Source organism: Dreissena polymorpha, chromosome 6, assembly GCF_020536995.1.
Source record: "Dreissena polymorpha isolate Duluth1 chromosome 6, UMN_Dpol_1.0, whole genome shotgun sequence".
Lineage (NCBI taxonomy): Eukaryota > Metazoa > Mollusca > Bivalvia > Myida > Dreissenidae > Dreissena > Dreissena polymorpha.
Window position 1 is genome coordinate 66,263,979 of NC_068360.1, and position 142,889 is coordinate 66,406,867.

At 34.7% G+C, this 142,889-nt stretch overlaps 4 protein-coding genes across 6 annotated transcripts; 1 reads left to right on the top strand and 3 right to left on the bottom strand.

Moving 5' to 3' along the window:
* Positions 1-7,471: 7,471 nt before the first annotated feature.
* On the bottom strand, positions 7,472-8,767 carry LOC127835762 (baculoviral IAP repeat-containing protein 2-like). The gene is made up of 2 exons (XM_052362200.1): positions 8,038-8,767; positions 7,472-7,635 (listed from the first exon to the last, which is right to left on the bottom strand). Exons 1-2 carry the CDS (start codon positions 8,765-8,767, stop codon positions 7,472-7,474), a joined length of 894 nt encoding a protein of 297 aa, XP_052218160.1.
* Positions 8,768-16,596: 7,829 nt separating this feature from the next.
* Positions 16,597-17,868, bottom strand: LOC127835763 (baculoviral IAP repeat-containing protein 2-like). The gene is made up of 2 exons (XM_052362201.1): positions 17,352-17,868; positions 16,597-16,817 (listed from the first exon to the last, which is right to left on the bottom strand). The coding sequence occupies exons 1-2, from the start codon at positions 17,866-17,868 to the stop codon at positions 16,597-16,599; spliced, it is 738 nt and encodes a 245-aa protein (XP_052218161.1).
* Positions 17,869-42,503: 24,635 nt separating this feature from the next.
* Positions 42,504-105,322, bottom strand: LOC127836321 (uncharacterized). Of its 3 annotated transcripts, none has more exons than XM_052362845.1 (6): positions 105,149-105,322; positions 98,700-98,829; positions 92,603-92,680; positions 91,426-91,542; positions 89,122-91,060; positions 42,504-43,355 (listed from the first exon to the last, which is right to left on the bottom strand). In XM_052362845.1, the coding sequence occupies exons 1-6, from the start codon at positions 105,196-105,198 to the stop codon at positions 43,135-43,137; spliced, it is 2,535 nt and encodes an 844-aa protein (XP_052218805.1). In that variant the 5' UTR covers positions 105,199-105,322; the 3' UTR covers positions 42,504-43,134. The 3 variants fall into 3 exon arrangements, with proteins under 3 accessions (XP_052218805.1, XP_052218804.1, XP_052218806.1); XM_052362844.1 differs by lacking the exon at positions 42,504-43,355 and adding an exon at positions 85,994-88,571 and having other exon boundaries at positions 105,149-105,321; XM_052362846.1 differs by lacking the exons at positions 42,504-43,355; positions 98,700-98,829; positions 105,149-105,322 and adding exons at positions 85,994-88,571; positions 92,918-93,055.
* Positions 105,323-131,079: 25,757 nt separating this feature from the next.
* LOC127835764 (metalloreductase STEAP4-like) lies at positions 131,080-132,618 on the top strand. The gene has a single exon (XM_052362203.1). It carries the CDS (start codon positions 131,080-131,082, stop codon positions 132,616-132,618), a length of 1,539 nt encoding a protein of 512 aa, XP_052218163.1.
* Positions 132,619-142,889: the final 10,271 nt, after the last annotated feature.

A 142,889-nucleotide genomic window follows, 5' to 3' on the forward strand; every position in this document is an offset into this window, starting at 1 on the left:
TAGTAGTAGTAGTAGTAGTAGTAGTAGTAGTAGTAGTAGTTGTAGTAGTAGTAGTAGTAGTAGGAGTAGTAATAGTAGTATTTGTAGTAGTAGTAGAAGTAGTAATAGTAGTAGTAAAAGTAGTGGAAGTAGTAATAGTAGTAGTAGTAGTAGTAGTAGTAGTAGTAGTAGTCGTAGTAGTGGTAGTAGTAGTAGTAGTAGTAGTAGTAGTAGTAGTAGAAGTAGTAGTCGTAGTAGCCGTCGTAGTAGTCGAAGTAGTGCCGTCGTAGTCGTCGTCGTAGTCGTAGTAGTCGTCGTCGTAGTCGTCGTCGTCGTCGTAGTAGTAGTAGTAGCAGTAGTAGTCGTCGTCGTCGTAGTAGTAGTAGTCGTACTCGTCGTAGTAGTAGTCGTAGTCGTAGTCGTAGTAGTAGTAGTAGTTGTAGTAGTTGTAGTAGTCGTAGTCGTAGTAGTCCTCTTCGTCGTCGTCGAAGTCGTAGTCGTCGCCCTCGTAGTAGTCGTCGTAGAAGTAGTAGTAGTCGTCGTAGTAGTCGTCGTCGTCGTCGTAGTCGTCGTCGTCGTCGTAGTCCGTCGTCGTCGTCGTAGTCGTAGTAGTCGTAGTCGTCGTAGTAGTCGTCGTAGTCGTCGTCGAAGTAGTAGAAGTAGTAGTCGTCGTAGTCGTCGTCGTCGTCGTCGTCGTCGTCTAGTCGTCGTCGTCGTCGTCGTCGTCGTCGTCGTCGTCGTCGTCGTCGTCGTCGTCGTCGTCGTCGTCGTAGTCGTCGTCGTCGTCGTAGTCGTCGTCGTCGTAGTCGTCGTCGTCGTAGTCGTCGTAGTCGTCGTCGTCGTCGTAGTAGTAGTCGTCGTCGTCGTCGTCGTCGTCGTCGTCGTAGTCGTCGTCGTCGTCGTCGTCGTCGTCGTAGTCGTCGTCGTCGTCGTCGTCGCCGCCGAGTCGTAGTAGTAGCAGTCGTCCTCGCCGAAGTCGTAGTCGTAGTTGTCGTAGTCGCCGTAGTGGTCGTCGTAGTCGTCGTCGTCGTCGTAGAAGTAGTAGTAGTCGTAGTAGTCGTAGTAGTAGTAGTAGTAGTAGTAGTAGTGGTAGTCGTAGTAGTAGTAGTAGTAGTAGTAGTCGCCGTAGTAGTAGTAGTAGTAGTAGTAGTAGTAGTAGTAGTGGTAGTAGTCGTAGTGGTAGTAGTCGTCGTAGTAGTAGTGCTTGTAGTAGTAGTACTAGTAGTAGTAGTAGTAGTAGTAGTAGTAGTAGTAGTAGTAGTAGTAGTAGTAGTAGTAGTAGTAGTAGTAGTAGTAGTAGTAGTAGTAGTCGTAGAAGTAGTAGTAGTAGTTGTAGTAGTAGTTGCAGCAGTACTTATGTCAGCCATATTTTTCATATTTTTTTATAGATTATTTTTTTTTCGACTTCAATATTTTTAAAACGAGATAACTTGCTCTCGCGAACGAACAATCAGGACGTTGGCACATTTTTCTTCTTCGCGCTTGCACATAATTTCTTGTTTAAACCGGACCGGAGAGAAAGAGAGAGAGAGAGAGAGAGAGAGAGGAGAGAGAGAGAGAGAGAGAGAGAGAGAGAGAGAGAGAGAGAGAGAGAGAGAGAGAGAGAGAGAGAGAGAGACAGAGAGAGAGAGAGAGAGACAGAGAGAGAGAGAGAGAGAGGGAGGGAGGGGGAGAGAGAGGGAGGAGAGGGAGGGAGGGGGGATAAAGAGAGGGAGAGAGAGCGGGACGGAGAGGGAGGGAGAGAGAGAGGCATTTCGATAAAACTTTCTTGTCTAATAGAAGCGCATTGGCCACTGCTTCCGGTTTAGTCTCGGCGAAGGAATGTTTACCATCAAGACCATTGCCGTTTTTTTAGATCCCACGGTCAATAATCGTGTGCCGAGGTTCAAAGTCACCGAATGTGCCGTTGGTCTGCATGAGCGAGAAAACACGTATTCGCAGTAAAACAAATCTTAGAAAAAGAAAACACAATTTTACAGCTAGGATGCGCGCTTATTCGTTTCAATCAAAAATATATATTGAAGCATTTCGATGAAACTGTTCAGTCTTCTAGAGGCACCTGGGGCAATACTTCCGGTGCAGTCTTTCTGTTATGGTGACGTGTTGAAATCAATTTGAATTCTTAATCATACCCTATTGTAAATGTGCTTGTATGAAAACGGAATGCGATATCTAAAACATGTTTAGTATTCAGCTATCATATAGTCTTGAATAAAGTTTAGGGTCAGACAAGATTTCAAAAACAGTACCAGATATATAAATAACAAATCATAGATTTAACATCGCCAAAATAACGAATATAAACCTGTGCTATATAATGTAGTGTTGAAATCGACACAAAATCGTTAAACTGATTGGAAAAAAGAATATAACGAATTACAATGCTACAGAATAAATGATATTTTAGCTTCGCCATATTCAATGAATTTCATACTGAGAGGATTTAGCAGCTTCCTATCTCATGGTCATTAACATAAATGTTTATCTTACAATAGAAATCATGACCTTAAGCTTGGACTCATCTTGTTGATTCTACCAGTTCGTATCAGATTGATATTAGTCGCTGACAATGCGAGCTCAAGAAAAACAATTAGCGTTATGCATTTATTCTTTATACTCGGGTTGGAACAGTTAAACTCGTACATTATTATTCGAGAAATCAACTCTATATTATCGTGTTAGATTGATACCCAATCGTGACGAACCAGAATGTTACAGTGATTTATAAAAACATTAGCACGTGTTTGTAACGCTTTTCATCGAATAAATTTGAAAACAATGTATTTTTAACAGTGGAAAACAGTCGCAAAGGTGTACCATCTCAACCAAGGCCAGTCACACTGGAGCTGCTCGCGTCCGTGGATCTAATGCAGAATGCAGCTGATAGAGTGTTACCTTTCCTCAGTGGACTAGACTTTCTTCTGGACGGGAGACTGGTAGCCGTTGATAACTACAACATTAAATGTATCATAATGAATGATCGACTACAGAGACTAGGAAAGCCGTACGAGTTCAAGATTCCACCACTTAGCGTAGTATGTGTGTCTCATGATGCACTGCGTGTAACGTTTGGTGTTTTTGCAGCAGTATTGTTCCTGTCTGTGAGTAAAGATAATGTCATCAAATTGACGAGGCAGATCAAAACACCATCCATGTTTGACTCTATATGCTGCATGTTTCCGTCTCATATGGTCGTGAGTACGTGGGGTGATCCTCCCCACGCTAGAATGCTATCAGTGGACGGTGTCGAGTCTGACTTTAATAATTTGACGTTTCTTAAGAAGACTTACAAAGGTACTGAGAGTAAGTGCACGTATGTCGAGTCTAAAACACGTTAGTACTAACTGACAGGTTGGCTAACACAGTGTACATTTACGACACCAACAAGGGCACGTCTAGAGCTGTCACTAATGAGAACATACTGGAACCTCGTGGTGCCTGCGTAGGGTCTGGGGACACGGTGCTGGTGTGCAGTTCGAATAAGAACTCATTTGTGCACCTGACTGTTAACGGTGAAATAATCGGAACCTACCCTGTTGATATGTTGTGCCAGGAGAGCATATGTGTGTCTAAGGACGGCACCAGGCTGGCGGTATCCAACTGCGCTAAAGTCATCAATAAACTCCTGTTGTATGAGTTATTCCCAATGCTATGAACACGTATTGATTATTGATGTATATGGGTCATAATGTTTTATAAGCACGGAATGCTTTTTCGATCGTACAATATTGACAGATTTGCTCTAAGATTTTATCGCATAAGAATGTCAAACTGCCTATGTATCGTGGATGTATCTTTTTTCAAAATTTGTTTGAAAATATTTTTAAAAAATGAAAAAAAAAAGATTTTATTAATAAATATTTGATTAAATTGTAAGATATTGCGGATGTTATGAAAGTGTAATTCTAATTATATGCAACGTAGCTGGTGTTTATTATGTTTGCAGTGAAAAAGTGTTTAATTTACTATGTTAAAATGTTAAACATTTATGTTGTGTCACTTTGATCTTTAAACGCGTAAATTATTGGACAATTAATAGTCATGTTTTTCTTAGGAGACTAAAATGATGTTGACCTAGACGGCCAACGTTAACTGTGCAGCGGTAAAAACTATATTACTCAGCCATAAAGAACTGTGCATAACTATGGATATTTAGCTTAATGTTACGTGAATTCAAATTAATGTTTGTTTTGTTAAGCCTACAAAAGCCAAATATCTATAACTTTACACATAAGTCGTAAGAGCGTAATTCACAGCTCGTCACGTTTGTCTGTCAATAGCCGTATAAGCCTTATCGTTATGATAGACGACACTTTACGCACATACATTAAGCCCAGTTTTCCTAGAGAAAGGCTCATGTGAATTGATTTTTTTTCGGATCTATTAAGCAGTTTATTTAGTATCATCGTTACTCCTATCCACTGTAATTCTCCTCTTTATTTTCGTCTACCAATACTTCTCCATCCACATTTATTTTCAGGTACATTCTTTGCCCTAGCTTGTCGCTTTTCAAAACTTCTCAGCGGACAAGCCTCACATGGCCTTCTAAAATGTACTATTTTTAGCATATATAGTTTTACCACTCGCAATATACTACACGAATCGAGAGGTATTTCCTGTACTTTAAGTACAAATCCCTATTTCGCTGCACTAGGTAGTAGGCACAAGACGTGTTACATATGTTCTTATATTAACTCTGGCTTATTTCTATAATACTTTGATATTTGATGTACTAAAGTAATATAAGTAGAAAGGCTTTAAATGGCTTATACCAGATACAAATTCAGAATTGACGATTTATTATTTTACATTAGAAATACGTCTTAATACATGGTGAACATTGGAATAAGAAGTGAAATATTATTATTTGTAAATAATTTATTATTTTATTGCAAATGCATTTTCTTTCATTAAAACAGCTTTAGTACAAAAATATATTTGAATGTTGTTTATTTATTATTCCTTTAAAAGGCCACCAATACGAACAGACAGCTCCTGCGTGACTCAAAAGCAACGACAACAAAACAGAACTTCCCAAAGGCAACATCCATTATGGTATTTGCTACTCAATTATAATAGTTTAAAGAAGAGCTGTTACGACTGTTGGCACCAATCGACCGCCCCCGGTTTTAACCGGCGGTTTTTACAGGTTAAAACCGCCCCGGTCAATTCTCCCGAAAAGGCACAAGATTGAAATACGGAAGGTCGGAATTGCAGATGATGCGATTACTAAACGCCTCCTGCGGGGACGTACAACTGCATGTGTATATCGAGAAGAGTTTTGTTAAAGTTAAATATGTCATACTCATATTTAAAACTACCATTTGTCTTTTAAAATAATATACAGTGAGCCTTGATTTCCGAAACTTCTTAACCGAACAAAACAAGTTGGGTAGTAACCGCATTGTAAAACACTGTGAATACTTAAACTGTGTGCTTTACCATTAAGCATATTAACAAGTTTCTCGTGTATCGAAACTGCGAAATATTGAATCGTGTTATTAAAGTACCATTTAAATAAGGATGTTAATAATGATATCTTAATATTTAAGAAATAAAGACATGGAAGTTTTACAATTTTTAGCACTAGAATATTGATTTCATCAGGTATTCTTACCTTGTGGATCAACAAATACTTTGTTCGACGGCGCTAATAATATTTTTTAATATTCACGGAAATCAAATCCGAAGAAGAAACTATCAGTTTCTTAGAAATGCATTGTTTATCCATTATGATTTACCAAGAATTTCGTTCTTCCGTAACATTATTCGTCGATTGTCGCATAATCTGCACATACATCGACAGTATATGGAACTTTAAATTAAACCAGGCATGTTGGAGTTATGAATCAACTTACGAATTTCGTCTTTCGGTAAACTCATGCACATGTAATTGTATTATCTGAACAACGAATACTCAGTGTACAAAGTTAAGTTAATATTTAGCTATAAATATAGGATGCGTAAGATTATCTTCGAAAGCCCTTGCTCAACTTTCTTCATTGGTGGATAGATTTAGCACAACTCCTAAAAGAAATAAGTGTATTTCTTTTTACACCATGGATGAGCTGCAGTATAAACATGTAAAAGAAAAGTGAAACCGGAATGTTTGTTAACTTTTTTTATTGCAAACTAATGTTAAAGTGTATAAAACGTACGAATCATGCATACCATGTCAAACGTATGTATACGGTAGTAAACACAGTCAAACGTTTGTTAACGGTAGTAAACACAGTCAAACGTATGTATACGGTAGTAAACACAGTCAAACGTATGTTTACGGTAGTAAACACATGATATCTCACAAACGTATGTATACGGTAGTAAACACAGTCAAACGTATGTATACGGTAGTAAACACACTTAAACGTATGTATACGGTAGTAAAAAAACAGTCAAACGTATGTATACGGTAGTAAACACAGGCAAACGTATGTATACGGTAGTAAACACAGTCAAACGTATGTATACGGTAGTAAACACAGTCAAACGTATGTATACGGTAGTAAACACAGCCAAACGTATGTATACGGTAGATAACACAGTCAAACGTATGTTTACTGTAGTAAACACATAATATCTCACAAACGTATGTATACGGTAGTAAACACAGTCAAACGTATGTATACGGTAGTTAACACAGTAAAACGTATGTATACGGTAGTAAACACAGTCAAACGTATGTATACGGTAGTAAACACAATCAAACGCATGTATACGGTAGTAAACACAGTCAAACGTATGTATACAATAGTAAACACATGATATCTCACAAACGTATGTATACGGTAGTAAACACATGAAATCTCACAAACGTATGTATACGGTAGTAAACACATGATATCTCAAGACTCTACTGTGTAAATATGACTATAAATGTCACATCGTTTGTAAATTATCCTCGAATATCTTACAATATATATTACTCAAACAAACGGTCTTCTGATAAATATTACAAAAGAGCCGTCGGTACTTTCAAGATCTGAAAAAAAAGAAAGTTCATGGCATTAAAACAAAAATCACGAACACATGTTTATCACAGCATTGTTTATAAAAGCAAAACATACACGCAAAAAACCCGTCTCTGTTTGCGAAATAAGAAGACCTCAAAACCAAGCCACTATGCAGTCATAACCGTAGTACCTTGTTCTTTATATGAAAATCATTCATGATATTAATAAAGAATATAACAGTCCATCGACTGGTATTGCAATATGTTAAAGCTATTAAAACGCATTTGTTTGTTTTTTTCAGCAAACGAATCTTGTGTTATGGCATTTCTCCTATACATATATGTAAAAGAAAAACATATAAGTATTTTTTTCTTCCTTGTTTTCTACTTAAAAGGTAACAAGTTAAACGATTTTCAACACTACCTATTCACTTTGTCGTGTTATTTAATATCCAATAAATACCTGAAAATCCTGATTTTGTTCTAGCGTGGAAGACGACATACTGTCACAATTATAAATATAACATTATCAGATGGTCTTCATGAAATGAACGCCTTGATTCTGGCTTTCACGGCAGCGTCGCACGAGAAGCACTTCCGGGCACTGGGGTCGGTGCTGCACCCCTCACAGGAAACCAGGTGACCGCACGGCAGAAACGCGATACACACGTTGTTTCTACGGCACCGCAGACATTTCCATTGCGCTTTTAAAGCGCGGTTTTCGCTGAGGAGCTTTTCTTTTACACTGTCGGCTCACCTGCCTAGAAAGACGAAAATCAATTACTGCATTTATTAAAAACAAACGTGTATTGCAATTCTTATATGATTCTGTAGAAAATGTTCGAAGTGAGAAATTATTGCATTTGTTAATTTTACTGTTAAGCTACCGTATCGGTTCCGCACCGTACCGTTTCGGAGGTTCAAGCCGCTTTCGAAACAAAGTTTGTGTTCGTCTTATGATCGAAAACACAAAAATATACAAGGTACATGTACACCTGAGATGTTTGTATTTTTTCTAGTATGAATGTTTGTGGCTTTTTACCAAACAAAGCACGTGAACAAGTATTGTTCATGGAAATTAAAGTAAAAAAAAACCCAGCTCTTACCGCTAGCATCTTGTGGATGCAATTCTGTCCCCTTAACAGGTGGAATCTTTTTACGCCTAGCATTTGGTGAAAAAACTAGTTCCTCGGTCGAGCTGCTATCCTCACAATTGCCTTCCAGGATTGAACTTCTGAGTATTTGAACAGGCAAGCTAGAGTATGGTGTTTTTCCAGGTGTCGGTTTAGTAATAAGAGATAGCTGTTGCGTCGATTGACATGCTGTAGATTCGCTAGTGCGTCCACTAGCACAATGCTGATTTGAATTTAAACTAAATGTAGATAAAGAAGAATCTTCCTCACTTGCCAGTCGACCGCTATTTCTTTCTCCTTCTAAGGATTGCACATCTGAAACATCCAGTGAGTGCATAACCCGGTTCAATCGTGCATTGGAACTTTCGATGCTATCGCTTGTGACTGGTTCGTTGACCTCAGAATTGCGTATCAAGAAAGGACAGCTAGGTGATACCAGTTTGTGTGCGCGCATAGGATCGCCCCTTTCGTTCCAGTTACTGATGCGTTTGGAGCAGCAATAGCATATGACGTAATCGCCTTGACTTGCATAATAAAATCCAGCCTTAGCAAGTTTTATACATGAAGGTTTACCATTAGTTGGGTAAGTACGGAACGTGCATAGACGTAGCGATTCATGGCGCATACTCTCTTTGGGATGCACCCTGCTTCCTTCAGCCAGGCGAGTAACGATGGCATTTACTGGGCTAACAACCGGGGTCATCTAGTCCGATGTGTTTTTTCACACACGCTTAAATTCATTGTACTTTAAAAATCCAATTCGTAACTAGTACTTTGGAACATGAAATAACAATTAATAGCAAATTAATATAAGCATATTTTAAGTTCTCGATCTAATTAACCATAGAAATTCTAATTATGGTTAAAAACAATAAAATACCAAAATAGTATAAACATATTTACATATGAATATTAATGGAAGCAATTATAAACTGTAAGTATATAAATATATATATGTTAATTTACATTGAACTATTTTTATTATGCGATAATTATTATCAACATTAGTATGCATACACTTTTCAAATGTATATGGAGGAAAAATAAATATTTAAAAGTTGAAATTTGTCTGTAAAATACATGCTTGAGTCCTCAACAATACGCACGTTTATATACATTACACTGGAATTGGTATTCCTAGAATATTTAATATTTAATATAAAATCGAATTAATGAACTGTTTGCTTTTTCAATATGTACGTGCGGCAGATGTATAGATGGATGTTGTACGAAACGAAAATAGTCAAGCTTATATTTAAGAGACATTTAAAGCTCCAAAATTGCAATCCTATGCAATTCCAATTACACATTAACTATCAATAAACACGGTTTCATGTTCTTTGGGATCCCATGACTCTAACAAGAAAAACAAAATACACATAGGCCAACACTATGTAGTCTTCGTTTTCGGTCGATCAGTGTACACGCGGATATAATATTAGTGTCGGTATTAAAACGAAATCCGGCAATTTTTATCAAGTTTTGTCTTCGAATAAATAATTGGGATGTTGTTTTTCGAGAGTCGGTTTCGTGACGATATCCATAAATTTCTGGAAACGAAAACATACATTAATTTTATTAGCAAAGTTTTTTCAGTTTTAACTTTTTCACTTTCTATTTTATTTATTTGTGCAAACTTGTTGAGTTGATAAAAGGCGTAATGTATGTAATGTGTATATATAGAGTGGAATTCTTAACTGCGATAGTCTCTTATAATTCCAATATGGAATGACAATATACATTGGACATTTTGTAATTATTTGTATTGTTATCACCATGTATGTATATTGCTGAGACTTAAATAAAGATATACTACTTCTTCTACTACATCACAAACGTTTACGAAATGGACAGTTAACGTTAAACCCCCAAATTCTGTATAAAAGTCTCTTTAACAAACATAAAATTCACCATTTTAATTTATTAACCAAAACGAACTATTTGACAAAAATTATACTGCTATTCTCCGGTACTAAACTTGTATTTGTATTAAAATGGTAAACCATCGGGACAACTAATGTTGTTTTTTTCAAGCATAAGAGCATGATTTAAATACTTTTATTTCGTTCTGGTGATTTTTTTTTGTTTCGAATGCATCTCAATATCATCCTTGTTTAGATATAAACCTATAAAATAACCAAAAAAGAACGAAAGGAAAATTATTTAAAGATAAAAAACAACAAAATATTAAAAAGTATACCACAAAAAGGATCTATGTAGAAGGTAAAGATAAATATACATTAATCAATCACTGGTTCGAACTCATGCATGATGAATACAAATACCGTACATTTAGGTATAAGAAATACATCCCCTTACTAACTGAAGTTCAGTTACTAAACTATTTTCCATCCTTCTAAGTGATGTGTTCAAACTATGTAAAAATAAAATTTGTCGTCAAGGCCAGTAAACATGTTAATGTATCAACGCTACATTTCGATACCATTGCCAAGATTGATTTGTTTTCCACCAGATATTAACGAGTTCATGATCCTTCTGTATGTAGCTTTACATCGCTCAGTTTCTCTGTGTGTATGCCCTATTTTAAAATTGAATTATAAAATATTTATAAAAAACAATTTACAAGGACGTCTGACATCATTTCTTAAATTCTACATACAATGAACCCTTTAGCACTTGCAAACTATGAGTGCCGACAGGACACAATGGCGGTATGTGAAATTGTTATAACTGCGGGCCCCATGGCCCACCCGGCGATTTACCTCCCCCAACCCCACCCCCATTTGGGCGACAAACGGTGGCGGTCATTAATAACAATTGTTCCAAAATCTCTTAAGTGTATAAAATTAGAAAATTGCCGGAACCACTTCACACGCATTTACGGGTTTAGAATGTTAATTACTATACAATTAAAGACGTGTAATTTTAACTGTTATAAACTTCAATATTAGCAGAATCGGAAGGTATTTATGTCTAGACATAATTAACATGAGCGCGTTTCTTTGTTTCACGTGAGATTGGGAAGCCCTACAGTATTACGTTTGCAAAATACCAAACCTTAGGTTTAATTACACTTAACAATTCTACAAAAACACCTGTCACAATGAGTTGTTTTTTCCCCGCACGTTAGTGGTACATCGGGTTAGTGCACAGTTAAATTTGTAAACAGGTAAACGTATGATGTAACTGCAGAATAAAAATGATTTGTTGCATCAAATTAAAGGGACTTGTCCACAATTTGGCTGAATGACTATTTAAGAAAAATGTCAATTAAAAAAAGAATGTATGAATTATAAATAAACAAGCAAAATAAAATCCCTGACTTAGAAAAGTACATGTATTACAAATATTTATTCGTTTATTGATAATTATCAATCGAAGTCGTGAAGCCTCAACAGCTTTTGTAACGCTTTTCGTAAATAATTTAGCGAAAAGGTGTATAACCGACATATGGTTTAAATTAAATGTATGATTCAAAAACATCGTGCTGTAATTGTAGCGAGTTAATTTTTGCTTCCAAAAGTACGAGGTTCGATCCCCAGGGCAGGCACATTATTTTGTTTTCTGTTTGTTTATGTCTTTATGAAATTATTCACAAATATTCCATATATCACAGTTTTGTTAGAAAATCAATTGTTATATATTTTTAACATACGAAACTCTGTTAACAAGAAATTAATGTATACATGTATACCTGATGACTGTAATTAAGTGAAAAATCAGTTTTCCCAAATTGAAATACCATAATCTTCAAATAAAACAACAATTCATAAATGTATGTGACTTATTTGGTAATTTCGTATGTAGAGATAGAGTTTGTAGAGTATGGGGAAACCGTTACACATTATTTTTACATCTATACATTATCAAACATATTTAACCATTTTATATAAAAGAAAAGTTCCAATTGCTTCAAAACACCCTTTACCATAAGTTATAAGTATTTTAGCAACCTAAATGCACATATCAAGTCGTAAGAAACCATGCGAAACCATAATATTCATGAAACCGTGCACTACACATATTGGAAACCATATAATTAAAATCAAATTGTTTATAAATAATTCGTAATACGTATTTTTGTTCGTGATTTATTTTTTCAAATTTAAACCGAAGATAATCCCGATACGTGTGATTGTTACGGTTCCCCTTAAGCTGATTGGCCATCGCATAAACTCAGCGAACGAATAACTTCGTGCTTAATAACACTCATAGCAATTAGATGTAAGATTTATCCTACTCTTATATATTTTGTATTAATTGAAACCGATATTTGGAGTTGAAAACTTGATCAACATTATCCTTTGTTGAAGTGAAGTATGTTCGTAAAGTTTTGGCTATTGATGCTGAACTGTATTTTTATAATATGTATAGTCTCTTATACCTCAATTGTGAGTGGCATTTATGTACAATGTTTTAAGCTATTTTATATATGTTTTACTAGGTACATGATGGTGAGACTTTAATAAACTATCTTATATATCTGCTTATACATTATTACTAATGCGTTACAATCTAACATAGAAAATTACATATCACCGAGTTCTCTGGGGCAATACCGTCGTTTGTGAAAGCCGCCCGAGTTGATGTTGGTATATTTTTCAATTTTTGTTATGTGTCGCAAAAAAGTGATTATGAGTCAAAATGTGTTTGTATTTATCTATCTTCGGATACTGGTGCAATATCGTTTCGGGTATTATTTATTTATTTATTAAATACCTCCGGACTCCCCTTGCGGGTATTACTGGCAGGTGCGCGTGTCAGTGCAAGATAAAAGTGGTTTAAAAGCATTAAAAGGGAGACTTCAAAGCATGAAAGTGAGGTGAAGAAAAAGTGTGATAGTGTTAAACAAGAGGAAACATATTTATAGGTTAAAAGTTGTTAACCTAGTTGTTGCGTAATGTTTTTTGCAGCGTGATATATTGTCAATATCTTTGCATATTACTCGACAAATTTCAATAAAATACCATCACCTTTTTTCAATCCACAAATCGGCCTCATTGAATTCGCTCTGATCTCAAAAATCGTTTTTATGCAATCAGCTTGCATTCGGACTTTAAAAGTTTTTGCGAACATGATATTCAATAAAAAATGATCCTCGTTTATCCATTAAGACAAAACATGTCCTATAATCACTTTGCTTTGGCTATCCGTAAACATAATTCGTTTGTAAATTGCTTGTGTTATTTAGTAGTTCTTCTTTGTTTTGAAATGCGCGGAAGTGGAAATCACGTGAAATTGACGCTCACGTGACCCAAAGCGTGCATACGTCACAGGTTAATTTAAGTCTTGAGGAATCCGCTAGGTACAATATTAGGGTTCGTTGTTTTTTTTATGCTTTTGGCATTTTTTGGCAGAATTTTCGCAAAAAACGGTATGGAAAAGTTAAGCTTTAGAATGTATCTGACGAATACTGATCAATTCTGGTCAGTTGAGATAACCGCATTGTTGTTAGAAATATCTACTCGGGTAGCTTTAAGAATGGTGAATAACCTCGAACAACAAACTGATATGTGAATAAGCGTTTGCTTCCCTTTGATTGACGATGTTTAAGAAATAATTCGTGTACGTTATAGTTTGTTGTCGAATAACCCACGGCCGGAAGTTTAGATGCGTAGGGATTAAATCACGAGTGCGAAGCACGAGTGATTTGAAACCACGCATCTAAACTTCCGGCCGTGGGTTATTCGACCACAAACTATAACGTACACGAATTATTTCGATTCTAACACGATTTTTACTAAAGATTCATAGAATGTATCTTATTTTTCTTGCATACTATTTTATGTGAAGCTCCGCCCATAAAAATAGCTTTCGGCTGTTCTGTCGATCAGATCTCCGCCCTCAATAACAGGCAAACTGGATGGAAAAAACCCATTTAATTTCTCACGTTTGGTTAACTAAGAACAACAACTTGCGTAAACTAACATGTTTTCATTGTACTCTTTAAATTAACGCAAGAGTGTTGAATCTACAAGACAACAACTCCGATTCGAACTTCAGCCATTTCAGTATCGAAGCAGCAGACGAACACCGTGGGAAATTGGGTCAAGTTTACGCATTTCTGTTCATAGCGTAGTATTTTGTCACGTGACTTTCATTCATAAAATACCGGATTATTACGCTGGTGGAAAATGTATCGGCATGTTTTGTTTAGCTACAGCGCGTGCTTTCAGTGTATAAGCTCCGCCCATAAGTTATTGCAGAATAACCCACGCTTGATTTCCTTCTTTGTCTATAGAAAACAAGTCACGTGCCGTGTTAGAATAGGTTATAAACATTTGAGCATCGCTTTGTGAAAACGCGGCTTAATGCATGCGCATAAAGTGTCATCCCACAGGCCCATCCGGGACGACACTTTCCGTCTTAATTACATTTTCGCTAAAAAAATAAAAAAAAACCATAAAAGCGGAAAGTGTCTTCACCGATTAGCCTGTGTGGACTGCACAGGCTAATCTCGGATGATACTTTACGCACATGCATTAAACCTCGTTTTCCCAGAGCGCGACAAATCAATTTAATACACAACGAAAAACGTGTACGTTACACACTGTACACAATCTATAGTGGTGCAATAGAAATGAACGTGTTAAATAATTGAGTGCCACATACAACATTATTGGACCATCAAGAGTCTTGGAAGCCGCAATAAATAACGACGGAAAAGACGATATTTATAGCAATAATGTGGGGCCTTTTCATTTGTAAACAGATATAAATGCAATGTAGCAAAAAATGCAATTGCTTAATTATTTTAAGAGAAAAGCTGCGCTTAAAAAAGATATTGTATTGAGCAATGATTATCGAAATGCATGTCATTCATGTACTCAAATCCAATGATTTCAAACAAAAGCAGACATGCACATTTGTATCATAATTTAATGTTACTAGATCTATTCATTTTCCCATTAGAGCAGCCAACAATAGCTGTCCCAAGACTCAACTATTATTCTTTTATAATTTTCTTTATTTATTTATTCAAATAATAAGATCTAAGGGAGAAAACTGCGCAAAATGATCAATCACGATTTATCTCCCACAAACAACAGCGGAGCGACCCTCGTTTTCCGTTTTCAATTCAAGAACGGTAAATGAAAGCAGGCATTGTGTTTCCATTTTCATATATTGATTTTTGTATTATTAAAATTGAAACGAAATAGATCTATGCAGAAGGAAATAAGTTTTGTTTTGTTATTAGTACACCGAAAAACGAAGGAACTCGTGTTTTCCGGTTATAAGAAAATCGGAATATGAACTAAAATACGTTGATTCTTGTTTTTCGTTATGTCAAATGCAAAAAAACAAAACGAAAAAGGAACAAAACGGAATATATATATATTCACACATATCGCCAGTTATGGAATCTCTGATTTAGAAATAGGTCATGGGGTTCCCACTTCAAATACATGTATCTCCATGCCCTTTTTTATCCGATATTAACACGAATTAAGATATATAGGGGTACCCAATATAGTATCATATATAAATACGTCATTTATTAATGTCTCATACAAGGACATATATAGCGAGGTATACAAAATTTCAATTTCAGACGTGATTGTGGTTTTCGATATAAGACCTTATTGTGCCGTTTGATTGCATTACCTCCGCCACACCCCGTCATAGTAATTAAAGGTGCCTAGAACGCGGGGTTGTATACAGACCCCGTTTTTAATATTGACCCCTTAAGCATAGTCTGAAAACTACCGAGACCGCGTAACTGGCACTATACATACGGACCGAAAAAGCAGTAAATTTCTTCTACACTATGGACCAGCATCAGTATAAACATGTAAAAGGAAATTGAAAACGGAATCTTTGCAAACATATTGTATTGTTAATTAAATAAATGTAAAAGTTTAAAAACATACGAATCGTGCATTTCATGTAAAAGGTATGTATAAGGCAATGGACACATGGTAACGAAAAACCATACTATGTTAACATGGCTATAAATGCCGCATCTTTTGTAAATGAAAAGGTGAAGGGAAAATCCTTCGAATATCTTATAAAATATATTACACAAACAAAGAGACGGTGCCTTCTAAGAAACATAACAAAAGAGGCATCGGTACTTTCAAGATCTGATACAAATTGAAAAAACACGGAATTAAAATAAACAAGATGAACACGTGTTTATCACAACATCGTTTACAATGGAAAAACATACTCGCAAAAAAACCCGTCTCGGTCTGCAAAATCAAAAGACCTCAAAACCAGGCCACTAAGCGGTTACAACCTTAACACCTTGTCCTTTATATATAAATCATACAAGATGTTAATTAACAATATAACAGTGTCAACGACTGGTATTGCAAATGTTAAAACTTATTAAAATGCATTTGTTTTTGTTTTTTTGTTTATATATATAAAAGCAAAACATATAAGTCCTTTTTTCTTGCTCTTTTTTCCCGACAAAAAGGTTACAAGTCAAAAGATCTGCCACACTACCATTGTACTTTGTCGTGTAATTCAATATGGAATAAATACCTATAAAAACTGATGTTGTTTTAGCGTGGAATTAACAGGACATACGGTCACAATTAAAAATATAACATTATCAGATGGTCTTCATGAAATGAACGCCTTGATTCTGGCTTTCACGGCAGCGTCGCACGAGAAGCACTTCCGGGCACTGGGGTCGGTGCTGCACCCCTCACAGGAAACCAGGTGACCGCACGGCAGGAATGCGATACACACGTCATGTCTACGACATCGCAGACATTTTGACTGAGCTTTTAAGGCGCGGTTTTCGCTGAGGAGCTTTTCTCGGACTTCGTCTGCACGCTTGGCTAGAAAGATGAACATAACTTTATTAATTTAACAGAAACGTTTGTGCATAGCAATTATAATATAAAATAGCAGAAAATTGTGCGAGGTGAAAAAGAATGGCATTTTTATGAAGCTGTTATGCTACCGCATCGTTGGTACAAGCCGCTACTATGACAAGGTTCATGCTATTTAAGTTCGTCTTTTTATCGATAACAAATTATACATGTCGCATTTTTACTTCAAATGTTTGTACTTTTTTATAACAGGAATGTCTAGAACTTTTACCAAATAATGCACGTGAACATGAATTTTTATAGAGATACAAGTAAAAAAAAAATTACCGGAGGCATCCCGTGTATGTAATTCTTTCCCTTTAACCAACGGAGATTTTTTGCGTGCAGAATTCGGTGCAAAAACTTTCGCTTCGTTCGAAATGCTATCTTCGGAGCTGACATCAGCGATTGAACTTCTATGTTTGTGGACAGGTAAGCTAGAGTATGGTGTTATTCCAACTGTCGGTTCAGTAATAAGAGATAAATGTTGCGTGGATTTACCTGCTGTAAATTCAGCCGTGTGCCCACTAGCACCATTCTGATTTGAATTTAAACTAGATGAAGATAACGCGGAAACGTCTTCACTCGCTGCTGGGCCGCTATTTATTTCCTGTATAACGGATTGCTCGTCTGATGTATCCAGTGAGTGCAGTATCCGGTTCAGTCGGGGATTGGAACTTTCGATGTCATCGTTTGTCACTGGTTCGTTGACCTCGGAATTGCGTATCAAGAAAGGACAGCTAGGTGATACCAGTCTGTGAGCGCGCATAGGATCGTCTTTTTCGTTCCAGTTACTGATACGTTTGGCGCAGCAATAGCATATAACTTCATCGCCTTGGCTGGCATAATAAAACCCAGCCTTGGCAAGTTTTATACATGATGGTTTCCCATAAGTTTGGTAAGTACGGAACGTGCATAGACGTAGCGATTCATGGCGCATACTCTCTTTGGGATGCACCCTTTTTCCTTCCGCCAGGCGAGTGATGATGGCATTTACTGGGCTGAAAACTGGAGTCATCGCGTCTGATGTTTTTCGGCGTAGCTGTTTAGCCCAGCTTTTCACCTAGGGCTTAGCTGACCTTTGTAAGCGACCAATCAATTTGAATATAAAATTCCCGCCGGTAGGCCTGAACCTTTTCGAAGTAGAAAACGTGCAATCTAAAAACAGTTTTCACATTAGTATCAATATGTCATTCAATCGACTTTCCATTTTTGGGAAGAATACGGTATGAACAGAGATACTACAGTGCGTTTAGCACTGTAACTGCTATCTGCGTGTGCAGCATGAAAGATTTGCTCTCTTATGTAGTTCCACGCTCAACTCTCGACATCAATACAGTTTGTGTGTGTCCCTTTATATTCAGGGGATTGTCAGCGCCAGGGCGTTTTTATTTAAAGGCCGTGTTCTCATATTTAATAACTACTACGATATTGCATTCTGTGCACTCGTATTTTTTAGATCAAATAAGTATTGTTGTTCAATAACCTGATATACTCTTTGGCGAAAATAGAATAAATTGTTTTCGAAATTGACCGTTAAACATGCAAATGTACGAAGCTTTAAACAAGCCGTCGTTCCAGTAGAGGAATCGTTACCTCACTGTAATGCAGTGCATTTCGACCCGCAAGGTATTAAAGGGACCGTCAACCACAAACGACGAAAAAAGAAAAGTTCTAAAATACCGTATTTCGCTACAATTATTTGTTTATATTGATTAAAATATCACGACTGGTATATTGCATTACTTGAAAACGTTGTTAAGTTTCCATATATTCAGTATATTCGGTAATAAAATTTTACTATGTACACGTACCAGGTAACTACAAGTTAACTATAAATAACGCAAGTAGATAATCACATAATCGCTTATTGTTCGTGGAGACCACACAGTTACAAACCATTTAAAGGGGCCTTTTCACAGATTTTGGCATATTTTGAAGTTTGTCATTAAATGCTTTATATTAATAAATGTAAACATTGGATCTTAAAAGCTCCAGTAAAAAATCAAGAATAAAATTTAAAAAAGGAAAAAAGTAGCCGGTACCAGTGCTCGAACCAGTGACCCCCGGAGTCCTGGAGTTAGTCTGAAGTAAAAACGCATTAGCCCTCTATGCTATTCCGCCGGGTATACACAGTTTAAGTATTTTATACCTTATATAAGCAATCTTCCTAGTTTCGTAAATTTAAACGACACTAACAGAACTCTCCAAATTATTCAATCGTTTCGCGTTGCAACGCTTTATAATTTTTAGGTTTTCAAATCGTCAAAAGATACATATAATGGCTATATTGGACCATGGTAAATGTTCAGTAATACTGTTTCCTCACAAATATCATAACTAAAACGCAAAATTGCGAATCTGTAACAACTTTTTTTCAATTTTGTCAATTTATCAAACCGTGAAAAGATCCCTTTAACAGTGTGTGACTAATCGTTCGATTACAGTTCATGCGTATATTGCCATAATGACGTGACTCGCATTAACTACGTTTTGCTATATTGCGAATAGGGCAAGTCTGTCCCTTTCTATTAATGTCAATGTATCCGTGTAAGAACGTGGAATGAAATACTCAACAACAACGTCATATGTGAATTCCAGTCAAATTTAAAATCTAATATAATTCATATTTTCAAATATACAAATACAGTCTGACAACTACATGATTAGATCTTTCTCGATCCGTTCACCTCAAAATCTAAGCCAAGTGTGTCCTTTCTACACCAAACATCTCGACATAAACCTAAAATAATACTATTCCTTATAGCACATGTGATTGGTCAAAGCGTTTTACTGACTACTCGTTGATTTCTAATTGGCTTGGTCTTAGAGTTCCCTTACTACTTGTTTCTTGCCGATTGGCTGTCCGCTAAAGTACTGTTCCAAAATGACACTCCCCGGGAGTGGTGTAACCAAATTATTCACGTGTTTACCCATTTATCGGATCTTCCTTTCAGACATCCGATTCGACTACTTCTGGTGATAATAAGGTATAATAGACCCTATTCACAATAGGCCAAAATTGATAATAGGGCAAAGTCACGTGACACGCAGAACTCCAGAACGAGGCTGAACGTGTATAAATTTTCAATAGTCCTGCGCAACGCCTTATCTTATTTCAATCTTTCACTCTTTTGAACATTCGGCGATGCAACGACTTAGAAAACACTATATGACATTGTCAGAATAAGTTACAAATACCTTTTTCACATTATAAAGTGTCAATACATTAATTAAATTGTCTTGATTAAAGTACTTGTTTTTCTTCAATTGTTCACACATTGGACGCTCTTTGTAAGAGCTTTATTATCGCGCGGTTTGAATAAAGATCTATCTTGTTTATTGATACATCTGTGGTTTAATAGCCCCTGTGTTCCGGATAAACCAATCATCTCGTTGTGACCAGATACTGTGCCGACAAATACCAAATAACAGCATGGTGTCATAAATACCCGTTGTAGATGCCTGGTCATTGAACACCATGTATGGTGCCCCAATGTCTTATCATGGTAGAAGTATTACGTAGTCATTTCTAAGACTAATGATACGCCAAATTCTAAAACTAAATACTGTTTAGATATTAGCCAGTTTAATCATAATAATAAAGTGAATGCTGGTTTTTCGTCCTAGCCTATTTTTCACACAAGCGGACATTCGTTCGCATGTTTTTTGACAACCTGAACATTCGTGCCTTCGTTATTTCGACAATGCGGATAATGGGTCCTTCGTTATTTGGACAGCCCGGGGTTTCGTTCCTGAATAATTGCTATCCCGGTCATTATTATCACATTTAATAAAAAAATATGACTATCTGAGCATTTTATCCGGTATTTTAAAATGTCGTTATTATAATAGTTAAAAAATAATAATTATCTCATATTTTGTGTTACTCTTTATAATTTTTTTAAGTTTTTTTCGTTATCATGAGAATGATAACGTTAAAAAACGTTAAAATTTATCGACTTACAATGAGATTTGTAATTTGCCAAACCTTGCAGAAATCTGGGCGTTAAAACTATGTAGGTGTATAATTGTATATCCGGTCTGTCGAAATAATGTTGGAAAGATTGTCCGGGATGTCTTAATAGCGTGGGAATTAATGTCCGGGTAGTTATAACAACGTATGAACGAAAGTTCGCCTTGTCAAAACAGGGACTTATACAAACATGTTTTTATAGGTCCCTGGTAAGTGTTCGTTAGTGTATAAAAGAACACAATTAAAACAAGCATTTTCATTGACTACAACGGGGTTAAAGAATGTTTTCGATAAATAAAGACACACAAAAGAGAGATTTATGACATGAATTGAAATATATTTATCACTCATAATCACGTTTAAAGAGAAATCAAGATGCATGCATAGACAGTTCAGTTTGCTCCACGTTCTTTTTTTCACCTGTATAAAAGAATAATTCAATATTGTCTTTCACTGTAAAAAAACATTAATTCAAGTTTAACGAAAAATGACATAACATTTAAATAGTTAACGCGCTTTGCATTTTTTATTGCTTTTTCTTATGATAGAGTCAACAAACATTTTACACGTTCGATCATTCGTGGAAAATATTACAGACCAACAAACATACCTGTGACAATTTTAAGTTATATAATAACGTTTTGTATTATATGACTTTTGTACATTTTGTGCAATTTTCAGTTTTTATTCTTCAGATGGCATTTGCTCTCATGACAATGGGTATCTTGAATTTGAATCAAGATTAAATAAAATGTATACACTTGTGGTACTATATACTATGGCTTTGAAATATGCCTTAGGTGTGAGAATGTTTATTTTATATCCCCTCATCAATTTATTGACTAAACAACACATCCATGCATGTGTTTGTTTGCCATAATTTGAATTAGTGTCAGTGCACATGAGAATCCCTAATGTAATTAATAAAACTCAACTGGTTAATAATCATCGATATGCGCCGCAAAAGATCTATACACGTTCAGCCTCGTTCTGAAATTCCACGCACCACGTGATATCTAAAAATAGTAACGGTGGTCGGAATGTGAAACTGGTCTATTGTAATCGTCTTCATCTTATAGTTCAATGGATGTAAGAGATAATTTAATAAGATTACGATTTCCGCGGAAGTACATTTCACCATTTAAACAACATGGATACCTTGTTAAATACACGTCGCTGAGTAACAGATTCATTCGTGTAGAGTGTTTTATCTTTGACCTTTCGATTGTTGATTAAGCATACTTTAACAATGACTGTAAAGGTATGTCTGGTTTTTACTTGCGAGAGATCTTAATTAAAGAATAATAATTTTCAAATCCTATTATCATGGCCTATATATCACAAACATTTATTATTAAATTTCCAAACTTCATTTATGTTATTATTGTTTCTAACCTTCAAATATTTTCTTTATAGAACCCTTATTATTATGATATAAGATGTATCATAAATTATTACAATTACTTTATTTACAAATATTAATGTAAATACATTTTTAACAATTTTTTACATTATTAAAACATCTATTTAATTTCTGAAATGCATACATCATTTTGTCATATTATTAAAACATCTCTTGATAATATCTGACATACAGTTATGATAGTTATATTTTCTTATAAATTCCTATCACATTATTTATATTATCTGTAACTTAATTTGTATCATATTGTTATACATGTATTATATAACATAATTATGTTATATGAATAAACCATAACGGGGCTGTTACGTTGCATCACCATCGTCACGTGGTTAATTCAGGAATGCAAATTGTGCATGCGTAGTGAATTGTATATATTCTATATATGAAATGATCAATCAACTTGCGTTATTTATTGTGTGCATATCGTTATGTCACCTATTTTCGAGATGTACTTTCGATTTCACATCGCGAAATTTTATTACCGAATATACTGGAAATATGAACTTTTTTTAAGTAATGTAATATACCAGTCGTGAAATTCTAATCAATATAAACGAATAATTGTAAAACAAATACGGTTCTTTAGAACTTTACTTTTTTCGTCGTTTGCGTTTGACGGACCTTTTAAGGTCAGTAACAGAAATTCTAATATAAATACTATCGCTTTTACTGTGTGAACTTGAAGTTTATTTTGATCAGAAAGGTATTAAATGAAGATATTCGGCGATATAATAATGGTATGTCAATCATAGATTCTTAATGTGTTTTCAACAATTGCATGATAAGTACCAGTTTTGATTAATTTAATTAGAAATATTCCATCATATAGACCAATTTATTAAGCATGAGCTATTAATATTCACCTCGTAATTGATTTGCGTTTGATGCAGCGAAGAACTGCGAAGAAAAAGGCATACGCTATAATTGATCTGATAAATATAACTTTTGATCATTGAACAACACCGACCATAATCAACGCCGTGTATCTTTTTAAAGATTTTTCTTGTTTCAAGTACGCTCTAATTGATTATCCTTATTCGTACTTCAGAACATAAGATACATGCAAATGTGTAGCACATTATTTTAGCATGATATGACAAGTCGTCGATCTACTATACTATAATAATGATCCTTGTTGTAAGAAATAGTACAATACATTGATATGAATAAATACTTATTTACCTAACAATAAAATATGAAGCAACTATAGACTGTCACGATACAAATACATATATGTTTTAATTCACGTTTAGGTAATGTTAACGTACGATAATTATTGTTAATATTGGTATTCATACAATTTTGCAAATATACATAGAGAATACATCACTATTGAAATATTATCATACATGCTGAAATATTCTACGATTAGTTTACATACGTTACACTGGGATTTAATTCCTAGAATATTCGATACTTACAAATACTTTTGTACATGTAGCAACTAAATAAACAGATGTTGAACTAACGAGAACTAGTCAAGTTTTCGTTTAAAAGACAAGATCGCAAGAATATGTACCTATCCGCTTACGGTTATCAGAGCTTATATTTAGCCCCATGGAAATAGACTGATCTCTGAATTCGCACGAGTAAGAAAAAACCCACTAATCCCTCGAAACAAACAACGCTGGTCAATTATATCAACCAATGATAATTCAAATGATAACGGTTGATACTGTGTGTGATTTTGAAAGGATTATAAATTGGGATACTGTGTGTGATTTTGAAAGGATTATAAAAGGGTCAGCATTATTTGTACCAGCAGGTTAGAAGGTTTGTCCTAAAGATTGCTTTTCCGGGATACACATATCTCCGATTCATTTAGAAAACCCAACATAAGACATGAATAAGCAGGATTGTTGGTCTGCGGCGTGGCCTATAAATAGTCTAATATTGGGATCCCATGACAAGAAATCTACAAAGGCTGACGCTATTTTTACTTCTATTGGTTTCTATTGGTCAGTTTACAAATGCCTACTATCAGTTTCGGTATTGAAATGAAAACCGGAATTTCTTAATTTTGTCTTTAATAACTTATTGGAATGGCTTTCTCGAATTTCGGTTTGTTGATGACCGCCATCAATTTCAGGAAGCGTAAACGGAAATAAAAAAACGTTTACGTCGCACATAGTAAACATTAGGAAAAACGAAAATCTGCGAAAAAGTCCTTTAAACAATCATTCATCTCACCACTTTATGTCATAAACCCAAACGAACAATTTGATATAATAATTATACTACTTATTTCGAATAGTACTCTTGAATTGTTAGTAATATGGTTAATTATCGAGTAAACAGTAATATATATTTTTAAACATATGAGAATGATTTTAATAATTTTGTTCCGTTCCGGTTTATTGTTGGGAATTGATCGAAACATCATCGTATGTATTTATATAAACTTATAATAAAAAGAAAAAGGACGAGACAAGAAACATTAAGAGTTCGCAAACAACACATCTGTGAAAAGCTTAACTTTTTATATGTATGGAGGAAAAACAAAAATATACATATATTAATGTGGCATTCGAACTCATGCCCAACGAATAAAAATACCGAACAATTAAGTATAAAACATACGTGTTATGGTATTACTACTTTATCATACCGATTTTGTCACGGTAGTTAACCACGTGAATCTATAAATGGTACCGTTCAATACCATTGTCAAAGGTGTATACTAGCATTTTACAGATATAAACAATTTCATTATACTTCTGTAAGTATCTTCACATCGCTAAATTTTCCTGCAATGTGTAGATAATGTAATATGGTTTTTATATAAATGAATCAATTTGCATACACGATTGGCTAAAGGGGAGTATGCGGTTACAGTGTATATAGGTTAATTATCTGTATTACATATTTAGCTAAAATGATACGAGGAATACGGTTGAGGAAAGTTGCTTAATAACATTCATATGTAGCGTACAGCCTCGTACAGGCTAATCAGAGACGACAATCTCCGCATAAATAGGACTTTTGCAAAGAAGAGGATACCTTCAAACGAAACAATTCCCCAAAAAGCGGAAAGTTTCGTCCCTGATTAGCTTGCACATTAATGTGGAAGGAAACTCTATGATCATGCATTAAGTCCAGTTTTCCAAAAATGAGGCTCAATTTATCCAAATAAACAATTATTATCTAAAAGTTGAAAATTGCGGGAAACCAATTACCACTTATATATAGGTTTTAGAATGTTGGTTTACTACAAAACTTTAATACATGTACTTTAAACTGGTTTACATTATTTACAAGCACAATTTGTTTGTGTTTTTTTTTTGTCTAGAAATAATAAAAAAGATTGCGTTTATTTGCTTCTCATAATTTTTGGAAGCCTTACAGTATCGCGCTGCGAAAAACTAAATTTTAGGTCATGTTTATTTACATCTTAACGTTATCACACACACAAAACCCTGAAATGAGCTGTTCATGCCCTCTGAACAGGTTAGTGGAACATTGGATTACTACATATTTAAACTGGTAACAGGTCATGCATTCTGTAATGGCAAAATATGAATGATTTATTGTATGAATATACAGGGAATTTATTATTTGACGAAATGACAATGTTAAAATGTCATAGATTCCAAAATAATGTATGCGTTATGTGCCAACAATTCAATTAACACTCTTTACTAAGAAAGATGTAAAAAAATATAAAGTCGTTTAGTGACAATTATCAATCGAAATTGTAAAAATGAAACATCGTTTGTAGATCTACTCATCATAACTAAGCTAGCACGTGTGTCAGCGACATAAGGTGTTAACGACGCTTATGATTGAAAGTCAGAACAGAACAGAACAGACCTTTATTTGGTTCACAGGTCACATAGTACATGATACATATATTGTGACAACAGGTGAGCGTATAGTTCACAAAAAACATTTCACAAAACAAATGTTCCAACAAAAAACAAGAATGAGATCATTATTTTGGGATGGTGATCAGGAGATTAACTTATTTCTTTCGTTAACAGTATCAATCAGTATAAATCGTTTTAATTATGGAATATGCATGTATATAAGAGGAGACATCAGATAAGGGTAGCAGCAATTTAGTCGATGATTAGGCAGTACGGGATCCAATATGTGTTAAAGCAACTTATTGAAGGTTATACGATAAATATTATTTTATCAGAGATAGCAGGTATTGCAAAAAAGTCACACACAAAACCGTCGAAAATATCAACAAACAAATACATTTAGCAAAGTTCGACGTGCGAAAATAGGAGCTCGAGTTTAAGTTAAATTAGGGTTACAATTTAGTAGTTAAACAGTCGCTGAAAAATTGAGTTCGACATATTTACTTTGTTTATTTTAAAGTCAATTGCACAATCTCAGACTAAAATGGGTGCAAATTTGTGCAAAAAGTAGAATGAAAGGGGATTAATAAAGGAATTTCTTATTAGCACATCCTTTTTTCTTTTTTTTAATGTTACAACTTCCACAATAGTATGCCATTTGTAACATCGTAAATATCACGGAGCATGCATTATATTAGCAGGACGTTAATTTGTGTAATTTAATGTTAATGATTTAAAATAATATACAGTACAGATTAACGTGAGAAGAGTTGATGTACAAATGGCATTTCAAGTACTTTGAAAAATTTCAACGTAACTGTTTTCCGCTTGAAAATTTGTAAAATTAGACCTTTTTAAAACATAACGTAAATAACAGATTAAAATTGTTAAGCATAAAACAATACAAAAGCATTGTCAAAAAGGCAGAAACACGAAGTCACTCCCGCTGATCTCCGTTACAATGAGAGGTGCGTCTGTACGACAACGCGATACGGCGTCATTACTACGACGGTTACGGCGTCTTTTCACAGTTTGTTGACGACACGGGATGTTGTTAAAATAAATGATAAAAAAAATAACGGTAATTTTGAATAGTTTTTGTATGTGAAAGTCAATGTTTATTTAAATACGGATATTGTGTTCCTCTTTCACAGCTTGCAATGTAATGTATTCCTATGTTTTTTGATAAATGGAAGTTTTACAGACCTGTATAGACAACTCATAAAATCATTGGAATATAATTCAAAGTCTGACATTTAACAGAAGAAAATACAAACAAACGTAAGCAAGAATATTGAATCAATCTTATCAAGACATGTCTCAAAATTAACTGCATGTAAGTGAAACGAGATACATTTTGATGAATTAAAATGTTACGGCGTCTTACAGTGAGTGTTGCAGTGCATTTACTACAACATGTTTAAGGTTACGGTATAGTATCGACGGGTACAGGAGGTTTCGGTAAATAAAAAGTTCGGTAAATTGTATTTATATAGTAAATGTTGTGGAGGGTTCGGTAAAATGGATCTTAACAGAGGTATACCTACAATTAGGGGGTAATGCCCCCTATTAAATTCTTACATCAGGGGCATATATTTGCAAACTGATGATTAATTTTTAATTGATTAATTCATGCAATGCCTTCAGTAAAGAATTTAGTGGCATTAATGAGCTACCACTGAACTTTTTAAAAATAATAATTTAAGGTACCAAACCAAAAATTGTAGATTAAATTTAAATTGTAACCTTATTGAAATCAAATTTACAAATTAAAAAAAAATAATTTTTTAAAGATTTAGTGCATTTATTAAAAAAAATAATAGTCATAATAAATATTGATTTAAAGACTGAATTAATAGAAGATCTTCAATTTAGAGTAATTCTATTAACACATGTTCAAAGTCTTGTAAAATATTGTAGTACTGATTTATTTAAAAAAAACAAACATAAGCAAATATTAATGAATTTGCGATTCTAAGACTAATTCAGTCTTTAATTAAATATTTTTACTATTATTTTATCTAACAATAAATGTACCAAATCTTAAAAAAATGTTTTACTGATTGATTAAAAACGCCATAGAGAAATACAAATAAATATTACCCAAATGAAGTCTTGATTTTAAATGACCTTAATATGTTATTTAATTCCCTACTTTCGATGTGTGAAATATTTTCTACAGTCCTGTTAAATTCTTTAGAGTAATTGAGGTAATAAGTAACTGTTGGTGTTGCAATCAATGACGACCTCCATACTCGCGTCCAAAATGCTACTATCGTGAAACGAAATCTCTATGGTTCTAAATTTGACTTCCTGTAGGCGCTGTAATGCTGTAAAGAAGACACCGTAACATGTCTTAGTCGTAAGAGAAGATACCGTAACATGTACACGGAGTTGACATGCTACAACTTTTTTGAAAAATCGGATAGAAATCACCAATAAAAATATACACATGGGCATCACATGTTTGTAAAAGGGTGAACTTGATACAAATCATTGAAAATAATCATCGTGACAGAAACAGCAAGCCAGAAACAGCGAATTTATTGGATTTTCTATGTTTTGAGCTTAAACTTCTTTCTTTTATCATGTTTTCACGCTAGAAAATGTCTCGATAGCTTAGGTAGCGAGTAAAGAAACATTAATAAATGAAAATAAATGCCATATCCCGTTTTACGTGTAAGTTTAAACAAAGAATCGACCTGTGTAAACGCGTGTGTATGTCTATAACTGTTAAGACGCTATAACCGTTGTAGTTATGACGCCGTATCGCGTTGTCGTACAGACGCACCTCCCATTGTAACGTAGTTCAGCGGGAGTGTAAGTACAGAATATGCCTCGTTAAATTTAGACCTTTATTTATTGACATTCCCTCGTGTATTAAATAGACGACTTGTGGTTGGTGAAGGCTAGTTTCTAAACTCCATTAGCGTAAACTCCCATCGAAATAAAAGTTTTGGGAGGGTAGCCAAGGGGTTTATGATTAAAGGTTGCCTAAAAAGTATATACTTGATATCTTCGCACTAGACAACGCTTTTAAATATACTATATATATTTCAGTTGTATATATTTGCACTGGTATTTTGTTTTATTCGATAATATTTAAAATAACTAACCCTATTTGTGCCCCACGTGGTGGAGAGTTGGGAGAATAATAACTTTGGTTGGTCAGTTTCGTGTGAATTAATTTTATTGACAAATCTATATTGAATGAGTCAGGTGTTCATACCAGAAAAGTGCATTTCTATCTGCGTGGTGTAATGCTAGCGAGTTATCTTTGCTTCTAGGAGTCCATGGTGAGATCCCCATCGTAAGCACATTATTTCTTTTTCTTTTTCCTTGTTAATAAAATTATTCAACACTATTCCAAGATTATAACAAAAACCAAAATGAAATATAGAACATAAACCACATTAAACCATAAAATTCAGGAATTCATACATTACATTCATGATATGCTATACAGTAATGCACACCATTAATCACATAAAATATAACCTTGATATCCTGATTTCTTTCAAACATTTAACGGAAAATAACCACTATACTTGTGATTGTACACGTTTCCAAAAGCGGAATGACCTGCGTATCCTTTTAGCGCACGAATAACATGGTGCTTTTACAACGCGATTGCGATTATTTCATTCCAAACAAGCGAAATTAATTTTTACTAAATCGTTTACGGTTACACTCAATTATAGAAAATTACATTGAAGCTCGCTCGCTGGGAATTTATGCATCTTTGTACTTGTTTTAACTCGTTCGTATGGAAAACAAGTTCAAACAAACTATAGCAATCTGAACGAGCGTTTACTTCCCTTTGAGCGCAGAAGTCTGGTTACGACCATTGATTCTGAACGCATCGGACAGTGGGCTACACCACACCGTCTCTCTGATGTACGTAAGCGGCCGTCATATTGGATTTGGAACTACTTTTGAAAACAAGATGGCGGCCTCCTCGTAAAGAGGAAAAAATAAAATGTGTGTTTTAGCTCGTCTTTTTCAAGATAACATTCTTTAAGTAATAATTTAATGTAGATCTGTGAATTCCCACAACGTACTTAAAAACTTGTTAAAATTTAAAGATGCCATTACTGACATACTGATAGGAATACTTATAGTATTGACATCGAGTAAATTTAAAAATTAAATCGACTGTTTTCGTTATATTTTGTGAGATACGAGGATTGCTTACATAAACTTGATAAAGTATTAAACACATCACTCATTGTATGAGTATGGATGGCCGAGTGGTCTAAACGGTAGACTTTTACTCCATAGGATCAATGGTTCAAGCCCATTCGAGGGTTACTTTTATATTTTTATTCAATTTTATTCTTGTTTTTTATTGCAGCTTTTTTGATGCAATGTTTGCATTTATCAATATAGCATAGAGTCTATAATGAAAAAAATAATTTGGGGAGTTCTTATGTTATAGTTAGATTTTGTGACTTATCAATTTAACGTATTTAATAACAAACTTCAATACATGTCGAATCTGTGAAAACATCCCTTTGAAATTGCTAGTTTTTCTCTTACATGCCCTTGTATTTTAAGATAGAATACTTTCCTCTCCAGAGAAAAGAGCTATGGGTTTGAGTCCCATCGGGGGGCTTCCTAGGATGATCCATTTTGAGACAAATGTTAATATTTGCTTTAGTGTATCCCAAAATTAACCTAATATTAAATATATAACTGTGAAAGATAATTCAAAATAATGTTTGTTTTTAAATACATTGTAATCCATGGACATGAACATTCAATTATGCAAGAAACATGTATGATTTTAGGGAAGAATACGACAGCAAACTTAGAATGGCATTCATTTTAGATTGTTAAGTAACTAAAACTATAAATGTTGTAAAGCTTGTGTATGCCGTCCTTGCTTCTGGACAGCAGAACAGCTAAGGCATTTCTCTTTTTCTTTAGAATCAACATTGATGCATTATTACTTAAGCAAAGTTGAACTTTTTAAAAACTCTATGAATTGGGAACTGAATAAATCATGTTCGTTGCTTGCAATTTACCGGTACTGAACATAATGTTATTGGTGAACAAATGCCTTCTCTCTCTACACTTTACAAGGAGATGGTGTTTTTCATAAATATCCAGGTTAATTTGTATAAATACCGGGTAAGACCTCGTAACATATTTATATACATGTCAGCAATACATTTATGATGATGACATTATGTGTTTCGCTGTAAATTTACAGAGAAAATATACTACAACCGCATGTCACCAGAGTTGTTAAAAGGGCATTTAGACAGTATTGTCCCTGACTTTTGCCCATTTTGACATATTCTTATAAACAAGAGGGCCTGTATCGCTCCACTGCTAAACAAAGGCTGAAACAAATATTCTCAGCATGTGCAAATACTTAAATATAGGCCGTATTTAAGCACATGAAAAATTTTGTGACCCCCTGGGCTGGGTAAAATTTAACCCCAGGGGCATAATTTGAGCAAACTTTGTAGAGGACTACTATACCTCACTACTTACAAAATGTGGTAGCCCTTGGTCCTAGAGTTCTAGAGTTAAGGATAAGAATATGTTAACAGTTTTCACAAAAAAAGCAAGATATAAGCGTATATATTGTTCAATTTTGTGACCCGCGGGTCAGGGTCAAATTTGACCCAAAGGTCATAATTTGAACAACCTTGGTAGAGGACTATAAGATGTTACTGCATACCAAATTTGGAAGCCGTAGTCCGAATGGTTCCGACAAGAAGATTTTTAAAGATTTCACAAAATAGGTGCTTTATAAGCGTTTATTCAATTTTGTGACCCCCGGGGCAGGGTCAAAGTTCACCCCAGAGGCATTATTTGAACAAATTTGGTAGAGGTTTATTAGATGCCACTACATACCTAATTTGGTAGCCCTAGGCGCAATGGTTATGAACAAAAAGATTTTTAAAGTTTTCACAAAATAGGCCCCATATAAGCCTATGTTCAGTTTTGTGACCCCCCGGGCAGGGTCAAATTTGACCCAAGGGGCATAATTTGAACAAACTTGGTAGAAAACTATTAGATGTCACTACATACCAAATTTGGTAGCCCTATGCCTTATGGTTAAGGACAAGAAGATATTTAAACCGTTCACAAAATAGGCACTATATAAGCATATAATCGATTTTGTGGCCCCCAGGGCAGGGTCAAATTTGACCCCTGGGGCATAATTCGAACATACTAAGTAGAGGACTATACAATATCACTACATACCAAATTGTGTAGCCCTAGGCCTAATGGTTATGGACAAGAATTTTTTTTTTAGTTTTCACAAAATAGGCATTATATAAGCATACGTTCAATTTTGTGACCCCCGGGGCAGGGTGAAATTTGACCTCAGGAAAAAAATTTGAACAAATTTGGTAGGGGACTATTAGATGTCACTACATACCAAATTTGATAGCCCTAGGCCGATTGGTTATGGAAAAGAATATATTTGAAGTTTTCACAAATTGGCCTTATATAAGCATATGTTAAATTTTGTGACCCCCCGGGGCAGGGTCAAATTTGACTCCAGGGATAAAATTTGAACAAATTTGGTAGAGAACTATAAGATGTCACTACTTACCAAATTTGGTAGCCCTATGCCCAATGTTTATGGACAAGAAGTTTTTAAAGTTTTCACAAAAAAGGCTCCATATAAGCGAATGTTCAATTTTGTGACCCCCAGGGCAGGGTCAAATTTGTCCCCAGGGGCATAATTTGAACAAACTTGGTAGAGGAATATAAGATGTCATACCAAATTTGGTAGCCCTAGGCTCAATGGTTATGGACAAGAAGGTTTTAAAGTTTTCACAAAAAATTAGCCCTTTATAAGCATATATTCAATTTCGTGACTCCCGGGGCAGTTTCAAATTTGACCCCAGGGTCATAATTTGCACAAACTAAGAAGAGAACTATTACATGTCACTACATACCAAATTTGGTAGCCCTATGCCATACAATTATGGACAAGAAGTTTTTAATTTTTTCACAAAATAGGCCTTATATAAGCATATGCTCAATGTTGCGACCCTCGGCGCAGGGTCAAACTTGACTCAAGTGGCATAATTTGAACAAACTTGGTAGAGGACTATAAGATGTCATTACATACCAAATTTGGTAGCCCTAGGTCCAATGGCTATGGACAAGAATATGTTTGAAGTTTTCACAAAATAAGCACTTTATAAGCATATATTCAATTTTGTGACCCCCGGGGCAGATTCAAATCTGAACAAACTTGGTAGAGGACTATAAGATGTCATTACATACCAAATTTGGTAGCCCTAGGTCCAATGGCTATGGACAAGAATATCTTTGAAGTTTTCACAAAATAAGCACTTTATAAGCATCACTTCAATTTTGTGACCCCCGGGGCAGTTTCAAATTTGACCCCAGGGGCATTATTTTAACAAACTAAGAAGAGAACTATTACATGACACTTCATACTAAATTTGGTAGCCATATGTCATACAGTTATGGCCAAGAAGTTTTTAAAGTTTTCACAAAATAGGCCTTATATAAGCATATGTTCAATTTTGTGACACTCGGGGCAGGGTCAAACTTGACCCCAGGGGCATAATTTGAACAAACTTGGTAGAGAACTATAAGATGTCACTACATACCAAATTTGGTAGCCCTAGGCCCAATGGATATGGACAAGAAATTTTTAAAGTTTTTACAAAATAGGCCTTATATAAGCATATGTTCAATTTTGTGACCCTCGGGGCAGGGTCAAACTTGACCCCAGGGGCATAATTTGAACAAACATGGTAGAGGACTATAAGATGCCACTACATACCAAATTTAGTAGCCCTAGGTCCAATGGTTATGGACGAGATTTGTAAAGTTTTCACAAAATAGACCCTATATACGCATATGTTCAATTTTTTTACCCCCGGGGCAGTGTCAAATTTGACCCCAGGGGCATAATTTGAACAAATTTGGTAGAGGACTATTAGATGTCTCTACATACCAAATTTGATAGCCCTAGGCCCAATGGTTATCGACGAGGAGATTTTGAAAGTTTTCACAAAATAGGCCTTAAAGAAGCAATTTTCTATGTTGTGACCCCCGGGGCAGGGTAAAATTTGACCCCAGGGGCATAATTTGAACAAATTTGGTAGAGGATTATTAGATGTCTCTACATACCAAATTTGATAGCCCTAGGCCCAAAGGTTATGGACGAGAAGATTTTGAAAGTTTTCACAAAATAGGCGTTAAATAAGCAATTTTCAATTTTGTGACCCCTGGGGCAGGGTCAAATTTGACCCCAGGGGCATAATTTGAACAAATTTGGCCAGTGGAGCTAAAAACTGATTCTTCGTTAAGCGTGCAAACGGGATGGAGGAACATTTGTTGATGCCTTTTAAAAAAGTTGTTTCATTGTGTGGAAAATTGAGTTTAAAAAATGTATACACAATGCCTAATTTGTGGCAAATTCCAACAATGTCTGTGGTTTTTCATGTAAAAACAAGAGATGTGTTTGTCAGAAACATAATGCCCCCTATTGCGCCGCTTTGAAGCCGTATATTTGACCTATAAGGATGACCTTGACCTTTCAGTACTCAAAATGTGCAGTTCCATGAGATACACATGTATGCCAAATATCAAGTTGCTATCTTCAATATTGCAAAAGTTAAGTTTTCGGTCAGACAGTTAGCACATATAAGTTGGTTTTACAAATTCACTGAGTGTAAACATTGGGCACTTATATAGCTCAAAGTGACCGGGAAACAAAATCTTGTGTTCTGATTTACATGCATGTATTTACACTTGCAAAATTCAAAGTAAAGAATGGTAATTGTTCTCTTATTGCCAACAACTGCATAAATCTTATTATTGTAAATTGGTTGTTTTGTCTTTATTACTACTTTTGTACATTCTGTTGTATTGCCCTCTTTATATTAACTTTCAACATATATATTATATCCAGTAATTGTAGATATCAGATGTTTTGTGATGTAAATGTGTAGGGTTCTTGTTACTTGTCACACCCATTTCCATTTCATAATGCCTTAACACTGATATAGGATATTAGTGATTTTTGATTATTGTATTTATGTAAACTTATTCTTTATGCTGATGAAAGTGTCATTCTTTATTTTCACAAAGATCCTAGTATCATCAGTAGTGTTTTTTGTAAAGGACTTGAAAATTGTATTAAATGGTTAGTGGATAACAAACTGTCTTTACGCCTTGGAAAAACTGAATGTTTAGTGTTTGGTTCCAAAAGGAAATTATCTAAACTTCATAATTTTAATGTAAAATGTAATGATCACCATATTGTTTCTCAATCATCTGTTGAACACCTTGGTTCAATATTCGACACTGATCTTTCTGCTACATCTATTGTTAATAATATTATTAAAAAGGTGAACTCAAGAATAAGATTCCCCAGGGGCGTAGCTAGCATTTTTTTAGCTGTAGGCCCGAATATGTTACATACAAACGGTGTGTGTGTGCGGGGGTCCTCCCCCGGAAATTGTTTAAATCTTATAACGCCTGTGGTGAGATTTAAAGCATATCTAGACAAATAATAAGGTAAAAAAATATAAGACTTTGGCCTGTATTTCTTTGATATTTTACTGTTTTATCTCAATGTCAGAGAACTAAATTTTACTGTATTATCTTTATACCAGAGAACTAAATTTTAAAACAATATGGAACAGAGAAACATTTAAAATTGTAACACTCACTTATTCACAAGTCAAACCATGGGAATTCTTTCCAATAATACTGTCTGCATGTCTATATAGAAAGAAGTGCCTAATAGCAGCTATGCCCCTGTTCTTGTATAGACAAAACCACTGTTCAAATATAGAATTAAAAAATTGTTATGTAACTCATTGGATCAATGCCATTTTGACTATTCTAGCTCTTCATAGTACAATGGTATGAGTAAACAGTTTATAAATAAATTACAAGTTGTACAGAATAAAGTTGTTAAATTTATTCATATGACTCTAGAACATTTTTGAAAGTTAAAGATTTTAGTAGTATTGGTTGGTTAAATGTTCAAAACAGAGTTAAGCAGTTAACACTCAACCATGTTTATAAAATTGTTAACAAGATAAGTCCTTCTAACATGACCTTTTTTGTATAATAATTTTAATTTAGTGTCTGATATACATAATGATAACAGTAGACATAGTAAAGATAAATTTTATTTACCTCAATGTCCTCAAGTGAATTGTTTTACCAGCACTACTTTGTATTATAAACGATCAAAGACTGGAACTGTTTACCTGCTGATGTAAAAATCGTTATAAAAGAATAAATATGAATTTGAAAACAAAGTGAAAACTTTTCTCACAGACAATATGATTGAAATTGAAAGAAGATGCTGATTTTATTTGTTACTAGTAGTCTTATTTTTTAAATTAATGTTTTATGTGATTGGTTTGTTATGAATATATACATACATATATAACCAGTATATATATTACTGTTGTTCAAATAAGTCATCAATAAAGTATTTGTACGTACATTTAAATGTGATGACAAGATAGTAGTAAACATTGTGTAACTAATGCTCTCTAATAAAATATGCTAATTACTATTTGATCTCAAGACTATAGTCTCAAGTTTAAATTAACGATATTTTTATGCGTATTAATGCCACCATTTTTGTACATTTTCCACCCATCTTTAGGGCCCCATTGGAAATAAGTTGCAAACCTTTCATGGGACATCCTGTGGTATATATATCATGTCTTGATTTCAACTTCTTGTAACAACTTGTTATTTCAGATCTCTGCCAAATACACTGACTATTTACTTGTAACTGAATTTAAATGATTAACTTTGACTGTGATATTAAAAATGTGATATATCAATGCATTGTGATCCAAAACCTGTGATAATTGTTTTCCATTTGCTAAATGTTGTAAATTGACTGTATTGTATGATCTGTACTTGTATGACATATATATACATATGCATGAATAAATCAATATTTAGAAAAGTGTGACTGACACTGTTTCCAGACATATTACAGCTAAATTACTTAATGTCAGTAATGGCAGTCAGGGATGGAAAATATCTTTTTACAATTGTTGCCAGCACTGTCGACCATATTTAGTGCTTTTGTTTCCCATCTAAAGAGTAAAGACCCAAAACCATGGGCATGCCTGTGATATGTATCTTAAAGTTTCTTTAAAGATAAATAATATAAATTTTAACAACACCACTGCTCAGTTTTAACATTTCCAATACAGTATGTCTTATTTTGAGAGGCCATTCTGAATTGAGTTCATTTCCAAGGGCAAAATTATGCCTTAATATATTAATATTACCAAACTGAACATTGTTACACTGTCCCTAATTTTAATGGCACTGGATTGTTTAAGGCTTTGAAAAGCTAGTTGCCTGGCCGGGATAACAACATCTGGAATTAAAATGCCTAGGATAAAATATAAACAATATCTGCCAGAAATACTGTATGGTTGCCATTATCAAATGTACAGAAAGAATCGTTTTTCAAATTCAATCAAGCCCCACTCATTCCATTCCATGAAACCTTTCAGGTGTCTCAATACTGATAATAGCCCCACTGAGGGCCATATGGCTATGGTCCATATACAGTTTGTGACTGCCTGGCTGGTCACTATAATGCCATTGGGACCAACGTGGAGTTTACTATTTCTTATATAACATCGAAGAGTTTTTTCTGTACCACTATACAGTGTTGTACGATTTTTTATGGTATAGAACATAAATATATGGATTAAATCTCAAAGTTTGTCGCCTGCAGCCGAACATCAGCAATGTTGCAATGAATATAATTTAAGAAATACTGATTCTTTTAAGTTTGAATAATGTTGTTGTTTTCACTTCAATAAACAACCAATTGGCTTTCTTAACATTTTATTAAAATTTGAATATTTTGCATGCAATAATATCTAATTTTAAACAATAACATTAACGATTATTCTATTATATTACTCCTTAAAGATATTGGTCCTTATATATCTATATTATCGGTTGATTTAGTGCAAATTTATTGGTGTGTAACCCGAACTATATTTTCGGTGTAATATCTTCCGCCTAGAGGCGTTGGACATATCCTTCCGCCAAATACACCCGAGAGACGATCGCCGTTATGGCGGAATTGTCCGAGGAGTCCCGATTGCATTGATTAAGGTGGCAATCAAATACATCTGGGCCACGCTTAGGGAAACTGGACTTAATGCATGTGCGTAAGGTATCGTTCAGAAATAGCCTTTCCATTACACACAGGCTAGTTTGGTACGACACGATCTGCCTAGACTAGATTTTCGTTTAGAACAGTCATTACTTAAATCAAATTAAAGCGGATAGTGGCCTTCTGGATAAGCCTGCGCAAACTGCATAGGCTAATCGAGAACGATACTTTAAGCACATGCATTAAGCCTCGTTTTCCCATTGCGCGACCCATTTACTTCTCAAAACAATTAAAGACACGTACATTGCATGCTAAAATGGATGCATTGAAATGAATGCGTTAGAATCGAAAATGGTGTCACAGACGAAATCCTGTTACTGACAGTCTAGGACACCGCTATGAATAACGAAGAAAAGGACGAGATTTTAAGTATTCATTGCCAATACTCACAACAAATTTGACAAACATTGGTGCTGATTCAAGATCGTCACGGAATAATGGACTTTTTATGGCAATGGAAGATGACTGATGCAACAGTGTAGACAGTACAGAGCAGTACGTGTTTGAACGGTGCTGAGATTACAAAGAAAGTTGCGGCAGTTTAGGTGATTTTCTTTTTAATTTAAATGCAATAATATTTACATATACTATGGGAAAAATGATATGAAACAATGATGCATCGACAACCTGATTTTGATTTTATTTGCAATAACACAACTTACAGGTTGGAATTACAATTGCTTGATTAATACTTGTGGCAAAACAAAATATGATAATTTGTAAAATAAATAAATACGCGATTTACGGAAGGTTTTAAGCTCGAGTACACTAATTTCGATTCAACTTATTATTGTGGCCCTCGGCATTATTCGTGTTTTCTATTTGAGACAATACGTCTTTAATATCGTCCTGTCCTTCTAACGAACAATCAATTCGTTTTTAAAACAGACTCATTGCGTCATTTTACCACTAAAGGTTTCGTTTAATGGTCATCTTCGCTAACGACCCTGTACCCGAAACCGAACATTTTAAGCTTTGACGACGCCGAACTGGTCTGAGTTGGACATGCATGTGACTATCTTCGAATAGATTGATTTGTAATCAGCACAAATGACAAAATGAGCATTTTACTTGTTCTCGTAATCGTTATTTTACAGCATGTCGGTTTGACTAGGTTCTGACAGATTAATCTTTCAAGTCCCGTGTCAAGAACAATACCGCTGATGCACTTGTTGGGATGTTTCTTGCAAATTCAATGCAGACGAAGAGTATCTTTAGTTATACGCACTGGTACAATAGTTTTGTCCTTATAAGTAAACACGTTGATGGCAATAGTGTCGTTAAGTTTTTCCACCTTTCTTAAGTCAAACAAGGCTAATGAATATGTATTTCCCGTAGTGTTGGTGTCAGCATCACATGGGTAGTTTGAATGAAGGCATGGTAATGTGTTTTAGAAGTTTCAGAGAATAAGCAAATAGCAGATAAAGCATTTGTCGTCGTTGCTTCGATTTTTGCATAGCCTCGTTAAATTCGAATATGGCTTTAGCCTTCCAAAGCTAATTTGAAATATATCGCGCTTCGAAAATATGGCTCTTCTTTTGATCGCATTTTCGCACTGCGGTCGCGTTACTACTTAAACACATACATTCCATTTGATGAAACTAATTAAAAGTACCCTTGAAAGTAAGAGACCTTTTATCTGATTTCTTTTATCATCGAACGATTTAAAAACATCGTGCTTTTGGGCATACGTAGGGTGTTAAAACCAATTGACAATGTTTCGATGTAATGCCGTTGCTTCACAAATTGGCAATTTGTGAAAATGTTGCATCATGATTCATGATTAATATCGCCACCGTTTGCTTGTAATTGTTAGCATTAGCGGAAGAACAGGGTTCATTAGTAGAGTGGCTTGCGGTGTCTGATCGTATACTAGTTACCAGTCCGTGCCTTCGTTGTTGTTCAAATGGATGATTTTGAAGGGTATGACGCGAGCTGTATGTGGCACGAGGTTATAAAATAGTGCTGGATTTTCTCACCTGACATAATTTATTGAGTTTAATTGTTTTATTATGTTATATTCAGTCGTATTATACACGTGGCATCGAAAAGACGATACTTTGACGGAAACGTGACTCGGAACAATCAGGCTGAGCAATCAGCACAAACACTTTAAATGGGGAGTTCAAAAGCATTGCTTCCATGCTCACTTGTTCCGCGGCTGAAATGGAGCAACAACGAAACCAACACCTTCTGATAATTAATTATTTAATAGTAGATACATACACAATAGTGTTTTTTAGTGTTTTACGAGTATGATAAATTGTAGTATTCTTACGTATTAAAATAATACTTACTGATTGCTGCTGTTCGTCTTGCCCAACTTTAGCCGCAGTACCTGGTTTTATGCTTCTACCAAACTCCCGTATATCACTCACGCCTTTTTAACCTGCTTGTTAACAAATGCTTCATGAATGATTCGATATTATTCCGTCATTATGATCCATTAAATGATTCAAATGCGTGGCATGGCTAAAACCTACGTCAAAATTAAAATTGTTAAGGATTGGCTTAGCTTGTAAATTGTTGAACAAATAATTTATTTCACATTTTGCTGGATACTCGATACTCAAAATGGCATTCACCCTCGACCGTGATACGTTCAACTTTTCATGAAAAGCATGTTCCTTCTTAAGATCACCATACCTGTGTTCAAACATTACACCTGTTTATTAACAGTGTATTGTGAAGGACATATATTTTCAAACCGTGTTAAAATACTTTTCTCATGGTGGGTAATGAAGCCTAACCGTCTGAAATAAATTACCGTCTGAAATAAATTGTAATCATTTCAACTAGAGTTTTTATCAATTATTCTTTATTTGACAATTTTCACGTTTACTGCAGCTTTAACGACAATAGGAGTTTTTTGACATATGAACTTGTACCTCAAAATTAAATTTAACGTATAAGTGTATATCCAAAGTGTACAGCCAGAATTCAAGGAAAAAGGCAATTATTATTATTATTCAAAGTTATACATAATATTAACTCTTGTTCGTAACATATTTTGATCCAAAGTGATTGGAAAAACATGCGTATGGATGTCATATTGGATGCAACAATCCAACCACCGTGTGTTTAGTCCAAACGTTAAATAATCGCTCTGCGGAAGGTTATATAAATCATCAACATAATTTAATGAGAAATTTAGGAATAGTTATCATTCATTTTATTATATTTTACTTGTGATAACCAAAGTTATTATTATTTCCTTTATGGCAGTCAATCTTGATTTTAAATAGTTTTATTAGTATTTATTGAAAGACGTATATTGCCGAAAATGGCGCACTTTTCGATAAAATTGTAACATTGTCAAACTATTATGTGTATATATCATATTATATGCCATAAAAGTAATAAAAGTAACTGTGTCGTAATAACATCGTATTGCAAGTATATTTTTTAAATAATTGATACCACAATAATACATGCAAATAGTACAGTACATGAGCAATAGTTAAACATATAAAGCCATTGATGAAGACTAAAACCATTTCAGTAAACATTTAAAAAATGAAAGACTCGTTTATTGCAAATTATTAGAACAATATTCCCATGCGAGTGAGTTAACAAATGATTTTCATACACGATTGTATATAAAAGCAGCAAACATTAAAAAAGTATCGATACATCGATCAACACATCACTGACAATAAGTCCGTACGTAAAATTATTCGGCTGTAATATAAGACATTTATGTTAACAACCAATTGAACTTTCTATATTTGCATTTTCGTCAACAGTTGCTTCCACTTGTCTTAGAAAAGTAAACAGTTTGTCTCGCCAACCTGCTTTGATGCCAGGATATTTGACACAACCTACTGCACACGCAAGTATCGAATCGATGATGCCATGAAAGTCATTCAGTATTTTTATATTCTATATCAATAGAATATGACACAACCTATTGACCGTTGTTTGACACTGAAATAGAGGATTTTGAAATACTTTTAACGTGTCCTATTTCTTATACAAGTTACAAGCCGGGAACGTACACGATTTGAGCGGATATACATAGATTAAGGAGAAGTTAATACTATTAATATATGTATAATAACTCGCAACTGTGCTTTACACAACAATCGACTTACATGAAGACTATTGCGAGAGTAAGGATTTAACTAATTCACATACCGATACATCGCAACTTGTTTACATGTACCGAGATATATAACCATATTATCAAATGGTAATTCGTGTAGGTTTGCTTCGATGTACCAACAAATGTGTGTCATTTGCTTAAAATTTTTGTTCTGTGTAACATATATTTTAAAAACACATCGTTACAAGATACGCTATTTATCAACTTTTTATACACATTATTTCGAAAGAAAGTACAACTGTACATACTATTATCTATATACTATTTAATCAATTATAGATTCAAAAAAATAAGAATACATTTTATTTTTGAAATACAAAACTGATATATTTCCCCGTTGATCGAAATGTACTCGTTCAATGTGTTATCTGGTAGATATTAATTCATATAGGTTTAAGCTTTAAAATCTAACTAAAGTATAAAAGCATGAACATTTTGTGTATTAAGTTCAGTTCTGATTTACGATTACGGTAATTTGAATGAAATATTTGGACCAACGCGTTTACTCATGCATTAAAAATTACACTTATCGAAACTAAGTATATATTTGAACAGCGAAACAGATCAAGTGAACTAAAATAGCTAATGACATTGTTTTGAATTACGCTTAATTAAAAGATAAATAGGTAAGCGTTTGACGTTCACCAGACGATTGGACATTTAATGTTTAACTAACTTAGATTTCAAATTATACTGGTCAATACTTTATCTTATATGGTGAATGGTATCGCGTGAGATTTGTATACCTCTTGTCTTGATATTAAAATATGTGAACAAATCAAGCAATGAACGCCTTGATTCTGGCTTTCACCACTGCGTCGCACGAGAAGCACTTCCGGGCACTGGGGTCGGTGCTGCACCCCTCACAGGAAACCAGGTGGCCGCACGGCAGGAACGCGATACACACTTCCTTTCTACGGCAACGAAGACATTTTGACTGCGCTTTAAGCGCGCGGTTTTCAAGTAGGAGTTTTTCTCGTGTTTCATCCGAACGATTGTCTACATAATAGAAAAGAAAAAAAATGTGATTTTTGGAAAATTATCACATCTTTTCTACATACAATCTGTACTAATACAACAATATCTAAACCCTCGCTCAGAAGCAAAATGAAAATGGCTATAAGCAGCTAGCCAAACCCCACAATAGCCTGCGAATAAATGGCAGTTTGTTTAGGTTTCATGTTGTGTGCTGATCATCAGTATCTCAGGGTTGGAAATGAATGCTTTAAAACTTTAATCTAGCACGAAAGGTCATGGATTTGATTTTCTAAGGGGCAACAAACACATCTAATTTCGTATCTGAGTGGTAAAAGGTTGAGGGAAAAATATTTAATCTTTATTCCGTTCTTTTACGAAATCGAACGTAATAACCTACGTATACACCCTAATTATATTATTATGTTTTCTTTGCAGTTTATGACGTCAAATGTTTCATAATTGACAAATAGTAAGAACACATTTTGTTTAAACCATCCAAAAAGAGGAATATTCATTTAAAGAAAATTTGTTATTCAAGCACTTACTAGAGGCTCCCTGTAGCTGTCGTCCTCCTGGTTTTATAGGCACCACTGTTTCACGTCTATCGTTCGGCGTAGCGATAGCTGCCTCTGCCACACTGCTACATGCAAAACTTCCCGCAGGGATGGAACTTCTGGCGTGTTGGACAGGTACACTTGATAATTGAGATTCGCCAACAGTCCGATTAGTAGTGGCAGTCAACTCACGTGTGAAAAGACCCGATGTACATTCGCCCGAGTACCCACTTACACCATTCTGTACATTAGTAGCAGGCTCTGTAGTGCGAGAACGGGTTGTCGTAGATAAAGATGAAACGTCCGGTCTTGCTGCAGAAACGTTCTCTGTTTCCCGTGTTTCGGGTTGCTCATCTAAATCATCCAGTGATTGCAAAATCCGATTAAGACGAGGGTTTGAACTTTCGCTGCTGTCGTCTGTGACTGGTTCGTTGACTTCAGAGTTGCGTAACAGAAAAGAGCAGCTAGCGGACACTAGTCTGTGAGCGTGCAAAGGGTCGTCCCTTTCGTTCCAGTTACTTATGCGTTTGGCGCAGCAATAGCAGATGACCTCATCGCCTTGACTAGCGTAATAGAAACCGGCCTTAGCAAGTCTTACACACGACGGTTTCCCGTGCGTTGGGTAAGTTCTAAATGTACACAGGCGCAAAAGTTCATGACGCATACTCTCCTTGGGATGCACGCATCTTCCCTCAGCAAGTCGGTTGATGATCGTTATCACTGGGCTTATCACTGGAAATACCCAGATTGAGGTTGGCAATCCATACATGATTTCATTGCTTCGTAGCCAGGTATTTCTACGTAACCTGGAAGCGAGAAAATCGTGTTCAGTATGTCCATATCTTCCTTCAAAGCAACAATCAACATCTTCTTTGCAGGAATCTTCATTGTCATCTTTTAAGGAGAATGTTTTAAATGAAGTTGCTTTGATTAAGGAGCCTTGTTTGTTCCATGCATACAATGGTTGAATTTTAGTTGGACTAGAAGACGCAATCGTAATTGGGATATCCGTATCGCCTATGCAAACAGTAATTGCATTCTTTGTTTGCTTAGGTTGTGACACTCGGTGGATAATTAATTGTAACAAAGCTAAAATCTGTACACATAAACCCATACAACGAAGATATATTACATACACAAGTATGCTAAAAGGTATATGATAAATATCAATATCATCAGCTGTTAGGTCTGGCACGGCGAGACGATCGTAAGCGCAACAAGCACACTGCAACATTCGAGTCAAGGAATTATAAAAAGTATGTGAAAATATTGCATTGTTTGTCTGTAAATGTCTGTGTGATGTTTTTGTTCGGTTAAACACTTTTACTTTATCTCTATGACAAAGTGTTGATGTAAGTGCTCGACTGGCGTTTCGCACTGTATATTCATGCAGTTTTTGCATGAACATAGTTCTCCACTCACTTGTAACGCACGATAATGTCGTTATAACATGGGTTACATTTGAAAAAAGAATCGTCATATGGAAACGTAGATTTCTACTGGGTTCCGTTCTGTAGTCATGACGTTTGTCATGAGCACATAAATAGCACAATCCTCACAAGAAAGGCTTTTAAAAGGGACGGATACAATACATATGGGTGATACATATCCGTGTATAACTTGCAATAGCTTTTTGTAGCTGTTAGCTCTTGAATCAATTAAAGACTTGTATGTCCGTTGAAGACATGCAGACATGCATAAGACTGTATCTGCTAAGACTGTGGATTGGTTTTTGCTTCTTGTTTCATTTGCTTGTTGAATAAAGCTGACAAGATCTATTGAACGCGATGGCAATTTTGTTACGTTATGTAATGCAAAATCGACAAAACTCCGGTGGCTATCAAACTTATCATCAGGTATTCTCGGTAAATGTTTCTGAGAAACATGTTCCGTACTCGAGGCATCGTAGGTAGTTTTCTGAAACTAACAATAAATAGAAATTAAAATGTATGGTTTTAATTACAATGTTTACCATTCAGTTTTGAAATACAGGTCATTTTTTTATGACACACTTATGACCTGTGTAATATAAAATCATAATTATTCTGATTTAGTTATTACAATTCCACTGATTGCATAAAACAGTATATATTGCAAAGCGGTTCATGGATATACATGAAACGTGAATAATATGTTTGAACATACCTTACGTTTACAATTAATATTATGACAATATAATGATATATTCTGACAATATAAGAATATTGTCTTACATTATTATAGACTTACAAAATCGTACAATCGCTCTGTGAAATTAACATTTTTGTAATCTTAATACAAAATCGTTCTTACTTCTTCGCGTTCAAAATCATCTTGTGAATATGTATAACTTGCTATCCAGGCGATCGTCACGTGTGGATCACAAGAGTCGTGTAAGATTATTAATCCAAATATAAATGTTGCAAACCTCTGAAAGCAACAACAAAAATAATTATAAAAAAACAGTAACGGAATGCATATGTTCACTGCTCATCAACTGTATATTAACGTGTGAGGATGGAATGCTCGCACGTATTATATGTAATTTTGACTGATGAGATTAGTTACGTCCTTTTTTTATTGTGTTACAGGAAATGCAAACGGAATAGTTCATATATAACTTGCTTAATGTTGATGTATTGATTTCAAACATGAAATTTACATTCCATTTTGATTTGTACATAACTTAGTATATAATACTTTCAGGGTATTACTGTATCCTCTATCAGAGTGCTGTATTAGCAGAGGTATTACTATAAATTCACTTATTATCAATATAAGTGTACTAGCACTGGCCAATAATTGTTGATAGACAGACAGACATACAGGCAAACAGACATACAGACAGACAGACAGATAGATAGACAGACAGACAGACAGACAGACAGACAGACAGACAGACAGACAGACAGACAGACAGACAGACAGACAGACAGACAGACAGACAGACAGACAGACAGACAGACAGACAGACAGACAGACAGACAGACAGACAGACAGACAGACAGACAGACAGACACACTACACTTGTTTATTGCAGCTTTTTTCTGTCCATTGTTCTGATACTACTGAAGTTGTTACTACTTTTTTTACGTTTCCCCATTGACGGTTCAGTAAATAATCTAATAATTTGTGATTGAAGAGGTTTCAAGATATTTCACTGATGTTTTTGTGCTCATATTTATACGTGTAACAATTGAAATATCCATCATGGTCGCATCTTTGGAGTGGAGTATTTAATAACTCGTTGTTAAAGCCATACAACTAGAATAATTTTGCTTATTTCATTAAAAACAAACGGCACTTTGTAGAAATGATTTTCTATAGATCACATATAGTGCACAGTGACTTACATTGTGTGCTAATAATATAAATTTTACGAGAAAAATTTAGACTGCTTGGAAAAAAAACGAAACAAGCCAACCATTGATCACGTGAAATTCCTTCACTTTATCATGTCTACTAAGTCATTTGTAAGCAATGCACATGGCCGGGTAGTATAAAACTTACAATAACATACATATTTATAATAAAGCAGGTAGTAAAAATATGCAAGTGTTAACACTTATTTTGTTTCAATGTACAGAAAGACGTTTTGTAAAAGATGAAAGGGCATTTACATTTCAAAAAAAGGCAAATAGAATGGAATATGTAATGTGCTTCTGAAATGGAGAGTGCTGAAACAAACGAATGTGAACTCTGACAGTTAGGATTTGATCAAGCGTGATGCATTTTTGACAGGAAATTCCCTCCATAGCAAAGCTATAGATTAGCTTTGTTATATAAAAATACTGATATTAACCATCGACATGTTTGTTTGTTTTTTGTTTAAATGTTCGTATTTGTATACTATCTCTCTGATTATCATCGCGTGTATAACAATAAACATCTATATTATATTGGAATTGTGTTATTTTGTTTTCTCAGGAGATTTACTAAGATGGTTTCAAGAAAATAACAATAAGTATCAAAACTTACTTCTCTTCCGTAGGCTTTATTCACGTTAATCCTCAGGTAGTGTAAACCAATCATCGGTTCGTCTATTTGCTTATTTACCTGCAGATACGATTACGTTGTTTTACACTTGTAGAATATGAATAGACAACATGAACCATTATACTTATATGATAAAACTTCCCACGATATTTAATTGGTATTTGTACTCATTATCGATCTGATATACTGTATTGAAATATGATCTCAATAGCATGACATTCATTTCGAAATATATAATTCATGCTACACCTTGATCTAGTTTAGTTAAAAATACCGGTGACGCATGAATGGGATCCCACGCATTACTTTTATGGGAGTTCATTAATGAAGTAAAAAAACGGTTGCGGTCCTTCTTGTCATGTTTTAGGCATTTTGTAAAGTTATATATTATGTTCATGTAAAAACTACGGAATACCGTTAGTGCCATCGTGGTTACACATTAAAATCCAGAGGGCGACAATGCGATAGTGCGATAGTACGATGGCGACAATGCGAGTGTACGATGGTGAGAATGCGATAGTACGATGGCGACAATGCGATAGTACGATGGCGACACTGAAACAATACAATGGCGACAGTGCGACAATGTGATATTGCGATAATACGATGACGACAGTGCTACAATACGATGGTGACAGTGCGACAATACGATGGCGACAGTGCGATAGTACGATGGCGACAATGCGACAATGCGATAGTGCGATAATACGATGACGACAGTGCGACAATGCGATGGCGACAGTGCGATAGTACGATGACGACAATGCGATAATACGTAGAACACAGTACGATATAACTATCGCATTGACGCCATCATACTGTCGCGTTGTCGCATTGTCGCCATCGTACTTTCGCATTGTCGCCATCGTACTATCGCGTTGTCGCGTTGTCGCGTTGTCGCCATCGTACTATCGCATTGTCGCCATCGTACTATCGCATTGTCGCCATCGTACTATCGCACCATCGCATTGTCACCCTCTGGATTTTAATTTGTAACCACGATGGCACTAACGGTATTCCGTAAAAACTGCTTATATATCAGTAGCGGGTAATATAAACTGGTTTATATTGCATGGTTGTGATATACATGGTTCGGGATTCACGATAGGGTATAAGCCTATCCCCAAAATAAGTAATTTATACATCTTACGTAATTGTGACTGATGCCTCCGTTTATATGCAGTGGCTTTTGTTGATTGTAGGGTGTGCTCTAATATACTGATATACTAATAATGTATCAATAAAAACATTCCATGTGCATGATTTCGATTCTTTGAAGGGGTTTTTACAGTAACTACGCATTTTTAAAGTCGTATTATTTGATTGTTCTTATTAAATTGTGTATAATCATAAAACTACGTGTGTGCTGATAGTACTACGTTGCTCGAAAAGGCTCATCTTTGTAAAGAAACACCTTTGGAGTTGTAATATATCGTTTTAAAACATGTATATTCGTACAAATGTTGCACGTCATTAATGCGACACGTGTTATAAAAAACATTTAAAGATATATAAAATATATATTATATAATATTGTCTGATACGCAAATGGTTATGTGAAAATATAAAAAGCTTATAACTTATTTTATGTGTATTTCTTAAATTTGGATGTATTTGCAAGAAAATATATTTTCAAATAAAGTGGTAGCCATAAAAAAAATATAAATAAACATAAGTGAACTTTAATTTGACCGTGTTAACGCGTAATGGCTGGTTCTATTTGTTTTGCTACAATATAGATTGGCCGTGTTCATACGATTATACATTTTGATAATAAGGCATTACTTAACTGATGTTATATACATAAAGTTATACTCAATCGATGTCAACAATTCGTAAATTATTGTGTTTGTCAAATGTTCTGCTAACCGACCATTCATCCAACGCCCAACACTTGTCTTGAAGCCTTGTTCATTTAAAATTGGCGCATATAGCATTTTTTGTATATAGGTAGCGTTGAATTCAATGCCATGGCATATACATTAGCCATAAATATATTGATTTTGTCAGTCCATATGATGCATTCTTTGTTTAAAAACATGAGGACAATAATTGAATAAAGACTTCTGACAATCCGTACTGAAGTATTCAGATAAATGACTATTATTGACTAATGTTCACATTTCTTATTATTATTTGAAACCAGTTAACTTTAGTGAAGAGTTGTCTATAATTAGCTTTTAATTGGATTTCTGATTGCAAAACTTTGCATATGAACAATTCCATGACTGTAAATTATTCAACTACGAAAGCAAAAATATATAATAAATCTGGCGTTTTATATAGAATAAATATAGGATAAAACGAAAAACTTACATATGTCCAGTAATTATGATACGATTTGAAATTAACTTGATTGCTATTAATTAGCAGTTAAAATGTGTATATAACAATGAATCTTTGTATAATAATATATGAAAACCGAATGAATGTTTGTGCATTCACCTAAATATTATTAACGGTAAATTCAATATGGGTATTCATATATGCTAAGCTAAAAAAACTTTATTCTGGGTCAGGCCTGTTTTCATTATTTCAACCAAAAAGGAGCATTACTGCTTTTTCTCTGCTGTCCAATAAAACACGTCGGGCATGCATATCTTGTGAGAATACGGTCAAATAAGAAAATGAAAATTTAAATATTTTCTATTCAAACAAGAATATGGTAAATTTGACGCTAATATGTCAAATTAAAGTCGTTGACCAGTTTACGTTTTAATATCTTTTTTACCGAGATTTATTGCAGTGATGTTAGAAATTATTATTTTTTAAGTCAGCTTTGAAAAACAATCTGTACGAACCGAACATACGTTAATATACGATGATAAAGGTAATATGCGCCTTTAACTTTACATAAAATGCACCTGTGTGTGTGTTTGTAAAAAAAAATTATTTCAATATGTAATCGCATTGAATAACAATATGGAAGAATATAATGAATATACGACTACATGGACATAACATTTTAATTACAATATGTTTAGTTGTAGGTATAAATACAAACTGAAGTATTGCCAAAAATTCAAGTAGTCTTTACTCATTGAATGAGGCCCAACGACCGATGATGAGGTAAATTCTTGTAAGATAAAGTCATTACACGATAAGCCAACGGTCATTCGTGGTTTCCTTGCTTGAGATATTATTTTTAAATCATACGTGTTTAAGGTTCGGTTCTTTCCTTGTATGTGAAAAAGTTCCAAACATTCGCTTGCGTTTTACGCAGAAACCCCTAAACAGATTATAACGCAAAAAAACTTCATTGAAATAAATACATTTCTTTCAATTGGGATGAAGTTTTTGGTTTTGCCAAATACAGATATGACGATTTCTTTTATTTCTGTGTAAATAATTTGCTCTTCACCGTTTTAGAAGCAACGGACGGTATGTGTTATGTTTTTAAAACTCCCATAAATATTAACGTAAATATCATTATCCCAGCAGATTTATCTTTCCTTGCTTTCAACATCCAAAATTCCAATGTTATTCAGTGTCAAAAATATTGTCAAAAAGAAAAACAACATTTCATTCTATCGAATTCGTAGTCAAGCCTATCTACTAACTTCCGCAGTATTGTTCTGTACTGTCAGGGTAGGCACTGCATTAACACGTAAAGTTCTTCCAGATTTACAATTGACATTTCAATTCCTTATATAATTAAATGTTATTCATTTAACTTTGGCAAAAACATTAAGCCAACATTTTTGGTTCCCGTAATCATACCATTTCTAACTGAGCTATTTAAGCCGATTTCTTTTTTTTTTAAAAAGGTTAGCAAATTTATACGTGTGAACGAACTCGACGCGCAGAGAAATTATTTTTCCATTGTTTTTTCCTGCGACATTTTAATTGTAGACTGTATCACGACTTCCTGCGACATTTTAATTGTAGACTGTATCACGACTTCCTGCGACATTTTAATTGTAGACTGTATCACGACTTCCTGCGACATTTTAATTGTAGACTGTATCACGACTTCCTGCGACATTTTAATTGTAGACTGTATCACGACTTCGCGCAAGTGTACCTCAGTAGCCTCAATTAGTAAAACTTGACGCATAGTTCGTCGAGACACAATACACGATAAACGTGAACAATAAACGTTGACAATAAACGTTGACAAAGTCCAATTTTGTTTTCTTTCCGTTTTATTTCTGCTTATTAACACAACACAACGTTTTTAAAATGTTTGTCAAATACAAGATACATACTAAGCCCGTAACGGGCCCCGCCCGCGACAGCAAGCAATAATACGTCTGCTATCTTCGACTTCCCAAGTAAGGCTGTCTTATTAATATAGATATAAACAACGAAAGCATTTATAATTGTTACCTATACAATTCTGATTGGTCATGTAAAGTCACGTGTCTGCATATTAATATGACATATGCAACGGACATATACCGAATACATACGGAATCGACCGAAGATTGACACAAGAGGTAAGCAAATATTCGTGTCCGGTAATTATTGATGTTTGCTAACCCGAGGCTACTGAACTACTGAAATATTGATCCAGGTGGCCGCCCATTCAAGACCGCATGAAATCATGTACAAATTTCGACTATCATAATAATCCAACAATACCCCAAATGTGCGTTTTGTGTGCGTTATGTTACACAATTTAACTCAATTGCTTTCCCCGCACACACTTTACGCACATGAATTATGCCCAGTTTTATCAGATCAAGGCTCATATAATAGCAACTGTCCGTTATGGAAATCATGTCTTCTAGTAAATAAAGATGATTTTGGGGAGAAATTATAGCATTAAATAGGTCAATAAATACACGTTTACCTGTAAGTTTTTCCAGGTTTTAACTTTTTATTAATGAATGCTAAAACCTGTTTTGGTGTACACAAATAAAATAGGTATATATGGTGCACAGTTAACAATCTAAAATAAAAAATAACAATAATACTTTGAATCGACCATCTTCAGGTCGTGTGCAATGATCGCAGTAATGGGAGATAGTTATGCTCAGAACCAAGCATATTGTTATGGGATACCAAAGGGGTCGAAACTTTAACTTCTGCTCGAGCAGGTAAAATTCTGCTCGAGCAGCAAATTTGCTGGTCAAGCAGTATTTTTTCTGCTCGAGCAGAAAAGTCCTGCTCGACCAGCATTTATTTTTAGATTATGGCATCAGCCAATCAGAACTCTTGTTATATTTGCCGTTTTGCTGCGAAACTGGTTTGTTTGGAAAACATTGCTGCCGCCGTGATGGTGCCTTTTCCACATCTTCTGCAAGTTTATGTGACGATCTGTTTAAAGTTTAACATTGACACGCGGTAAGTGCTTTATATTTTGACTGCAAACTAGTCAATCAAAAAATTGTTGCCATTCGCTAAATAAGAAAATCGATCATAAATGTCTAACGGCTGTTAAAACTTTTGCGGAAATTACGACGATGACTGATAAGAATGGCTCAATGGGAGTTTAGGTTCTCTGTTTCTATCGATTTACTTACTTAATGATTCTTAATTATTGATTCCGACACAGGTGCCGATTGCCTGTGATTGTGCCATTCTGATTACCATTGTTTGCCAATCTCGTTCTCTCCGTACATGTATATCTGCGGTCCTAACTTTGACAATTATCCAAATTATCATGTCTGTTTACCAGTTCTGGAGGACTTTTCTCAATTTCAATGTAAATTATTTTTCACCGAGGTTAATCAGCTTGTTCAAAACAAACAACAGGTAAAATGTGAGTTGTGTCTGAATTACAAGTTGTTTCATTTTTTTCATAATTGAAATTTTTACAATTTACCGTTTATTGAATATCTTGGCAGTGCATAATGAAGTTCTGGGATGTTATTTTCAGCTCTGAACTGCGAAAAAAATGCGTAATAATTAAAATGGTGGCACTAAAAAGAGTTACCTTTCATATCTGTCGTTTCATTCAAATGTCCCTAAAGCAGACTCCCCCAAACGTTGCAGAAAGAGTTTAGGCATTGTATTACAGACTCATTTTAACCATGGCATGCGATTGTACAACATGTCTTGTCGGCAATAATTTCGATAAAAATATTTGCAAGAAATAATTTTTCCAATGCAAACAGTTTGTATCTTTTTATCTTTATTTTAAAATGCCCCTCTTAAGAATAATGTCATATATAACTGGTTTAGAATTAAGGAGGATGATGATATGTCTTAACAGCATTTGTCATGTCATTTACTGTACTTCTTAACCTACATGTATTTGAACATTCAGTCCCCATATAACTACGCCCATATGTTTTGGACATTTTCATACAATAATACAAATAGGAATTTATCTGAGTTTGCTGTTTAAATTGACAGTCAATGGGAGGGTAACAGGTGTGACTGTGTTTTTAACCAGATGTGAGGAACTATACGAAATTTGCAGGGAAAAAAGGAGGAGAAAAATATATCCCTTTATACCACTTAAGTATATTTGCATCACAGAAGCTCTGGTGAGGTTGAGGAAAACTAGTGTTGAATCTAAAAAATTTAGCATCATGAACTCAAAAGTGAGAAGCCAAGTTAGACACCGCGAAATGTAAAATAATATGTCAGATGTTTTGTCTGACAGGCTTGGAAATTCTGTCAGACTGAAGGATAAACTGTCAGACCGAAAAAATGTATATGCTTTGCTTTTATGGTAAATTCTTTTAAAATAGGCATTTTTCATATACAGATTGTTTTATTATTATCATGTCAGGTTTTTATTACTAAATTTGCTTAAAATAATTCAGAAATTTGAAAAATACACTTAATGTGCCCTAAATGTGTTGAAAACTGTCAGACATTCGGACTAAAAATCATGGAAAATTTGCTAGACCAAATCAAAAACTGTCAGACAATGTCTTGGAACTGACACATTTTGTAATGCCTGTCAAGTGAAATAAATAGCATAATTTTTTATCTTGTATTTTCATACCAAGCTTCCAAGTAGAGATGTCAAAGGATTTTTGAAAAATTGGTGATCATTTTTGAAATTGAGACAATGAGTTTCCTGGACCAAAACATCAAAATCAATGGGTTTATCTTTATAAATATATGGGGAAAATTGATAAAAGTTAAACACTTTTTGGAAAATAGGTTGCGAACTTGTACTTGTATGTGTACTTGTAGCGGTGAAACAGGAGTAAAATTGTGATGACTATGTTGCCCCTTTCTGTCTACTATTGATATTTCTACATATTTAGAACTTGTACAGGCCTGATTACACATAGGTATAAATCATGTAATGTTGGGGCAAATGATCAACCAAATTTGCATCTTCCTACATGATTTAATGATTTTAAAGCTTAATATTATTTTATGAACAATAATTTACTGACAATGATACTCCAAATGGAAGCCCGAACTTGTGTCCATTCGCTTTTGAGGCTGTTTAATGCCATCTATTTGAATGGGTTGGGGTTAGGTTTTGGAACTTATGAGAACCAATTGTCATTTTCAAGTAACACAGCTAAGTCATTGTTTATTCAATTTTTGCACATTACAAACATGTGTAAACCAGATTGATGATGCAAAAGATTCTTAACCCCATAACATGATCCAACAGAATGATCTCTTTTTCTTTTAGAATACATGTTTGTGTACTTTTAACTATACAAAACAGATTGATGATGCCAAAGATTCTCTACCCCATAATATGATCCAGCACTCTCTATTTCTGTTAGAATACACGGTCGTGTACTTGAAACTATACGTATACATACACATACACAATTGAAATCCCAACTATTTTTAGGAGTTAATGTGTATGTGTAGCTGCACATACAAGTACCAGTACCCGTACAAGTTTGAAATCGCAATCTCTCAAATACATGTACTATTTAAATGACATAAATATTCTATTTTAGGTTTTTAAATGCCTACTTATTCATTAGAAACATTATTCCAATGGTTTAAAATTTGTTTTTGGGTTACGCAATTTAATCATTAAATCTTTAAAAAGACTCCAAAAAAATATGTACTTAACTTTATTTTTATCCTGAAATAATCCAATAAAACAACTTTTATAGGAAGTATTGGTATAATAAGCATATTTTCCTCTGAAATCCATTGAATTATGACTTGAACTAAATTAAATAAGAGGCCTTAAATGGTTTTAATTACCTCCTATTGGTCTGAATTTGGAGACAAATTGGTCTGGCGCCACAAAGAGCTATTATAATGCACAAAAATAAAATGCGCCATCTTTAAAGGTACATCTTGATCTATCATTCTACTGCTATTCTTATGCTTCATTAATGATTTGGAAAAAAAATTAAATTTTTACAGATATGATTGCCTCCCTACATTACTTTTTCAAGTTTTGATTCTATGCATTGGCTGCAATTAAAATGAGTGGTACAATAGTGAGGTGAAGGATAATGCACCATATTCTTGAGCACCAAGGAGAAATGATCTTGCAAGGAGTCTGGTAAGCTTTTATGTCTGTTGAGTTAAATGAGTTGCCCTTTTTTCTGTTTTATTAAACCAAAAAACACATAAAAAAAGTGTTTTCCGAGAACACGACAGAAAAAATTTGGGTCATTAGGTCAATTGTTTTGTCTGAATTGAGAATGATAAAGCGTAATTCTATTGACTGTAGAATGATATATCTAATTTTCATATCTACAAGGGAGAGTTCATTTAGAGATATGGGATTAAGGTTAAGTGCGGCAATTACAAGCTGGACAGATACACCTGGTGAGCTTATGAAACACGTGCAGCAGTGATAAGTTTACCGTTACAGTTTACCTGAGTCACCTACCGACGAGTGCGCTCTTTCATGTAGTTATGCAAATAAGCAATGTCATTCAAGGGTCAATAAATTTCAGCAATACATTTAAATATTATAATTGGTATTCATATTTTCTGACGATTTGACTTTTTGCCTAAACGCTCCTAAAAAGTATAGCATTTGCTGTTTAATATAGAGGTTGAGTTACAGCGCCCGGAACTAGGTATGGTTTGATACACTGGCTGAAATAAGTGCTGTTTTTGGCACCTATTTTAGGCTGCTTCTGGGGTAGTTACATTGTGTTCGCTTTAATTAAATTTAAATTTAACTATGACATTTTGAACATACATGGTCTGAAAAATTATGGTTTATGCTTATCATAAACCATTTCCACTTATATTTTTGATCAACACAATTTAAAATAGAGCTGTTTTAAGTGGCGTTTCAACGCTTAAGGATTGAAAGCTCCTTGTCAATATGAATGTTTGTAAAAAATTAAAGGAGATGAAATAATTAAATTGTTTCACAGATTCTGTGTTACCTAACATATTTTTGATAATTCATCGGCAATATCTGTACAAAATGATTTATTTTATGCCAATGCAAAACCCGATGCAACCGTACTCCTTATTTTATGAAAAGTGGATGGGATTTTTTTCGTTAAACCAAACTAAGCAAGAAAATAATTTAAATAAATTGCTTCTAGATGTTAGAATCTTAAAAGTAATATTTACTGAAGTGAATCTTAAAGTTACGGTATAAATCTATATTAATGTTTTAATGCCCCCCCCCCCCTCTGTAAGGTGGCAAATAGCAGTCCGTCTGTCTGTCAGTCTGTCCGTCCGTCTAAAAACATCGGCCATAACTTTTGAAATATTGAAGATAGCATCTTGATATTTGGCATGCATGTCACATTATGTGTATTAAATGGAGCTGCATATTTTGAGTAATAATTTTTAACCTCAATATTCAAAAATCACTTAAAGTAATTCTCAGAATGCCAAGAAAGTATGCATTAAATCTGCTAAAATATGCTCAAATGCAATTGCAAATACCCACATTTTTGGCAAAGAAAAAGATGTAAAAAGTTAAAAATATTATCTGGGTCTATAAATATTACATAAAAAATGTCTCTTTAGGACAAAAATTGGTAAAGTTATAAAAAATAAAATGGAAAAATAACTTTTTATATGCAATATCAATATTTGTAAATGAAATGTATATTTTCCTGTAACCAGTGTAGACTTTAAGTAACAGTACTATTCAAAATCAACGAAAATTTCGTACAATTTTTCGTAAAATAAACTTAACACAATTAAAAATTAGTGTTCCTTATGGCAATTGCCGAAATTTCAAGGTCAGATGTGGTCTGGTAAAATAAATGTTTGTAAATACAAAATGCGTGATTTTATTATTGTTTTGCATATCTATTCATACGACACATGAACACTAAAATGGTGTTCGTGAGTCGTATGAATGGATATATTTGCGGGAATTAATTGTGTCCACAAATAAATAAAAACGAGCATTTTGTATCTACAAAAATTTATGTAATCATACCACATCTAGCGTTGAAATTTTGGCTATTGCTATAAAGAACACTGATTGTTAAGGTGTTAACTTTATGTTACGAAAAACTTAACGAAATTTTCGTTCATTTTGAGCATTATAGAGACTTTTAAAAGTGAAACTCTGTTAACCCATTCTATGCTGTATATATTCTTAGGTGTATCTCAAGGCAATAAGTTTGGCTCCTGATCAGGCCCCGATATTTCTCTGCATAGAATGGGTTATGGTTTCGATCTGGGTCTAAACATTGTAAATATCTTGTAAGGCCATATATTGTGTAAGTTGTAAAAGTGCAAAATACTTAATGATTAAAGAAAAAATAAAAAATAAAAAAGTAAAAAACGTTCAATTTAAAAGCCTGGTACAAGCGATGTACATGTATTGAAAAGAATTGTAATAGACCTCAAGTATTAAAAATAGGATAAGCCCCCGAGCAAACAAGCCCCCCCCCCCAAAAAAAAAAAGGACAATTGCCCCCCAGTAGAAATGACAGGGAGAACATAAGCCACCTAGTGCCTATTTTGCGTTTGGACATTCGCCCCCAGTGCTTATTTTAGAAGTGGACAGTGTCCCCCCCCCAGTGCTTATATCATATGTTGTTTCCATAAGTAAAGCTCTGTATTTGTTTCAGTATTGTGTCATATGGGGTGGGGATATGTGTGGGGAATTTATTTTTGTTGTTTACAGTAGCTACAAGCTTGACAAGCAGTTTTCCATGAATTTTTCAGTAACTGATAGTATTTACATCATTTTACTGTATTTTTAAACTGCGTCCATTTAAAAAAATCGATAAACAATCAAAATTTGCAATTAATTTAATTTAAATGATGCTTTTATGTATGCAATTTGTTTTTTATGCTCCCCCATATTTTTGGGGGGAGCATTTAGTCGCCGCTTAGTCTGTCCGTCCGTGTGTCCGTCTGTGCACAATTTTTGTCCGGGCTATTTCTCAGCAACTAATGACCGGAATTCAATGAAACTTTATGTGAAGCTTTACTACCAAAAGGAGATGTGCATATTATCAGCGGGTTCTGGTCGGATGATTTTTCACAGAGTTATGGCCCTTTGAAAATTTCCATTATACATATAGTGCAATTCTTGTCCGGGCTATTTCTCAGCAACTAATGACCCGAATTCAATGAAACTTTATGGGAAGCTTCACTACCAAGAGATGTGCAAATTATCAGCCGGTTCTCGTCGGATGATTTTTCACAGAGTTATGGTCCTTTGAAATTTCCCATTGTACATATAGTGCAATTCTTGTCCGAGCTATTTATCAGCAATTTATTACGGGAATTCAATTAAACTTTATAGAAAGCTTCACTACCAAGAGGAGATGTGCATATTATCAGCCTGTTTTCGTCGGATGATTTTTCACAGAGTTATGGCCCTTTGAAATTTTCCATTGTACAAATAGTGCAATTCTTGTCCGAGCTATATCTCAGCAACTTATTATGGGAATTCAAAGAAACTTTAATGGAAACTTTACTACCAACAGGAGATGTGCATATTTTCAGCCGGTTATGGTCGGATGATTTTTCACAGAGTCATGGCCCTTTGAAATTTTCTATAAACTGTACATATAGTGCAATTCTTGCCCGGGCTACTTCTCCCCATGTATGCCTAGCGCCTAGACAAAGACATTGGCAAACAGCGTAGACCCAGATGACAGACAGACAGACAGACAGACAGACATTTTATTTAATTTACACAATGTACATCGTCAACATCACATGTGGTTGGTATTGATATGCGTCAACATGTATATGCGCAGAAAACAAGTATCAACAAACATGAATATTTACAAAACACATATATACAGAAATACAGAGGATGAACAATTTGAAAATTACGTTATACGATTTAACAAATTCAATCTAATACTCAACGATTCCTTTACAAATAAACAAAGTTTTATTATGTCAGACCAATCGGTTGATTGAAGCAATTGAAAATACTTAATAACAGATGGATTATTATAGTAATATTTTTTTTAATGTATTTCTTTCTTATATCAACAAATGTTGAACAAATACATACACAATAAAATTCGTCCTCAATATCCGTGGCATTACAAAAAAGACAATATATTTCTTGTCTAGCAATATTGTTTCAACTATCTACCAGTCTGTATACGTAGGGGGTGAACAGATAATCTTATTACTTCCCTTGGATTTGTTTATTTGACCTTTGACCTTGAAGGATGACCTTGACCTTGACCTTTCACCATTCAAAATGTGCAGCTCCATGAGATAAATATGCATGCCAAATATGAAGCTGCTATATTTAATATTGCAAACGTAAATGCCAATGTTAAAGTACATAAAATAAAAAAAATGAGTGAAAATCTCTGACCCGGCCCCACCCCAACCCCCATAACTTTTGACCCAGTGGTCAGATCAAAATTCCAAATAGTGCAGGGTCGCACATATGCTCATAGCTACCATGTGTGTAAGTTTCAAGGTTCTGGTGATTATATTGTATGAGGAGATAGTGGACAGGACGGACGGACGGACAGACGGACGGACGGACGGAGGAGATAACCACAATATCCCAACGCTTATCAAAAAGCGTAGGGATAATAATATTTAAAAAATTAGTGAAAATCTCTGACCCGGCTCCACCCCAGCCCACATAACTTTTGACCCAGGGGTCAGATCAAAATTCAAAATAGTACAGGGTCGCACATATGCTCATAGCTACCATGTGTGTAAGTTTCAAGGTTCTAGTGCTTATAGAGTAGGAGGAGATAGTGGCTAGGACGGACGGACGGAAGACAGAGATAACCACAATATCCCAACTTTTTCTCCGAAAAGCGTGTGGATAACTATATCATAAATGCACATTTTCTTAATTCAGGAACATAATAATGCAGCTGAAACCAGCTCATTCCATACATACGTTTCAATAGATTGCATAAGCTTTTAAAGACATATTTTGCATGTCTATTGAATTCGGGTGATTAAGTACGATTCAAAGAGGATTTATATTTAAACAAGTAATAGAAATATACTCTTATCGGAACGTAAGATTCTTTGGTAATGGTAACTTGGTTAATTTTGAGACAGCTAATCGACAATTGTGCAAATCGAAAATTAACACCAAAATATTTATAATATAATACACAATTTCTTTTATTAATATGTAGGGCTTTACATTTTCAAAAGCATTTGCTGATTGCATGTGTCATAAATTATTGTACGTGTAATCAAAAGATGGCGTCAATGTCAAGGAGGCTGCGTTAAGAACACTTTTTGTACTTTTATTGTTTTCTTTCATGTAAACCTTTTTTAAACAATGTAACTGCTGAATGGCTAAACACATTATTGTAAAGCTAGTATAATTGTTTTGCGTGAACTCACTGATTTCAGATTGCACAATCTTTACAGCCGTGCTATTTTAGTGTTTGTGTAATGAGACGATTCTAAAATTTTCTTTACGACGATTTACAAAATATTCGTTGATTTTTTTAGTGTTAATGGGCTGTTAAAATAATAAATAGAAATAAACTAATTCCATGCAAAAACGTTTATTGTATAACGCTTATCGACGTTTAGATGGTGAGTAAAATGTAGTCTCTAATAAACTATTGTTGATTGAATGGTTCTTTGATTTCTAGTTTGTGATCGATTTGGTCAGTACAATAATACATATGTCCTTAGATATTTCATTTTGAGGCTCGCACAGAATCAATGCATTATGCAAGTTACTGGTCAGGCACGTTGTTTAGAGGTCAGTTGATTCGCCTCGTTGAATCCAGAAATACGCTGCATTATAATTGCGACTTCCTAGATTTATTGTTAGGTATTCGTCAGGAACCAATGACGCAGTCAGATAACCGACATGGACTTGAAAAAACTAGATGGACTCCCTAGGATAAGTGATTCTTCAAGTTCGTACTTTGGGGTAGTGTTATTAAGTTATCTCTATTCAAAGTACCACATCGGAACGGTTAATGCTAAGCATTTACATATAACACACAATGACCATGCACTAAGCATGTAGGTCCTATAATCATGTGACTACTTTCGGGGAGATCATTATACATTTCTCTAAAGCGCACACATTATGTTTGTCGTCTCCCTTAGACTCTTGTCCTTCATAATGCGTACCTTTCATTTATAACATTTTATAACAAAACGATATTGTGGACCAATGTTTGTGGAGATAAATATTGCCTACCTCGCTTTGCTTCGATTGTTGATATTTGAATTTAATTAGAATTTTGCCAACTTCCTTTGAATAGTTCAATATTCCTGCAAAAGCCTGGGCTTGGATTACCTTTCTTTCCGGTCGTATGATTATTATTTGTTTTTATGAAGTTATTGTTCTTTGCTTCATATTAATGTAAATAAGATAAGATGCTTTGTCTTTGTTTTCAGATCCGTGCGAACTGTTAATTTCGTTCAAATTTGATCGCGTGTGCTGTATATGTATATATATATATATATATATATATATATATATATATATATATATATATATACAGCACACGCGATCAAATTTCACGTCATTTATACGGCACACGCGATCAAATTTCACGTCATGTATACGGCACCGCAGACATTTTGACTGATTTTTTAAGGCGCGGTTTTTGCTGAGGAGCTTTTCTTTTACACTGTTTGCATGCCTACAAAGAAAGACGAACATTAATTACTGCATTTATTAAAAACAAAAGTGTATTTCAATTCTAATATGAATATGTAGAAAATGTCCGAAGTGAGAAATAATGGCATTTGTTCATTTTACTGTTAAGCTACCGTATCGGTACCGTAACGTACCGGTTCGGAGGTTCAAGCCGCTTTCGAGACAAAGTTTGTGGTCGTCTTATGATCGAAACACAAAAATATACAAGGTACATGCATACCTGAGATGTTTGTATTTTTTATTGTATGAATGTGTATGGCTTTTTACCAAACAAAAACACGTGAACAAGTATTGTTTATAGAAATTAAAGAAAAAAAACCCAGCTCTTACCGCTAGCATCTTGTGGATGTAATTCTGTCCCCTTAACAGGTGTAGCCTTTTTACGCCAAGCATTTGGTGCAAAAACTGGTTCATCGGTCGAGCTGCTATCCTCACAATTGTCCTACGGGATCGAACAACTGAGTATTTTAACAGGAAAGAAGTTTGCGTATGGTGTTTTACCAGCGGTCGGTTTAGTAATAAGAGACAACTGTTGCGTCGATTGGCATGATGTATATTTGCTAGTGTGTTCCATAGCACTGTGCTGAATTGTAATTTAAACTAGTTGTTAATGAAGGAGAATTTTCCTCAATTGCCAGTCGACCGCTATTTCTCTACGCACTCTTAACCATTCAGTGAGTGCAGTATCCGGTTCAGTCGTGGATTAGAACTATCGATGCTATCGTTTGTAACTGGTTCGTTGACCTCAGAATTTCGTATCAAGAAAGGACAGCTAGGTGATACCAGTCTGTGTGCGCGCATAGGATCGTCCTTTTCGTTACAGTTACTGATGCGTTTGGCGCAGCAATAGCATATGACTTCATCGCCTTGACTGGCATAATAAAATCCAGCCTCGGCAAGTTTTATACATGAGGGTTTCCCATTAGTTGGGTAAGTACGGTTGGTACATAGACGTAGCGATTCATGGCGCATACTCTCTTTGGGATGCACCCTTTTCCCTTCCGCCAGGCGATTGATGATGCCATTTACTGGGCTAACAACCGGGGTTATTTTGTCCGATGTGGGTATTTTCACACACGCTTAAAGTCATTGTATTTTAAGAATCAAACTTTTAACTAGTACTTTGGAACATGAAAAAAACAATTATAGCAAATTTATATAATAATATCCTAATTTCTCGATCTAATTAACCATAATATTTATAATTATTGTTAGAAACAATAAAATACATAAATGGGAAAACACTAACTTACATGTGAATATTAAAGGAAGCAACTATTAACTGTAAGTATATAAATATATATGGAAAAAAAAATATTTAAAAGTTGAAATTTATCTGTAAAAGTACATGCTTAAGTCCTCAACAATACATACATTACACTGGAATTTGTATTCCAAGAATATTGAATATTTAATATAAAATCGAATGAATGAACCGTTTGCTTTCAATATGTTCGTGTGGCAGATGTATAAATTGTTATTGTACTAAATGAAAATAGTCAAGTTTTTATTTATGAGACTTTTAAAACTTCACCGCAATCGTATGCAATCCGATTTTATACAGGAAATTCATTGTCTATATATAAATAGGATTTCATGCACTTTGGGATCCCATGACAAGAAACCAAAATACACATAGGTCAACACTATGTATTCTTCGTTTTCGGTCGATCAGTACACACACGTATATTATATAAGTTACGGTATTAAAACGAAAAACCTGTAGTGTTTATGTAGTTTTGTCTTCGGATAAGTAATTGGGATGCGTGTCTGTTTCGTGATGATATCCATTAATTTCAGGAAACAAAACGTACGTCACAAACGTTTGCGTAGTGAGCAGTTAACGTTTAAAACCCAAATTCTGTTTAAAAGTCATTTTAACAGACATAAATTTCACCATTATATTTTATTAACCAAAACTATTTGATATAAAATTATACTGCTATTCTCCGGTACTAAACTTCTATTTGTATTAAAATGGTAAATATCGGGACAACTAATGTTGTTGTTTTTTCAGACATAAGAGCATGATTTAATTACTTTTATTACTTTTATTTCGTTCTGGTGAATTTTTGTGTGTTTGGAATGCAACGCAATCTCATCATATGTGTAGATATACAACTACAAAATAATCAATACAAGAAGGAAAATTATTCAAAGATAAAAAAAAAACAAAATAATAAAAAGTATAACACAAAAAGGATATATGTAGGAGGCAAAACATATACATATATCAATCAGTGGTTCTAACTCATGCCTGATGAATAAAAATGCCGTACATTTAGGTATAAGAAATACACCCGCTTACTAACTGAAGTTCAGTTACTGAACTATTTTCCATCCTACTAAGGTATGTGTTCAACTTCAAACTATGTTAAAATAAAATGTGTCGCCAAGGCAAATAAACATGTTAATGTATCAACGCTACATTTCGATACCATTACCAAGATTGATGTGTTTTCCCCCAGATATTAACGAGTTCACGATCCTTGTGTATGTAGCTTTACATCGCTCAATTTCTCTGTGTTAATGTCCTATTTAGAAATTGAATTATAAAATATTTATCAAAACAATTTACAAGGACGTCTGACACCATTACTGAAATTCTACATACATTGAACACTTTAGCACTTGCGAACTATGAGTGTCGACAGGACACAATGGAGGTATGTGAAATTGTTATTACTGCGGGTCCCATGACCCACCCGGTGAATTACCCCACCCCCATTTGGACGACAATCGGTGGCGGTCATTAATAACAATTGTTCCAAAATCTCATATGTGTCTTAAATTAGAAAATAGCGGGTACCACTTCACACGCATTTATAGGTTTAGAATGTTGATTACTAAACAATTAAATACGTGTAATTTAAACTGGTATAATCTTCTGTATTAGCAGAATCGGAAGGTATTTATGTCCAGACATAATTAACATGAACGCGTTTCCATGTTTCACATGAGGTTGGGAAGCCCTACAATATCAAAATACTTAAATTTAAATTTATTAAGCCTAATTTATTTACATCAAAACAATTGCACAGAAACACCTCCCGCAATGAATTGTTTTTTTTTCCCGCACGTTAGTGGTACATTGAGTTAGTACACAGTTACATTTGTTAAAAGGTAAACGCATGTTATAGCGGCAGAATAAAAATGATTTGTTGCATCAAGTTAAAGGGACTTGTCCACAGTTTGGCTAAATGACTATTTAATAAAATGTCAATCAGAAAACGATTGTATGAATTATAATTAAACAAGCAAAATAAAACCCCTGACTAAGAAAATTGTTCTAAATATTTGTTCGTTTATCGATAATTATCAATCAAAATCGTGAAGCCTACACAGCTTTTGTAACGCTTTTCGTAAATAATATAGCGAAAAGATGTATAACCGACATATAGTTTAAATTAAAGGTTTGATTCAAAAGCATCGTGCTGTAATTGTAGCAAGTCAATGTTTGCTTCCATAAGTACGAGGTTCGATCCCCAAGTCAGGCACATTATTTTGTTTTTCTTTTTTTATGCTTTATGAAATTATTCATAAATATTCCATATATCACAGTTTTGTTAGAAAATCAATTGTTAGATATTTTTTAATACGAAAATCTGTTTATAAGTAATTTATTTATACATGTATACCTGATGACTGTAATTTAGTGAAAAACCGTTTTTACCAGATTGAAATACAATAATTTTCAAATAAAACAACAATTCATAAATGTATATGATATATTTGGCAATTTCGTATGTAGAGATAGAACTTGGGGAAACCGATTCACATTATTTTTACATCTATACATTATCAAACATATTTAAGATATAACCTATTTTATATAAAAACGTGCCAATTGCTTCAATACACTCGTTACCATAAGTTATAAGTATTTTAGCAATCTAAATGCACATGTCAAGACATAGAAACCATATTAAACCATAATATTCATGAAAACGTGCATCGCACATATTGGAAACCATATAATTAAAAGCAAATTTTTTATAAATTATTCGTAATACTCATGACTTTTACAGCACCATTCACGATATTCTATATATGAATGCAAACCATAAATCAAAGACAACTAACTTTTATTTCGTGATTTTTTTTTCCAAATTTAAACCGAAGATAAACACAATACGTGTGATTGTAATGGTTCTTCAAATGCTGAATGGCCTGTGCTTATACATTTTTACAAGTGCGTTAAAATTTAACATAGATAATTACATATACCGAGTTCTCCGGGAAAACAACCCGTCCTTTGTTAAGAATGGAGAACAACTTCGAACTAAAAACCTGTTATGTTTATGAGCGTTTGTTTCCCTTTGATTGACGATGTTAGGTTATTAAACGCGGCTTAATGCATGTGCATAAAGTGTCATCTTACAGGCTTATCCGGGACGACACTTTCCGTCTGAACTACATTTTCATTAAGAAAAGAAAAATACCATAAAATCGGAAAGTTTCTTCATCGATTAGCCTGTGTGGACTGCACAGGCTAATCTGGGATGATACTTTACGCACATGCATTAAACCTCGTTTTACCAGAGCGCGACAAATCAATTTAATACACAACGAAATACGTGTACGTTACACGGCTTTACACAATTTATAGTGGTGCAATAGAAATGAACGTGTTAAATACGAATTGAGTGTCAGACAACATCATTGGACCATCAAGATTCTTGGGAGCCGCCATAAATAACGACGAACAAGACGAGATTTATTTAGCAATAATGTGGGGCTTTTCCATTTGTTAAACAGATATGAAAGGAATGTAGCAAATAATTCATTTGTTTTAATTACTTTGAGAGAAAAGCTAAGCTTAAAAATATATATTTTTGTGCCTTGATTATCGAAATGCATATTATACATGTACTAAAATCCAATGATTTCAAACAAAAGCAGACATAAACATTTTTATCATAATTAAATGTTACTAAATCTATTCATTTTCCCATTAGAGCAGCCAGCAATAGCAGTCCCAAGACTCAACTATTATTCTCCTATAATTTTCTTCATTTATGAATAAAAAAATAATAAGAACTAAAGGAGGACACTGCGCAATAGATCAATCACGATTTATCTCCCCAAAACAACAGCGGAGCGTCCCTCGTTTTCCGTTTTCAATTCAAGAACGGTAATTGAAAGCAGGCACTGTGCTTCCATTTTCATTTATTGATTTTTGTATTATTAAAATTGAAACACAATAGATCTATGAAGAGGGAAATAAGTTTTGTGTTTTGTTTTGTTGAAAGTTCACCGAAAAACGAAGGAACTTAATTTTGCCTTTTTTTCCGGTTATAAGAAAATCGGAATATGAACTAATATACGTTGATTCTTGTTTTTCGATATGTCAAATGCAAAAAACGAAAAAGGAAAAGACGGTATTATACGGACCGAACTAGCAGTGAATTTCTTCTACACTAGTGACCAGCTTCAGTATAAGCATGTAAAAGGAAAATGAAAACGGAATCTTTGTAAACATATTTTATCGTAAATTAAATGTAATCATGCATTTCATGTAAAAGGTATGTATAAGACAATTAACACACGATAACGAAAAACCGTACTATGTAAACATGGCTATAAATGCCGCATCGTTTGTAAATAAAAAGGTGAAGGGAAAATCCTTCGAATATCTTATAAAATATATTAAACAAACAAAGAGACTGTGCCTTCTAAAAAACATAACAAAACAGGCATCGGTACTTTCAAGATCTGAAATTGAAAATACATGGCATTACAATATACAATACACGTGGTTATCACAGCATCGTTTACAATGGTCAAACATACTCTAAAAAAACGTATTGGTTTGCAAAATCAGAAGACCTCAAAACCAGGCCACTAAGCGGTCACAACCTAAATACCTTGTACTTTATATGAAAAGCATACATGATGTTAATTAAGAATACTACAATGACAACGACTGGTATTGCAAATGTTTAAGCTTATTAAAATGCATATGTTTTTGTTTTTCAACAAACGAATCAGGAATTTTTGCATTTCTTCTTTAAATATATATAAAAGCAAAACATATTAGTCCTTTTTTCTTTCTATTTTTTCCGCCAAAAAGGTTTCAAGTAAAAAGATCTGCCACACTACCATTTTACTTTGTCGTGTAAGTCAATATGAAATAAATTACTATAACTACTGATGTTTTAGCGTGGAACAGGACATGCGGTCACCATTATAAATGTAATATTATCAGATCGTCTTCATGAAATGAACGCCTTGATTCTGGCTTTTACGTCAGCGTCGCATGAGAAGCACTTCCGGGCATTGGGGTCGGTGCTGCACGCCTCACAGGAAACTAGGTGGCCGCACGGCAGGAACGCGATACACACGTCGTTTCTACGACACCGCAGACATTTTGACTGAGCTTTTAAGGCGCGGTTTTCGCTAAGGAGTTTTTCTCGGACTTCGACTGCACGCTTGGCTAGAAAGATAACATAACTTAATTAATTAAACAGAAACGTGTGTAGATTGCAATTCTAATATGAAATAGCAGAAAAGTGTCCGAGGTGAAAAATAATGGCATTTTTTTATGCAGCTGTAACGCTACCGTATCGTAGGTTTAAGCCGGTACTATGACAAGGTTCATGCTATTTATGTTCGTCTTTTTATCGATAACAAATTAAACATGTCGCATTTTTACCTCAAATGTTTGTACTTTTTTTTACAGGAATGTCTAGAACTTTTGCCAAAAAAATGCACGTGAACAATAATGTTTATAGAGTTACAAGTAAAAAAGAATTTTTACCGGAGGCATCCTGTGTATGTAATTCTTTCCCTTTAACCAGCGGAGATTTTTTGCGTGCAGAATTCGGTGCAAAAACTTGCGCCTCGGTCGAAATGCTATCTTCAGAACTGCCATCAACGATTGAACTTCTGTGTTTGTGGACAGGTAAGCTAGAGTATGGTGTTATTCCAATTGTCGGTTGAGTTATAAGAGATAACTGTTGCGTGGATCGACATGCTGAACATTCAGCCGTGTGCCCACTTGCACCATTCTGAGCTGAGTTTAAATTAGACGAACATAACGGAGAAAATTCTTCATTTGCTGCTGGACCGCTATTTCTTTCTTCTCTATCGGATTGCTCGTCTGATGTATCCAGTGATTGCAGTATCCGGTTCAGTCGTGGGTTAGAACTTTCGATGCTATCGTTTGTGACTGGTTCGTTGACCTCGGAATTTCCTATCAAGAAAGGACAGCTAGGTGATACCAGTCTGTGTGCGCGCATAGGATCGTCCTTTTCGTTCCAGTTACTGATGCGTTTGGCGCAGCAATAGCATATAACTTCATCGCCTTGACTGGCATAATAAAACCCAGCCTTGGCAAGTTTTATACATGAAGGTTTCCCATATGTTGGGTAAGTACGGAACGTGCATAGACGTAGCGATTCATGGCGCATACTCTCTTTGGGATGCACCCTTTTTCCTTCCGCCAGGCGATTGATGATGCCATTTACTGGGCTGAAAACTGGGGTCATCGCGGCCGATTTTTTCATATATACGCTCTAATGGATTGTGATTTCAGAATCAAAGTTCTTATTAGTACTTCAGAACATAAGATGCATGTCAATTGATAGCACATTATATTAGCATATAACAAGTCGTCGATCTACTATACTATAAAAATTATAATTGTTGTAAGAAAAAAGTACTATATATAAATAGAACAAAAACACTTATATACCTAACGATATCTCCGAAAGCAACTCTAGACTATAATTATACAAATACATTTAATTTACGATTAAGTATTATAATCACACGATAGTCATTATAAATATTGTTATGCATAAAAATTTGCAAATAAATATGGAAAAAATATCAGTAAAAAGAAAATGTATTAATGTAACATGCTAAAGTCTTCTACGATTCGTTTACATACGTTACACTTTGATTTCATTCCTAGAATATTGAACGTTAACAAGATCTATTCCGGAAAAGCACGAGTTTAGAAAAACCCACTAATCACCCCGGTACAAACAACGCTGGTCCATTAAATCAACCAATGCTAGCTTACTTTAAATTATAACGGTTGATACGGTGTGTGATTTTGAAAGGATTATAAATGGGTCATGTTTATTTGTACCAGCAGATTATTGGGTTTTTCAAAAAAAATGCTTTTTCCGGGATACATATAAAATCGTACGAATTTGCAATCTGGTTTCCCTTGATTAGACACAAATATGCATGATTTCATTGGTGGTCTTATAAATAGTATTCGTGGGATCCCATGACAAGAAATAAAACTCCATTGGCCTACGCTATTTTTTTTTCGATTCTATTGGTCAGTATACAAATGTTAAATGTTAGTTTCGGTATCATAAACCGGTAATGTTAAATTCACTTGTTTAACTAATATGTGTAGCCCGAAAAAGCCACTTTCTGGAAACACCAACTAATCTGCTGGTACAAATAAAGCTGGCTTATTTATAATCAAAAATCACCGTATCAACCTTTATCATTTAAATTAAGCTATGATTGGTTGGTATAATGGACCAGCGTTGTTTGTATCGAGGTATTAATGGGGTTTTCTAAACTCGTGCACATTTGGGATCAGTCTTTTCGGATGGCTTTGCCGAATTTCGGTTTCCTGCTGACCGAGAAAACGAAAAACGTTTACGTCGCGGATAGTAAACATTAAAAACAAATCTGTGAAACTTAAACTATCATACATTTCAACACTTAATTTCATGAACAATTTCATATATTAGTATACCGGTACTACTACTTTCCAATAGTACTCCTGTATTAGTAGTATTATGGTTTATCATCGAGTTACCAGTAATTGATTTTTTCCATGCGGGGTTTGAACTCATGCCCAATGAATATAAGTGCGAACAATTAAGTATACAACCTACGTGTCGTGGTATTATACTTGTTCATACCGATTTTTTTTACAATAGTTAACCACATGAATGTGTTAATGGTACCGTTCACTATCATAGTCAAGAGCGCATACTAGCATTTAAGAGATATTCACAATTTCATTATACTTCTGTAAGTATCTTTACATTGCTAAATTTTTACTGTACTGGAAGAGAATTTAGTATGCTTATATATATATATATAAATTAGTTTGCATTAACGTTTGGCTAATGAGGAATATGCGATAACAATGTATACAGATTAATTATCGATATAACATATATTAAATGAGGAATACGATTGAGGAAATGTGTATAATAACATTCATATGTTACGAATGGCCTCGTTCAGGCTAATCAGAGACGACACTTTCCACATAAAAGGGACGTTCGCAAAGAAGAAAAAAAAGACGCAAAGGACTTGTTTCAAACAAAAAAAATCCACAAAAGCGGAGAGTGTCGTCCCTGATTAGCTTGCACATTAATCTGGAAGGAAACTCTACGATCATGCATTAAGCCCAGTTTTCTGAAAATGAGGCTCAACTTTTGTATAAAAAATCCATTCTTATCTTAAAGTTGAAACTCGCGGGAAACCAATTCACACTTAGATATAGGTCTTAAAATGTTGGTTTACTACAAAACTGTATAAGGTTCGGAATCCGAATAGTGTCATCTATAATCTCGCACTTCTTTCATCAAGGGCGACACTCGAAACACGAAGCGATACTTGATCTTTTTCTTGACAGTCGCGGCGACGCACGATATTTTTTGACAGTCGCAGCGAAACTTGATCTTTTTCTTGACAGTCGCAGCGACGCACGATATATTTAACACGATATATCGCCCTTGTGTAGGTAGCCAAAAAGAATCTCGTGTATCGCGGTCAATTTCAGACCGCGACACTAGACACACGAAGCGATACTCGATATTTTTCTTGACAGTCGCGGCGACGCACAATATTTGTACTGTTCAATCATTGCACAGAAATCACATTAAGCCATAAAGTTCAGGAATTCATACATTAAATTCACGATATACAGTAATGCATAAATCACATAAAAATAACCTTTATATCCTGATGTTTGTTAATGTAACGAAAAGAATCCATACGCTTGTGATTGTATCGGTTTCCATAAGCAGAATGACCTGCGCATCCACTTAGCGCACGAAACTCGTGGCGCTTTTACAACGCTATTGCGATTATTTCATTCCAAATAAGCGAACTTCATTTCTACTTATTCGTTTCACTCAAACAAAGAACAATACATTTAAGCAAGCTCGCTGGAGAAATAAGGCATCTTCTTCTTTGTTTTAACTCTATGGAACGCCATAGCTGTCTTACGTTGTTACATTTCTTTCTGTCTTCTTTAGAAGGTCTTATTATGTCAAACAGTCGTGTTATCATGTTCAAATGAGGTGTTGACTTGTCAAAATACAGTCCTATTATGTCAAGAGCATTCATATGTACCGTATGGCCTCGTTCAGGCTAATTTAAGAGACGACAATCTCCGCATAAATGGGACTTTCGCAAAGAAGAAAGTACCTTCAAGCGAAAAAAAATAGCGTGCACATTAATGAAGAAGGAACTCTACGATCGTGCCTTAAGCCCAGTTTTCCAAAAACGATGCTCATTTTTTTAAATAAACAATTATTATCTAAAAGTTTAACTCGCGGGTAACCAATTCACACTTATATATAGGTTTAGAATGTTGGTTTACTACAAAACTTTAAACTGGTATACATTCTTTACAAGCACAATTTTTTTTTCTAGAAATAATGAAAAATATTGCGTTTATTTGCTTCTCATAATATTTGGAAACCTTACAGTATCTCGCTGCGAAAAACAATTTAAGGTCGTGTTTATTTACATTTTAACATTATTACACACACAAAACCCTGGAATGAGCTGTTCCTGCCCTCTGGACGCACAGGTTAGTGGAACATTGGGATACTACATATTTAAAATGGTAACAGGTCATGCATTATGTAATGGCATAATATGAATGATTTATTGTATGAATATTTAGGGAATTTATTATTTGACGAAATTACAATGTTAAAATGTCATAGATTCAAAAATAATGTATGCGTTTTGTGAAAACAATCCTATTAACACTCTTGACTGTGAAATATGTAATAAAAATATTGTCGATGATTGATAATCATCAATCGAAATCGTAAAAATGATACATCGTTTGTAAAGCGTTTCATCATAACTAAGTGAAAACGTATGTCAGCGACATAAGGTGTTTACGACGCTAATGTTTCGAAAGTCTGCGTGGTGTAATGGTAGCGAGTTATCGTTTGCTTCTATGAGTCCAGGGTGAGATTTTCATCACAAACATATTATTTCTCTTTCTTGTTCCTTGTCAATACAAACGCCACACTATTCCAAGTTTATAGCTAAAAACCAAAATAAACATAGCGCAGAAACCACATTACACCATAAAATTCAGGAATTTATAAATTAAATATATGATATTCTATGCACACACAATAGATCACATAAAATAACTTTTTCATCTAGTGTTTATTTATCAATAATTTAACGGCAAATAATCCCTATACTTGTGGTTGTACCGGTTTCTAGAAGCAGAATGACATGCGCATCCATTTAGCGCACGAATAACGTGGTGCTTTTACAACGCCATTGCGATTATTTTATTCCAAACAAGCGGAGTTAATTTCTACTAGTTCGTTACACTCATACACAGAAAAATACTTTTAAGCGAGCTCGCTAGGGTAAATAAGGCATCTTTGTGCTTGTCTTAACTCGTTCGTATGTTACAAATGGATAACAACTTCGAACATACTATCGCAATCTGAACGAGCGTTTGCTTCCTTTTATTGCGAAAGTAGGTTTTCACAACTGATTAAGGAGGCAATTAAATACATCTTGGCCGCGCTAAATGAAACTGGGCTTAATGCATGTGCGTAAAGTATCGTTCAGAAATAGCCTGTTCATTACACACAGGCTAGTTTGGTACGACACTTTCTGCCTAGGCAGGATTTTCGTTTAGAACAGTCTTTCTTTAAACGAAAAATTCAATGAAAGCGGAAAGTTGCCTCCCGGTTAAGCCTGTTCAAAGTGCATAGGCTAATCGGTTGCGATACTTTAAGGACATGCATAAAGCCTCGTTTTCCCTGTGCGCCCATAAATTTATTAAACAAGTGTACATTATATGCTGTAATGGATGCATTGAAATGAATGCGTTAAAAACGAATAAGGTGCCACAGGCGAAATCATTTAACTGATAGTCTAGGACGCCGCTATGAATAACAAAGGAAAGGACGAGATGTTGAGGATTAATTGCCAAATACGGACACTCGCATAAGCCCTGGCAAACACTGGTGCGCATTCTTAAACGATGGTCACGGAATAATTGACTTTTTGATGGCTATGGTAGAATGCCCGATGCAATTAGTACCTTGCTTAGATTTTAAAAGAAGTTACGGCAGTTTGTGTGATTTGTATTTTCTTAATAAAAAAACATTTTTGAAAATGTATATTCAAATGATATTTACATATACTAGGTGAAAAAATGTTATTAAAAGGATGCATCGACAACATGATTTTGATATTATTTGCAATTATACAACTTACAGGTTGGAATTAAAACTGCTTGATTAATACTTGTGTTCAAATAAAATATGATAATTTGTACAAATAAATAAATACGCGATTTACGGAAGGTTGTTAGCTTGAGTACACTAATTTCGATTCAACTTATTATTGTGGCCCTCGCCATTATTCATATTTTGTATTTGAGACAATACGTCTTTAATATCCTCCTATTCTTCTAACGAACAATCAATTCGGTTTTAAACCAGAGTCATTGCGTCCTTTAACCACAACAGGTATCGTTTCATGGTCATCTTCGCTAACGACCTTGTAACCTAAACTGCCCACTTTAAGCTTTGTCGACGCCGAACTGGTCTGAGTTAGACATGCATGTGACTATCTTCCAGTAAATGGATTTGTAATCGGCACAAATGACACAATGTGCATTTAACTTGTTCTCGTAATCGTTATTTAAAATAAACTTCAAGTACAGCATGTCGGTTTGACAAGGTTCTGAAACGTTCATCCGTCGAGCCCCATGTCAAGATCGATACCGCTGATTCACTTGTTAGGATGTTTCTTGCAAATTCAATGCAGACAGTATGGACAATACTTCAATTGTGCTCTCTGATTGTTTTTCGCAATTATAATATATTAAAGTCCGTAATTAAATAATAAAAAGACAAGTGTCAGTCTGTGCACCCCATCAAATTTACGTGATGTAAGCGAAAGGTCTGTTCAGTAATACGCACTGGTATAATAGTTTTGTCCTTTTATGTAAACACGTTGATTGTAATAGTGTCGTTCCATCTTTCCTAAGTCCAACAACGCTTATGGATATGTATTTCCAGTCATGTTGATCTCAGCTATATATAGGTAGTCTGGTTGAAGTAATGGTACTGTAGTGATGTTTTAGAAATTTCCGGGTATAAGCTAGCCAACGCATAGCAGATAAAGCAAAGCGGAAAAGCGGAAAGTGTCGTCCCTGATTAGCTTGCACATGTGGAAGGAAACTCTACGATCATGCATTAAGCCCAGTTATCAAGAAACGAGTCTACATTTTTTCCAAATAAACAGTTATTATCTAAAAGTTGAAACGCGCGGGAATCCAATTCGCCCTTATATGTAGACTTTAGAATGTTGGTTCATCTTAACATTATCACACACACAAAACCCCGGAATGAGCTCTTCCTGCCCTCTGATAGCACAGGTTAGTGGAACATTGGGTTACTACATATTTAAACTGGTTAAACTGGTTACAAGTCATGCATGTTGTAATGGCAGAATATGAATGATTTATTGTATGAACATAAAGGGACTTTACCATTTGACGAAATGACAATGTTAAAATGTCAAACATTCAAAAAGAATGTATGCGTTATATGCCAACAATCAAAATTAAACTCCTGACTAAGAAAGATGTAAAAAAATCATCAATCGAAATCGTTCAAACTGAAACATCGTTTGTAGATCTTTTCATCAGAACACGGCGAAAACGTGTTTCAGCGACATAAGGTGTCAACGACGCTTATTTAATTCGCAAGTATGCGTGGTGTAATGGTAGCGAGTTATCTTTTGCTTCTAAGAGTCCAGGGTGAGATCCCCATCGCAGGCACATTATTTTTTTTTCTTTTTCATTGTTAATAAAATTATTCAACACTATTCCAAGTTTATAGCGAAAACCAAAACACAATTGTACAGAAACCACATTAAACTATAAAATTCGGGAATGCATACATTAAATTCATGGTAGTATACAGTAATGCATAAATCACATAAAAATAACCGTTATTTTCTGATGTTCTTTTAAAGAAAATAACGGAAAATAATCCCTCTACTTGTACAGGTTTCCAAAAGCAGAATGACCTGCGCATCCACTTAGCGCACGAATAACGCGGTGCTTTTACAACGCCATTGCGATTATTTCATTCCAAACAAGCGAAATTTATTTCTACTAATTCGTTAACGGTTACACTCAAAAATAAAAGATTACATTTAAGCGAGTTCGCTGGGAAATAATGCATCTTTGTGCTTGTTTAACTCATTCGTATGTTACAAATGGATAACAACAAACTATAGCAATCTGAACGAGTGTTTACTTCCCTTTGATCGCAGAAAGCAGGTTTCGACCATTGATTAAGGTGGCAATTAAATACATCTGGGACGTGCTAAGGGAAACTGCGCTTAATGCATGTGCGTAAAGTATCGTTCAGAAATAGTCTGTCTATTCCACACAGGCTAATTTGGGACGGCAATTTCTGCCTAGACTGGATTTTCGTTAAGAAGAGTATTTTTTTTAATTTAAACGAAAATTCAATTAAAGCGAACAGTTGCCCCCCAGATCAGCCTTTGCATACTCAATATGCTAATTGGGAACGATACTTTAAGCACATGCAATACGCCTAGTGTCCCCAGTGTGCGACCCATTTAATTCTCTAAACAATTAAATACACGTACATTACATGCTATAATGAATGCATTGAAATGGATGTGTTAAAAAAGAATATGGTTTCGCATTTGACTGACAGTCTAGGACGCCGCAATAAAAAAAAACGATGAAAAGGGAGAGACGTTAAGGAATAATTGCCAATACGGACACCCACAACAACAACCCTGACAAACATTGCGGACTCATAAACTATGGTCACGGAATAATAGACTGTTTGATGGCTATGGTAGAATGCCCGATGCAAGTAGTACAGTGTTTGGACTGTGCTTAGATTTCAAAGAAAGTTGCGGCAGTGTGGGTGATTTTTTGTTGTTTATAAACATTACTTGTATAAAAACGAGCGCGTGTATGTTATTTTCGTCGATATGATGAAATGCTTCGATTCTATTTATAGAAACGGCATCTGGCTTAAATTGTACAAATCCGGAATTTCCGGTAAAATTCTGAGAATTGTACGTGATATGTATAGTAAAGTAAAATCGTGCGTAAAACATTGTTCCTCATATTCTGATTTCTTTTCATATGCAGTAGGGCTTCGTCAAGGTGAGGTAATGTCACCTCTGTTATTTTCTATATTTGTGGAGGACCTAGAGTTGTTTCTAAAATGACATAGAATGTGGCATACAAATTGAAGATATTTTACTTATACTTTTACTTTTTGCCGATGACATGGCTATTGTTGGTAAATCACCGAGGGAAATTCAGACTCAATTGGATAATTTATACGAGTATAGCAAAACTTGGGGGTTACAAGTAAACACAGACAAAACAAAGATTATGATTTTTCGTAAAAGAGGTGGACTATTGCGCTCCGAAAAATGGACATATAATGGTAACCAATAGAATCTGTAGATAACTTCAATTACCTTGGGCTGGTATTTAAATACAGTCCACTCTCGTTATCTCGAAGTCGGCGGGAACAAGAAAAAATATCGAGATAACGAGAGTTCGAGATATCCGATTAAGCGTTTTTAAAGAAATATGAGACGAAAATTTACCTTGTTTTTAACATATAAATACCAGCTAAGAGGTCTAATTAAAGCCGTGTGGAATAATACTCTCTACCTGATATATACGCGTTTTTACGAGGCACGATTATTTTTGCTATTTAAATGCTTAAAATGACGTTTTAAGTATAACATAAATGCATGAACACATGCGGTTATAATGTTTCTAAACTGTCGAGAAAACATCCGGTAATGTTGCTATTTAAAGTTATGATGCAATTGACGTCCAATCAAGACGAGGGTTTTCCATCTGATCATGCGTAAATCACGTTCCGGAATACTGAACTGTACTTGTACATTTTGAAGTTTGAAATGCAAAGTTCAATCGATTATTAGTAAAAATATAACTCAATGCATTTTGGAATATTGTTTGGAAAAACAATTAGTATTTTGGCCTTTCGGCAGGCTGTGTATTAATTGCAGTTAATTGATGTTAAAGTGACAGTTAAAGTGACAGACCTTACTCAAGTGTTAATGGCTAACGACATTACACACGTGTGATTATTGATGCAATTAACGGATCAATTTCCTACCGCACAGTATCGGGAGCAGCCGGGCGAAGCGGAACGGTGAAGTATGAAAGAAAAAATTTCTCACCTTTTGCTGACACTGGAACAGTTATTCGCACTTCGAGTTAAACCACAGTAAATACATGTAAAATCGGGACTCGGGACAAAATTTTATATCGAGATATCGAATTATTCGACATAACGAAAATCGACATATGCGATGTTTATTTATATAGATAAAGAAGGAAAAAAGTTGGGACATTGAGCTTACTTCGACATATCGAGAATATCGAGATATCCGATGTCGAGATAACGAGAGTGGACTGTATACAGGAAACTTTAATCTAAATCAAGAGCATCTAGCCGGAAAGGCCCTTTAAGCGATGAACCTTTTATGACACAAATGTAAAATTTATTACCTAAAACCAAAAGTTCTATGTCAACTATTTGATGCATTTGTTGGTTCTATTTTAAGTTATGGGTCAGAGATATGGGGCTACACAAAACGTAAAGAAATTGAAAGGATTCACCTAAAGTTTTGTAAGCGTTTACTAAATGTCCCCACAAATACATGCACTGCCGAAGTCTATGGAGAACTGGGTAGATACCCTCTGTTTATTAATCGCTACGTTCGCATTTTAAAGTATTGGCTCAAGATTATTTCGACTGATAATATTATCTTAAAGCGTGTCTATTCCCAGGCTGTAGCCGATTGTGACGATGGTAACCGAAATTGGGTACACAATATAAAAAATATGCTTAACGAATACGGACTTACTTTCTTATTTTAATGTGCATAGATGTAAATGCTTGTGTATGTACCTTTATAAACAGGGTAATAGATAACTTTAAACAAGAATGGTCTCGTTCCCTTGAACGTAGCTCTGTGCTCGATATGTAAAGGCAGTTCAAAGTTACCTTAGAATATGAAACATATTTAAATGAAGTCCCTAGAAGCATAAGATTTTATTTATGTAGATTGAGAATGTCTGCCAATCCTTTACTAATCCACACTGGGAGACACATTAATAAACCTAGAAATGAAAGATATGGCTTGTACTGTTTAAATAACAACACATTTGATACAGAAGACGAATACCACTGTGTATGTATATGTCCTTGCTTTTCCGATTTAAGAAAAAAAGTATATATATAAGAAATATCGTATACGACCATCAGTGTTTAAATATATACAGTTATTGAAAAGTGTAAATAGAATTGAACTTATTAAATTATCTTCATTTATAAAAGAAGCATTAGGTGTACGTTCTGCCTTTTATAACAATGTTGTGTAATTGTTCATCTCCACTGCCTATTGGCAGTCATTAATAAACCGACTCTAATTAACTATTGTTACATGAATAATACTAACTTCTTTCTTACTGTTTATAAACTGTATGTTTATTCAATAACCATTGCTGTAATGTATTTCTTATGCACCATTGTTGAAATGAAATGTTGTTAGTGTGTAAAATTCACGTTGTCATTTTGTAAACTATTTCTTGTGTTTTAGACGATGTACCATGTACAAGTCTGAAAAAACAAACTATCTGTGCAGACTACTATCTGTGCATAAACAATTTTTTAAATGTATGTGCAAATAATATTTACATATACTATGTGAAAAATGATAGTAAACAAAGGGGCACCGACATGATTTTTATGTTATTTGGAATTACGAAACATGTAGATTGGCATTAAAACTGCTAACTTTCTACTAGTGTCAAAACAAAATATGATAATTTGTAAAATAAATAAATAAGCAATTAACAGTAGGTTGTAAGCTTGAGTACACTAATTTCGATTCAACTTATCATTGTGGCCCTCGGCATTATTCATGCTTTTTATTTGAGACAACACTTCTTTAATATCCTCCTGTTCTTCATACCCGGATGTTTACACGACAGTTCAGAAAAATGGCGGCCGCATGTGTTTATGCAATCTTTAACACTTATAATGTGATTGTAGGCATTTAAATAGCGAATTAAATCGTGCCTCCTAAAAGTAGGTCACGCGAGTTGTGTATCGTGTTATTTCTTAAAATTTGACCCAGCATTTGTAGACATATTACAGGAAATGTAAATTTCCAGAAAGGAAATTCATTTCGGCGTTGAATAAGACCAAGTTGATGGAAATTGCTTCACAATTAATGAAGTTATGGCTGTTCAAAGCGATGCACCCTGTTTTCGGGTGATTTTGAGTTGGATACCTTGTTATATAATAATATATTTGATAGTGATTTTTTTCAGAAAAGTTGATTTTTCGTTATTATTATATTATTTATCATAAAAAATGATGTTTTCACTAATTCATATTATAGTCACACGCTAACCACCTGTGCACTGGTATTATAGTTTTGTCCTTATAAGTAAACACGTTTATGGTAATAGTGTCGTTAAGTATTTCCACCTTTCTAAATTATAACAACGCCTATTGATATGTATTTCCCGTCATGTTGATCTCAGCTTCATATGGGTAGTGTACGTTTTGTATGCCATGACACCTTTTTCATATCATGCCGTCATAGAATGTTGACATAATCACAGCATCAGGTGTACCATATACGCTTCCATAGATAAAGCATTTGTCGCCGTTGTTAGCCTATTTAAAGTAGAAAACTTTCTAGCCTTCCACAGCTAATATGAAATATATCGCGCTTCGGAAGGAAGGCAGGCGTCATTTTCATAACTTTTTCTCAAATAAGTCGCTTTACTACTTAAACACATTACTTACAGCTGATTCCACTAAGTACAAGCACCCTTGAAAGTATGAGACCTTTAATTTGATCTATGTTATCATCAAACAATTTCAAAACATCTTACTTATGGTAGGATGTTAAAACCTATTGACAATGCTTCGATGTAATGCCGTTGCTTCACAAATTTGCAATTTGTGAAAATGTTGCATAATGATTTATAATTTAATATCGCCACCGTTCACATTTAAGTGTTAGCATAAGCGGAAGAACATGGTTCATTAGTAGAGTGGCTTGCGGTAACGGATCGTATACCAGTATTAGTTACCTGTCAGTGCCCACGTTGTTGTTAAAGTGGATGATTTTGAAGGACTTCACTGAAAGTTTAGGCGTACTGGCGAAATGCGCTTTTACAATGACTACAGTAAAATTGTGCGCCACCGCTCTGTCTTGGAACGTACTGATGAACGCGAGCTGTGTGTGGCACGAGGTGATAAAACAGTGGATATAACTGGAAAAACTCCCCTGATATAATTTATGGAGTTTAATTGTTTTTTATATTATATTTAGTCGAATACTAGTAATCACATCATATCGACAATACGATCATTTGATGGAAGCGTGACTCAGAACAATCAGGCTGAGCAATCATCACAAACACTTTGAATGGGGAGTTCAACGGCATTGCTTCCATGCTCACTTGTTCCGCGACTGTAATGGAGCAATTATCATAACCCCCACCAACCACCAATAGTTATCTATGCTGGCAACCGCTTAATGATTTTGTTTAATCTCAACGACTCCCCTAATGTTGATTTACTGGCTAATCGCCCTATTATTTAATAATTGATCGTTACTGGCGTTATCACAGTGCTGAATTGTTTTGTTGGTCATTTGCACATGTTGTATTTTATTGCTATTTCGGTTCGTTGGTGGTGAGGGTAAAGGTACGTACGTATCATCAACAGCGAGCGACGCAATTTTCGGATTTGAAAGCTTTCTTAACTGTTTACATTTGCAGTCCGTGTTTATCGTTGATATGCACTACTTACATCTGACGAGGTTTTACCATTAGTAGACTTCTTTTGTACTTTCTATGGTCAACTATTCATTTGAAAAGGTATATTCGGAAACTGCGCCCTACTTTTAAAATAACAGGAAAGATAAAATTCTGCCCTCCTCACATAACACGTAGCGCACAAAAAAGTCTAATTTTACTTGTTGTCATTTTTACATTGCTTCCCTTCGTTCCCTTTCCTTTAAACGATCTTATTGGTTGAAAGTAGACTTTCTTCATTGTGTATTATGTCTAACATGAACTTTGTTATTAAGATACATATTGTACGTGGCAATATCGCAGTAATAAACAGTACAGATACAGTAAGAAATGTATTTTAAAAAATCCAGATGAAATGTTTATATTGTTAAGAAACAAAATTCATTTGGCGATTTATCAATTTAGGCAATAGTTCTGTTAAAGTGAGGCCTCGAACCGGTTTAACCCCCAAACTGCTATGCATTGACCGTTCCAAGGCGGTGGTCCCTGTATTGATCACTGTATGTTTATGGTTGGTGTTAAGTTACACGAACAAGAATTTTTCTTCTTTCATAGTTTCACGAGTTTTATTGTGTACTGTTATTAACGCGGTTTTCCATAGTATATCCTAGTTTGATGCTTTTACAGAACTTTTATTTTTTGTTCCACGTTTTAAGTGATTGAACAAAAATGCAAAACTCATCAACGAAAACAACACCTTCTGATACTAAATTATTTAATAGAACATAAATACAAACTACTATTTTTACTGTTTTGAGAGTATGTCATTTTAAAAATGCTTCATGAATTATTCTATAATCACCCTTCATTATGGTCAAATAAATTAATCAAATGTATGGCTTGTCTTAAAACCTTCGCCTGAACACAAAAGGATAAGGAGTGCAGGGCCGGTCCAGAGAGGACATAACTGGGTGGGGGGGGGGGGGGCACACAATTTGTTCCATAAAACAAATGCGGGGGGAGGACGGCGGCGGCATTTATCATACCACCGCATTGATATCTGCCTGATATAACGCTGCCTGATATATTTTTTTATATCATAGTCAACAGGAAGTTCTTATATCAGCCAATGTTTGGAGTTACGTGGAATTTGCAATAAAGTCAACTATTTCTATCAACATGAATCAGGTTCAACAAAACAAACAATTTGATACCAAAAACGTACATATTTTATTCTAGTTTAAAGTCATAAATAACAAAAACGTTTATTTTTAATAAAATCACCACAGCCCGCAATACGGAAGGTAAATGACGTCATCAATGAGACAATACATCTTAAATATCGATAAAGTCATTGCACTCGCAAGTGTTGCACAGAAAGTCAAGACAAATGATAACTGTATGCTAATCCTCAACTATTTAAAGAAACGATTTAACACGCTTATATCAATATTGACACCATCATCAAAATGTCAATTTCAATACACATCTCCAAAATGGCGTATCCAAACTATTCGGTGAAGTGTATTTTTCGATTAAATTTGTCGCTGCAGTCCATTCCTGATCTCCAATTCAAGATGTTTATAATTAAAACGGGTGTACTCTTCTAATTCGTAGTGCAAACAACTTTTTTTCTCCATACGATGTTAAAAATAAGCGATTTTTCGTGTCGTCCTTTCGAACGCCGTTGCTACATGTGTGTCAACGTGTAAAAGCCGAATCAGCAAAATCAGCGTACATTTTAAATATAAAGAAAGTGTGGTATGATAAATGGAAAAACAGGTTACTGTCCCATCGTTTTGTAACATATCAGGCTCGGCACGAATTAAAAAATAACGGCTCGGCAAGCCTCGCCGTTATATTATTCTAAGCTTCGCCCGATATATTACAAAACGATGGAACATTAACCTGTTATTTTATATATATCAATACGTTTACACTTAATATAGGTGATTTCAACATAAACAAGTAAAAATAAAACGCTGTCTGTTAAAGATGTTTAATTTTTATTTAAAATTGTAATTGACATTCAACAGTACAACAAGTAACAAATACACTGGCTCCAAATGGTAGGGGTCTGGCAGCTAAATTGAACCACATTTGAGCTGGTAGGTGGACTCTAACAGTCATCTTCATGACGAGTTCTGAAAATAGAAAGAGGTGAGTATATAGAAATGTAAAATTCAGTTGAATTAACTATGCAAACATTTTATTTCAAAATATACATTAATACTGTTGGTCTGATCAATAATAATATTTTTCAATTACCATATTTTATCAGAGCGTGATAAAATCGAATGTTATTAGCTAAAAATGCAAAAGCTGAAAAAAGTGCACAAAAAGTTTGATAAAATTCAATTTTAACGAAATTAATATCTACAAGGTGTATACAGAGCGGAACAGGCATACAATGTATATAAGTGTATGGGCTTTATTTATTGTACTATTAGCATAAAGAAATTTGTTAATAAATTTACGCTCAATCTTTTTGTTCCTTTATTTCAATATTTTAGAGTTATACATAAAACATACTGAATAAACTTAGCGCAATAAACGCATTATAATACATTTTTTTAAAATAAATTCTTACCTTAGACTCGACAACTTTGGTTCAGAATCAGACTCTGTGTTTTTTGGTTTGTTGGATAGACCAAAACATCGATCCAGTGTTGTTGCCTTTCGCTTAATTTTTATGAAGACAATGCAGTGATACGCTGTACATGTATTATATACCGCAAGAAAAGTCTCCTTAATCATGTTCCCATGTTTATTACATCTGACAATACAGTGTTAATTGGTATACTTAACATTAAAACAAGATTCGAGATCATCCAGACGCTTATTTAGTGTACAGGACAGACGCTTAATGTTACCCAGACGCTTAAAATATCTGCCAAAAAGAGAGCATATCGCACTAAAGAGATTCTTGCGACGGTGATAATCGAGTCTTAACGTACAACAGGTGACCCCCTGTGGATAGTAGACAGTAAGGTTGGAAGGGGCACGACTTTTTTACTAGTGTTTAAACCTAACCCATGTCTATTAACAGTGTAACTTGAAGGAAATATATTTGTAAACCGAGTTCAAATATCTTTCTCATGGTGGATAATGAACCCTACCATCTGAACTAAATTTTAATCCTCATTTCAAAGAGAGTCTTATTTTATAATTCTTTATTTTACAATTTTTACATTTACAGCAGCTTTACATATAAATATGGACCTAACAAATTAATTTAACCTATAATAGTATATCCAAAGTGCACAGCAATAATTCAAGGAAAAAGAAAAATATTATAAATTAAAGATACAAACTATATGAACTATTGTCCAAAACATAATTTTATCCAACGTGATTGGAAAAAAAACAAGCGTATGGATGTCATATTGGATGCAACAATTCAACCCCTATGCGTCCAGTCCAAGACAAACGTCAAATAGTCGCTCTGCGGAAGGTAATATAAATCATCAACATAATTAAATGAGAAATTTGGGAATAGTAATCACCTCTTTTATTATGTTTTACTTATGATAACCAAAGGTATTATTATTACCTTTATGGGAGTCAATCTTGATTTTAAATATTTATGTATTTATTGACAGACGCAAATTTCTGAAAATGGCGCACTTTTGCGATGTAATTTTAACATTGTCAAACTATTATGTGTACATATCATATATTATGCCATAAAAGTAATAAAAGTAACTGTGTCGTAATAACATCGAATTGCAAGAACATTTCTTTAATAATTGACATCACAATAATACAAACAAACAGTTAAGTACATAAACAATATTTAAACGTATAAAGCCACTGATGAAGAATACAACCATTTCAGTAAACATAAAAAAACGAAAGACTATTTATTGCAAAATATTAGAACAATATTCACATGCGAGTGAGCTAACAAACGATTTTAATACACGATTGTATATAGAATCAGCAAACAAAAAAATATCGATACATCAATCAACAAATCACTTACAATAAGTCCATACGTAAAATAAGTGGGCTTTAATATAAGACATTTGTGCTAACAACCGATCGAACAGCTTTTATACATTTGCATTTTCGTCAACAGTTGATTCCATTTTTTCTTAGAAAAGTAACCAGTATGTCTCGCAGACCTGCTTTGTTGCCAGGAGCATTTGACATTGAAGTGAACACGCTAGTATCAAATTGATTATGCCATTAAAGAAATACAGTATTTTCATAATCTGTATCAACTGAATATAATACTGAATAAAACACAACCTACTGACATTTGTGTTCAACAGTTTGCATCCCAAGCGAATTTATTTATGTTTTAGAAGCAATCAAGTTATTTAAACTAACAACATATGAACATTTGAAATCAATAATCTGATCTTTGCGTACGTGTCCCAATAAGTCAATATGAATGAAGTAGTAGTATCTCACGCACTGATTAACATGTGCTTATTTCTTATCAGATAATGTCACACGGTTTAACGGGATGTAAGTTCTACATGCATACATATTAAAATATGATTACAACTGAAATAGAGAATTTTGAAATACTTTAAACGTGTCGTATTTCTTATGCAAGTTATAAGCCGTGAACGCACACGATTTGAGCGGATAAACATATATTAAGGAGTAGTTAATACTTTAAATATATTTATAATAACACGTAACTGTGCTTTATACAACAATCGACTTACATGAAGACTATTGTGGGAGTAAGAATTTCACTAATTCACATACCGATACATAGCAACTTCTTTATATGTACCGAGATATATAACCATATTGTCAAATGGTAATTCGTGATTGGTTTGCTTCGCTGTACCAACAAATGTATGCCATTTGCTTTAAATTTGTTTAAAAACATTTGGTCTTTTTAACATATATTTTAAAAGCACATCGTTTAAAGATACGTTATTTATCAACTACTTATACCGATTATTTCGAAAGAAAGTTCAAATGTACATACTATTTAATCAATCATAGATTCTAAAAAATAAAAAAAATACATTTTATGCTTGAAATACCATACTGTTGTGTATTTTCCCGCAGAGTTGATTGAACTGTACTCGTTTAATGTGTTATCTGGTAGATATTAATGCCTTAATGTTTAAGCTTTAAAATCAAACTAAAGTATTAAAGCAAGCATAATTTGTGTCTTTAGTTCAGTTCTGATTTAAGATTTTGGTAATTTGTTTGAAATATTTGGACCAACGGGTTTACGCATGTATATTACACATGTCAAAACGTATTATATATTTGAAAAGCGAAATAGATCAAGTGAACTAAAATAGCTAATGACATTGTTTTGAATAACGCTTAAGAAAGAGATAAATAAGTAAGCGTTTGACGTTTATCAGACGTTCGGACATTGAATTTTGTACTAACACAGATATCAAAATATACTGGTTAATACTTTATCTTAAATGGTGAATGGTATCGCGTGAGATTTGTCTACCTCTTGTCTTGATGTTCAAATATATGAACAAATCAAGCAATAAACGCCTTGATCCTGGCTTTCACGGCTGCGTCGCATGAGAAGCACTTCCGGGCACTGGGATCGGTGCTGCACGCCTCACAGGAAACCAGGTGACCGCACGGCAGGAACGCGATACAAACGTCGTTTCTACGGCAGCGAAGACATTTCGACTGCGCTTTAAGTGCGCGGTTTTCACTGAGGAGTTTCTCTCGTGTTTCATCCGAACGATTGTCTACATAATAGAAAAGACAACGATTGTGATATAAGGGAAAATATTCTAACATCTTTTCTACATACAATCTATACTAATACTACAATTTTTCAACCTTCTCGCTAAGAAGCAAAATGAAAATGGCTATATGCAACGAGCCAAAAACCACAATAGCCTGCGAGTAAATAGCAGTCTGTAAAGGTTTTATGTCGTTTGCTGCTCATCAGTATCTTAGGGTTAGAAATAAATGCTTTAAAACTTATACCTAGCAAGAAAGGTCTTGGATTTTATTTTCTAAGTGACAGCAAGCACGTTTAAATTCGTATCTGAGTATTTAGAGGGTAAAAGTGAAAACGTATTTAATCTTTATTCTGTTTTTTTTTTACTAAATCGTACGTTAAAACCCACTTATACACCATACTAATAATATCATTTATCTTTTCTTTGCAGTTTATGACGTCAAATATTTGTCATAATTTACAAATAATACGAACACATTTTTAAAACCAACAACTATATTACCAAAAAGAGGAACATTCAATTTAAGTAAATCATTTATTCAAGCACTTACTAGAGGCTCCCTGTAGCTGTCGTCCTTCTGCTTTCATAGGCATCGCCATTTCACGTCTAGCGTTCGGCGTAGCGATAGATGCCTCTGTCGCACTGCTACATGCAAAACTTCCCGCAGGGATGGAACTTCTGGCTGGTGGGACAGGTGCACTTGTTAATTGAGATTCACCAACAGTCCGATTAGTAGTGGCAGTCAATTCATGTGTGAAAGGACCCGATCTACATTCGCCCGAATACCCACTTACACCATTCTGTACATTAGTAGCATGCTCGGTAGTGCGAGAACTTGTTGTAGCAGATAAAGATGAAACGTCCGGTATTGCTGCAGAAACATTCTCTGTTCCCCGTCTGTCGGGTGGCTCATCTGAATCATCCAGTGATTGTAAAATCCTATTAAGACGAGGGTTTGAACTTTCGCTGCTGTCGTCTGTGACTGGTTCGTTGACTTCAGAGTTGCGTAACAGGAAAGGGCAGCCAGGGGACACAAGTCTGTGAGCGCGCAACGGATCGTCCCTTTCGTTCCAGTTACTGATACGTTTGGCACAGCAATAGCAGATAACCTCATCACCTTGACTAGCGTAATAGAAACCGGCCTTAGCAAGCCTTAGACACGACGGTTTCCCGTGCGTTGGGTAAGTTCTAAATGTACACAGGCGAAGAAGTTCATGACGCATACTCTCTTTGGGATGCACGCTGCTTCCTTCTGCCAGGCGGTTGATGATCGTAATCACCGGGCTAATCAATGGAAATACCCAGATTGGTGTTGGCAATCCATACATTTTTTTATGGCTTAATAGCCAGGTATTTCGACGTAACATAGTAGCAAGAAAATCGTTTTCAGTATGCTTATTTTTTTCTTCAAAGCAACAATCGACATCTTTTTTGCAGGTATCTTCAGGGTTATCTTTTTGAGAGAATGTTTTACATGAAGTTGCTTTGATGAAGGAGCCTTGTTTGTTCCATGCATACAATGGTTGAATTTTAGTTGAACTAGAAGACTCAATCGAGAACTTAATTGGGATTTCAGTATCGCACATGCAAACAGTAATCCCATGATTTGTTTGCTTTGGTCGTGACAATCGGTGGATATTTAATTGTAACAAAGTTAAAACCTGTACACATAAACATATGCATGTACAACGTAGATAAATTACATATACAAGTATGCTAAGACGTATATGATAAATATAAATATCAGCTGTTCGGTCTGGCACAGCGGGACGATCGTATGTGCAACAAGCAAACTGCAACATTCGAGTCAAAGAATTAAGAAATGTATGTGAAAATATTGCATTGTTTGTCTTAAAACGTCTGTTTGATGTTTCTGTTCGGTTAAACAGTTTTACTTCATCTCTATGACAAAGTGTTGATGTAAGTGCTCCACTGGCGTTTCGCACTGTATATTCATGCAGTTTTCGTTTGAAAATAATTCTCCACTCATTTATAATGCACGATAATGCCGTTGAAACATCGATTACATTTGGAAAAGTTATCATCATGCGGAATTGTAGATTCTGTCTGGGTTCAAACCTATAATCGTGACGTTTGTAATGAGGACATAAATAGAATTCCTCACATGAAAGACGTTTCAAAGGGACGGTTAATGCACATATGGGTGGTACATATATGTGTAAAACTTTCAATAGTGTTTTGCAGGTGTAAGCTCTTGCATCAATTAATGTCTTGTATGCCCGTTGAAGACATGCAGACATGCATAAGCCTTTATCTGCTAAGACTGTGGTTTGCTTTTTGCTTCGTGTTTCATTTGCTTGTTGAATAAAGCTGACAAGATCTATTGAACGCGACGGCAATTTTGTTACGTTATGTAATGCAAAATCGACAACACTCCAGTGGCTATCAACCTTATCATCGGGTATTCTCGGCATGTGTTTCTGAGAAACATGTTCCGTACTCGAGGCATCGTAGGTAGTTTTCTGAAACTAACAATAAATAAAAATTAAAATGTATGGTTTTTATTACAATGTTTTCCATTCAGTTTTGAAATACAGGTTATAATTTTTTTGACAAAATTATGACCTGTGTAATATAAAATCATAATTATTCTGATTTAGTTATTACAATTATACTGATTGCATAAACAGTATATATTGCAAAGCGGTTCATGGATATACATGAAACGTGAATAGTATGTTTGAACATACCTTACGTTTACAATTAACATTATGACTATATAATGATATATTGTAACAATATAAGACTATTGTCTGACATTGTAATAGAGAAAATCGTACAATCCCTGTGTGAAATTAACATTTTTGTAATCTTAATACAAAATCGTTCTTACCTCTTCGCGTTCAAAATCATCTTTTGAATATCTATAACTTCCTATCCAGGAACTCGTCACGTGTGGTTCACAAGAGTCGTGTAAGATTATTAATCCAAATATAAATGTTGCAAACCTCTGAAAGCAACAACAAACATAATAAAAAAACAATAACGGAATTCCTATGTTCACTGCTCATCAACTGTATATTAATGTGTGAGGATGGACTGCTCGTGCGTATTGCATGTAATTTTGACTTATGAAATTAGTTACGTCCTTTTTAATTGTAATACAGGAAATTCAAACGGAATAGTTCATATATAACTTGCTTAATGTTGATAAATTGAATTCAAGCATGAAATTTACACTCCATTTTGATTTTTGCATAACTTAGTATATAATACTCAAGGGTATTACTATATCCTCTATCAGAGTGCTGCACTAGCAGAGGTATTACTATAACTTCACTTATTATCAATATACATGTAAGTGTACCAGCACTGGCCAATAATCAATGATAGACAGACATACAGACATAAAAACATACATACAGACGGACGGACGGGCGGACGGACGGACGGACGGACGGACGGACGGACAGACAGACAGACAGACAGACAGACAAACAGACAGACAGACAGACAGACAGACAGACAGACAGACAGACAGACAGACAGACAGACAGACAGACAGACAGACAGACAGACAGACAGACAGACAGACAGACAGACAGACAGACAGACGGACGGACGGACGGACGGACGGACGGACGGACGGAACGGACGGACGGACATACGGACGGACAGACAGACAGACAGACAGACAGACAGACAGACAGACAGACAGACAGACAGACAGACAGACAGACAGACAGACAGACAGACAGACAGACAGACAGACCGACCGACCGACCGACCGACCGACCGACCGACCGACCAACTGACAGACAGACAGACAGACAGACAGACAGACAGACACTGGCTCGGACCAATAAGGACTACACTTGTTTTTGCAGCTTTTTTGTCAATTGTTTTGTTTGTTTTGAGTTTAAATGCTCGTATTTTTATACTATCTCTCTGATGACCATTGCGTGTATAAAAATTAAAATCTATTTAATATTGAAATTGTGTCATTTTTGTTTTCTCCGGAGATTTACTAAGATAATTTCAAGAAAATAACAATAAGAATCATTACTTACTTTTCTGCCGTAGGCTTTATTCACGTTTATCCTTAGATAATGTAAACCAATCATCGGTTCGTCTATTCGCCAGTTTTCCTGCCGGTACGATTACATTGTATAACACTTGTAGAATATGAATAGACAACATAAACCATTATACTTAAACAGTATTACCTCCCGCGATATTGTATTGATATATGTACTAATTATCGATCTGATATACTGTATTGAAATATGTTCTCAATAGCATGGCATTCATTTCAAAATATATAACTCATGCTGCACCTAGTCAAACTTAATGCTGCAACATGATCTATTTCAATTACAACATACCGGCGACGAATGAATGGGACCCCGCGCTTTAATGTTATGTGAGCTCATTAATGAAGTAAAAAAGCGGTCGCGGTCTTACTTCTCATGTCTTAAACATTTTAAACATTTTGTTAAGTTCTATATAATGTTCATGTAAACACTACTTATATATATGTAGCGGTTAAACTGGTTAATATTTGCATGTGGGTGTGATAAATATATGGTTTGGTATTCATGATAGCGTATAAGCCTATCCCAAAACTAGGTAATTTCCTTTGCGTAATTGTACGGAATACCGGTAGTGCCATCGTTGTTACACATTAAAATCCTGAGGGCGACAATGCGATAGTGTGATAGTACGATGGCGACAATGCGATAGTACGATGTCGACATTGCGATAGTACGATGGCGTCAAATCGACAAAGCGACAGTACGATGGCTACAATGCGATAGTCATCGTACTGTCGTCATCGTATTATCGCATTGTCGCCATCGTACTTTCGCACTGCCGCCAACGTATTGTCGCACAGTCGCATTGTCGTCATCGTACTGTCGCATTGTCGCCATCATACTGTCGCACTGTCGCCATCGTATTGTCGCACTGTCGTCATCGCATACTCGCACTATCGCATTGTCGCATTGTCGCCATCTGTTTATCGCATTTTCGACTATCGCCTGCCGGTACACAAACTATTTTTATTGCAAAACAAAATATATGACTTTATAAAGATGTACTTTGAAAGAAGTTACAGTTATAATGACATAAAATTCTGATTAAGTTATATAATGGGTATTGATTTTAGGTATGCCGAACTGTAAAGTATTTTTTTAAGTGGCTACATCTAGGAAAAATACGATGTTCGCATGTGTACCGGCAGGCGATAGATGACAATGCGACAGTACGATGACGATAGACAAATGACGACAATGCGACAATACGATGACGACAGTACGAGAACGCGATAGTACCATGGCGACAATGCGATGATACAATGGCGACAGTACGATATGACTATCGCATTGTCGCCATCGTAATTTCGCGTTGTCGTACTGTCGTCATCGTATTATCGCATTGTCGTCATCGTACATTCGCACTGTCGCCATCGTATTGTCGCACTGTCGTATTGTCGTTATCTTACTGTCGCTTGGTCGCCATCGTACTATTACATTGTCGCCACCGTACTATCGCATTGTCGCCATCGTACTATCGCACTATTGCATTGTCGCCTTCTGGATTTTTATGTGTAACCACGCTGGCCCTTACGGTATTCCGTAAATATGTTCTCAAAAGAATGACATTCAAGTCGAAATATATAACCCATGCTGCACTATTTTAGTTACAACATACCAGTGACGCATGAATGGGATCCCACGCATTACTTTTACGCGAGTTCAATAATAAAGTAAAATGCGGATGTGGGCTTACTTCTCATGTTGTAAACATGTTGTAAAGATCTATATTATGTTCATGTTTATGCCGTACCTTTTGGGTCAAAAGTACAAAGTACAAATACGCCAAAACAGCTAAAAATAGATATCACCGCGGTGACAAACTATGACTGTTGGTATATTTTTATGCCTGTTGTTACATTAATTTGTTTGGGTCAGTTTTCAACCAATCATTTTCCCCGTAACAAACCGACCCTCAAATATCAAAATCAAGTGAACCTTTATTTTGTTGACGAGTGTGGTCTACAAATGTCTACAAATGTATAATTACTCATACATGGATCTTTAAAACAAAAAACAAAATACTAAATAAATACTTGGTAAGATAAGTTGATATACATTTATTCTTAGTTAACCAGCAACTTTTATTAGTTTTATAGAGATCGCCAGCTGTTTGTCACACTTATCGGTTTGAGTAAATAAATGGTTAGTGAATCGTACATTTTATTTGTTAAATTACACTTATTGGCATATCATCTGCTTTATCGCAATTAGATCATAGGTAATCAATTGTTAAAGACGTGTGCTATTAATCTGTTATCGCTTGTTTAACGGTCCACTGGCTGCACGGTATACCCGGTTTTATGACACTTATTCGGTTGTAAAAACACGCACAGACGTTTAGGCAACGGAAAATTTTTGAAATTGTCCCATTGATTATTAATTCTTTATGAAGTTATAATTATATAAACATCAAGTGACAATTATTATGTTACAACGAATACAGCTTCAAATAAAATATTCGCCGATTTGCCGTTTTGCAAGACGTTATTTCATTGGTCAGTTTGATTTAGCTCTTATCAAACTCTTTGGGTCAGACTAAGTATCACCGCAGTGACAATTTTGTCACCGCGGTGATATCTATTTTTAGCTGTTGGCGTATATGTACTTTTGCCAAAAGTTACGTCATAGGGGTTAAACTTGTTAATATTTGCATGGTTGTGGTATACATGATTCAGTATTCATAATAGCGTATAAGCCTTTCCCAACACAAGGTAAATTCTCTAGCGTATTTGCGACTGATGGCTCCTGTTTATTTGCAGTGACTTTTGTTGTTTGTAGTGTGTGATTAAATATACTGATATACTAATGATGTATCAATAAAAGCATTCCGTGTGCATGATCTCGAGTCTTTGAAGGGGTTCGTATAGTAACTAAGCATTGATAAAAAAACGTATTATTTGATTATTCTTATTAAATTGAGTATTACTATAAAACTATGTGTGCTTATAATACTACGTGGCTCGAAAAATCTTATCTTCGTAGAGAAACACCTTTGGAATTCTCATATATCGTTTTCAAACATGTATATTCGTACAAATGCTGCACGTCATTAATACGACATGTGTTATAAAAAACATTCTTATAAAAATATATATATAGAGATATTTATAATTAAATATTGTAAAACAATGTATTGTCTGATACGCAAACGGTTATTGTATGTGTTTTTCTTGAATTTGGACTTATTTGCCAAAACAATATTTTCAAATATAGTGGTAGCCATGAAAACATATCATTAAACATAATTGAACTTAAATTTGACTGTGTTAACGCGTATTGGCTGGTTCTGTTTGTTTTGCTACACTATAGATTGGCCGTGTTCATGCGATTATACATTTTGATTATAAGGCATTACTTAAAATGGTGTTATATACATATTATTGTGATTGTCATATGTTCTGCTAACGGACCATTCATCCAACACCCAACACTTGTATTGAAACCTTGTTCATTGAAAATTGGTGAATATAGCATGTTTTTTTTATATAGGGTAGCATTAATTCAAGGCCATGACATATACATGAGCCATAAATATATTAATTTTGCCAGGCCATATGAGGAATTCTTTATTTACAAACAAGAGGACAATAATTGAACAAAGACTTCTGACAATTTACGTCTGGGTATCCGTACTGAAGTATTCAGATAAATGACTAGTGTGGAGTAATTTTCACATTTCTTATTTTATTTGAAATCAGTTAAGAGTCGTCTATTATAATAAGCTTTTAATTGGATTTCTGATTGCGAAACTTTGCATTGGAACAAGTCTATGACTGTAAAATATTTAATTTCGAACGCAAAAATTTATCATACATCTGGCGTTTTATATAGTAATTATATAGCATAAAAACGAACAACTTACACAGATCCAGTAATTATGCTATGATTTGCAAAAACTTGATTGCTATGAAATAGCAGTTTAAATGTGTATGTTACAATGAATCTTTGTGCTATAATATATGAAAGCGAACGCATGTTTGTGCAGTCACCGAAATAAAATCAACGGTAAATGCAATATGGGTATTCATATATGTTAAGCAGAAACTTTTATTCTAGATCAGGCATGTTATGATAAGTGTAACCAAAAAGGAGCATGAATGCTGTTTCTCTGCTGTAATTTTGATTTTCTTTCCAATAAAACAAACTGTGTGAATGAATATCTTTTGAGAGTATGGTCAAATAGGCAAAATAATATTTTAACTCTTTCTTTTCAAACAAGAATATTGTAAAGTTGACGCGTATATGTCGAGTTAAAGTCGTTTACCACATAAATTACGTTTATACATCTTTAACTTAGATTGATCGCAGTGATTTTGAAAATAATTTTGAAAAGTCAGCTTTGAAAAACACTCAGTACGAACTGAACATAAGCCATTTACGCTGATAAAAGGCGGATAATATGTGTCTACAGCTTTACATAAATCTTTGCACCTTAGTGTGTGTAAGAAAACATTATTTCATGTAATTGCATTAAATTACATTATGGAAAAACATAATTACTGTACTACCACATGCACATAACATTTTAATTACAATACATTAAGTTGTAAGTATAAATACTAACTGAAGTATTGCCAAAAATTCAAGTAGTTTATTCTCATTGAATGAGAGCCAATGACCGATGAAGAGGTAAATACTTTAAAGATTAAGTCATAACCAGATAAGCCACAGCTTATTTGTGGTTTCCTTGCGTGAGATATAGAGAATAATAGGTAAGTGTTGATTATAGATCAGGTTTATCATGCGAGGTTTAGAAAACAAAAAGCACGAGCCTTGGCGAGTGCTTTTTCGTTGTCGTTAGAGTTTTCTGTAGGTATCATGATCTTTTTAAACAAATAATAATTTTTCAGTAGAGTGCAACCGCGCGTTTTTAATATGAAGTCCCCACACTGATCCGACATTTTTCTAACCGTTCCAACGCGCGGATGCACTTTACTGAAACAAATACTCATTTGATTAAATGATCATGATACCTATAGAAAACACTTACGAATGAGCAGGCTCTCTACTGTATCCCATTAAAATGGTGAAATATTTAAAAATAGATTCTGAAAAATCTTAACTGGGTCGCGCTTTATTCTCCCAACACCGATCCGAAAAAGTCACGTGGTATATGCACCGTATACTTCATACGTGAGAAAGAACTCGACGCGCATAGAAATTCACTGCGTGTTTTTCACCATTGCTTTTCCTGCTTATTTTTAGTTTTGGGGGGGGGGGGAAATTATAGCATTAAATAGGTCAATTAACACACATGTATCTATAAGTTTGTCCAGGTTTTAACTTAATGTACGTTAATACATGCTCTGTGTACACAAATAAAATAGGTATATATGGTGAACAGTAAACAATATAAAATAGATTAATAGAAAAAGTCTTTAAAAATGACAATACAATTTTTAATCGACCGTCGTCAGGTTGTGTGCAACGGTCGCAGAAATTTGAGATAATTATGCTCAGAACCAATCATATTGTTGTGCGGATGTTATCCAGTTGCACGAAAGGGATATGCTTGAAGATGTTAACAATATGGCGAAGAGTGAGTGGTTTGGACGATGCGCTATATCGTTATGACTTTTCTTTTCTTAGTTCCGATCAAACAACAAATATTGATGGAATGTAGCCGGCGTACAAAAGGTTGCATTATGTAATATTATTAAGATAATTTATGCGCACATATAGGTTTATTTTTTTGTATTTTCATCAACTCTGGATAGACAATCCGACGCTTTAAATACCGAATTAGCTAGTTGTCACATCTCAGCCAAAACTACTTTTTTTCTTTCGAAAGTAGCAACGATTCAATTATACTATTACAATCCTCGTGATCACTGGTGTGAATAAGGGAGAAGATCTGGTGAACAGAAACACGCAACTTCTTTTTTAAGGCTATTGAACGATCAACAAAATTAAATGCCTCGCGATGACATCTGGTAGTATTATACTCCAAACAAGATTTATTGTATGTGTTAATGTTTAAGTAATATATATTTATATTGATGATAAAACTCTCTTTAACATAAATTAATATTGAGGAAAATTGCGTTCAACTATTCCTACTGTTTCTTACTTTAATATGATCAGTTTGGACGTCCTGTTCTGGAATCGTCACGTCCCAAACACACGAACTACCTTGGTTAACACAGTATGGCAGACTCATCAATGTCATCAATACTCTGTGCTTGACATCTACAAAAATGCTGAAACAGAAAAAAATGTATCAATGATAATTTATAGCAAGCAGCATTTAAGCTGATTCGCGAAATTGTTTTAACACAAACAAATCAAAATGTCTTTTGAGACCCTTTTTTAAGCGCAAAAGCAAAGATTCTTGAACTATATTTGTTCCACTTTGTCTTATTTGACGTTTTTGAGTTAAGTAGTAAAATTAAATGTCAAAGTATACAATTTTCCTACATTTGTGTGTGTACCTGAGTGGTTTTTAATCCTATTTTACTTATGTGTAACCTATTTCTTGTGGTCAGTTCTCTTACTATTGGGAATGGTTTTGTCAGTTTTTGGAGGGAAACTGTTGGACAAAGACAGAGGTTTTCTCCGTGTAATATTTTGAGTCATACATTGTTAATCAGGACTTCTACTGGTTAGTATGTTGTATTTGATTGTATTGAACTGCATTCAATCCATTGTTACTGTTTCATTTGCATTTAAAGAAGGATTTGACATGTTGGTAATGTTGAGTCATATATTTTCGCGGTTGTTGAAATGGTTGCACATTGGATACAATTCTTTCTTTTGATAGTTTAATATCTTGACTTGTTTTAACTCATTACTCATAAATGCACTTAATAATGTTTGTGCATTATTAACTTGCAGCAGTCACAGAAAGCGTGGGAAGAAGGAGCAAGCGAGTGAAATCCATTCAGTTCCACAAATTGGTAATTAAATTGTGTGTTGTGTACTATGCAATGTTCTTGTCATGTGATATATGTTTGTTGCTTTGTATGTTTGTTATTATTTGTATTGCAAAATAATGCTTAAGGTTCAGGTGCAATTGTAAAGCCACTAGAACAAGACATATTATAAATGTTATTATTAATTCTAGGATATTTATATTAATAATAATATAGTAATTATTATTAATCATAGTTCTTAATATGTGTATTTGTATATTTTACAGATTGGAGCCTGGACGTTTGATGCTCTTGAGTTATCTGTTAATCAAATATTCTAATTATATTGAAACGTAAAACTAGACAGTCTTGAGTTATCTTCCTCCTGTGTGGTTAAGTAGCGAAATAACCACAAAGTTATATGTGTATATTTTTTTATTTTCTTAACGGGTTTGAGTGTTATAAACAAAAATCGGACGTTTCTATGTGCCTTGAAATGTGTGTATATCAACGTTTATTTACAGGTCATTGCCGAGTCTTCGCAACTTCTATATGTTCTGACCTGCCTCTGAGACCTTGCAAGCGAACACATTTAATTTTGAACCAAAGACGGTTTAATCTACCACGACTGCACGGGTATTCGCCAAACAAAAACAGATACTTATAAACCCGTGCACTGTGACCAATGAGACCTTAACATGAACTTGCATTAAACCAAAATAAGTTGATATTATGGTTAGCTGTATGGGCTATGTTTTATGTATTGCATGTGTCTGTTGTGTGTTTGTCTGGAGCGTAAAAAGGAGGGAGTAGTCAAGCTGGTCGCGTAGGTCCCTCGTGAAAGTAATTTTCGTATACTGTCAGTTCCAATTGCGCAGCATCCGCCGTTTCCCCACAAGCGCAACCCCGCCGACCAAGCCAGAAACGGACCGTCCACAAAAACACCCCGCCTTGGATAATAATCAAATCAATTGATCCCACATCCACCCTTTCGACGCTAATGACAAGAGTTTGCAAACTGTTTTTTATGAAAGTCCGGAGCCGCACTCGCCAATTCCCACCAATGATTTTTTATGATTAAGGTATATATAATAATATTTTTTCTGTTTTTTAGTTATTCATATCACCATTATTATGACTTATATTAAATCCACCATCATTATTATAATTATCTATGGTTTATTTATTTTTTTTATTTACTGAATTGTGTGTGCTTTTACTCTGCTTTCTGCCCCAAGAGAGGTGTAAGTGCGGGTTCGAGCGCGATACAGGAAACGCCCCGATTTTAGAGGCGTCCCCGGTGCCCGGTATAGAACACCATTACACTGCCACCCCGTTTAGCTTCCGTCGCGAACGACATGGAAGTCAGTGAAGTTAGTATTAACATCATTATTGAAACCCATTCACACAAAAGCAAACGACCTTATATATGAGCAGTGAACGAAAACACAGCAATAGATACTTGCACGTTGAGACAAAGATGTAGGTTTATCATTGCATGCTTTCTCAAACAATTAGCTAAGAAAATTAAATGGTCATACAATTAAACATTACTCTGCTGGCTTGCGTCTCTTTTTACAATCACATGGTACAATATAACATTACTCTGCTGGCCTGCGTCTCTTTTTACAATCACTTGGTACAATTAAACATAACTATGCTGGCTTGAGTGTCTTTTTACAATCACATGGTGCAATTAAACATAACTCTGCTGGCTTGCATCTCTTTTTACAATCACATGGTACAATTGAATATTACATGTACTCTGCTGGTTTGCGTCTCTTTTTACAAACACATGGTACAATAAAACATAACTCTGCTGGCTTTCATCTCTTTTTACAGTCACATGGTACAATTAAACATTACTCTGCTGGCCTGCGTCTCTTTTTACAATCACATGGTAAATTAAACATTACTATGCTGACTTAAGTCTCTTTTTACAATCACATGGTGCAATTAAACATAACTCTGCAGGCTTGCATCTCGTTTTACAATCACATGGTACAATTTAATATTACTCTGCTTGCTTGCGTCTCTTTTTACAATCACATAGTATAATTAACCATTACTCTGCTGGCTTGTGTCTCTTTTTACAGTCACAAGGTACAATTAAACATTACTCTGCTGGCTTGCGTCACTTTTAACAATCACATGGTAAATTAAACATTACTCTGCTGGCTTGCTTGTTTTTTACAATCACATGGTACAATTTAATATAACTCTGCTGGCTTGTGTCTCCTTTTACAATCACATGGTACAATTAAACATTACTCTGCTGGTCTGTGTCTCTTTTTACAATCACATGGTACAATTAAACATTACTCTGCTGGATTGCGTCTCTTTTTACAGTCACATGGTACAATTAAACATTACTCTGCTGGCTTGCGTCTCTTTTTACAATCACATGGTACAATTAAATATTACTCTGCTGGCTTGCGTCTCTTTTTACAATCACATGGTACAATTAAACATAACTCTGCTGGCTTGCTTCTCTTTTTACAATCACATGGTACAATTTAATATTACATGTACTTTGCTGGTTTGCGTCTCTTTTTACAGTCACATGGTACAATTAAACATTACTCTGCTGGCTTTCATCTCTTTTTACAATCACATGGTACAATTTAACATTACTCTGCTGGCTTGCGTATCTTTTTACAATCACATGGTACAATTAAACATTACTATGCTTGTTTGTGTCTGTTTTTACAATCACATGGTACAATTAAACATTACTCTGCTGGCTTGCGTCTCTTTTTACAATCACATGGTACAATTAAATATTACTCTGCTGGCTTGCGTCCCTTTTTACAATCACATGGTATAATTAAACATTACTATGCTGGCTTGCGTCTCTTTTTACAATCGCATGGTACAATTAAACATTACTCTGCTGGCTTGCGTCTCGTTTTACAATCACATGGTACAATTAAACATTACTCTGCTGGCTTGCGTCTCTTTTTACAATCACATGGTACAATTAAACATTACTCTGCTGGCTTGCTTTTCTTTTTACAATCACATGGTATAATTAAACATAACTCTGCTGGTTTGTGTCTCTTGGCTTGCGTCTCTTTTTACAATCACATGGGCACTATCAGCTGTTATTCTGTCTTGCCTGGTATCTAATGTTGTTCACGCCTGACTAGTTTTTAAAAGAGCAGTTAATATATGACAATAGAAGAGGGGCTGTGTTTTGTGTTTTCTTACCGAGATGACTAGTTTTGGGGGGTACAGCGGGAGACAGTTTATATATAAATTCTTTGTTTTCTTGGAGTGGAAATATTTTGATATTCATTCGTTCTTTGAGACAAAGGTCGTGAGTTATGTTAGTTTTCAGCGAGAGCGCGCTTGCTTTTGTTTATCTTTGATGGCCAAGGCAGTAATTCCAAGTAATAGGGTATTATATTACAGGAAGGGATTGACTTTAGTATTATGGCTGGTCGTCCATATAATTCAATACCGAATCACTGATACATGGCCAAGGCATGCAAACAATAATTCAATAGGGGCATTGAACCTGTTATGTTCTGACATGTAATGTTGTTGAAGTAGTCTCGCTTTATTTCTTATTATGAGAAAATCGCAGGGTGTGTATAAATAGGCGTACGTCGTGGGCACAGTTTCTTTTATAAATTATACTGCTGACTCGCCAGCCATTTAACAAATACCTTGCACTGCATACAAAACAATCAGTAAAATACGAGAAAGCATGCGATATACAAGAGAAAATTGCAACCAATATTTGTATGTAATATTAAGTTGGTCACGTCATCAGAGCCAAAGCGCGCGGAAGGTATGAAAGTTCGCCAGGTGCTCGCCGCTAGACCAGCTTACATGTACGGTGGCATACAGGTGACATTCACTCCCCTTTGTTTAAATTGCTCTTATCGTTTTTTTATATCGTGGCCTCGACTTAGTAAGTCGAGGCCACGACTTACTAACTCTTACTATGTCTTGGCATCGAGATAAAAAAAGAGGATTGCAAAACTAAATCAAAGACGAGTGGAATTAACAAAAGAGCGGTGCAGTAAATAAAGGAAGGATGAATTAAACAAAGAACGTTTTATTAAGGTTCATGCATGATGTTCGTTCGGCCTAACGATATGCTTATAGCGAGTGCCCTTCCGTCGTTAAAGTGTGAGTATTTTAGATAGTGTGTATGACGTGATTATAGGTTTGTTGTGCATTATGTCAGCCTGTCCCCGGCCCTGACCCTTGGGGTGTAAGAAGAGTAAAGACAAATGGGCTTATGGGTATTCCCGTTCGGCCCGTCACCGGCGCCCTGCTTAGCTGTTTTAGTCAGAGGTATTGCGTAAACAAGACATAGACAAATGGGCGTGGTGGTATGCCCGCCCGGCCCGTCATCACTGTCTGGTTCAGTAGTTGTTATAGTGAGATATATTGAGTGCGTAAGCGATTGAAAAGACAAGTGGGCTTATGGTTATTCCCGTACGGCCCGTCATCACTGTATTGCTTATGGCGTGCTAGAGATAGAGCAGTACGTCGACACGTCATGATCCTCTAAATAAAGTGTTTTGATCAGTGGTGGTCCTGTTCGTTATACGCTTTCTGAGTTATGATTGCTATCAGCTCACGTGCGCTTATGTGTATGTTCAAAGGTAGACCCTAATGAGATTCTCCTAGAGAGTTGGTCAGCATGTTCGTTTCCCAAAATACCGACGTGACTCGGACTCAAAAGGTATTTAAGTGAGGTATTTGTAGTTGTAAGTACATGTCGTTTTTAGTTGTGCCTTTTAATGAACTAAAAGCATGCAATATTTTGTGTAAGTATCAATATGCCTCAGGTTTGTTTTTCATACGCGTTTTAACTACAGGAAGTGTTCGGGTGACAGATTAAAAGATGAAAAAAAATTATATGTTTACATCCAACCTTAATAAATTAAAACTACAACGTGTTTGCATTTTTAGTACAGCAGACATATAAGACACAAATATTGCCCAGAATATGTTTAGCAATGTAATCTATTTAAAAAATGATATTTCAATACTGGATTAATAAGCTATACAAATGAAGCAGGTAATACAAATGATGAGTAATTAAATCTTATCATCTAATTTTGTGAGACACATGCGATCATCGTAAATATAGATTAACAATGCCACGTGCAGGTTGTGTAAAAAATCCACTTGTTTATAACTATAACATAATATAACAACATAACATATGGTTCATTATAATGCAAGGCCTCCGACCTAAAATACAATTGTTCAATAATCATCCAATGTGGTGACAAGAGAGATATGTTAATTAATACTATATTATTAACGAGCAGAACATCTAACACAAAGACATAAGCATACAATGTATATAACATATCATATCATAATTTTTACACGTAAGAAATTGAAGTTATATCTTTCAAAATAAGAGTACTTATAACGTCCTGAAACACTTTTATATTTAGTATCAATCAAAAACTTCTTTCGAGGTGAAAACGCTTCGTGAAAATATTATGCCATAGCAATTACACTCTTTCTGTCATATTCAAACATCATTGTATAAAACAGATTTAAAGTTTTATAGCGGTTCCAATAATGTCCATAAAATATTTAAGTATGTATAAGTATGCATTATATAGAGTGAGAGAGCTTAAACCTCTTACTTTAAGGTATTTTAATATATATTATTAAAGCAAACATGTACCTTGATATTTGAATCGCGGCCACACCGAAAACAAATAGGAATAAACACATTGTTCCATGCACAGGAATCCCCAAAGACGTTCATACAAATTATATTTTTAAAAATTCAAACATTTCATCAGCGACTTGGAACTGTTGGATGTTTAGCAATGTAACTCGTTTGTGGAATTGCCGCTTGTCACTGCAAAAGATAAAATTAACAAAATTGTGTTTCGAATTAATGAGGAGAGTAAATATAATTATGCTAAAATAAATGATATATTTTGCTCTACATATTGTCACATTTATCTACATCAAACATACAACGTTTGTTTCATGCCTGCATAATTATTCAGGTAACTGCTGGTTCGTGGACTCAGTCTCAACTTTAAAAAGACACCAATAAAAGATTTAGAAATCCATGGTTTTGAAAACAAGCACATATTGCCCTTGAGATTCATAACGTGAAATGGCAACTAAACGATCATATGCTGAACTCTTAAACCATACATTTGTTGCATCGATGTATGTCATTTCATTAACTTTGTAGCTATGAGACCGAACAAACAAACTATGAAACTACTGAAATATAAAATACCATTCCCTAATGTAAACATATTACGTACTCTGCTCCTTATGCACGCACCCAATATGGAAGTCTTCTAACTAAGATGAAACACGTCAATATAATTTGGAATCCCACACAAATAATTTCTGAGTCATAGAACCAGGCCCGTAGCCAGGGTTTTGATAAGAGGGTTGCGAATTTTCCCATCAACCATTGCTATTGAGCAACGAAGCATGCTGGTGACTTTTTTTCTTTATTTACAGACTAAAGTTATAGAGCATTTTTATATGAAATTTCACTTTCATTGACCATACTGAGTGACTGATAAAAAAATGTTGGGTGCGAACGCACCCAACGCACCCCCCTTGGCTAAGGGAATGAGAACAGGCATACGCATGCGCGATTCCTAAACACTCGCATGTGCATATGTTAGAGCAAAAATGTTAATCTGCTAGAGAACTAAGAAACCGCCTTCGGGCTTGTGCACGGTAATCGAAGGTGAAGATTATATCCCCCTATAATGTTCCTAATAACATGATATATTGAACAACTTTTAGATATTACTACGAACCTCTGTCAGGCATTCAAACAATATACCCGAAATAAATAAATACAACAAGTTAAATGCATAAATGGCTTTTTTGCCTGGTAACCTTTAAAAAAGCATCGAGATACTAACAAAAAAAAAACTTGTTGGTTACGTAATTTCGTCGAGCCCATTGTTGTGTTCTGCTTGAACCAAGCTTTTTAGAACGTAGGAGGTATATTGTCCATTTTATAAACAACAACAACAACAACAAACAAACAAAAACAAAACACGTCAGACACTTGCTAAACGCATTAACCGTAGATTGCAAATATTGCAAGAGTTACATTTTGTAAACTAGATTGTGGACGGCTTTTAATGGAACTTGTCATTGTGTTTTGTCGAATTGAACTATTAAATTTTGTGATGATGAAACGTTGGATACATTTCGGTGTGCATTGCATTTGTTGTTTTTGGTCACTGCACTTTTACTGTTCATATATGCCGATTTTTTGTTGTTTGAAGTTATATTTGATTATGTATATTATGTTGTATAGTATTATTAAAAACCCAGGAAACGTTTACGGAAAGAGCCTTAGAAAATGTATATCGAAGTTGTATGCCATTCTTTTTGTAAATAAGACACTCAAAATATTTTTTATAATATTAACAGCAAAACATATTGCTACGCAAGATGCAAGTAGTTTTCTGAATCATCTATGTCGACAAGGTAACTTATCTTGTCGGGGGGGGGGGGGGTAATAAATGTGTTTTTCTACAGAGCGCAACTTTTGTTTCTAATTACCTGTGGACAAGAAACAATCAGGCTTGTTTTTCAAGGTTTTTAATTTGTACGTGACGTACTTCCTACAAGTAGTGTTATAGCTAAAAGGGGAATTTCTAATATAGTTTGCACCTAAATTATATTATAAATAATGTATCAAAAATGCGCATTTTCTTTATTCAGGCACATGATAATGCAGCTCAAGCCAGGTATTTTCTATAAATACGTTTCAGTAGGTTGCATAAGCTTTTAAACACACATTTTGCACGTCTATTTAATTCGTGTAATTAAGAAAAAAGAACAGTTCTAAAATACCGTATTTTTTTTAAATTATTAGTTTATAAAGATTAAAATATCACGACTGGTATATTACATTTCTTGAAAAAAGTTGTTAAGTTTTCATATTTTAGTATATTCGGTAATAAATTTTACTGGGTTCATGTACCAGGTAACTACCAGTTAACTTTAAATAACGCAAGTAGATTGATCATCATTCCCACGTGGTAAACCCAGGGTTGCAAATTGTGCATGCGTAGTGAATTGTTTATATTTTATTTATAAAATGATCAATCTACTTGCGTTATTTATAGAGTGTATATCGTTAAGTCACCTATTTTCGCGATGTTCTTTCGATTTCACATCGCGAAATTTTATTACCGAATATACTGAAAATATGTGTTCTTTTTCAAGTAATGTTATATACCAGTCGTGATATTTTCTTATTTGAAAACCAAGGTTTCGACATAAGTTAAATAATCTGTGAAAACCATTGTTCTCATGACGAGATCTTAAGTTTTCATCCTTAATACTAAATCCGTTGTTTTCATTAGGGAACCATAGTTCTCATGCAAACCTAGGTTCCCAGAATTACGCGTCCGACGGCGTATACGGCATACATTCAGAATTTCGATTTTATAGGTTAACTAGAGACGTGGGGAGATAGCAACGGGCAGTTTAATGATTTATTAGATGAATATTGTTGCTTTGATAATGTCATAGTTAGGCAAAGTAGAGCGTTACGAAACAGTGAAGGCATTTTAGTTTTTGTAAAAAGTCACTTGACAAAAGATGGCTTGGTTATACACAAATCTGTTCAGATTTTGTTGATTGTGTTATACTTCATTTAAAAGTAAGCTGTTTCAAATGTTCATCTGACATTATTTTGTATATTGCGTATGTATCACCAGAAGGGTCACCGATATATGAACACAGAGATGATATAAACGGAATAACCTATATAGACGAAAAGCTGTTATTGTTAAAAAATATGTATCCCGATTGTTTCTTATATCTGGCAGGTGATTTAAATGTTAGACCTAAAACTATGCTTGATTACATTCCTGCAGATAACGTTGACTTAATTTTTATATCAGAGATTGACTACGATATGAACTGTTTTGAGCTGCCTAGAAATGATATGGATACAATTTATAACTCGTTCGGGCAAACTTTACTAGAACTATGCTGCGCACATGGAATTCATATACTTAATGAGCGTGTTACAAGTGACCGAGATGGTGAGTTTACATGCATTACACAAAATGGAGCTAGTTTAGTTGATTAGCAAATTATTTCAACAGATTTATTTCAATTTGTAACGAACTTTAATATTCTATCCATCGACGAATCTGACCATTTCCCTATTTGCGCCACTATGATTTTTCATAGAAAAAATATTAACCCAAATGTCGATCCACCTACTTCTCATTGCATCGATAATAACACCAATGAATGTAATATTAAACTTGAAAAATTTAAATGGAATGATGCGCTTAGGGAAACATTGTTGAGACTTTTGTTAATATGTATCACATGTATAAGGATGACATTTTACATCAAATTAGTGTAGATATAAACCAGGCTCTTCAAACAATAGTATCACTTAATAAAACTGCTGCAGTAAACACGAAAGTCCATAATAGAACCAAACGACGTAACGTTTATGGACGGCAAGATAAACCATGGTGGGATAATGAATGTAATATTTTGAAATATCGTAAGTATAACGCTTTCAAAAAATTCCGTTTCACGAACTCAAGGGAAGATTTACATATCTTCATTAACGAAAAAAGAAATTTAAAAGTAACGTGTAAAAACAAGAAGGAAAATGTCCAACTGAATATGAGAAATAGGCTATGCCAGGCATGTAGTAATCAAAATTTATTTTGGCAAACAATTAAAAGTGCAAACTCTTTACATTATAGTTATCAGCAACAAATCAAACAAATTGATTGGCTATGTTATTTAAATCAATTATTATATCGAGAAAACATGCTATTAATTAGAACGTCTGAAGAAGCTACTTTACCTGAATATGATTTAGTTCTAAATAGCCATATAACACACGAAGAAATAATGATAAGTATTAAAAAAAATTGGGAAAGGCGCAGGGGTTTGATGGTATAGGGGCTGAGTTTTATAAAAACACCGCTAATGTTATATGTCCAGTATTTTGCTCGCTTTTAATCACATCCTAAATACAGGAGTATTTCCTGACATGTGGGGCGAAAGCATTATTGTTCCCCTAACACAAAAACGGTTCTCAAATGGAACCGACACATTATAGAGGTATTTCATTGATGAATGTTATATATAAAATATTTGGAAATATTGTAAATTCAGGACTGTCTACATGGTCCGAAGAATTCGGTAAAGTAGACGAGTCGCAATCAGATTTTCGTAAAGGTTATTCTACAATGGATAACATATTCGTCTTACAAAGCATGGTTCAAAAATATATGACTAAGCCACGAGGAAGATTTTATGTCTTATACGTTGATTTTCAAAAGGCTTACGCTGGGATATTGCACTATAAAATATTTGATATAATGCAGAAAATAGGTTTAAAAGGAAAACTGTATAAGGTCCTTGTCTCCATGTACTCATTTTTTTCGGAGCCGCGTGCGTGTCATAAATAACCATGTCACTACTGATTTTAAGTGTAACATTGGTTCAAGGCAAGGGGACGTAACTAGCACGATAATTTTTAATTTATTCATAAATGAGTTATCCCTTTACATACGTGACCGAGGCCATCAAGGAATTTCCATTACTGAAGATATTCCAAAAATGCAGTGTGTATTATTTGCGGATGATGTAGCGAGTTGCTCTGAAACCGCAATAGAACTACAGCGTTAATTTAATAGTATTTTTGATTTTTGCCAAAAAAGTGGCATGACTGTAAATGAAAAGAAAACCGAAATTGTTTTTAGAAAAAATGGCTCATTGCGGTCATATGAAAATTGGTTCTATACTGGGAATCGTGTAAATGTTACATCAGTGTACAGATACATTGGATTATTGTTTACTCCTTAATTAAGTTGGTCCAAGGCTAAAGCTAGGTTGGCAATGCAAGCAAAAAAATCCATTAATGCAATAAAAAGCTATCAAGGATATTTAGGACAATTTGACCTTCAAGAATATTTAAAACTTTTTGACTCAATGGTAAAGCCAATCCTTACATACGGGGGAAAATTGGGGGCCATACCTTTTCTGAAAACATAGAACAAATCCAGACTCAGTTTTGCGAAGATTTTCTTGGTCTAAATAGGTCAACCAACAGTTGTATGGCTCTAGGGGAGGTTGGTAGATTAGAATTATGTGTAGACTATCATATTAAGTGTATTAAATACTGGTGCATTCTAATTCACATGACATTACATAGATACCCCAAAACTGTTATAATATGTTGAAACGCCAGGATGAAATAGGAAGGATCAATTGGGCTACTTCTGTTAAAAATCTGTTATTTAACTATGGTTTTGGTTATATCTGGGTTTATCAGGATGTCGGTAATGTTGATGTATTTTTCAACTTTTTAAAGATCGCCTTTTTTGTTGTTACAGGCAAAAATGGTCAGGACGTTTGTTCGACTCGTCAAGATGCGAAACATATAGAATGTAGAAGTCATTACTTGAACCAGAAAAAGTTATTTCGCTTAAAATACCATTCTACTATAGAAAAGCACTTGCAAAGTTTAGATGTTCCAACCATAAGTTTCTTATTGAAACTGGACGACATGTGGGTATAGCACATGATCTTAGATATTGTACACATTGTCTAAATGTACAAACACTTTAGTTATTGAAAACGAATATCCTCCATGTTACAATATGATCAGGCTCCGGTCGTTGTCAGTTCAGGTGCTACATATACTTCACTTGAAAGTACCCCGGGTACTCTGAAGTATACTACAATTAACCCGGCTTAGGAAAATACAGTTAAAGGCAACTTGCCATACTCGGGGGTACCTTTTAGTATATTTTCCATACCCCGGGTACTTTGAAGTATACTTAAGAGTACTTGGGGTACAAAATGTTGTACCTGAGCCGACAATTACCAAATGAGCATTAGTGGCTACTGTCCTTTCTCAACACTCCAGTTTCAGATGAGAATTACTGAAATAACAAAGATGAGTTCAAACATTACCACCACCTGTGATTGTAGCGAACAGTCAACCTTTAACCCCTTCATTTATGATCATCTAATCTACATGTAACACGAAATTCCACACTTCAATTATTTAATTATGTTGTACTTGTACTGATAGGTTTGAAAATAGCAAATGTATATTTTTAATCAGAACTGTTCGCAGACTAAGACAAAAACACTTTTTTTTCTTATTAGATTCCTGTTATTATATTGGTGTTTCAGTATTTTGATACTTCAATTGTCGTAGTCAAACAAAATTGACATAACTAAAAAAAAACAAAAACATGAGAACTATTTCTCAGATATTAACAGAGAAAAAATAAAACCATACTATCTTGTTAGATTTTAATAACACTATTCTGTGTTTAGGAGAGACCGTTCAATAAGGATAAACACAATACTTGAAAAATACATTAACAATGCAAAAAGCTAAAGTTAAGCTGTAATGTATTGCAGATGCACAGATGTGTGTTATGTTAGAAAGATCCAGTGAAAAATTATCTTAAGGAAAGTTCTAAATTAAACCACAGATACAATATTTTTGAAGGTTAATAGTCTTGCAAATGCTAATTTTCCTCTAACATGCCCTTGTATTTCAAGATAGAATACTTTCCTTGCCAGAGGAAAGAGGTCTGGGTTCAAATCCCAGCAGGGCTTCAGAGGAGATGCATTTTGGGACAAATTATTGTATTTGCTTTTATTGTATTTGCTTTACATTTTCATTAAAATCAACATGCACATGTATTGAAAACAATTTTTGTTTCTACATAAACGAAAAGATATCAGCTTTATGGACATCATTTTAATTCGTTTTAGTCAATTAAAGTATCACGCAAAATTCAAATGCAAAACAATAACATTTATGGTGTCAATATACTCAATACAATAAAAACACAGCATAATGCAAAAAAGGAGATAACAAAATAAACTCAATAATTACATGTATAAAACAATTTCACAATTTATAACAATTTAAATAACTTGATAATAACTGATAATAGTAATGTACATGTATTTTAATACATATAAGTAATAAAAACTTGACAAATGTCATACTATGACTCAAACAACCATTAAACCATTGATGAAATTGCCTAAAATTCCTTTTTATCCATTACCACATTTGTGAATTTAAGGTTTGAAATTGTGGGTAAAGGATAAGAATAGTGCATGTGTTCACATGAGCCGATTAAAAATAAGTAAAAACAATTATGGGTTTACAACTGACTTCTGGATATCTTCTCATTGAACTCATGCAGTATGTGGCTTGGAACTGGATTCCCATGTAGTTGAAAAGCCATTTATGTTTTATGTCCTGGGTTTTGTAAAAGCAGATCAGTGTAGGAATGCAACTACTTATCTTTTTCTGTAGAATGTTTCTTCATTATCACTTATCCCCTTTTTAGCTCATCTATTTTGTGAAAAAAAATGCTACCGGTATTGTCATCACCTGAGCGTCGGCCTCCGGTTTAGTTTTATGTTAAGGTTAAGTTTTGTGTTTAGGTCCACTTTTCTCATAAAGTACCAAAGCTTTTTCATCGAAACATGGCACACTTACTTTCTTTCATGAGGGGACGTGGCGGGCAAAGTAATGTAACTCTGACTAGCATTTTACAGAATTATGGCCCCATTTATACTCAGAAAATTGAAAATGGTAAGTTTTGTGTTTAGGTCCGTTTTATTCCTAAAGTTGTATAGCTATTGCTTTCATACTTGCAACACTTACTAACTATCATAAAGGGACTGTACAGGACAAGTTGCATAAATCTGGTTGTTATTTTGATGGAATAATGGCCTTTGTTTGACTTAGTAACTTTGAATATTTTGTTAAATTTTGTGTTTAGATCCACTCTTCTTCTGCAGTAAACCGGCTATTTATATCAAACTTTAAATACTTTCTTACTATCATGAGGGTACTGTACCTGGCAAGTTGATTTTGACCTCGACCTTTGAATGACATTGACTGTCAAGATCAAATTATTAAATTTTGCTAAAATTGCCATAACTGCTTTATTTATGATCAGATTTGATTCATACTTTGACAAAACAACACTTACCTGACACACCACAATGGACTCCACCCAAACCAACCCAGGCCCCACTTCATCAAAATCTCCCCCCCCCCCCCCTAGAAATAATTTTTGTTACATGGCTAAAAAAACACAAATATTTATTTTTATTATTTGATTTGAGACTGCCCAACCATTCCACCCAAGAATCCCCCCAACTTTTTTTTGTTCATATTTTTTTCTTTTTTGAAAGATAATGTAATTAATGACAACATCCCCACACTAAACACCTCTCACCACCCTTACACCCCCCTTTTGATTGAAGTATTTAGATAAGTCCCTTCACCTTTGAAAGAAAAATAGATGAGCGGTCTGCACCCGCTTGACGGTGCTCTTGCTCACATTTGAACTCTTCAACATTGTACAAGGGGGACTGAATTTCGTATGTCTGATTTTGACATTTTCTAATGTTAATGTTACTGGTGAAAAAATGCCTTTATATCCATGGGAAAATGATTTTTCCCATAAATATCCATTCAGGGATTTCCTCAAAACAAACATAATTTCATATTTATACAAATTTTAAGCTATACATTAACGATGTAATGAATGTAATGTAACCGTCGTTCAAGAGATTGTATCGATTTAGGTGGCATTTAGTACAGAACCAAATATATTCAGCGTAACGGTATTTATACACAATAATGCATAACGGTCAGTGCCAGGTGAATATTGAAGAGCTATGCAACGATGGTATATTTGCAGTAAGCTTCATCGAACACAATTGTACTGTGTTTTAGGGCGTTCTGGTCCGCTTATTATATCGCGTAGAACGCTAAACTGCTTAAGTGGTTATAACTCTTTAATGTCGTAAGTTGTGTAATATTTATGTTTCATCCCCTTATTGGAATACTAGATCAAAGATATAAAACTTCATTTCATGCTTAAACTAAGTGTGATTTTATGCTAAAAATAGGCCGTTAAAAACAACAGCAACGTTAAAACATGCATTATTTCGGTATTTTGGACTTATTTTATCATTATGCGTTTATTTCTTAGTTAGCCTTGAAAAAAATCGCCTTGTTTTGTAAATACACTTATTTAAGTAAAAAGCGAACGCCCTGCATGTATTTACCCGGATACGTATTATTTCTTGGTCTGACAAATTAAATGATAGTAAGCGACATATCAAATTTGAGACAAGCGGTCGAGACTTTTGGCATTATAACAAGCTACGTTCAATCCATATCTTGATTGTACATGCAAGTGAGAAATTTAAGTATCACTTATATATGTATATATGTCACAATACGTCGATTCAAGAACAACACATAATTGTGGATATAAATATTGCCAACCAAATATTGTAAACAAAGTACAAAATATTTATTTTTCAATTTTAAGCCTGTTCCCACATACACTTGTTAGGAAAACAATTTGAAATATAACTCTTTAGTATTATCTTTGATCAATGTTAAATCTTATTGATTATGTAATTATTATTGGTATGCTTGTATGCTATAAAAGTATATGATTATATTTGTATGCTTGCATACTATGTGATTATGCGATTATTTTAAGTATTATTTCATACTTATGTGATAATTACTAGTGTGCTTTCATTATAGGTATATAGAGAATACTAGGTTAGCGTTGAATACAGAGAAGTTTATGTTGCGAGGCTTAGAACGCCGGGAGCGCGAGCCTTGGCGAGCGCTTTCGGTGTTCGAGCCGAGCAACATAAACTTCTCTGTATTCAACGCTAATCCTAGTATTCTATTTATCCCATTTGTTTTTTTCAACGTGACATTTAACATAACTAGATCTGATCACCTTACCCTAACAATTATTTTAATTCATTCTTAAAAATCGCTTAAAATCTAACAAATGTATCCATGCGTAGTGATATAAATGTATTTGTTCTGGTACGCAAAATAGTCTTAAAAAAATTCACACACAAACTGTAAAACTAGTAAAAACATCACCATATGCCTCGATTCAATTTTACGCAGCATGCGAATTGTATTACATTACGACCGCGAAAAGAAGATTTTACTTGACTATAATTCATTTTATTTTCGAAAGAAAATGATCAAAATCCAATATGGCGGCGATTGCTCCTGACAAAATGATGTGATGTCAACATAAAGTCTACATGTACACTATCGACAAGTTAACAGACAATTGCAGCGACTGACACTTAATTTGACTTAATATGCAGGGCAATACGTTTTCCGACTTCGGACGACGAATTTAAGGACGAGAAAAACGTGTTTTTTTTATATAATGTTATGGGTGTGCCGTGTGTGATCCAATGCATCAATGGCCTTCATGTTAAAATCATTTCCCCGAGAACAGGGAACGACAAAAGTACAAAAAAATCCAAAACACGTTCGAACTAGTATCTTACCTTTAATTATCCTTTAAAATCCATCTAATACTCCATTTAACTCAATAATTGGCGAGTTTGCATCTAGGGTCTTTAATAATTATTTTAGCATAGTTAAATAAAGACCCTTATGCCATCCTATCACTATTTTCAAATGAATTCATGAACTCGATAAACTTTCTTTTTCGTCACACGCTAGGTCATGTACTCTATGTACATTACTGCTGTTAAAATGAACTGGAGCAGTTTATCAGATAATAGCCGTTGGTAAACTCGGATGCATTTGCAGATTTCTGCATACAAACCTAATTATGTTTAAACTTGCACAATGTTATTTGTCTATGGTAAATGCCCTTATTGTACAAGAAAATAATTAAATATATAAATACACAAAGAATGGAAAACAGTCCATTACACAACAGATAAATCAGTATATAATACCCGTGTACAAAATGGGACGTTCCGAATTCCAGTGTGGTGCTATTTTTACCATCTAAAACTTGACACAGCTCTATGCTTAACGTGAATTAAATCGGTTAGCAAATATTGCAGATTATTTATGAATTGTGCGATATTTGTATGGCTTGTTGTACATTCTTAAATGTCAAAAGTATATGCATGGATTATAAACAATGCACATTACACGAAATAAGAAAAATGTGATAAATTGACAATTCAAATACCGTATGTCGATATACAGTACATGTTCATGTGAAATAAGTCGCGTTTATAATAAATCGTCAATTTTGGGGGGGAAAATGACGCAATAAGTGTCATTTTATGACGCTATCAATCAGCTGATTCATTATACGGATGGCGAAAAATTATGTCATATGACTAGATTTAAAGGTTGAAGGTCGTATAATTTTGAAGCTAAAGTTTTCTCGACTTTATTAAATATGAAAAATCATTCAGTGGTAAAGTAACAAGTAGTCCGTGCACGTGACAGGTATATCCCACATTGTTGAATACAGGCTATTATATTCCATAAGGTGTTATACCGTCAATGTCGCGTTGAAAATGGGATAAAACGCATATCGACACGTAGATGGTGAATACAATGCAGTCTCTAATAAACTTTTATTGATGGAATGGTTCTTTGATTTCTAATTTGTGATCGATTTGGTCAGTACAAGAATAACTATGTCCTTAGACAGTTCTTTTTGAGGCTCGCACAGAATCAATACATTATGCAGGTTACTGGTCACGCACGTTGTTTAGAGGACAGTGGATTCGCCTCGTTGACACAGAAATACGCTGCATTATAATTGCGACTTACTAGATTTACTTAATGGAACTGTTAAATATTCATCAGGAACGAATGACGCAGTCCGATAACCGACATGGACTTGAGCAAACTAGAAGGACTCCATTTGATAAGTGATTCTTCAAGTTCGTACTTTGGGGTAGTGTTATTAAGTTATCTCTATTCAAAGTACCACATCGGAACGGTTAATGCTAAGCATTTACATATAACACACAATGACCATGCACTAAGCATGTAGGTCCTATAATCATGTGACTACTTTCGGGGGAGATCACAATACATTCTTCTGAAGCGCGAACATTATGTTTGTCGTCTCCCTTAGACTCTTGTCCTTAACAATGCGTATATGGTCCTTTCATTTATAAAATCTTATTACAAAACGAAATTGTGGACCTATGTTTGTGGAGATAAATATTGCCCACCTCGCTTTGCTCAGATTGCTGATATTAGAATTTAATAAGAATTTTGCAAACTTCCTTTAAATAAATCAATATTCCAGCAAGAGCCTTGGCTTGGTTTTTCCTTTACTTTGATTATTTTTTTTAATTGAGTTATTGCTCTTTGCTTAATATTAATGTTAACAAGATAAGAGGCTTAGTCTTTGGTTTCAGATCCGTGCGAACTGTTGTTTTCGTTGAAATTTGATTGCGTGTGCTATATAAAATATGTTCGCCTACTTTAAGATATAAATTAATCACTGATTTTACGATACTTCCGACGGAGGAAGGTCGCTTATTATATTTTAACAATCAACCGAAATTACAAGATGAGTATGTTGTGTCCGGTTTTGAAGACATGTTTTGCATGTCTCTTTAATTCAGGCAATTAAGTATGATTCAAAGAGGATTAAATCTATAAACACTCAACATAAACATACACTCACTTCGCATTTCGAAACTCCAGCACCTTCGTTAATAGTCACGTGATTAATTTTGAAACAGCTAAATTTTGATGGTTTTGCATGTGCGAATGTGAAGGAAGTTGCGATAAAAAGCCATGTTTGACTATAACCATTAGCTTTCATATAAACATATTAAAAATCCTCTAACTTGTACATGGTTATACACATTCATTTTCAGCTAGTATAGTTATTGCCATATGAACGTTAATGCGAGTGAATTCAGTTAGCACAGCAGACCTATTTCAGTGCGCGTGTAAAGAGACGATTTGAATTGTTTTGTTTCCTAATTGCAAGTCACCAGCCAGGAAATAAGCATTCGTTTACATTGATAGCTCGACAACATTGACGTGGCATTCGTGAACTCAATTACAAATAAGTAAACGCTTGGATTGTTTCCTTTATTTTTGTTCGGTTTTGCTCGAGCATGTTTTGCACGAATTTAACGCGGCCATATCAGTATACACTGCTTCTATCGATGTTAACCGCTTCCAGTAAAGACGAAAATATATATGCATCGTAATTGTATTTTAGTATATTTATGCATTAAGCTCAGTTTCACATAGATATTGGCGAGCTTTACAACGATATACTATATACTGGGTCGCCGTGGTGTAATGGATATGGTGTCCGCCTAGCGACCGGGAGGTCACGGGTTCGATCCCCACCGTGGGAGCGTTCTTGAGATTTCCCCCAAAGACACCAAGTACTGGTTCTAGGCCCAGGAAACGGACTCGAGAGCGTTTATATAAGCCTAAGGCTTTCGATGCAATCGAGCTAAAATAAATAGGTTTAAACTAACGATATACTATTTGCAGTAAGAAAATTACACTTCATCGAACACAAATATAATGCGTTTTAAGGGCGTTCTGGTCGCTTTATTATATCGCGTTGAAACTTAAATTGATTTGGTAGTTAAAGCTTTTTCATGTCGTGTGTGATATTCTATTTTGGTTTCATCACCTAACTGGATTAATAAATCAAAATTTGAAACGTGATAGCATGCTTTAGTTAAGTGATGTTGCATTTAACAACAATAAAAATTCAGTTATAAAACATAATCAAAGTGCTGAAGGCACTGTAGGTGTTCGCTGTTGTAGACCCAACTCAGTTTTATAAATTATGTTATAGCTTTTTATATTGCAAGTTTTAAATGAACACAACCCTTTCAAATTTATAAAGAATGTGTCTTAAAGCACTGGTTTAGATGTGTTTTTTTAAATCATGAATAAAAAATACAATTTAAGCTTCATTGTGGGAAAACAGGGCTTAATGCATATGCATAAATTGTCCTCCCAGTACCAGAGACTCTCTTTAAACGAAAAACATTATAAAATCAGAAATGTCGCTCTTGATTAGCTTGTGCAAATTGAACAGGCTAATCAGTGGGCACAGACTAATCTTATTTGACATGTTTTAAGCCCGTTTTCCCTGAAAGCAGCCAATATGTACAGATTTCAATGATACACACTAGACTTTACAAGCTGTTTAACACTATTAGTCATGAGGAACGATGAACAATTATGCTAGGAGAATGGCATTTGTCGTCTGCATTATTTAACTGCAACAATCAGTGGTTGTCTATTCATAGCGTAGTTAAGCCTTCTAAGAGCATACTTATTTGCAAAATATGCTTTGTAAAATTAGCGTGAGCTAACGCTCACACTAAAAACCTGCGTAATTTTGTAACTTTTGTCCTGTTCGTGCCTTTAGTTAATCTGATATCCTTGAAAAATCTGGTCTGTTCAGTAACACAGTTTAAAAAAACACTAGAAAGTCATAGATTTATTTAACTTGGGTATTTATGATCCCCAGATCTTTTGAATGATAGTAAGCGGCGTACCACTAGACGAGGCTTTTGGCAAGGAGACTAGTTACGTAGAATCCAGATCTTGGTAGTGCGTGTATTTCGGCAATTTAAGATACTACTTGTGTTTCAAATGACGTAAATTCAATCAATAAACTACGACTAACATATATTATTTTTTGTGTAGCATGCTCCCTAGAGCAACATAATAATATTCAATGAATTAAAGAAAAGAAGTCAAATGGAGAAATAAAACAACAGTTTATTAAATTATCTAAACCACATTGAAGACGTTGGTTTCATATATCACACAGGCTTTTGAGGAAAACATTTTCTGCTGAGTATAATTCGAAAAATAAAATGTCGTCAACATTTTGCACTTTAAGATGAAGGATTGTACAAATGAAAAAGGTCAATTATTCACAAACGAAATTTGGATCTGATTTTTCAATTTTGAAATAAATAACGAAAGTAATCATGTCCATTGAAATAAAATAGCCAGAAATAATTGTTGTTTGTCACAGCTTTTATTTTAAAGGGACCACTTCACAGATTTTGGCATGTTTTGAAAATTGTCATTAAAAGCTTTATATTGATAAATGTAAATATTGGATCTAAAAAGCTTCAGTAAAATTAAAGAAAGAAAAAAAGTAACCCTCAACTGGGCTCAAACCACTGGTCCCTTGAAAAAAGTCTAACGCTTAGACCACTCGGATATTCGTGCTCAAGCAATGAGTGATGTATTTTATGCTTCATATCCGCGTAGTGTCACAAAATATAATGACAACAACAGAACTGTCCAAATTATTCAATCGTTTAGCGTTGCAACGCATTATAATTTTCAGGTTTAAGTCGTCAAAAGATTACTATAATGAATATTGTAGAGCATTGTAAATGCTCAGTAGTACTGTTTCCTCACAAATATCATAACTTCAACAAAAAAATTCAAATCTGAATTTTTTTTTTATATTTTGTCAATTTACCAAAACGTGAAAAGGTCACTTTAATGTCGTATGGCACGGATCATTATCTGAGTGTGTTATCAGAAGTATTCAACAAACCAATTAAACCGAAGAAAAAAACTTTTTAGCATACGAATATACCTACTCAAGATGTAGCAGCGTTGATATTTGCTAATATTTCGTCGTATTATACACAAGATACATATGAAACAGATTATAAGCTGTTTACCTAAACAGGCTGTTGAAGCGACTTAATTATACAGCATGTCTACTAATTTGAAAGTGTTCGTCTTTATGAATTGCGGCCGTTTGCTTTGTATCGTTTAAAGTTGTTTAATTATTATATGTCCGAATTAGTGCACGTAAACGCTATGTAATTTGACCATTTACGTTCGTGAGTAACACATGATCATTCCGAACAGGTTAGTCCTTTGGCACTTTAAAGAAATCCAGTCTAGGCGGGAAGTGTCGACCATAATTGGCCTGATTAGCTTGTGCGGACTACACAGGCTAATCTGGGACGACATTTTACGCACATGCATTAAGCCCCGTTTTCCCAGTTTTCACTCATGTCCTGCAGTGATAACGTGTTGCTTATGATAATCTCAAGTGTGTAACTTTAGTCGACCATCGGACAAAAATGTAAATAGTTCGGAAATTTATTCTCTTGTTCGGCCTTCCTTCAGTCGACGATTGGCGCTGCAACGCTTCTGTTGCTTTGAATAGTGCAGTCTTATAGGCTATTCAGCGACTACACTTTTACTAGATTTTCGCTAAGAAGAGACTTTCAACTAAAAATACCATAACAGCGGAGTGTTATCGATGTCCCTGAATAGCATGTGCGACACTTTACGCACATGCATGAAGTCCCATTTTACCAGATCGAGGCTCAACAATGAAGAGCAGCGAATGAGTGTTCTTCTGTTATCATAATCATCTTTTTCATAGGCATATACCCTGACATTGATAAAACCAATTGAACAAATTTAAAACTGTTTGCAATTATGTGATTTTCTATTCATCAACGAAAAGAGCAAATCAAAATTAAGAAAATTATTAAAAAAAAACGAAAAAAAGCTTCCGAAATAAATTTTATCAATTAACAAACAACTACAAATAAAATAAAACTTGAATATATCCTGCACGTTTTGCTAAAACAGGATTGATATTATATGGAGACAATAATATACCGATTGCTATTTGTTAACGATACGGACCAATAACAATTGAGAAAATAATAAGTAAATGAATAGCTCCCGAAATACAGTTTATTACAGCAAGCAGAAAAAAAACATGTAGGTTAATATTCAACCATGTAAAATCACGCCTTTTTTGTATGGGCCGTTAGGTAACTTACTTCTTATATAAAAAGTAGTCTTTTTTAGCTTGATCGAAATTGAGATTTGCTTTACCCATTAAAGGTATCACACCACTAGGGTGATAACTATCATTACATAAATGTTATGATGTAGTCCGCACAGGCTAATCAGGGATGACATTTTCAGCTTTTATGCTCTGTTTATTTCAAAGAAAGTCTCTTCTTAGAAAAAAGTCAGTAAAACCGGAAATTGTTGTCCATAAATAGCCTGTGCGGTCCGCACATCTGGGACGACACTTTACGCACATGCATTAAACCCCCTTTTCACAGAGCAGGGCCCATACACAAATGTCATTTACAATTAAAAAAGAGGGTAACACGATGACTAGTATTTGTAACTCTTATATGTTACTATTATATGTTACTAGTAAATGTGTACCATACCCACCGCATTGTACAATACACTTGTACTTACTTCTGTGCAACCCATGGGCTAATCGCGTTATGGAAGAAAACAGCGAAATATCAACGCTCTATAAGTACTATGCTTTCTTCCCAATTATCGATGAGACAGCGTTATTATTTGATCAATTTCTTTTGACGGCTATCAATAAACGAACAAATATTTTTAAAAGTTGTCTAAGGAAGAAGTTTTCCGTTTGTTTTATAAGGTCCGGACTTTAACGTTGCCGAACGCTTTCCGAATACGGGGTTATCGCCCGAATATTACCGATCTCGTTAGTTCACCGTCACGGAGTTGATAAACAGTAACACCGACGAGCACACAATGATTCAATGTAAAAGCGTAATAGATGACAATTCGCTCGATTACTTTGCATATAGATAATCGTAAGCGGATCTTCAAATCTTGAATGTACAATGAAATCTTTTCAATTCATGGGAGGTCGTGCATTAAATGTAAAGATCGAACAACTGAATAACTCGATTTAAGAATGTAACAACTACACTCGCTATCAAAGAGAAATGACTCGCCAAAACGACCAAAACGCTGAATTAAAACATGCATCGAAGTTTCAATCAATAATCGCGATTGCAATTGTGTTTCCGGTTTTCTTTTGCTTTCTCTAGTATTGATACTTGCTATTCGCATCAAAGACCATTTTGTTGATAGGCTTGTTAATAGTCTCTGGTAAATGGTCCACTTATCCAGAAAAAGCGTGTATTATTTCAAAGTCGACGTTTAAAACCTGTATTAAGATGCATAAAACTTCGATATTATGTGTAGCGGTCGGTTGCAAGCAGAAAAAAAAACTCGTAACATTCATTTAATGTTCAAAAATGCATTTTAGTTCATGTCGTTTTGAAAATTTATTCTAAGCCAGCCATTTATTAATACCAATACTTTTTCCATGCTGCAAAAATAATTTACTAAAAGCACTTTAATATATTTTTGCTTAGGAAGACAATGACGTTCGATCGTGGAGACTTGATTTTGTACAAACGAAAGTATCCGGCGTTTGATATTTCTCATACATGCCTTCGTGTCAACTAATTACGGCGAATAACGTTTCCTAATGTACTCGATTCTAAAATTGACCGCGTTCACGTGCAATCTATTAACCTTTGTTCTCCTGTGTCTTTGTTAGGGAAAATAACACATACCAGACCAAATACGGCTTTAAACAATAATTCATATTACTTTTGTTTGTGATAATTATATATTTGAATATATAGTAAGTCAGACAGCTGTTTCGTGCTATTTAACCTATGTATGCCTAGCGTCTAGAAAAAGGGCCTTGGCAAACAGCGAAGACCCAGATGAGACGCCGCATGATGCGGCGTTTCATCTGGGTCTGCGCTGTTTGCTTAAAGGAATTTCTGTAAGAAATATTCTAAATATAGAAATAAATATACTAGACATCCATATTTTGGAAATAAATTGATCCAATTTAGAAGGATGGGAGAATCCACTAGGCTTAAATGGGTTAAAAAGAATAATACGTCGCCATGGACGGTTTATATGTGCGCGTGAAATCGCTGCCACGCGCAAACGCATCGGGATATCGCCGCATGTTTCGCAGTTTGTAGCGGACCATTCCACTCAGGAAATAGCCTAAGTGGATGTTTCTCGATTCTCCGAACAGTTTGTAGAGATAAGTGGTCCCGTCGAATTCTTTATCTTTGGTGTAGTTGTTATTTAGCGTATGCATTTAAAAGTTTCGCCGCAGTTCGAACAAGAGTTCGGTTAAATGCACACTGATAGTACAGATTCATGCACGGTATGTTTGCCATTTATGTATTCGTTAGGCAACTCCGATTCAGTGTCATAAACTTTGTTTAAAAGTCATATTCATGACATGCATTTTTTACTTCCGTCACTTAAACAGCTTTAGTATAACAATTTTATGGAAGTTAATGATTCGTGAACATACTGCAATCTGCGAAATAATGTGATAACGTTTTTAGCCTTCGCAAGCAGTTTTATACCTGCACTGACATGGGAACATGTTCATTACATTCGGAAAGCAAACAAGGCAGCAGAGACGCATTGTGTGCTATCATTGCCGCAATTATTAAAGCAATATACATCGCACATGCGTAAATATATTTTAACTTTTATTTGTATGTAATGCATCGTTTGTATAATAGTAACGCAAATTAGGAGACACAAAGGACATTTTATCGACTCAAATAAAAACAACACACCATTGTTTGTCAGCTGTTCCTTTCAACATTTTTTTCTGAGGTTATCTAACGTGTAATTCGCATTGATTACAGCCTAGATGATAGCATGCTTTTGAATTGCAAGTATATTTATGTTATAACTGTCAAACAGCTTGTTTTTTTATTGCAGTATTCCTTGATATATCAAAACAATAAACATACTCACTGTTTTTGTTGTCAACCGGTTAACTTATTTAAACATACCTTGGAACAATAGCCTGAACATTACGTATTGACACGGAAGCACACAACGGTTTTTATAACAAGCCGTCGAATGTATGAATCCGTTTTATCTTATTTTAAACTAATTTATTAAGGTCTTTGTAATGTATTGGCCTTCGCGCAAGTTTGAATTATTAAGTTTTAGACCGTTTCTCTGAATGTACTTTGAATAAGTGCGTAAAATTACACAATTCGGTCGATTTTATACCAAGATATGGGTCTCATGCTAGGCGACCCTTTGTCAAAAGCATCCGTGGTTCAATAACTGATCTCATCACGGTTACTTTCCCACATAACTAGCACGTACTATTATTTATCCCATTACGACCACTTTTCCACATTACAAGTATTCACTATGATTTATTTCATCACGAATACTTTACAGCATTACTAGTTTTTACAATGAATTATTACTAGTATTTACTATGAGTTATTCCTAGTATTTACTTTGATTTCTCCTACGCATTTCCACATTACTAGTATTTACTATGATTTATTCCATGTATTAAATATGATTGATGTCCAGTATTTAATATGATTTATCCTACATTTTCCTACACTTTCCCATATTAATAGTATTTCCTTTGATTTATTATTGGCATTAACTATGATTTATCCTACATTTTTCTACACTTTCCAATATTACTAGTATTTCATGTGATTTATTATTGTCCTTAACTATGATCTATCCTATTTCCCTCATTACTAGTATTACATGCGATATTATACTAGCATTTACTATGATTTATCATCCACTTTCCTACATTGATAGTTTTAACTATGATTTATTCCTAGTAATTACTAGGATTTATCCTACGCTTTCCCACATGGCTAGTATTGACTATGATTTATTACTTCTTTTTACTAGAATTTATAATATACTTTCTATATTATTAGTATTTACTATTATTTATAACTAGTATTTACAATGTCTCCATATTCAGCTCTCCTGTTGGTTAATGATATGTTCCGGCTAAGTTATTTATCTCGCTATAAATAGACTTTACTGCGTTCATGCATTCCAAATGTTGCGACGCTAATTTGAAACATTTATTTAAAGTACAGTTAATTATATTTAAAATCGATTATGCAATTTTGTTAATCAGATGCAAATGATGTGTACCTTCAGATGACCTAGCATCGGATAAACCTTTTATACAATGCGGTCCTTAATTCATAGCAAGGAACCATTGCCAAACAATGAGACACAACCAATGCACTAGATAAGACACACAAGTACTTAATACAAGCACAAACGAAATTGGCATGACCGCCTTGGAACGGTCAATTTAAAAGGACTTGAGGTTAAAACCGGCTTGAAGAAGCTCCAAACCTCAAATAGGATCATAGTTATTCCTTTAACATTTAAGAGGACATAACCATTAGCCTTATAGTATCACGATGTAAATTGAACAGGAAAAGCAATACATTTTACCTTTATTATCTTTCATCAGAAGTTTATTTACAGGTCGCCTTTGTGTCTTCACGACATCTTTATGTTCCGACCTGCCCCTGTGACCATTCAAGGGAAAGTATTTGATTTTGAGCCAAATTAAGTCAAATTTACCCCGGCTGTCTGGGTATTCGCCAAAGAGATCGTTTTGATCCAAATAGACGAGTGCACGATGGCCAGTGAGAATTTAATGTGCGCTGGTAGACAATTAATAGACAATTCATGTCTGGTTACCTTTAAAAGTACAAGGTTACTCCGCCAAGGGAGTGCTGACTATTTGGCAAAGATGTTCTTCCTACTCCTCGCGCGCTGCGCCGCCATTATGGCTACTCTTGACGTCTACAACCGTCGAACCGAACCCCAGAACGGTTTCCTCAGTACGTTGAGTATACTTAGTACCGCCGTCTTAGGACACTTCCATTGTATTCAATAGCCACCGCCTCGAAGTCCAGGACTGCATCGCTGCTCCAGGTCCGCCCGGTCTGTACACTACGCTGGTAAATCCGTTGTCGCGCTGTCCCCGTCCCACTCCTGGCGATTATAGTGGCAACCCCTATACCACTATATCTTCATCCTCGACGGACAATTAGCGTTCCGCTTGGGGAACTTCGATCCTCAAGTACTGGGAGACAGCGAAGACTCTTTCCACTCCGGGCGATTACAGTGGCAACCCCTAAACAACTTATATTAATCACCTACGGACAATTAGCGTTCCGCTTGGGTAACCCCGATCTTTGAGATCTCGGAGACAGCGAACTTGGCATTAGAGAGGACGTGCTGCTCGAGGGATGACGTTACACGCTAGTTTAGCGGAGCCGCCCGCAGATGTTCCCCTTTTCTATCCTCCTCAATTGATGTAGTGAAAACCACTATACAGCTACCGATTATTCGCATTCCGCTTGCCGATTCTTCGGAGAAGTCTTCAAGAAAATCTTTTACGGGTGACTCTCGCCCCGGTCGCGACGTGCACGCTCCAGCTGCTGGCCGAGACTTTATCTCAAGGGTTACATACGGGGTTATATATGGAGTCACCTCCCTGAAACGGTCATTGCAAATGCACTCAGGGTAAAAACAGGTTAAACAAACTTTAATTTGGCCCAGAATAATTCATTCAACATTTACGTGGACATATCTATTCACCTAACGTGTTTCAAGTTATAAATAGAGAAATACATTAGTAAAGATTGGTGAACCAGTTTTCTCAGTAACGTTATTGACAATAGTTTTTTTTTTGAGAACGTGGATGTTATTTTAGTATCTAGTACATATATTTTAGCTTACGAGTAATCAACAACTTAATAAGGAATTAAGAATTCCATCTATTTACGTTTTTGATAGAGTTTATTTTGTAAATGATTGAAGGCAAAATGGCATAATGTATGATCAACTAAAGTGTATTTCGGTAGACATTGACGAGGTTTGTTTATTGGTTGCCGGCGATCTGAACGGGCGAAGAAGTATCATGAAATATTTCATCCCAGATGACAATGAAGATGATACGACCGGTGGTGACAACAGCTTACCGGGTGACAAATTTCAAATACCGTGCCAAAGTTGGAACGTGCTGACGAATACGTATGGAAATTATTTCATTAAATGTGCTGTTAATTAGCCTTTCATATTGTGAATATCAAATAAACAGAGACACGCACGGGGACATTTTAAGTACGGCTAACGATGGGAGCACATCCTGCATCTTCGGAATTGTTTAATAATCTGAACAAACAGTTGGAAAATAATAATTGTTGTGGTAAGTAAAATTGATTATTTAAATAATTTGTGGACAAACTATTGTCATAAATACTTCTGATACGTTTACACTGAAAAAGGTATTGTGATTGGTATGAGGATTATAATGGAAATAAATAAGAAGAAGAAGAGGAAAAAGAAGAAAAATTTATCATTTGATAACATTGATTATGTTTACGTAGTCTTTTTAAGTATTAAGAATGTAATGTTACAGATGCATGTTCATCTTCAAGGCTTTTGTTTTCGGGCAAATTTTTCAAACTGTTCGATGACGATTTTAACTCATTAAATAATGGGTTACCTGTTCGGATCAGAAACTTAAAACGTGGATTTTGATATTTTAATGTATAGTATTCGGATACATGATAAATTTCCCTTTACCTGAAAACATAATAGAAAAACCATAGTTTTTTTATATGATTTGCTTTTGAATATCTTTGGTTAGACAACCTGTCGTTTAAAGTTTATCAAATTGCAATCTTCTCGAGACAAATTCCCATATAAGATAATGCAACTATAATTTATATGAAAAAAAAAACGGCGGAAGTAACAAACGTGCCTTACTTGCCGTTACTGACCAATGTATTTGACCAAAAGGAAACACTTTAAAAAAGAAAGATTAATTGCAAATTAAGCGTAAAATGTTTGACGTGATGCCTTCTTCGCGTGTTATAATATCCAGTATTGTAGTGATCTTGGATATCGACCTTAACACTTTTATTATGGTCGCGAGTATTTCTAATTAATCGTCGAAGGGGATGTCGATCCGACATGGTCACGATCGGGTTCCCCAAATTAGACCGTTTTTGTACGAGATGATACGGGTTTCTACGTTTATTTTGTACCAGACGCGCTCTGTGACGGATCCTCAACATAGTGGATGCGATATCTTTCACTGGGTTTATTCGGGATATAGAGAATATTATGTGAGTTTGGAATAAAGATCAAGTTTATCAATGCGAGGCTTAGAACCATGTTAGCTCGAGGCTTGCAGAGCGCTACCATGGTTCGAGCCCAGCATGATAAACTTGATCTTTATCCAAAACTCACATTATATTATATTTATCCTATTATGTCTTCCCTTGTTCCATTAATAATTAAAAAATATTGCATTTTTTGACGATTTTATCTTTCCGTAGTTTACGAATCTGATCTAAAAATAGTGATAAAATAAAGCTAAAGTTTATACGATCGTTGATATACTATCGATTTTCATCTGGTAATAGGATAAAATATTTTAATATATGATACCTAATAATCTAATTGCAGAATTGTCATAAAAGTAATCCTTCATATGAAGACGTGACGCTTCGTGTGTCTAGTAACGAATGGACGCAAACGGACAATTCGCCCTAGTTAAATGATTTCTATGTACACGTGTAAATCGCATGTACAGAATATAACAATGTTTGCTTGTCCCATCTATCAAAATGCTTCGACAAAGTTTAAAAGGGGGAAGAAAGAGTTAATTGTAAAGGTTTATTTCAAAATCCCAATGTCTTCTTTTTTTGTGACTTTTGCCATGACTAAACACAAGTTATATAAATTCATCCCGATCGGTTTTTGACTTATTGATTTGAGTTCTTCATTAATTTTTGAGCAGATAGTCGTAAAGAACAGGCAATGTTTTTTGCATTACATTTACTGCGATTTCCCGGATGTTGAAGTACGAATTAAAAAAAAGTTGTGTCGCTATTTATTACAATACAATACGATTTGATAGGTTGAACCATAGAAGCAATTAATCTCAAAAGGTTGTGTTTATCGAAGACTTGTTAACCGTTCACAAACTTTCTACGAAAAACACATTGACAAGCTGACAACAAGATCTCAAAATGTGGGAATATAGCATTAGAACATGGTCATTTACTCTGTATCGGATAATAGTCGGAGAATAGCATTAGAATATGGTCATTCACTTCTGTATCGGGAAACTTTAATTGGAGTTTATATGTAGTTTTATTTCGTTTAATTGTGTAAACGACTGAGGTTAACACTGACAACACGTTTATCCACCTTCTGTATTAAAAATTGTCCAATATGACCAAATGTGATTCAAGCAGGTCCTTAATATTTCGTTCGACCAAAAGAGAAATAGTAAAGCAGCGACGTTCAAAATGTCTTTATTTTAGAAACTTAATTTGATTTTTCAACAGAGTGAAAGGACAGTGACACGACGGTCTATATAAGAAATGTTGTTGCCCTCAACCCATTTATGCATAGCGTCTAGAAAAAAAGGCCTTGGAAAACAGCGTAGACCCAGATGAGACGCCGCATGAAGCGACGTCTCATCAGGGTCTGCGCTGTTTGCTTAAAGGAATGTCTGTAAGAATTATTCTAAATATAGGAATAAATATACTAGACATCCCTAATTTTGGAAATAAATTGATCTAATTTAGAAGGATGGGAAAGTCCACTAGGCATAAATGGGTTAATATCTTCAAATCCTAGGAGTCAAATGTTGACGTATTTGTGCGCAGCGCATTGTCATTCATCGTTTAATGTTGCAATGTCGATTCTTTATAGATATATATGTGTCGTGTTCTGAGAAAACTGGGCATAATGCATCTGCGTAAAGTGTCGCCCCAGATTAGCCTGTGCAGTCCGCACAGACTAATCAGGGACGTCACTTTCCGCTTTTATGGTATTTTTAGTTTCAAGGAAGTCCCTCCTTACAGAAAATCAAGTTTAGGCGGAAAGTGTCGTCCTTGATTAGCCTCTGCGGACTGAACAGGCTAATCTGGGACGACACTTTACGCATATGCATTATGCCCAGTTTTCTCAGAACGCGACTCATATATATATATATATATATATATATATATATATATATATATATATATATATATATATATATCTATTTATATTGTTCAACTTTTTTAGAAATGTCTAGCAAAGAAAAAAGACGTCGTGTTGGTATATTGGGAACCGGAGACTTCGCGAGAGCTCTAGCAAAACGCCTCTTTTTCTCTGGATATGACGTCATTCTGGGAAGCAGAAAACCGGAAAAGAAAGCGATATACGCTATGGATCAATGCCTGTGCAATGTGCAGGTTCTATCCATCGAGGAGTGCATTAAGAGTGCGTCCATTATATTCCTGGCAGTCCATTTCGATAATGTCAAGGAGCTTCTTACAGAACACGTCGTGAAACTCGAAGGAAAGATTATTATCGATGTATCCAATAGAGAAAGACCCAGTAGCGTCACGTCGAACGCGGAACTTGTCCAGAAAATGGTTCCCGGCTGCATTGTTGTCAAGGCGTTCAACGTCATATCTGCCTACGCGATGGAGAACGATTATAACTCGAGCAGTAAACAGGTCTTTATTGCCAGCAACAGCGAGAACGCGCGAGATGTGGTGGCCAATATTGCAAAGGACATGAACTTTCGACCAGTGGACTTTGGAGGACTGTTTGCTGCTCGGAGAATCGAGAAACACCCGCTGCGACTATTTCCGGAATGGAAAGGCCCGCTAGGTTTCGCAGTTTGCGTTTTCATCGTTTGGCTAATATTTCTCATTTATATATACTTTATTGAAGAGTCCGTGTATAAATGGGAGCAACTGTTCGTCAAAGTGCTGAACAAAGCCTTTTGCATGACAGGCATAACGACGTTGTCAGTGACATACTTGGCAAGTAGTTTTGCTACAATGGTTCAAATCTACTACGGCACAAAGCACATACGTTTCTCGCGGTGGCTAGATAAATGGCTGAAAAATCGAAAGCAACTAGGCCTCCTATCCTTCGCGCTGATATCAATACACGTGATCATGTCAGTGCTGACCATGTCTCCGACGTACCTAAGCTCCTGGTATCACAGTACCACAATTACAATTCCCGCGAATCTCACGGTACCGTTGCAGTTAAAGCAGACAGCGTGGATGAATTGGAAAGGAGAGGCGGCCTGTTTGGTTGGCATCATAGCCTACGTGGTACTTAGTTTCATTTGCGCCACCACTTTCCCGTCCGTCACGGACACGTTAAACTGGCGTGAGTGGAGGTTCGCGCAGTCAAAGATGGGACACGCTGCTCTGCTGCTATCTGTCGGACACGTTCTGGTCATGGGGATACCAGGATGGCTGTCAAAGCCCCATCTCATTTACAAATCTATTACATTCCTGTGTTTAATTATACCTTGGATAACATTACTCGTTAAACTTGTATTTTCCTTCCCGTTGGTAGACCGCTATGTGATGAAATTACGCAAAGGCTGGGAGAGAAGGGAGAAAAATTGTACAGCGGACTGCGCTCGGTCCGTTACGAACGAGGTGTATGCGTCTTTTGACATGAACGCGGGAAAGCGGAAAGCGTGCACGGACGCATGCACGTGCCCTGATGACCCAATGCCAATGATGAACTTTGGGAGCTCTATAAGCATCATTGCTAGTGGGAAAGGTCAATTAGAAAATATCCCTAGCCTTTAATGCTAATGCTTGAAAAATAGGAAGTTGCTGAAATAAAATTTTGACAGTTATATACTTATTATTTTCTTTCACATTATATAAATGTTGGACTAGATTAAAACGTGTATTTTGTAGTTTATTAAGTGATATTAAAACATAAAAATTATAGATTGCTTCGGTTCTATAAATATCAGCTGATAATGTTCCGCTGTATGTTTATGTTTGTGTTAAATTCAAATATACAGGCATATTTTCGTCCATTTGGGTGGCAAAATTCATTTTCCTACCAGCAAAAAGGATATATTTTCCCTCAAAAGAAAGACAAATCCCTTAAAAAAATAAACATCAGGAGTTTAAACTTCAGTATAACAAGAGTTAAAATGCTATAAAATAAATGCATGTATTTATTTCCGATAAAGAATATTTTAAATTACTACATATTCATTATTGTAGTAAAATAAAAAATATATTGTAATATTTCATATTGGAAGGTGTTTCAAGTATAAATTCTCCTTGGTACGGCCCAGGATCTATTCTTCTAGGATTGAGAATATATGTCTTGCAAAAGAACTTTATTAAGATTTGTTCTATGAATCTTGACTCAATACATGTGAGTTAAGTTTCGTTCAGTCTCAGCGAAAATTCAATCTGGACAAGACGCACGACGACTGACTTCTGACACATACTGATCAGGAACATCACTTTCTGCTCAACAGGATTTTCGCTAATAAAAGTGGAAAGTGTCGTCCCTGATAAGCCTTGCTGGAATGCACATTCATTAAGCCCCGTTTTTACAAAGCGTGAGGCAAATGTAGGAGATACCGTTAGGGCCATCGTGGTAACACGTTGAAATCCAGAGGGCGACAATGCGATAGTACGATGGCGACAATGCGATGATACGATGGCGACAGTACGATATGACTATCGCATTGTCGCCATCGTACTATCGCATTGTCGCCATTGTACTATCGCATTGTCGCCATCGTACTATCGCGTTGTCGCATTGTCGCCATCGTTCTATCGCATTGTCGCCATCGTACTATCGCACTATCGCATAGTCTCCCTCTGGATTTTAATGTGTAACCACGATGGCACTAACGGTATTCCGTGCAAATGTATTGATTCTACTTGTATTGCGAGAATATTAGAATAGTTTATTCAGACAGTCAACTCAACGATAGATTGAAGCACAGAATCCGGAAGTGTCCCCTACTACCCATTGGTATTGTTATGTAAGTAAGGCTAAACAAATCATATCTTTAACATTACCTCGATTAAATCTTCAAGTATTGTATGGAGGTCAACGTTTGAATAGTTTTACTACGTTGTTCGTAGACATGTGAGCCCCGTTGTTGAAAATGACCACCGCAGTCAAATACAATCTGGATCACAACTCTTAATCCGGATACTTTTGTCACTTCATTATTGTGTGACGCTTGTGTACATACCGCTTTTTGAATCACGTACACGAAAATCGTTCGTCAACTTAATTAATTGAGACTGTATAATGCCCGATAAATAAATTAACGGTCGGGGGTTTCTTTAAGCGAGAATACAAGAGTAATTGTATTCAGGATCTATTCTATTAAATAACTAATTAATAATTATGCTATTAATGATTAAATTGTTTGCGATCATTCGTACGTACGAAAAAAAGTTGAATGCAGTTTTACTATTAACACATGCATTTATGAATCACCAACAAAGGCAAAATATTTAATAAACCAGTTTTCTATTCTATCTTCGGGATGTTGACAAACATTATTGAACATGAAATACCTGGTGTTAATTTAAAACAAATAGCAAACCCCATCGTAAATCATGGTGCCACAACAGTGCTTTCTATTTTGAACAAAAGCCCTAATTGAAGTATATTCTTCGGAAACGGCTGACAATGGTTTATTCTCGTCGATGTTGCTAACGGTTGAGATTATTATTTATTTTTATGATTGTATCACTATATTTCTGTAAGATTGTGTATCAAATAATCAGAAATAATATAAAAAGTCAAGTCTTAATATATTGAACACGTATTTAAAGTTGCAACCGTTGAATCGTTTTTACTTTTATGTTTGTTTTTCTCTCTGGGAAATGGGTCTATTTTAAGTATTATTTCAAAAGTTTTCGAAAGAGTTGTATTTGACCAAATTTGTACTTATCTTAAAGAAAAAGATTTATTATATAAACTATAATCTGGTTTAAGAGGTTGGTTTTTACAGGCACCTGCCTTATTCATTTGTCAGACTTTATTAGGTTTCATATGGATAAAGGTCACTTTGTAGGTATGATTTTAAAGGAACTTCAAAAAGCTTTTGACTCAGAAGACCATTCAGTTCTTCTTATAAACTAGAGGCCATGGGTCTCAGTCCTAATGTTCTTCAATGGTTGAAGTCATAACTTTCTGACAGGCAACAATTTGTTGATGTAGCTGGTTTTTTCTCTTCTAGTGGTAAGGTTACTTGCGGTGTTCCCCAGGGATCCATCTTGGGGCCGCTACTTTTCTTAATATATGTAAATGATATGCAGGCAGTGGTTAAAAATAAACTTCTTATGTATGCTGATGATTTTGTCATTCTTGTTGCAGGTAAAAACAGGTCTTTCATTGAAAAAGAACTGACAGATGAACTACAGTCTGTCAGTCAATGATTAATTGACAATAAACTTTCTCTTCACTTAGGTGAAACAGAGACAATTCTATTTGGTTCTAAACCTAGGTTAAAGTCTGGTGCTTCTGTCAATGTTAGTTGTAATTGTACTCATATTTAGTCAACTTCTACAGTCAAATATCTTGGTGCTACACTTGATCATGGCTCCAATCCAATGTCATTTCGATTACACATGTTGTTTTTGGTATCATGGTATTACCAAATTTTGGAAAGATAAACTTCAGGTCACACAAAATAAATTAATAAGGTTTGTCCTCAATCTAGGTCATATGTCACATATAGGTAATGAACATTTTAAGATTTTGAACTGGTTACCTGTAAAAGATAGTGGAGCAGGCTACTCTTTGTCATGTTTTCAAAATCAAAAATGGTTTGGCTCCTGAATATGAGACAAAACCTTGTTCCATTTGACACTCTTCATTCAGACAGGACTAGGTCAAGTGAAAGTGGGTGCTATATTTAACCCAAAGTCAAAGATTTTGGTGCTAAATCTTTTGCATATAATGCTTGTCTTCTGTGGAACAAACTTCCTTCCTCCTTAAGGAATATTACAAGTATAGCTAATTTTAAGTGGTCAGTTTAAACTCATCTTCTTATTATTTAATCATTCTTTTAGATCTATATAGTTTTTAATTGATCCACATTTTAATTTATCTACCTTTTTATGCAAATAATTGTCTTGTATAACTCAAATCTCTGATATTCATCTCATGCCTCTCTATGTCACTTCCGCTGAATGGGTCAAGTTCCCCCGGGTACTTCTTCCCCATATCCCGGGTACTTTGAAGTATACTTCACCGTACACCGATTTTCAAATGATACTTTTGTGTACCCCAGTATACTAACAGGTACCCCATCTTACCTAATCAAACACAATCGTACCCAATTTTTTTTTCGTTCCCAACATTTTCGTACCCAAATTTGTGTTCGTACCCAAAATGTTCGTACCAAAATTTTTTTTCGTACCAAATTTTTGTTTCGTACCCATTTTTTTCTGGCATATTTTTTTCGTACGAAATTTGGGTACGAAAAAAAAATTGGGTACGAAAATTTTGTGTACGAAAAAAATAAGGGTCCCAAAATTTTGGGTACGAAAAAAAAATTGGGGTACCAATTCTTTTTTTTAGGAAAGATGGGGTACCTGTAAGTATACTGGGGTACACAAAAGTATCATTTGAAAATCGGTGTACGGTGAAGTATACTTCAAAGTACCCGGGGTACGGGGAAGTAGTACCCGGGGGGAACTTGACCCATTCAGCGTCACTACCATCAATATCCAAGGACCACAATTGAAATAAGAGATTAAGTTCTCTTTTTTGTGTAATCCTTGGTATAATTTTATTGGCAGGGTTTCATTTCTCATTCATGTTTATTGTTTTACTATTTTATCATGTATGTAGATATGTTTTATCAGGTTGTATCATTATACTGAAATAAATCTATCTATCTATCTATGGTTTATTAGAGATCAAAATGACTCACATCACCGGGCCCGTATTCACAAACAAATTATAATACTTAAGTCTAAATATATATATGAGCCTTGTTCTGAGAGAACTGGGCTTAATACATGTGCGTAAAGTGTCATCCCAGATTAGCCTGTGCAGTCCGCACAGGCTAATCTGGGATGACACTTTCCGCCTAAACTTGATTTTCGGTAAGGAGGGACTTCCTTGAAACAAAAAATACCACAAAGGCGTCTGGGATGACACTTTACGCACATGCATTAAGCCCAGTTTTCTCAGAACGCGACTCATATATATTTTACAACTTGTATATACTATAACTTCGTGATATGCAAGTCTAGCATAGCATGTTTCACCTGTTATTACATAATTCTTCATTAAGAACAATGTGTTAATGCAATAGGCACCATTTCAAGCACGTATATATTAAAAATAAGAGGTCTTATAAAATATAAGACCACATCTATTTCGAAATAAAGAAAGATAAGTGTTTGATATTCGTAAACATATACAAACAATCGGATGCAATTTTCTCAATCGAAAATTGATTCATGTCACTCTCGTAAATTGCATGCAAGTTTTGAACCGTTTAATACGATTACAATTGTTGACGTCAACACTCACACCAGTTAATGGTACATGTATATTCTTTTGTTGTTGACAAATATGCTTAGCATAAGATTTAACTTTTGGCATTACTGACCTCGTTTCAATCTTTTCATATCATCGAAATATTACATTGTATCATACACCACGGCCGTTTATCGCAGGCGCCATCTGTTTTTCGATGCATCAATCCATGAGCAAATGCTTCTTCCGCGATGGCGCTAAGGACATGATATTGTTTAATTTCAAGGATAATTCTACGGGGTAAGCTTGTTTTATATGTGTTTTAAACATGTTTCGCATTATTTTAAAATTCGGGCAATGTAGAGAGATTTAGCGAAGATTGATTCATCCACAAATATACAGAAACAAATAATAACAACCCATTCGGAAACGTGATGACCTTAATAAGTTGTGGCATGGTGAATTTTTTAAAAGAACATATATTTATTTTGCCTGTGCGGCGATCAAATGTCTACCCATTTAAATCGCTTACGACATCAAACAATTGTTTTGAACATGTACACGTTGTTGCATGCTCAAAATATTGTATTCTCGTCGATCTAATAGATAAATTTGCATTCTTCCAAATGCATCGCAAAGAAGAGGTGGCGCCCGAGATTAACGGCCGTGTACACCCATCATGAACGTGTTCAGAAAATTTAACGTAAATAAAAAGCTTCAGACCACACTAGAGACAAGGTTCACATGAAACACATCGACAATGGCGTAAAACATACGAAAGAAAATATTAATTTAATAATTCTAATTTGCTGAACACTGCAAATTTACGTTTTAAACTATATTTAGTCCATTTATTTACTTATAATTAATGTTATTAAATAAAAAGATAAAAAAATAACCAAAGTTGTTTATTTTTCTTGTCTTATTTGTTCACATGGTTGATTAATATCTTACTAAACACCTAGACTTGTATTCATGAAAAAAATCAAGTGATATACTCATGTTAAAAGGAGGGTCTTAGTTGAAGAGAAAATGAATGCAGTGATTTGTGTGTCAATTAACTTATGTTTTTATACAGAAAGGCAAATTACATACGCAGCAGTAGATCACGGGCGTAAATCACAGGCGCCATCTCTTTTTTTACAATTCATAAATAAAAGAGCCAGTGCTACTTCCGAGGTGGCGCTAAGGACCGGATGTTTTTAAAAAATTCACGGATTATTTTTCAGCGTGAGTAGGTTTTAAAAATTGTTCTAACATATTTCGCACTATTTTTTTAATCGAACAATTTAGTGCGATTCAGCGAAGATCTTTTCAACAACAAATATACAGAAACATAAAATCACAACTCTTTTGGAAAGGAAAGGACCTTTATAAGTTGTGGCATGGTGGAGTTTTAGAAAGCAAATCGATTTATTGTGCTTATGTGATGAGCACATTTCCACTCGATAAATTCGCGAACGACATCAAACAATTGCATTCAACATATACAAGTTGCTGCATGTACACACACGTTGGCTTCTTCCAAATCTAATAGATAAGTTAGTGGTTTCCCAAAGGAGATGGAGCCAATGCCAAGGAGTTGGCGCCAAGGACATGAGGTGGCGCCAAATCACAATATATGAATCATCATATAACTAACATTTGATAGATAATGTTCCTTTTCCATCTTTCATTTATTTTTCAACGTAAATAATTAAACCCAAAACTATACAGAACAACTACAAAGTTTATATAAAAAATATCGAAATAAATATACAAATAAGAAACCAACTCAATTAAAAAGTCAATGACCTGAAAACAAACATATCGTATCATATAAACCCTTAATATGTAATATCAAATAAATTCAATAAATTCTCAACATGCTCAAAATAGTTTTTCTACAACAAATATGTTTATACAGTAAAATAATTCACGATATGTTACTTCTGCTTGAAACGATTAGTGTTGTCCCCTATTCCAATGGCTTAATTCAATAAAAGGCAAATGTCAGCGAATCTTTAATAAGCTTAAATATGTCGTTTGTACCTTCTTTCATCATCTGCAAAAAAAATAGGATAGCTCCGGTTTTAATCGTTAACCTTTTTATTATACTTAAGTTTCTGTCCTGTTTTATAGTATATTCAATGACAGAAATCTTAAAAACCTTTTTGAAATACATGTATTTTCATAATTAAAAAAAAATACGAAAAGTGGGTACGAAAAGAAATTTTGATAGAAAAAACATTTTGGGTACGAAAAAAAATGGGTACGAACAATTAGCGTATGAAAAAAATGGGTACGAAAAAAATGGGTACGTAAAAAAATGGGTACGAAAAATTTGGGTACGAAAAAAACATGGGGGTACGGGGAAGCAGTACCCGTGGACCTCTCGATAAATTTGAAAAACGTCGGGAACCAAGCTGCCTTTACCTTTATCAATGGCTCTGGGTTGGGCAATGTGGACATGGATGGTCAGATAGACCGTGTTGTAATAAGAGATGTTCAGTATTAATTTGAAGTAAACTGGTGAATTAATGAAGAAGTTATGTTTAAACTAAATTTTGGGTAGGCGTGGTTGTCCACTATCTCCTCCTACACGATTAGAACTAGAACCTTGAAACTTGCACACATGGTAGCTATGAGCATATGTGCGACGGTGCACTATGTGGAATTTTGATCTGACCCCTGGGTCAAAAGTTATTATCATGTGCGTCGCATGTTGTTAGTAAAATGAGTTTTTTTAACCCATTTTACCCACGTATTTACCCATTACTTTTGACCCAGGGGTCAGATCAAATTCCGTCACCCGTCACCGTCGCACATATGCTCATAGCTGCCATGATTGTAAGTTTCAAGGTTCTAAAAGCGTGGGGATTATAAGAAATATGTTGAAAAAAAAACACACATAGTAAACCTACTCTTTCTGAAGAATTATCAGTGACATTCAAAACATCCGGCCCTTAGAACAACCTCCAAAGTAGCCGTGGCTTTTGTATCAATGCATCGCAAAAAGAGGTGGCGCCCGTGATTAACGGCCGTGTAAATCGACTAAGAATTCTGCAGAATCGATTTACAAGAGCCTTATAGATTTGATAGGGTGAAAACTCGGGTTGTTGCTTCGATAAGAAGAAGACATTCGCCAATTTGTTAAAGCAAATACATTTATGTGATAATTCTGTTATCTCAAATACGCAGAGCAGTAGCTACACAGGTGCATTTGCACGTATATTAACCCATTTATGCCTAGTGTGCTCACCCATCCTTCTAAATTGGATCAATTTATTTCCAAAATTAGGTATGTCTAGTATATTAATTTCTATATTTAGAATTTGTCTTACAGAAATTCCTTTAAGCAAACAGCGCACACCCTGATGAGACGCCGCATCATGCGGCGCCTCATCTGGGTCAACGCTGTTTGTCAAGGCCTTTTTTCTAGACGCTAGGCATAAATGGGTTAAAGTGTTCGGTCGTCTACGAAGTTTACATATACATATCATGTTGAGCAATGTTACGTGTGCTGTGTAATCCAAGATCTGTCACTTTCGTCAACAACAAAAATGTAACCGTTCATGGTTAAAAAACCTCTATTTTAGGCATTAATATTTACCACCCAAAATAGAAATGCAATTAATAATTGTGGTCATTTGAAGTTTTATAATCTGAATTTTGATTGGAACAAATATGTTGAATGTGTTTGAATGAAAGACGGCCGATATAAACATTGATAACCCAGTTCAGATAGTTCAGAGCATGTGATATTTTACAAAACTAAAATAAGTCTATTCATTTTAAAATTAAATTGTATTGATTATATTATGATTTGATATGTGGTTATTCGTCTGTAAAGACAATAAAAGATGGATGCTGTATATACTTTTATGTTAATGTTTAGCCATTACAGCGTACTAAACTTTTCAATAACAACCTTTTATACGAATAGGGTTTACTTAAACCTACTAAACATAGATTTAGGTTCAATATGCCAATGGTCAAGGCCACAAGGGGCATTTTAAATTAAATAATGTCGACACAGAAGTCCTTTTCAGTGTCCTTAGTACCTCATTAAGACTTTCATTATGATGAGACATTTTATGACCATTGGAGTCTGTATCAATAAATGACTGTACTGCCATCATTTAATTAACAATTTCAATTTAATCATAATAGACAAAGTGTTCGCAACAAATGTTGTTCAAGCCTGCTAATTTTACAACATATTGACTGTGTTTGCTAACTGATTTAATGCTGAAGGGGAAATACCACCTTTCGATTTCAATCCTGTTTTAGAGCGGTGAGTATTAATGTATTGCACATGTATCAAAACACCCAATATGAATTGTATTTACAAAATCGGGGGTATTGTTCTGTTTGATAACAAAACTGTCACTGCCAGTTGTTCTTTTTCAAATAACGTGATGATGATCCGCTCGACGAAACAATAAAACTAAATATTTGCCCAATCAAGTTTAGTATCATGGTTGCCTTCACCAATGTTTTACTGCTTACGGAGTATGTGATCTGCCGCACTAAAGCAAGAGACCAGTTGATTGGCGACAAGACAAATTCTGTTCAACCCAAATGTTTAGTGTTAGGTTATTAAATTATTTAATTTTTTAAATATTTTTTGTTATTTAATGTCTGCAAGATGCGTTAAGCATCCATGTGGAAAATTTGGTTTTCGGTCAAACATGTGCAGGTTTTTGTGTTTAATCGTATAGCCTAAAATATGTTCCAATTTGTTAAGCATATTAATGCAATGAGTTGTAAAAAATAATATCATTGATATCCGGCTATTTAAGTACGTACCGAATATCAGTCACGTTTACATTAAAACCGTATATTAGATTTTATTAAAGATTTGAATTTCATCGTCATGTTGTACGGAATGCATAATGAGTTCAGCTTGTTTATCGTAATTTTTAGGGGCATGAGCATTGGTTGCAGATGTTATTTTGCAAAATATTATATTTTCTTAAATATTATTGGTTACACGTATAGACCAATTGCAAACATTAATTACACACCAGAGATGGAATCTGTTTGATGGATCTATATATACATATTGTATATATCTTGCCGGATCAAGGTGAATATTATGGGTGACTGCATGGCAAAGTGTACTCATCTGCCTCTACTTATGACTCATGTCTAATTCACGAGTATTGTTTTACACTCATATCGACAGATTAAGAAGTTTTAACAATAATACTAATATTACTTTCGTTAAAGCATGTTAATCAGGGACGACACTTTCCGCTTTTATGACATTTTGCGTTTAAATAAGTCTCTTCTAAGCAAAATTCTAATTTAGGCGGATAGTGTCGTCCCTGATTAGCATGTGCGGACTGCACAGGCTAATCTGGGACGACACTTTACGCACATGAATTATGCTCAGTTTTCTCAGAACACGAGTCATTTTATTTTTCATAACGTTTTGTATCTATTGTTCTGTATTGTATTTGCAATTGATCATTTGCTGTAAATGAAAGAGTAGCGGACAAGAATTCATCTCCTCAGAATGGTTCGCGATTTACATTATATCTATCTATTATGTTCCGTTTCGATCCCCACGGTGGAATCTATTTTAAAGGACCCGTACAAAAAC

Bases quoted from the DNA above. Each gene is read 5' to 3' on its own strand.
- LOC127835762 (XM_052362200.1), bottom strand. From the start codon at position 8,767: ATGACCCCGGTTGTTAGCCCAGTAAATGCCATCGTTACTCGCCTGGCT. The intron at 7,636-8,037 runs GTAAGAGCTGGG...GCGCTTTAAAAG, and splicing joins GCATCCACAAGATGCTAGCG to CGCAATGGAAATGTCTGCGG.
- LOC127835763 (XM_052362201.1), bottom strand. From the start codon at position 17,868: ATGACTCCAGTTTTCAGCCCAGTAAATGCCATCATCACTCGCCTGGCG. The intron at 16,818-17,351 runs GTAAATCCACGC...TCATCTTTCTAG, and splicing joins CACGGCTGAATTTACAGCAG to CCAAGCGTGCAGACGAAGTC.
- LOC127836321 (XM_052362845.1), bottom strand. From the start codon at position 105,198: ATGTGTTTATTCCTATTTGTTTTCGGTGTGGCCGCGATTCAAATATCA. The intron at 98,830-105,148 runs GTACATGTTTGC...TTTCTGTTTCAG, and splicing joins GCCGCGATTCAAATATCAAG to CATTTTTGTAGATGTCAAGC. The intron at 43,356-89,121 runs GTAAGTGCTTGA...TCTATTATGTAG, and splicing joins ACAGCTACAGGGAGCCTCTA to ACAATCGTTCGGATGAAACA.
- LOC127835764 (XM_052362203.1), top strand. From the start codon at position 131,080: ATGTCTAGCAAAGAAAAAAGACGTCGTGTTGGTATATTGGGAACCGGA.